Raw genomic sequence first — 144,179 nt, 5'->3', positions numbered from 1 at the left:
CTTCAAAGCTTCATGAAGCTTCATTTGGAAATCGCCCATCACTAGATGTTGTTGAATAAAATCATTATTTTGTTTTTTTGGCACACAAAAAGTATTCTTGTCACTTTATAACATTAAGGTTGAACCACTGTAGTTACATGAACTGTTTTAAATACGTCTTTCCGGGCATTGAAAGTGTAAATTAACAATGGAAGCCTTACTGAGCCACCATATTTTATTAAAAATATCTTAATTTGTTCTAAAGATGAACGAAGGTCTTATGGGTGTGGAACGACACGAAGGTAAGTAATTTATGAAAGAATTTTCATTTTTGCGTGAACTAACACTTTAAGAGTCTAGTTTAACCTCTGACAATGATTTGGCTGTGTCAGTGTATTGATTCAGTGTTTTTTATTTGACTGTAAAGCTGTTTAGTGAAGGCATCAAGTGTGAGAATCATTAAAAGCAGGACAGGAAGAAGCCCCTTCACCTAGAAAATAAACACACGTGCACTGACTACACACTTTTCATCTCTGAAAAAAACCAACCACTGCAGGTTTCAGTTTGACTCAGAAAGGCTGTGAGATGGCAGACAGTTTTACCTTTTTCAGATGTTTCACACTGAATAAAATGTTTCACATGATTGCTCTGTTCTGTTTGTGCTCGTGCCGTCTGATCGGTAAGTTGTAAATATATGTTGTTGTTTTGTTTGCTTAATATCAGTAATATTCACAGATGGTAAAAGTCATGGAAAAATGGAAATTGTCTAGCACATTATCTTGATATGATCTTGATAAATGTTGATTTGACTTATGATTCATTCAATTGAATTGATGGAATTCAAAAGCAATTCTTGCAAATTCAGAAGAATTCAGTAAAATTTTCAGATAAAATGCATTTAAATGATATTTTAATACATTATCTAATGTGTTTAGAGGTAGAAAAAAAAAAAAAAAAACACTGTTACTGCACCACAAGGCCACATATCTGCACTTTATTTTACAGTCCTGTTCCTCATGTACTTAATATAGTAATTACTATAACCAAGTAATGTCTAAGTACTAACCTTGAACCTATATCTCTAAACCTAACCTTGAACCTTATATTGACCAATACTCTTTTAGGTAAATTGACCTTATATTAACCTTATATTGACCAATACTCTTTTAGGTAAATTGACCTTATGGACACATAAAATAAATCACAACCATTAAATGGGCATCATAAACACTTTGACTAAAACCTTTACAATAAGCAAATTCACATAACAGATATTTACCTATAGACCACAAAACAAAATAACTCAATTTAAATAATCAAAACACCCAGGTCAAATGTTTACATGCATTTTTTTCTTTGATTCTTATGCATTTCTGCCGTTACCAGGATGATCAAAAGCTACAGACATTCACTGATGCTCAAGGCAACACATAACAGTAAGAGCTTTTTGAACAGGCTGATTGGTGGAAACTTATTTTGTTTCAAGATCTTATTTTTAGCATTGCCCTTTAGAAGCTAGAGTACATAAGACACTTACGTGTTTCAAGACAATATAAAAACGATGTACCCTGATCATCCTGTGCAAAAGTTTCCACGCCCTGACCCTCAAAGCATCATGTTGCCTTCTTGAGCATCAGCGAATGTTCGCACCTTCTGTGAGAGCTGTATATCATAGTTGTCCTCAGGTTAAAAAGATAACTCCCAAAATCATGCATTCAATGTTGGGATGGGTTTAAAACTGCAGGTGATGTTGGAAAATAAAAGGATGTGCTGGACCTTGAGGATTCTGAAGAAAAGTGGGCAGTTTAACTTCACAACTTATTCAGTGCAGCACTAAATAAAAAACTAGTGCTGTCAAAATTTGTGCACAGAGCATTTTAATATGAACTAATTTTTCAGTTTAATTGTGTTAAAATATTTAACACAGCATCTATTTTTCTGTCATAATTTATGTTGCATTATATGATCACGCTCTTATTCACGCAAAGCTTTTAAACCTTTCAAGACAAGACAAACAAGAACACGCAGTCTGTCAATTTCGTGTGTGACACACACGTCAGTATCGAGTTCTCTTTCGCACTTGAACAAACACACAGAATTATGACAGAATGTCTGTTTTGTTGAGTATCCTGATAAGAGCAGTCTTAAAAGAGTTAAATAACGTCTTAAATAAACTTACAGAGTTATAAACCAGTTGTTGTGATATCTGTCATCAATGTTAATCAAAGAAAGAAAATTGTAGCTTTAAATTAATCTTATATTTCATTTATAATTTATGCAGTGAAGTAACTTTATTCAGTTTCTGTATATTTATACCTGTTGGACAGGGAAGGGCACAGGTAAATATAACATTTATGATAATGAGTTCATTTAAATTAAGTTTTTTTTTTAAAGACTAATAAATGTTGAAACTGTTAGCTTTGTTATACTGTAATATTGAATGTCTATAATTAATGTTTAAAAAAATCATTTTCATAGAGACATCAGTATTAGTATCAGTGATACTGGCCTTCATTCATAAAACAAACAAATTTAAAATATACTGTTGTTTCTACATTCATTTGGAGAGTAACTGTGAAAAACTCCAATGTTTTAATTGTGATTAATTAGAGAAAAAAATGTGATTAATTAGATTTTTTTTAATCAATTGAATTTTTGATGAACATTTCAATTTATAATTCATTAGAAAAATTATACACTTTTTTTCATTTTTCATTTCATTTATTTCCATGGCCTGGAAATCCATCCATCTAAAGTCCTGTGAATTTCCAGGTTTTTCTTCAGTATATCAATGGCTTGAGCTTGACTAGAGCTGTGCAATATAATGGTTTTAATGATGCATTGTGATGTGCATGATGTGAATTACATTTACATTTATTCATTTGGCAGACGCTTTTATCCAAAGTGACTTACAAGTGAGGAATACAACAAGCGAGTCGTCATGACGAGGCAAATAGACACAATAAGTGCTTACAATACAAGTTTTAGGCAGTGCTCAGAGTATAATAAGCTAACACATTTTTTTTTTTTTTTGGTTTATTTCATTTAATAACTCTGTTTGAGATTAATGCAGAATTATTCTCCACTGATGCATAAAACAAAAGAATCGGTTGTTAAAAAAATTACTAAGTATGTAGGCTAAATAAAGGACTCTCATTATATATTAAGTTGAGTAGGCCCATGTCTATCGGAAACAAAGCATGTAGGTCTGATGTTTCAGTTTCGGTTTAGTTCTTTCTTTTATAAAAAAGAACATGCATGAATGTGAAAATAGAGCGTGGGACCTGCTTGATCTTAAACAGAGTTATTAAATGAAATAAACCATGAAAAAGATCTCACTCGTAAGATCACTCACACAGAGAAAGATGCCTCTCAACTACTTCTCTGACCAGATCTTAAAAAGAAACATTCTTAGTGAGTGATTTTAATATGAACATTAATAGGTTCATATTAGTTTCTATAAGAGTTTTTTTTTTTCTCCAAAGAAACGTTTTGCACTATAAAAAACTTTTTGTCCAATGAAAAGTGGATCTTAAAGGTTCTTCAAAGAACTATTGATACCAATAACCTTAAATAAAAATTATAGATACCAATAACTTTAAAAGTGTCTTGGCTTGTATTCACACAAACATAATCTGTTATGTCTTAAGTGAACAGTTCGGTAAAATCATCTAAGATTTACTAAACAGGGTAAATTAGCGTGACATCGCTATAATCCCATAAAAGCGCTGATGGGAGTGGAAAGTTACTGAAAATGAGCACATTAAAGAACACAGATGCAGCCAGATCATTTCCATAATGACTAATGTAAGCAGCGTAAATTAGTGTCTGGTTTAAGACATGCTATTTAATGGCTCAAATTCCAGTAAATTGACTAGCGCAAACCTTAGTAAATCACATTCATTTAAATCAAAATGTACGTTTTTTAGCTTTTAGTATGAATATGTTCACCTTAAGGTTATGAATAAGTTGATGTGTTCCAAAACAATGACAAAATTCACATTTAGGACATTCAAAATGTACAGTCTCTCTCTTCTGCTAAAATGGATCACAGATTTTCATGACATCACTGGGGACTTTAGCTTCTCATCAAATCTTCCAACCAATCAAATGCTCTCTAGAATCTGAAGTCCCGCCCCCTCCTACACTATAAACAAACACTGAAACTGCAGCTGAAATTGGTCATTTGTTCACACATTTATTAGTTTCTATATGGTGAATGCACATAGGGAACGATTCAGAATGTGTTTTATATTTATGCAAATTAAGCACAAAGTGGATCATATGTGTGAGTCGGTACAGACCAAACAGTGCTATATTTTAAAGAAATATGGAGGAGATTTGAAGGAGAAACAGGTAAAGAGATTATGAGGAAAATGGGGTTTTATGAGCTCAAGGGCTCTGTGAGCTGCAGGCGAAACACTATAAACGGAGGAGCTTCTAGCTATATCCCGCCCTGTCTTCCTGTTTCATTGGAAATTACGTCAACACAGTCAATAAAGCTGCACGTTCCAGGGCACTTCAGTGAAAGTGATGTGACGTGGCCAGGTAACCCATACTCTGAATGTGTTGGGCTCTTAATGTACTGTAATAAACCTGTTGCCATATGTGCCATTAATTTAATCAAACGATAAAAGAATTGCTGCTCTTGACTGAACTACTTTTGTAGCTTTAAAAATAATCAATTTAATTGTAATTGTCACAGTTCCCGTGTTTCCCGGACTCCATTTCCCACAATCCTCTTGTCTCCACACCTGCACTCACTTCCCTCGTCTTCTCCCCATCAGCACTCATCACCTGCACCTGGACTTCCTCATCAGCACTCCCCATATAATGGACTCACTCCCTTCACTCCCAGTCCGATCTTGTTGTTGGTTAATGTGTGTACAGTGTGTATTATCTCCTGCGTTGCTCATTAAAACCCTGTATTGTGGATATCTGTTCAAGTCTCGTCTCTTCAGCACAGCACACCGTAACAGTAATGAACACACTATGCAGTGACACTGTTTGTTATTTGCATTGTTTTTCTTATTTTTAATAACAAAGATAATTTAAAAAAGAGCTATATGGTGATTATTAATATAGTAATTATTATTAATATAATAATTGGAGGAAAAGATGCATCATGATACTTAGAGAATTGTTTCATAATCAAATCGTTCATCATAATCTAAATGAATCGTGAGGCAAGTGAAGATTCACACAATTATGAGACAGCTGTCATTTGCGCATGTGATAGTCCTGAGCACCAGCAAAAGTCACTTAAATTCATTAGTCAAAAAGATCTACCAATCTAAACCAGTGGTGTGCAGTGGTCTGAACTTACCTCGCAAACAATGACCTCACAGTTTATTTTAATTTTTATAAATCAAATGTAAATTCATGTCCATTACTTGTTGTCACATTTTCCTCGTTAAATGAACATTACTTTACATCAAAAAAGAAAAAAAGAAAACAAATACAACTATAATTTATTTTTTGGCAATTAATAGGTCATTTTAAGATGACTTATTAATTGCCAAGACCTTCTATATTGTTTCATTTCTGTAATATGGATTATTTTCTCATCCTAATTTTTTGAGGAGGCACTGCCTCCCCTTGCCTCCTCGGAGGAAACGCCCCTGATCTAAACGTCCCATATTTAAGAATATGAAGGTGTTGAAAGTATGCAGGTGAATTCACGTTTTCATTTTGTTATTGACTTTGTTGCATTATACATTTATTGTGCTCTAAATAGATAACCTTAAAACACCATTAATAACATGCATGATATCTCACCTTTTTTCTTTTGCTTTTGTGTTTCTGCGGCTGTCCTGAATGGTTTTCCGTTATCTTTAGTTACAAACTACAGATGATTTCAGGTTTTGTAAACCTTCTGAAGTCTCAGTCTGTCTAAATGTGTCTGTTCTCCAGGTGTGTTTGGTGATTCAGTGTCAGTGATGGAGGGAGATTCTGTCACTTTATACACTGATCTTACTGAAATACATGAAGATGAAGATTTACTGTGGAAATATGGAGCTAATAACTCTCTCATAGCTAAAATGAAGAAAAAGAACCAAACCTTCAACACATATAACGGTACTGATGGGAGATTCAGAGACAGACTGAAGCTGGACGATCAAACTGGATCTCTGACCATCACAAACACCAGAACTGAACATGCTGGAGATTATAAACTAGAGATAATTGGAGTGAAAAAATCATCAAAAACATTCAATGTTTCTGTCTATGGTGAGTAGAGATCATCTGTCCAAATGTTCACATATTCTTGTTTTGTTTTTTTTTTTCATTCTGTTGTTTGAGATGATAGTCAATATGATACTCAACACATTCAGCTGGAAAAAAGATTGTCCAGATTTAAAAATATTTCTCTTTATTCTCTGATGTTTCTCAGCTCGTCTGCCTGTTCCTGTCATCAGCAGTAACTCTTCACAATGTTCTTCATCATCATCATCAAATTGTTCATTGGTGTGTTCAGCTGTGAATGTGGGTCATGTGACTCTCTCCTGGTACAAAGGAAACAGTTTATTGTCCAGCATCAGTGTGTCTGATCTCAGCATCAGTCTCTCTCTACCTCTGGAGGTGGAATATCAGGATAAAAACACCTACAGCTGTGTGCTGAACAATCCCATCAGCAACCAGACTCAACATCTGGACATCACTCACCTCTGTCACACATGTGCAGGTACAACAGAGCTGATATATGTGATTATTTACACATTCACTTACACTAATGACTGTCTCACTGTGAGTCTCCTTCAGTTTCTCCAGTCTCAGTGTCTCTGATAGTGTTGATCTCTGCTGCTGCTGCTGGATTTCTGTTGATTATATTTTCAGTCGGAATCTGGTGCATCTGCAGGAAACGTAAAATATTAGGTCAGGAGATCATCATTTCTTAAAATAATTATCTTTTATAATGCACAAATTTCAATATAAGAATTAAAAAAAACTGTTGTTTTAATATATGTGTGTTATATAGTTGTTAATGCAGACCAGACACAGGAGAAAGACAAAACTGATACGGCGGTGTGTAAACCAACAAAACGAAAGAAGGTAAGATCATTTATGACTGTGTTGTAGTCAGTCAGTGTGACTGAAGTTTGCAGCATCAGACGGTCAGTGAACAGACGTGGATGGCCATGTTGATGATGACCTGATGCATGAAATATTGATGAATGTAGAATGTAGAAATGCCTCGGATACAGCAAAACAAAACACCCGTCACAAAAAAAGTCTAAAATTAGAATTTTTAAAGGGAAATGTTGATAGTTTATAAAGTTTTAAATATGGATATAAAACCCATCACTTCTTTACGCCTTTATTCACCCATTAGAGCTGTATGGATTACATTCATGATGGATGGATGCACTTTTTTGGGCTTCAAAATATCAAGCCCCTTTATAAAGCTTGGAAGAGCCAGGATATTTTAATGAAAGATACTCATATCTTCTTTGATGGCCTGATAGGAAGTAAATCCTGGGGTAATTTTCATTTTTGGATGAACTAACACTTTAAAGTTCACCTAAAAAGGAAAATTCTGTCATCATTACTCATCCTCAAACCTGTATGTGTTTCTTTCTTCTGAAAAACACAAAAGAAGATATTTTGAATAATGTTGATAACTACAGTTTCTGGTCCTCATTGACTTCCACAGTATTTTTTCATATGAATAAGATTCTCATAGATCAGCAGCAGTTCTAGTTTAACTTGCTACAAGTGGCTGATTGTCAGTGAGGAAGTGTCTGTACATCATTCATTTGAATAAGCCAATGACTTTCGCTAATATCGGACAGTACCGTTAACAATGCATCATGTGATCAGTCTAATGCAAATGATCAGTTCATTACTGTGGAAGGAACACCTATATAAAATATACAGCCTATCCTCCAGATAAAAATATATACATCAATTTGACGACAGAGATCTTTAAACAATACTTAAGCTACAATCAATTAAAATGTTCAAATCTTAAAAACTATGACCTGTCAAAAGACATTATTTTACAGAAACTTTAATAAGGTCATATAAAGCATACATATTAACTTTGAGTGAATTTGAAGCTAAATTCTGTTATTATAATTTTAAAACTGTTTTTAAACTGTTGCTCTTGATCGACTGTATATTTTTTCTTGCAGAAATCAAAGGAGCCTGTGTATGAAAATATCAACTCAAAACGGTGATCAAATACAACAACTCTGCCAGAATGTTTTTCTTTCTGGCTGTATCTAATGTTTTTTTTAATAAGTTGAAACTTATAAGTTGATATTGTTATATCTGAAATTGTGTTGCTCTGTATTCATTTAATTTAGTGATTCACAAGTGCCGTAGCATCCAGAAACTCAACTAAATATTTTTATCCTATCACGCATGGAAATTTACTAACTTTATTAAATATTGATCCCACCCTTCCTGTTTAAAAAGTAAACTGAACATCAATGCAGTTGTTCACAGTATCTCACATGCTCTGCTGGATATTTTGGCAAATTCAGCGCATTATCGCCCTCTAGTGTCAAAAGCAGAAAATCACATCTCTCTAATAATAGCTCTACTTTAACTCGACACAGTGCGCTATAAACAGATGCTGCAGTTCACAGAGGAAGAACTGAAGAACCCAATATAAGGAATTAGTAATTACTTCATGGTGCTTCGACACTTTTGAAAATCATTCGTTTCGTTATGAATTCCAATGGTGCGCCGCTAGGGGGCGATGATCACTGTGTGAACCCACGAACTAGTCTTGTTTGATTTTTACCATCTCGGATCAGTTTTTATACATTTTTACGCATTCAATAACACATTTGTTTAATAAAATGAAAAGCTGTGGTTAAAAGTCTCTGATTAGCTCTAAATTTAGTCCGGAAATTTAGCCTAATAAAATAGGCCTATCACAAATTATAAAGACACTTATGTGATGGCACTAGATGACTTATTAATTGCCAAGACCTTCAATAGAACATTTCTAATGGATTTGTAAAAGCTGTTTTTATGCATGTTTGGACTGAGTTTTCGCTGCTTTTACACTGTTCTGACCAGCAGGAGTCACCAGCGTGTGCGATTCGAACCAGTGAATCATTTCGCGAAGCAGTTGATTCAATTGATTCAAAGCTTCGTTTCTCACATTATTTTTGTCTGAACACTAGCAAAACTTGAAGGAATTACAAAATAAATATAAATTATTTTTGGAGAGTGTGAAAAAGTGAAAAACTGTGAAGAACTGTGAGATCCTAAAGAGGATAGATAGAGAAATATGACTGGATTCATAACATAACTCATGCAAACAAACAAAAAGAACTTCACTTATTTACACTTTTTTTTCAGACTGAACACATTCTTAACTTTTGGACAGTTAAATATGATAGTTTTGTTATTGTTTCTTTCCCTCAGTGTTTCTCATCTTGTTTTGATCCGATTAAAGAGTCTTAAAGGGAAAGTTCACACAAAAAATGTAAATTCTACTCACGCTTTTGTTGTTCCAAACCTGTAGGAGTTTCTTGTTCTGAATTATTGAACATAAAAGATGATATTATATTGAACAATGTGGGTAACCATACAGCTGATGGTAGCCACTGACCTAGTGTTTTTTTTTTCTATGCAAGTCAGTGTCTACAGCTGTTTTGCTACCGACATTCTTGTGTTGTTCCAGATCCATATGAGTTTGTTTGTTCTATTGAACACAGAAGAAGATATTTTGAAGGGTAACTAAAGACAGAATTGTATTTTTGTGTGAACTATTTCTTCAAAAATCTGCTCATAGTAGCAGGACAGGAAGACCATGCCCACTCTCATCTGAAAGATGTTTGCAGTCCCAACAGATCAAACCACATCTCTGTAGGAAACTGACCGCAGCCACTTTCAGTCTGACTCAGAAGATGAACCTTGGAAAACTAGTAGCTACTGTGAGGTGGCAGACAATTTTATCTTATTATTTTATCTTATATCTTTCCAAAAGGTACTAATATGTACCAATAAGGTACCGACATGTACCTTTTAATATTTTTGATTATTCCAGTACAAGAAAGGTTTCTTTTGTATTAGCACGGACATATAACACATACATGACTATTTGCAGGTTATGGCCATTTGATCCTTATAAAAGCAGCTGTAGAAGTGTAGAAACAGGGGCGATACAGCTTTAACAACAACTTTTAGGCATTGTACCAAGCAATAATCAATCGTTATTATTACGAAGAGTAAAAATCAAGTGCCTAACAAGGTCTACCCTCATTAATTCGAATGGTTTGTTTACCCCCACGGCATAAACAGATATGACATTATCAGGGGGTGTTCCCAGTAATGCCGACCAAGTTTATTGATTATCAATTGTATGCTATTGATTAAACTAATAATTGGCTCCATCTGGTGTGATTACCTATTGCTAGCTGCGTTTCCATAGCAGTCTAAAGTATCGTGAAGATAGTCCGGTGACGTGGGACTGCGCACGACTTTCCAGTTCCTACTGGATTTCGTCCTCCGCATATAAGCTTAAAGTCGGCATTAAATCAAAATCGACCCTATTTACTTTGTTAGTGCATGTCACTAGTCTTGTGGTGAACAATTAATCAGTGAAAGTTAATACACAGAAAAAAAAAATGTTTGTTGTGGTAATCTTTAATCAAAATCTGAAAAGTTACTTCCGGTCTGGAATGGCGTTCCTTCTCTGATGACGTCAGTTTCAATATTCATTCAGACATTCCAATATTCCGTTTCACTTGGAAATACACTGGAGAAAAGACGTTTGCAACTTCCGGTTCACGGGGACTTTAATAAACCCTTAACTTCATCGTCAGTCCATCTGTTTTATTTTTAAAACTCAACCAATCAGCATGTTCAGCTCCCAAGTCCCACCCCTGAAAGTTCCAGAACGAAAAAGTGCTACCTAATGAGCAGGTACTTTCAAAAGGGGAATTTTTTACCCTGAACTTCATTTAGACCCTGATTTCAGCGGTGGAGACACACCAAATTCCACCCCAAAGTCCCTAGTTCCTGGGGAAAGTTCCTGAAACATGGCTAAAGCATTTTTTGTAGGCCTATGTGTGTTTTAACATCATCTGCTGCACAATATACAGCACTAAATTAAGATTAAAGTTAAGAATAAAGTTTGGTTCTACACCAGAAACACAAACTATAAGAATACTTTATACTGCTGGTGTTCTTCTGACTGTAGTAGGCCTGATAGACATCAGGATGTGCTGACAACACTATTGACATGGTTTCAGGGTCTACACTTTAAAAATGATTATTCAAATATGATTTTGAGGAGAAATAGGCCCATTTCTGTTTCTCTACTTCAAAATTCCACATATAATTCTGTTACTTGTCAATTATTTGTAACTATTTAAGGAATTTACTAGCAATTTCTGCAATAGTTTCAAAGCCAGTTTTGTCAAAGACAGCATTAATCTGATTGATTTCAAAACACTAAACTGTGTTTAAATGCAGTGAATGACTAAATTACACTCACTAATGACAGAAACACTGAAGCTGTTGATCTTTAGAGTCTGTGTTTCTGCTGTTTGTGATGTTCAGAGATCAGTCTGATGATCTTCAGTCTGTCAATGTAACAAACAGCAGAAAAACATCATTGATTCACACTTTCACTCCTCAAACAAACATACAAGAGACTCATGAACGATCATCAACAACTTAATGAACATCATATGAACACACATCATGATTTCACCTGTAATAAAACATCATAGTAGAAATAAACAAACAAATAATAATAATAAAAAATGGCAGTATTAAATATGATCATGTGTTTCTGTTGTTTTTCTGTCTCTGTGTGAAACAGTTTCTCATGTTTCTGTAGTTCAAAGCTGTTCATGAAGCAGGACAGGAAGAAACTCTTCACCTACAATCTAACACAATCACACATGATCTCAGAGCCTTTGTCTCACACATGAGATGTTTGTCCACAAAAAATGAAAGAGAAAAATCAACCACAGCAGGTTTCAGTTTGATTCAGAAACTTTTTTTTTTTTAATTTGAGAACTAAATAAATATAATTTCAATATCACTACAGTTTAGCCATTTAACACTCTAACTATGTTAAATGATAAATATACATTACCCACAGTTAAAGTCTTAGTAAAGGTCATTAACTACATCATTATGCAAATGAAGCGATTGAACTGGGAGGGTCAAACTCTGTCGCTGGAGAATTCACACAGGTTTAATGATAGTTTTATTAGGTCAGACACTGAAATGATGAAGAAAATGTTTCACATGTTTGTTTTGTTCTGTTTTTGCTGCTGGAGTCTGATTGGATGACGATGAAGAGTACAGTCACGTTGAGTATGTGTCTGTCAGCATGAGGAGATGATTCAGTCTTTTTGTGTAATAATTTTTACTGTAAACTCCTGCATTAATCTCAGTCTGTAGTTGTGTTTAGGGGTTGTGAGAATCAACACTTCTGGATACTTTTTTTTTTTGAGTTTTACTGTGAGAATAATCAGGAAATCAATATGAACATATTGTGAATGATATTCAAGGGAATCGCTATAAACTGTATAATCATTACCTTTTATACTGTACATGCTTTGATTTGCAGAGCTAGTTTCAATAGTTAAATATTTCCAGCAAGAGCACAAGTTATAGTCATTATTAAGAATTATTCTTGATATCACACCATATTTTAATAAAGATCACGTCCTGCCTTTATCTATCAATGTCTGAGAGTCGTTTTAATAATAAATTCAATGTATGATTCACTGTTGTAATATTTATGGCATTATGCAGATGTTCAGTGGTTGTATTTCTCATCAGTTTTGGGGAGAAACAAACTAAAGGAGAAATGCTGCTCTTATCCCTGCTGAAAAAACAAACAAACAAACAAACAAACGAATCCGTCACACAAATTCTAATAGTTTAGACCATTACAAATATTACAAACCATCAACTGTTAGCCATTAAAACCGTTAAAAGTTGTTTCCTGTAGTGTGTTTTGGGACATAATCCATTAGGATTTGGTTTTAACAAGCCACCAATAGAAGATGACAAATTACCAGAGTACAACAGGGACCATTAGAGTTTCCATTATAACCAGTAAAACCAATACAAATTCTGTGACAGTTTCTATTGTTTGTTTGTTCGTTTTTTGTTTAGCGGGGGTAACAGTGCTGTTATCCAAAGGCAAAATGCAGTAACTACACATTTTACAGTTTAATTTAGTCATTTTTTAAGGCTGTGATCTGTTTTCTGACTTATGGGTTTGATTCACAAAACAAATTAAACAGAATTCAATAAAAAGCATTGCTTTCTCAATCGCAGTTCTGTTTTGTCTTTGTTGGAGCGAAGCGTGACACAGTTTATGTCATGTTATATGTCAGAGATCATGCCATTTTAGCAGTGGAAAAACACAAATCTACAGCTATGGAAAAAAATAAGAGACCACTTAACATTGATTTCTGAACTTGGAGTGGTCTCTTAATTTTTTCCATAGCTGTATATTAAGCATCTCACTAGTGAAACACCTGCTATATTAAAATATAATATAATGTAATATAAAAAAAATAAATGAATTATGAATACAGAAGTTAAACAGTTTTTTGTTAAGCACAGAATCAGTGATAATGCATGTATCATTTCATTATTTATTTATAAAGCACATTTTAGGTTTAGCAGAGTGCTGTACATAAAATAAAGACAATATAAAACAGATACATGATAAAATATATACAAAAACAATAAAATATAACTAAACTACTAGATCATCATCTATCATAACCAGAAATTCACTTTTCCAAGTTTAGCGCCACTATGTAATAGAAGTAAAAAACTTCTACTGAGATCGTACAATTTTAACTTTGTGCTTTTTTCAATAAGCTATAATTGAGAACTTAATAAATATAACCATTTATCCTATAATTACGAAGTGTAGTGTGTGTGTGTGTGTGTGTGTGTACTTGTTTTTGTGAAATATCAGGACACAAATGTGTATAATGACATGGGTATGACATGGGTATTACAAAAAAAGGTGAAATATGAGGACATTCAGCATGTCCCCACTTTTCAAAAGGCTTATAAATCACACAGAATGAGTTTTTGTGAGAAAGTAAAAGTGTGCACAGTTTCCTGTGATGGTTAGGTTTAGGGTTAGGGGTAGTGTAGGGGGATAGAAAATACGGTTTGTACAGTATAAAAACCATTATGTCTATGGAATGTCCCCACATTTCACAAAAACAAACATGTGTGTGTGTGTGTGTGTGTGTGTGTGTGTGTGTGTGCATTAGGAGGGTCAGACTCTGTCAGGGGGAGATTCACACACATCATTTCTTCTGTTGTTGTTTCTTTAGCTCAGTTGTTCTTTCACTGACAGTCTAATTAGATCAGACGTTTCTCTGAACAGCTGAAAATGTTTCACGTCTTTGTTTTGATCTGTTTGTGCTGCTGGAGTCTGATCGGTAAGATATGAACACATTTGTGTCGTTTATTCACATTTCAGAGTAATAAATTCAAATTAGATTATTTTCATCTACTGTGTTCAAATCTGTCGCTGTTTTAAAAATCTTAATTTCAGGAATTACAATGCAAATCATCAAGCAATTTCTAAAAAATAATTTACATAATTTTAAATACTCCTTCAGTAATTAAAACATCTAAAATGTAAAGGAAATTCAATAATAACAAATGCCTTGAATACATTAAAGTTGTACTTTCAAGCTGTAATTCATTTATCATGAAACTTTTATTTTGCTACACAGCAAATAACATTAAAACACATTAGAGAGCAAATTCACTAATGTCTGTCTGTTCATATGTGTGACTTTTAATTTTGTTTCATATCTCTGCTGCTGTTAAAGTTTACGGACTAGCTTTCTAAACCAACAAGAGTCTGAATCAGTGTAAATGTGTTTGTTCTCCAGGTGTGTTTGGTGATTCAGTGTCAGTGATGGAGGGAGATTCTGTCACTTTATACACTGATCTTACTGAAATACATGAAGATGACGACATACTGTGGGGATTTGGAGATGAAAAGTCTTTCATAGCTAAAATGGGGAAAACTAAGCAAATCTCCTCCATATATGATGATGTTCCTGATGGGAGATTCAGAGACAGACTGAAGCTGGACGATCAAACTGGATCTCTGACCATCACAAACATCACAACTGAACATGCTGGAGTTTATCAACTAGATATAATTGGAGTGAAGAAACACACAAAAACATTCAGTGTTTCTGTCTATGGTGAGTAGAAAGAGCATTTATGCTAATTTCTATATGATAAAATTATTTAATATTTCAATACGTGAGATGATAGATACTCACACAAAACTCACTCAACACACTGAATTAAACATAAGATTGTTGATTAGATGTTTTCACATTTCACAAACTTCAACTGAACGTGCTGGACTCTATGAAGTAAAGATGATCACAGCTAAACTGACATCAAAAATATATATATATCTCCATATTGAAATGCTTAATTAAGTTATAGGTGAAGATGACAGACACAATCACTGCTCATCATCAACACACTGAACTGAAAATAACACTGTTGTGTGGATTATCAATATTTCTCTCATGTTTCTCAGCTCGTCTGTTTGTTCCTGTCATCAGCAGTAACTCTTCACAATGTTCTTCATCATCATCTTCATCAAATTGTTCATTGGTGTGTTCAGCTGTGAATGTGGGTCATGTGACTCTCTCCTGGTACAAAGGAAACAGTTTATTGTCCAGCATCAGTGTGTCTGATCTCAGCATCAGTCTCTCTCTACCTCTGGAGGTGGAATATCAGGATAAAAACACCTACAGCTGTGTGCTGAACAATCCCATCAGCAACCAGACTCAACATCTGGACATCACTCACCTCTGTCACACATGTTCAGGTACGGTGATATTAATATTGATTTACTCTCAGTTATACAGTGCTGATGTCTCATAGTGTTTGTTTTAGATCTAATGGCTCATTTTGTCCATTACAGATCAGATCTTACCTTTATTGTATTTAGTGTTGATCTCTGCTGGATCTCTGGTGATTGTTGCTGCAGTCGGGATCTTCTGCATCTGCAAGAAATGTAGAAAAAACGGTCAAGAAGGCAAATGTTTTCTTTTCGCTTTTATTAACAAGTATAATAAATAACACTTTGACAATATACTCTAAATATTTAAATCAATTCACAACCCTAATTATCATTTAATCAATAGTTATTGTCATTATTTTGTAGTTAACACTTTAGATCATTTATATGAAAATCAACTAATTTGTGTAGTTATTGTATTGATTACATTCATTTTAGAACTCGTCTGTTTGTGTATAATGACACGGGGTGACAGCAGTCTTTACTCATCTCTTGACAACAAAAAAATAAAGTGATTCGGCATTTCTCAAACTGATGAAAACATTTAAAAAAACAAATGCAAATCTGCATTATTTTTAAAAAATCTTTCTCCATTTTCTGAACATAATTTTGTGTGTTAAGTTGCAGATGGAGCGTAAATTAACATCTATATGTCTATTTAAACTTAATGTCATATTAAATGTGTTGATGACACTTTTTATAAACTGCAGTGTTGAACATTTAATGATAATGTGTGCATTGTTGTTTTATCTCTGAAAGCCCTTTAATAACTCAGACTGAGTTTTGTTGTTTTAATGTATCAGTTGTTGGTGTTGAAACAGGTCAGACTCACGGGGATGAGATCACTTACGCTGATCCAGTGTTCTACAAAAGAAACGCATGTAAATCAGTAAGATTATTTATTATTAATTAATGTTGTGTGTTTGTATATTTCAGCAGAGTCATATGTAGATTTCCTCATATGCATTTCAAATCAAACTACTATTTTTTCCATTTATTAAATGAACATAAAATGAACACCTGTGGCGGAAATGAAACATAAGTTGCTGAAATGAGAATTCCAGCAGAAAAATTCAATAAAATACAAAAATAATTAATTCCGATGTTTCAATATGATATTTGTTTATATTGGTAAATTACATGTTTTATATTTAAAATCTTTACTGCTGTGGTGTTTAAATGGTGTCATGAGAATCTATAAAAGATCTGTATCTATATTGAGAAACACATCACATCACTTCATGGTTTGTACAACTAGACTAGAACAAGTCAGTTTAAACAAATAATGTTTTATTAAACTGAAACAGAACTACCCCTAACATGCAAAACTGGTTGAGATCCACTGATACAGATGCTGTTTGATGTCATTTCTTCAAGATACTTAAGCTTGCAGTGCTGATAAATGTTATTACAAAAACTGTAACTGTATAAAACTCTATATCTTGTGTTTTTACAGAAAGCTGAAGAGGAGGATCATGTGGATTATGCACCTATCACAATGAGAAGATGATCAAACTTCAGTAATACCAGTTGTGACACTGAGTCTGAGACTGGTTGAGTTTTTCATGAGAATCAGCAAATCCCAGCAGACATCGAGCAGGATCAATGTTTAAACTATATAATTAAAGATTAAATCACATTGTCTCCTTAAAACTTAAAACAAGCTTGCCTTTTAACAAATGATCCAAATCATATGGTCTATTGGAGCAGTTCATGCTTGACTAAAGTTTTAAACAGACCATGTGTATAAATATAAAGAAAAGTGCAAAATGTAGATGGAAAATACTCATCAAAAGGAGTGAAGAGTGAAGACCCTGCTGGTCTGGTTTATTCACATCTGTGGTTTGATCCGTTGGACACCTTGTTCACGAGAACGTGACCAATGCAGGATGTTTGTCTTTGATGTCAGTTTTCGAGTTTGAGTCTGAGGTGTGAAGAGTGTGAAGGTGCAGAGCTTTTTTTCCATTGCTGCTAACATTAAACCGTTGACTTCTGCTCAACAGAAACACCCTTTACTATAAAATACTCATCAGAGTTGATGTTTGATTAAAACAAGTCTTGAGTCGAGTGATATAACTGTGAAAAATATAAAATATGTGTGCATATACACCATGCTGTGATCCTAAGCAGTTATACACTCACAGAAAAAAAAAAAAAGTTTTTTTTTTTTTTTTTTTTTTTTGTTCAAGGAGTCATGATGCTTGTCTCACAAGTTGTGTTAGTGCTTCAGGGAATTATAATATGAGGGTTGAGAAAACAACAAACTTCAGCAGATTTTTGAGTTTTCTCAACTTTTTGTTGTATAAACTGAACTGAATACAACAAAACTATATATATATTATAACCCTATAGGGCTAAACTGATGGATCTTACAAATTTGTTAAAATGCTGGGAAGTAGGGTAAATTAAGTCTGTGTTAAGTTGAGCCATGGCATAACTCACCCCTCCTTATGATTAATATTAAACTATTACTGTAATTCTACATTTCGATTTTACATTTCATCACTGAAATGGTGACATTTTGAATTTTAGACAAAAAAATGCACACATCCCAACTCAACTAAGGGCAGGTGCTCGATCATCAGAGTCACTATTGGGTAAACAAACAAAAAACGGTACACTGCCACTGCTGCTCTCAACATTTATTAAAAAGACAACGTTTCAACCAAAGAGGTCTTCATCAGGTCAGGCAACTTGTTGTTATAGTTTATAGTAATTGTTCTTGGTCTATGCCACCCCAGCTACTGGGTCTGCATTTCACTTTTTGGCATTTTACAGTTTCAACGCTCTCTTTTCATGGGCATCTAAAATAAACCAATAAAATGAATTAAACAATACAAAAAATCTATTAAAATATTAATATTTATTAAATTTAACCCATATTTGTCAGTGGTAAATATTCCTAATGTATCTGCCATATGAATAAGATGCTAAAATTGTTATTTTTACAGTGACACTGTCCTTCAGTGTAATGGATGACACTATGGTGTATAGTGGTTACAATGAATGACAAAAACATTACCCTGAATGACCAAACTTCAGCTTAAAGCAGGTCATCGACTGGCACTTCAAACAGCGAGCTTGACCGGTAAAGGTAATCAAAATTATTCACAACATCTGCTTATTGTAAAAAAAAAAAAAAACCTATATATATATATATATATATATATATATATATATATATATATATATTATAATGTTCCAAATTTTACACTTTGGAACATTATTTCCCCAATATGTTGACATTATAATTTCACCAAAGTTATTTGAATTATTAAAGTAGACACTTCACTTGCATTAAACATGTTTTTTATATAAAATTACTTTTGTAAATTAAATTTGATGCGGACACCAAAATGGTGACGTCTTGTCTTTGACCCAAATAATGAGTGTGAGCTGAAGATCATTTCAGATAGAAAATCTCACCTTAGGTTCCCTTGAACTGCTCGGGATATCTGCTCCAGATCCCGCTCTGTAACCGCCACTTCATGATGACGAGTAAGGGAACAAAATCTGTTAATCTAACAAATAATAAGCCAGTTTTTTTAACTCCTATTTAGTAACTACTATGCTAGTGTGCGATTGTTTGTCAAAAGAGCCATCATCTCTGTGATATTCAGGTCTCAAGTCCCTCCTTCAATGTGTGTCTGCGAGACTTTTCACCTGATTCTTCGTGAAAACAGCTCACCTCTCCACTCCTTTCTCCATTGTTACACTGCTCAGAAATGAAAGCTTATAATCACTTGACCACTAGTGGGAGTCATTTCCCACAGAAACAAGTTAATGTTCCTATAAAAACCATAATGTGGGATCTTGTTCGAAGAGTGGGGTTTTACAGAAATGTTCTAATAAGTTTTTGATTATCATTTCTGATAACACGTAAATCTGCTGCCTTTTGCCAGGTAGCCTATATTATTTTAGGCTAAAGGTTGTGGTTATTTCATAAATAGGCTTAGAGTACCCTAGTGTGGCAAGCAGGAATTCACTTCTCCAAGAATGAAAAGGTCAACCATTAATGCATCACATTTCAGTACACAGACATGATCGCACAAATCAAATCGTGACTCAATGTTAGCTTAGTTCAGTCAGTTATTTAGTGGCAAATAAACAAAGCCGTTATTATGAGAGAATCAGATGTGATTTAATAACACTTATCAGAAGAAAGTGATTTATGATGGTTGAACGTTAAGGCATAAAAAAGCCTTAATTTTTATGTAAAGTGATTTCTTTTAACCACACAATAGCACCTAGCTCTTATTTAGATAATCACTTATATTTCAAACACTTATAAACATTAGTGTAACTAAAAAGGCAAGCCTCTCCATGTCCAATACTTACAGGAAATCCTTTTGGGTCTCTGCTTGTGCTTTTTTCGCTGCTTTTATTACTGGGTTTCAACTGAGAGGACTGAACAACCATTAGTTGCTAATGAAAGTAGTGCAGTGTTGGAACATTTGTAAGTCAATGATTCAATATTAGCTTATTTCTGAAACACAAACAGAGATTCCAGTCATTATGAGTTAATCATATGTTTTAATATTTTTCATATAAACATACAAAGATTTCTCAAGATCATTTCATTGTTTTTCTAAAAAGCAAATGGTATTGATGGGTTTTACTTCAAGGCACTTTTTTTTCTCTCAGCTGATGTAAAGCTTTGGAATATAGAAAGGTAAATGTAATAAAATTCTGTAAAAAGAAACTATATTTGTTGTATAAAAATGGCTTATTAAAGAAAACTATGCCATTCATGTCCACTTATTGATTCCGGTTCAAATCTTTATTACAGGCTTTTAGCATATATTAGCATATATAACATAAATAAACATGATACAACTATATTGAGGCTCATACACTGAACAAAATTATAAACAACACTTTTGTTTTTGCCCCCATTTTTCATGAGCTGAACTCAAAGATCTAAGACTTTTTCTGTGTACATAAAAGGCCCATTTCCCTCAAATATTGTTCAAAAATCTGTCTAAATTTGTGTTAGTGAGCACTTCTCCTTTGCCGAGATAATCCATCCACCTCAAGATGCTGATTAGATAGCATGATTATTGCACAGATGTGCCTTAGGCTGGCCACAATAAAAGGCCACTCTAAAATGTGCAGTTTTACTGTATTAGGGGGTACAGGTGGGGTCCGAAAACCAGTCAGTATCTTGTGTAACCACCATTTGCCTCACACAGTGCAACATCTCCTTCACATAGAGTTGATCAGGTTGTTGATTGTGGCCTGTGGGATGTTGGTCCTCTTCAATGGCTGTGCGAAGTTGCTGGATATTGGCAGGAACAGGAACACACTGTTGTATACACTGATCCAGAGCATCCCAAACATGCTCAATGGGTGACACATCCGGTGAGTATGCTGGCCGTGCAAGAACTGGGATGTTTTCAGCTTCCAGGAATTGTGCACAGATCCTTGCAACATGAGGCTGTGCATTATCATGCTGCAACATGAGGTGATGGTCGTGGATGAACGGCACAACAATGGGCCTCAGGATCTCATCACGGTATCTCTTTGCATTCAAAACGCCATCACTAAAATGCACCTGTGTTCGTTGTCCATAACATATGCCTGCCCATACCATAACCCCACCGCCACCATGGGCCACTCGATCCACGACATTGACATCAGCGAACCGCTCACCAACATGACGCCATACACACTGTCAGCCATCTGCCCTGTACAGTGAAAACTGGGATACATCCGTGAAGAGAACACCTCTCCAAAGAGCCAAACGGCATCGAATGTGAGCATTTGCCCACTCAAGTCGGTTACGATGACAAACTGCAGTCAGGTCGAGACCCCGATGAGGACGACGAGCATGCAGATCAGCTTCCCTGACAGTTTCTGACAGTTTGTGCAGAAATTCTTTGGTCACATTTTAGAGTGGCCTTTTATTGTGGCTAGTCTAAGGCACACCTGTGCAATAATCATGCTGTCTAATCAGCATCTTGATATGCCACACCTGTGAGGTGGAGGGAATATTTCAACAAGGAGAAGTGCTCACTAACACAGATTTAGACAGATTTATGAACAATATTTGAGAGAAATGGGCCTTTTGTGTACATAGAAAAAGTCTTAGATCTTTGAGTTCAGCTCATGAAAAATGGAGGCAAATACAAAAGTGTTGTATTTATACAGTGTATTTACAATGAGCTCCAGATGAAATACAGATCCAAAAATAGGAACAAGAAACAGGTGCAATGATATTACGCAGCGCCTGTGACCCCGTTTGCACAGGGAGCGCGCCTTGCAACTATGGAGACATTTGTGAGAGACGCTGCGTAATATCATTGCTCCTGCTACACCCATGGTACGGCAGCAAAGTTCCTTGTCCTTGTCTGTCTTTGTACACAATGTAACTAACTACAGAGGAGTCAAGTTTTAAATGGGAACAATATCAAAACTCTTTGGTCATGTTTGAGCGAGATCCTAACAGTCTAGTCAGATTCAATGAAATATGCAAAGCTATGCTAAAAGTGGTACTGCCAGACCCAGAGATTGGCTGAATGGATTCGAAAACGGTAATACTCAACTGTTTAACTCTTAGGGGAGTTGGAAAATGAGCCTATTTTCAAAAAAAAAAGTAGAGTGTTCCTTTAAAGAGCACAGATGCAGCAGATCATTTCCATAATGACCAACACAATCTATAAAGAGCAGTGCAAATTAGCTTTTAAGACATGCGTGTCATTTAATGGCACAAATGACAGTAAAGTGATTAGTGCAAACATTAAATGGTATTGTGTGATGTATTTAAATACTCTCCTCCCATAAGTTTTGCATCTGAAAGGGAAACTCCTACAAATGCATATGCAATAAGCTCAGCGCTAATTTATCACTGCGTGTCTTTAGTAAATCCTGACAGTCATTTTTAATGACAAAAGAAGGTTTGCACTGGCACAAGCTGTTAGTAAATCTTGCCCTAAATATTTTAATTCATCATTTAATTTTTTTTAAAAGTCATATTTAAAGTGGTATGTAATAGGTGTAAATGTTGGTATTGGTGACAATTCCCCTGAAGTGAGATTCAGCTGATCCTCATCTCTCCATCGTTTCCTAATTCTCTTCAGTTTTCAGTGAAGTTATCAAAATTATAAATGATATTACTCTGTTTTATTGGCAGCCTCAGCCTGAGTTTAAAAATTAAGGACGTCCCATCTACCTCAAAGGAATGTAATTCAGATCAGATCAGTTATTCTCCTGTAAAAAAAAAAAAAAAGAAAAAAAAAATTGGGGGTGAACTTTTCCTTTAAGGACTCTTTTTCACAGTAAATCTCATTAAATCAGCTGTACTTGCATTCTGTGGTACAGCTGTATGGCTCCTGTGGCGATAGTAAATCACACCAACTTTACACACATTAAACACATTCCTGCTCCTGAAGACAGACACGAATCAGGAACAGACAGACAGTCATTATTATTGGAGACTAAATTGTAATACATCAAATAATTACCAATATCTTAACACTGTAACACTGAATCAGTAACACTGAATCTCTTCACTGTGCTGACACTGAAGCTGCTGCTGCTTTTGATCTGTATATGATAAAGTCCTCCATCTGCGGTTCTGGTGTTCATGATGGTCAGAGATCCAGTCTGATGATCCAGCTTCAGTCGGTCTCTGAATCTCCTATCACTCTGAACATCTATACAGATCTTACTCCGATCTCCAGCGATTTCATCGATGGGAATTTCATTAAAATACCACAACATTGAATCATTGGGTTTTCTTATTACACCAGAATCTAAAGTGACAGATTCTCCCTCCTTCATTTCATATAGTTCGGCAGCAGGAACATCTGAAACACAAACCAGCTACTGGAGGATCTTTTTATGGAAAACAAAATATCTTCGACAATTTGAAAGAAGACTGTGATTGCACAAGCCCTTTCTTGACTTAAGATGCGAAAAGAAACATTTTGGGTTATGTCTTTAAACACATCTAATCCTCAGATAATAAAAGAAGCTGCTCAGATAACATGTATCAATAATGAGGAAGATGTAGTTCTAAAAAATGTTCTAAATATAAAAAAGATCACAAATTCAAATCACAAATATAATGATAGCGGCACAGAGAAACAATAACGTTGGAATCACTTTCATAAGGATTCTTCAAGCTGATGAACAATAATAACATTGACAGCCAATCAGAATCCATCCTGCTTTTAAAGAGCTTGAGCATTTAAAGCAGCAGACGACAAAACTGCAGCAGCCTATCATTCCATGTGTGGAAGATTACCAAAGTTGTCTATTTTCTTCAATCAGAATCATTGTCTATTTTCAGCCAATCAGAATCATTCAACCTGAAGTAATGATGTAGTCAGTAGACTCTGTTAGAGTATAATTGTTGTGGAAATGTGTATGTACGCAGAGCGGCCTATGAACTTCTTGTGAGACTTGAAGCTGGCTTCTTCTGATGAAACTGCGAACTATTCTTCAGTAAAATTTTCTTCAATTTATTTTTTTTAAACTCTGACTCCGGGTATTTATTCAACATTTGGGTCTTTAACTGTAAAATTCCCCTACAAACAAACAAAACAAACTTGTACTACACTGTTAGACATTTCAAGGGGTTTTTACAGTAACTTACTGTAATTAGGATTTACAGTACTATAACCGTATTTCAGTTTTACAGTAACTACATGATACTGTAATTATGTAATGCGGCACAATTACTGTAAAAAACCCAGGTAATCAGTTACACTACTGTAATTATTTGTCCTAAATATAGATTTCATAATTTTTATATAGAATTATAGAATTAATTTAATTAAGTACTACTGAGATACAATTCACACAAAATTATTCCAAAATATAATTTTATTTTTTATTTAAAACATTGCATATATCACAAAATTGTCTGCCAATGCTGGAAAGGATGTGTTAAAAATTAAATTTTTTACACATTAATGGGAGAGTTTAGGGACAACATTTTTTGTGTTAATTTTAACTCATTAAGCTGTTATTGTTTGTAACAAAATAAATGTGTCAAAAAGGTTAGCACAAAGATGTGTTTAAACGTGTTAAATTAACACATTATGCGTTGTCCTTCACTACATGCATTATGTTAAAAAACAAAATGATGTAAAGTCAATGGTTGTTTAGCTTATTGTCAAAAAATATATAATTAAATATCAAAAATTACATTAATAAAACTGCAAAATATATATTTTTAAGCAGTCAAAAATGAAATGTCCAACACAGGACAAAACAATTCTTTTCTCAATCTCATTAGGTAACATGACGCATAACGTCTCAGTTACAAAAGGTAACCCTCGTTCCCTGAAGGAGGGAACGGAGACGTACGTCGGACAGACCGACGAATAGGAATCTCGCTAGAGAGGCCAATCTACTTCGAGTGTAACTAAAACGAGCCAATGCACATTGGCATGCAATCATATGCATCAGCTGCTCGCCTCGCAGCGCGGGTATATAATGAGCAGCAGGTGCGTTGCATCTTCAGGTTTTCGCTGAGGAGCCGAACCGGATAGGCGGCAGCATCAGCGGGGTACAGCGACTGTGGCAACGGGACGTACGTATCCGTTCCCTCCTTCAGGGAACGAGGGTTACCTTTGAAACCGAGACGTTCCCATTCAGTCGGTCACGTTCGACGTACGTCGGACAGACCGACGAATAGGAATCCCTACCAAAGCGCCACAGGAGCTGCCCCCTTCCAGCGCTCTGCTGTAAGCCACCTGAACCCCCTTGCCTGAGGATGGAGGGACAGGGCTAACACAGAGAGAGTCGATCACTGCTGTTCCCCAAAACCCATTCAGTGAGACTATTGGATAACGCTGGGAAGCGTACCCTTCACTGGGAAAGGAACGCTGCGGAAGCCACATCCTTCCCCGAAGGAGTTATGTGGAGAAGTACATATGGACTAACCCTGTAGGGCTGTGCTACATATGGAAGAGCTGGGGTGACTCCAACCCGATGAAGGGTAGGTTCTCCCAGAGGGAAAGACACGGGCTTCGTTTAGGAGCAACCGTGGAACCAACCATATGGGATCCCCGTAGGGTCACACATATGGAACCGAGCCTAAACCCGGTTCAAAGGATACAACGGAGTATAGGCCTGGCGCCAGACGCTCCGCCACGTCGGCTGCCGAAGGGATATCGGAGGACTCGACAGGGTCTGCCTTGTAGGGACTCTCTGGAGAAAAGAAGCGCATGTAGCGCAACAAGCCGACACTAAGCCGGGGCCTCTCCGTGCCTCTGACCTGTGGCGAGAACACGGGAGGAGACACAAAGGCTATAGTATCTAGCGAACGTGTTAGGCGTCGCCCAGCCCGCAGCTCTACAAATGTCTGTCAGCGAGGCGCCACGAGCCAGCGCCCAGGAGGATGCGACACCTCTCGTGGAGTGAGCATGCAACCTGAGCGGGCAGGGCACGCCCTGAGCTTGGTAAGCCAGGGCAATGACATCCACTATCCAGTGGGCCATTCTCTGCTTGGAGACAGCCTTTCCCTTCTGTTGGCCTCCATAACAGACAAGAAGCTGGTCTGAGGTCCTGAGGCTTTAGGTTCTGTCTATGTACAGTCGCAAAGCGCGGACTGGACAGAGTAAAGCCAGGGCTGGGTCTGCCTCCTCCGAGGGCAGCGCTTGCAGGCTCACCACCTGGTCCCTGAAGGGAGTGGTAGGAACCTTGGGCACATAGCCAGGCCGGGGTCTTAGTACCACGTGGCTATCACCCGGCCCGAACTCCAGGCACGATTCGTCGACCGAAAATGACTGCAGGTCCCCTACCCTCTTGATGGAGGCCAATGCCACCAGCAGCAAAGTCTTCATAGACAGAATCTTTAAGTCTGCTGACAGCAAAGGCTCAAAGGGAGCAATCTGGAGTGCTCTGAGCACCAGAGTAAGGTCCCAAGAGGGTATGGAGGGGGGACGAGAAGGATTTAACCGTCTCGCCCCCCTAAGGAACCTGATGACCAGGTCGTGCTGACCAACAGATTTGCCATCTATGTGGTCGTGGTAAGCAGATATGGCAGCTGTATGGACTTTGAGGGTGGAAGGGGACAGCCTACGCTCCAACCCTTGCTGCAAGAAGGAAAGCACGACTCCGATCGAGCATCTTCGGGGGTCTTCTCAGCGAACCACTCGACGAACAGGTTCCACTTCGAGGCGTAAGCACGTCTCGTAGACAGTGCAATTGCCGAAGTGATGGTGTTAAGTACCTCAGGGGGTAAGTCACCTAGAACCTCCGCGTCCCGTCCAGGGACCAGACATGGAGTTTCCAGAGGTCTGGACGCGGGTGCCAAAGAGTGCCCCGTCTCTGAGAGAGGAGGTCCTTCCTCAGAGGGATGGGCCAGGGAGGGGCTGTCGCGAGGAGTGAGAGTTCTGGGAACCAGGTCCGGCTGGGCCAGTAAGGCGCAACTAACAAGACCTGCTCCTCGTCCTCCCTGACTTTGCACAGGGTCTGTGCAAGTAGGCTCACTGGGGGAAACGCATATTTGCGCAGGCCCCGGGGCCAGCTGTGAGCCAGTGCATCTGTCCCGAGTGTCCCCTCGGTCAGAGAGTAAAACAACTGGCAGTGGGAGGTTTCTGGTGAGGCAAACAGGTCTACCTGAGCCTCTCCGAATTCTCTCCAGATCAGCTGAACCACCTGGGGGGTGGAGTCGCCACTCTCCTGGCAGCGCAGCTCGTGATAGCTCGTCGGCCACACGGTTGAGCACACCGGGAATATGAATGGCGTGAAGCGACCTTAGATGCTTCCGACTCCACAGGAGGAGATGGCGGGCGAGTTGCGACATGCGACGGGAGCGTAGACCACCTTGATGGTTGATGTACGCAACGGTCGCAGTGTTGTCCGTACGGACCAGTACATGCTTGCCCCGAAGCAGGCCTTTGAGGCGGCTCAGAGCAAGGCGTACTGCCAGCAACTCGAGGCAATTGATGTGCCAATGCAGATGGGGTCCCGTCCAAACCCCTGAGACTGCATGCCCGTTGTACGTGGCACCCCAGCCGGTGGCAGAAGCATCTGTGAAAACCACAGCATGCCGGGACACTTGTTCTAGGGGCACTCCTGCCCGGAGAAACAAAGGGTCCGACCACAGACTGAAGGTTTGGCGGCACTCCTGAGTGATTGGCACCCGGAACGGGCCGCGCTGCCACGCCCATCTCAGAACTCGGCCGTGAAGCCAGTGCTGAAGCGGTGTCATATGAAGCAGACCGAGCAGTGTTACAGCCGCTGCAGCCGCCATATGCCCCAGGAGCCTCTGAAAGAACTTCAGTGGGACCGCTGTCCTGCCGTTGAACGTATTCAGGCAGTTCAACACCGACCGAGCACGTTCCTCTGTGAGGCGTGCTATCTGTTTGACCGAATCCAACTCCATACCGAGAAAAGAGGTCCTCTGCACTGGGGCGAGTTCGCTCTTTTCACAGTTGACCCGAAGCCCCAACTGGCTGAGGTGACGGAGCACCAAGTCCCTGTGTTCGCACAACTGATCCCGAGACTGTGCTAGAATGAGCCAGTCATCTAGATAGTTGAAAATGCGAACACCCTGTTCTCTCATGGGAACAAGGGCTCCCTCCACGACTTTCGTGAAGACGCGGGAAGACAGGGCCAGCCCGAAGGGTAGGACTCTGTACTGATATGCTCGACCTTCGAACGCGAATCTCAGGAATGACCTGTGTCGCGGAAGAATCGAAACATGGAAGTACGCGTCCTTCAGGTCGATCGCTGCAAACCAATCTCGGGGACGGATGCACTCGAAAATGCGTTTCTGCGTGAGTATTTTGAATGGTAGCTTGTGGAGGCTCCGATTCAAAACTCGCAGGTCCAAGATCGGTCGTAACCCGCCACTTTTCTTGGGTACAATGAAGTAGGGGCTGTAGAACCCCGACCTCAAATCGGCTGGAGGGACCGGCTCTATCGCGTCCTTCGCCAGTAGGACTGCGATCACCGCACGCAGGACAGGGGCATCGGCATCTTTCACTGTAGTGAAGAGGACATCCCTGAACTTGGGGGGAAGCCGGGCGAACTGAATTGCAAAGCCGACCCTGATGGTCCAAAAGGAGCCAGCGAGACTGACTGGGGAGCGCTAACCCGGCTCGCAGAGACTGTACAAGCGGGACCAAAGGGACCACCGGTGTACCCGCAGCAGGGCAGCGAGGTGGAACACAGGGACGCGGCTTGGGGGGCTCTCTTTGTGAGGCGGCCCGAAGCGGCGTCACAGTGTGCTAGGCAACACTTACCTGGCTCCACGGATGGAGAGAGGGAGCAGTCGAGGCTTTGGCTGCCCGCTGCTCGCTGCTGTCCGCTGGCGACAGAAGAGGGGGATGAGAGTGGTGAGGTTTTTCTCCTCCCGCTGCTCTCCAAACCCTCTTCGGACCTGGAAATGGAGGAACTGCTCTTTTAAATTTGGGTACCGCTGCCTCTTGGGTCAGTGGCGGAACAGAAACAAACCCAATAAAAGGATTTACCACCCGGCCCTCCTCCCGGGGTGGAAGAGCAGCCCCACCCATCTCTGGGTCGCCCGTCTCAGGGGTGATTCTCACCAACCACTTAAACAGCTGCAGAGACGGGAGGCGTCATCTCCCCGCAATGGATACAGCAGAGCCTGCTGGGCCGGAGTTTCTTGCAGGGGACGACACCCTTGGCGACGAGCAGACTGAGGGGCGGCCCAAGAGGAACTCAATGGTTTGTCATGGGAAGCTCCCCGATCCGCTACTAACTGAGGAGAACCGCTGGGCTCAGTCCTCGACAGTGTCACCGAAAAGGCCACCTCGTAAGATGGGAGCATTGAGAAAGCATTTAGCTTGACAACCTCTCACACCTCACAAGGTAAGCCAGGGGGCACTTCTGGACCACGGAGGTGGACATCGTCTGGCTGAGGGCCTGCGCCGTGACTTTGATCACGGTTAGTCATCAAGCGCAGCTCAACCCCAGCACAGAACTACCCTCATGCAAAAAGAGTGCCTTGGCCTCACATGCAGGGTGGGTGTGGTCTGTGTACAGCCACCCCATCCAAGAGGGTAGTGAGAGAGGAAAAACTTATGCAGATTCTGGCACCAATATACCCCCATACTGCCAAGTTTTCCATGCACATCTGGAAGACCCAGGAAAGCATGGCTGTAAACTCTGAATCTGAGTCAGCATAAGCACACACCATTACAGTGGGCAGCGTCACCCTCATTTCCAGAGCATAACAGCACTCTCTCCGATGCTGCAATCGACGTCTGTCCCTCAGCTGGAGCTCTGAATGAAATGCTAGGTTCCCCTATGAAAAGGGCCAGCAATCCAATCCAGAAACTGCACAGCTTGCAATGCGCTAGAGAGGGAGGGGCCCTAGGGGGTTGGTTCCCCGAAAGAACCCCTCAACCTCATGTCACCCAAGCCATATCAGCAAAGTACACCTCTTCTGGTGCACCAGAGAGGGCGCTACAATGGAGATTATGCAAGGGAACCGCGCATCTAGAGCGCCGAGCGAGCGCTGGGTTGCCGTGACAACCCGCGCTGCAGCCCGGCAGCTCGACGGCACACGACACGCAGAGGAGCGAGAGGTTTGCTCTCGTTGATCTCCACGGTCTCCCAGAGTGTCGGGCAGACCCGCGGCTGTGCTTTTACACACAAGCGGCAGCTGGCCAACAACAGAGGGGACTCAAGCTTCCCGGAGAAAGAAGAGTCACGACCGGCGTGTCGACGTGATCATGTTCTCATATGAAAACATGAACACCCACGAACATCATTTCAGCACGCGCCCAGACATGCGAAACGGTGATCGTGGCCGTCAGTGAGGACAGGAACGATCGCATCCAGAACACAAGTAGGATGTCGTCTTTTCAAAAAGACGCGAATCTACTTGTGTAAGCTCTTTCAGGGACTTTACTCTTTTAGAAGTGCTGAAGCACGCAGGGGAACGGCCACCGCAACACAGACAGGGATTGTGTGCAGCCTGTCGTGTGCTTTCTCTCTCCTTGAAGGCGCTCACTCTTACCAGCCGTAAAAACGGCTTTTCAGCGCTCAAAAGCGCACCGTACCGGCCGTGAGAACAGCCTTCTGACGCTGTCAAACAACTATTTGCTCAAAAACGGCAAACGAAACAAAAACAGAAAAAGAGAGGACTTCGACCCCGCTGCTGTGCTGTTCGCCCGCACTCGGAAAAAAAGAGAAGTTCAACCAAAAAGCTTGACTCGTCTTCTAGCAGACACTCGCTTGCAGAGAACAGGAACAACACCGTTCGGCTCCGAAGCGAAAAGCTGAAGATGCAACGCACCTGCTGCTCATTATATACCCGCGCTGGGAGGCGAGCAGCTGATGCATATGATTGCATGCCAATGTGCACTGGCTCGTTTTAGTTACACTCGAAGTAGATTCCTATTCGTCGGTCTGTCCGACGTACGTCGAACGTGACCGACTGAATGGGAACCCCACTTTCAAAATCATTTCACTATTTCCAAAATTTGATTAATGTACACTGGTGGCCAAAAGTATTTAAGTGTCTTAATGTTTTTGAAAGAAACATTATTATTATCAATGTTCTCCTCTAAATTGAAAAAAAAAGACACACTGTTTTTGTCCACCTTTGGAAATAAACAAACTTCTCCAAAGATTGGTTCCAGTTCAGAACTTGACTGACAACATCAGAATGTTTCCTGGTCTGTCCACGAACACAAATGTACTCAGTCCTTCAAAGGAGATCCAGGCTCTAACACTATATAACATGAGTGAGAGAGAGAAAGGAGAGAATTCCATATTAGTGTCAAATTATTTTTAACCTCCGTTTTTAAATCTTTTTTTTTACTATAACTTAAAGGGTTAGTTCACCCAAAAATGAAAATTCTGTCATTTATTACTTAACCTCATGCTGTTCCACACTCGTAAGACCTTCGTTCATCTTTGGAACGCAAATTAAGATATTTTAGTTGAAATCTGATGGCTCAGTGAGGCCTGCATAGCCAGCAATGACATCTCTCAAGATCCATAAAGGTACTAAAAACATATTTAAATCAGTTCATGTGAGTACAGTGGCTCAATATTAAGATTATAAAGCGACGAGAATATTTTTGGTGTGCCAAAAAAACCAAAATAACGACTTATATAGTGATGGCCGATTCCAAAACACTGCTTCAGGAAGTTTCGGAGCGTTATGAATCTTTTGTGTCGAATCAGCGGTTCGGAGCGCCAAAGTCACGTGATTTCAGCCGTTTGAAATCGGCCATCACTATATAAGTCGTTATTTTGGGTTTTTTTGACATACCAAAACTATTCTTGTTGCTTTATAATATTAATATTGAACCACTGTACTCACATGAACTGATTTAAATATGTTTTTAGTACATTAATGGATCTTGTGAGAGGAAATGTCATTGCTCCCTATGAAGGCCTCACGGAGCCATTGGATTTCAACTAAAATATCTTAATTTGTGTTCTGAAGATGATTGAAGGTCTTACGGGTGTGGAACGGCATGAAGGTGAGTAATTAATGACAAAATTTTCATTTTTGGGTGAACGAACCCTTTAAGGTTGAACCACTGCAGTCACTTCGACTTTTATAACTTTATGTCTAGTACTTTTCTGTGACTTGAAAGTGGTGGTTATATTGCTATGGAGGAGTCACATATCTTAATGTGTGTTATGAAGATGAAAGAAGGTCTTACGTGTGTGGAACGACATGAGGGTGAGTAATTAATGATAGAAATTAACCCTTTGAAAAACTAACCCTTTAAAGCCACAATATTTACATTCTTGCTGCTAGAGGTCACTTATTCAAAACAAAGGCGTAGCTTAATGATGCCTTGATTTTGCGGAATCATGGGATGTGTTGTCTGCAGCCAGTGGAAAAGAATCAGGATGGGACTCGGGCAGAAATCATGTTCATGGATGAGATTATTAACGTTACTGTAGTATGAAGCAGAGCAGGGCTGATTGTCAAGAATACCAGAGATGATAAAAACTAAGGTTCAACTTAATGAAAAACAAGTTCAGCCATCACTCTAAAATTGGTAAGCTGTTCATATACGTATTTAATGTTTCAGTTTTTAACTAATACCCTGTCTACACCAGACGCAAGCGGTGCGATGCAACGCACAAATTCCCCGACAGTAAGCCGGTTCCTCGTTCTATTTCTGACATAATCCAAAGCGCCAGCGTTACTTTTGACACAAAGAACAAACGGATTTGCAATGGTCACTTTGTTGCAAGTAAAAATTAGATAAATGTAGGGGCGTGTGTGTCCTAAATGGATGAAAACCGCTGGTTTAAACCAATGAGCATTAAGCTGTCATCAGCAAATTGTTTCCCATCGTGCTTTTGATCAGCACAGTCAGTGGAGAGCAACTGAGCCTGACTGCAGAATCCAATGCGCCTCGCTGTCACAAGAGTATTTTTGACACGTCATCATGACATCAGAGTCCACACTCGGACAGATTTCTAACCGGCATGCATCTTGCGTTGATCAATTCTGCTTAGATTTTGCTCATCTCAAATAAGACTAATGTCATGCTGCCCAAATGACGACTAACTGACGTTGTCGTCACAATGTACTGTTTGCTGGGAATAGACGAATCATTGTCATTTAGAAGATGCAGCTCTACTATGTGTCTCATTAATGGAAACGCTTTCTCTTTTTGGGCTAGTCATCATTATTAGACAGAGTTTGTATTAAATCTGATGAAACCTGGACAATTTCAAATATGTCAATTTGTTTTATCCATATAAAAATTTTGTTAACACATTTAAAAGTAACTGGTTCTGTTCAGATTTTTAAGCTAAAATCTCAGTTCATGATAGTTAATTTACCTCGGGGGGTTTGCTCTGATGATTGATTCTGTGAGGACTAAGCATAAGACAAAAAATAAGCAAGAGGGAGATTTGAAAAAAAAAAGAAAAGAAATGCAGAAAAAGATCAAAAATCAGCAATCCTGATGTGTGGGGTAACCCCAAGGATAAATGCATGCACGCTTGGAGATTATGACCTGAAACGAAACAATATCCAATCAGAAAGTGAGCTGACAGAAGACAGAAGCTTAACAAATGCAGTCATGGTGCAGCACAAAGTTAAATAGATTTGGACAGCAGAGAGGATCAGTTTGTTGATTTGTGGAAACAGCACAAGTGTTTTTACATGTCCTGGAAAACATACTAAAATCATTCCAAACACTATCAACACAATATCTTCCTGCCTATCGTGTTTATTCTGAAATCTCAAAAGATTTTGTGCATTTCCTGCAGGGCCGGATTGGGACTCATTTTCAGCCCTGCAGTTTCATGCCTTAGACCGGCCCACTTTAATTCACAACTGACAATATTAAAATAATGTAATTAAAACATCAGTATATAAGTCTGCAATAGTGCACTGTTCTCTAAAGCCTTGTAATTAATTGTATTTTTCAAAAATATCTTAAAAAATTATAGTGCAAAAAAATGCTAAAATTTGATGTAGAGTCATTTTTATAGTTATAATAATGATTTTATAATGTGAACCATTGATTAATTCTCTAGCCATCTAGATATTACGTTTGTTTAAAAAAAGTTACGTGTTACAAAATCACATTTTACTGTCTGGTTATGTAAGCTAGTTGGACAGAAAAATGGATATTGTTGGACAATGTGTAATAGCATAGCTATCAACATAATTGATAGGTCCTATATTTTATTATTTGCCTACTATTATTACGATGAGTAATAGCTGCTTTATCTTTTGCGTGTGTCCCCTCTTCCTTTTTATTTATTTATGTTACTTAAATCGGCCTCTGGGGCATATTCTTCGTACGTCGCTAACTCACTTAGCTGGATTTGACTGATGGCGATTTGGCATGATCTTGGATTGTTCGGTTCTTCGACGCTCATCCTGGACCTGCTGTCATAGCAACAGGTCCGTAAGCTCAAACCTGCTCGGGAGCAGGCTTATTTCATGTAAACAGGATTAGATTGCATCTTTTTAAGCGGAGGTGATGCTTAAAGTCTGTCCCAGCCACTGCTACTTTCCCACAAGAGTACCCTAATGTAAACCAGGGACAATAATAATGATTTAAAAATAAATTTGCAAATAATAGCCTACTATAATGCCGTGTAGTGTCATAATATAGACACCGACAGTTTTACTCTTTGAGAGATTTATTCATGAGGGAATAATTACGTAATAATTTTTATTGGAGTCTTACACACATTATGTACAGATGTCTATGCCGTACATGCATTTGTGAATTTGAACCGCGACAGATATTATGGGAGTGGCTTGATGAAGCGCAGGAGATGCAGATAACTTGATCTTGACCCTTGAAAAACTTTAATTAATGCTATCAAATATGCTTCAAAGGTAAATTAGTTGCTAATTACAACATTGAAATAAAAAATTGCCTGTACAAATACTAGAAATTGTGAATATAGCCTAAATAATTGGGTAATTATGTAAAAAAAAATAGTGTACATTTCATTTATCTATTATAACATTTATGTCGTTCTTCTGTCATTTATTTGCTTGGCTGTTTCCTTATAAATGTCTAGAAATTCGTCAAGTTTTTCGTCAGGTGTCTTTTCTCATTCTATGATGTCATTACGTTGGCGTCTTGACTCCAGCCAATCGCTGCATTGCTGATCGTGGTTTCGTGTGTATCGATACATTTGCCCTTTTCGTGGAACACGAGAACACCCAGTAATCTTAGACAACTTAATCCAGATATTTTAATCCAATCTGCAAATTCGTTTGAAGAACCAAATTAGCCAGAGTTCAGTTATCATGATTAGAAGATCTGGCATCTGTCAAATCATCTCAGATGTATTAAGCGAGGTACGAAGAATATGCCCCTGGTGGCTATTAGACCTTTTGCCTTACCATAATTTAGCGTTGATTTAGAACTTGTCCCACTGTCCCTACAGTTGTCACCTCATCCCTTCTTCTCGTATACTTGTGTGTGAGTTGGTTTCTCCGGGTGCACACTCCGAGTCCCTCCCGACCAGGTTAATTTACTCAGTGACATGATATCATTGATGTTACGTACAAATGAGCGGTAAAACCCGAAGGCTTAGTTTGTTTGTTTTTTCTTGCACGGGTGCCCCGTGCCGCCCCGAGGCCATTGCCCATGTCGTCCAGGCCTAAATCCGTCACTGACTGGTTTTAAGGAAAAAGTTAGGCTACTCAGCTAAGTAGGCCTACATTTGGCTGCGTCGACAGTTTCTAGAGCATCCATATTTCAACCCAGTGCCATGACAACACCAGCCCTCGTGGCCAAGTAAACAGACTGGCCCACCGGGAATTCTCCCGGTGCTCCCGATTAGCCAATCCGGGCCTGATTTCCTGTGTTCGCAGTCAGGACTCTGATTGAAAATTTGTTAATATGTGGTGTGCTGTCACATCATGGCACACCACACACTGTAGGAGCAAAACTGTAGGAGTTAAATCTAGGATTTTTTGTCCTCATGTTTGTGGTCTCTCCCAGTTTTCAAAAATCTTACCCAGCATAAGCAGGAACGCCTGAAAACAGATGCGGAAGCTGCTTTAAATGTGATAGAGAGGATTTTTTCGTCGACTGAGAATCCAAAGACTGTTAGTGAGTTTTTGAAATGAGCGCATGCGTAAGGAATTTCAAAGGAACGCCTCCCAAAACTCGTGCACGAGTATTGAAACACGAGTGTTTACCTCCGGCATTCGCTGTGTCCTGTTAGTGGATTCATTATGTCGGACTCACTGCAGGTAACTCATAATCTGCAGTTGTTACTCCTGTCTCCTGACAAAAACACTGCATGCGAGCCTGTGGAGTGTGGAAAGTTACTGGAATGCGCATCCGTGCTCGTCTCTCACAAGGAATGTTACGGCAGTGATTGACAAGCCAGAGGGCCAATCGTTTACGTGATGATCGCGTTTTCGATATGACTTATATGATTTAAAACCTGACATTTCCTGACATTTCAACGTGTCTTTTTTGTGATTAGTAGTCACTAAGTTATAGTTCATTTTCTGAGAACTATCAGATTAAACTTTGTTCAGAGGGAGAGTTCAGATCATACATCATTTTAGTTTTCTTTATTTTGCAAAAAGCACAACATTTTGTTTTTACTCTGAGTGTATACAAATAAAAGAAGATATTCTATAGTTTCAATTGATGTATTACTTATGTCTCTATGACAAAAAAATGAGGAGTATTTTAAGTCTGTTTTGCTGCAATGTGAAAAAAAAAAAAAACCTGAAAACGCGCCGGCGCGTTTTCAGACCTCAGGGAGTTAAGGCCCTACCTCGGGCACAGATGATGTATATTAATATTATTCCTTTCAGTGCACCTAATAAATAGACTTTTATCAGTTAGTAAAGACAGTTTCAAGTAATATTGCATAAATGTATAAAACAAAACATCCTCTTTAGCACCTTTAATTCCACTTTACCGTTTGTGCTGTTTGCCACAAACAAAGAAATCGTTTGCATTTACTCTAGTGTACTGTACGTTCATTTTGAGTGTTTCCTTGTCATTCGTCAATCAACTATACTTTATTTTTCATGAAGCATTTTGTTGTGCATCAGCTGTGATCAACAGACATCCACTCGCATTGCATGTGTAACAGTGGCCAGAGTTGTGCAGGTAAACTACAGCACACTGATGACTGCTAGAGAATGAGGTGTTTAGCGACATTGTTAGTGCACTCCCCTTGCCTATCAGCAGCGAACGGGCCGGGGCTCGAGACTGACTCAGAGCAGGGTGGTTAGGATTGGAGGGTGTGTTTTGGAGGCAGAGCAATGAAGAGAGAGGTGGGTTTGTTTGGGTTGATTTCAAATATCAACAATGTCCAACAGCGTTTTTAAAAATCTACTTACCCCACCTTTAACTGGTAATCAAAGTTATCTAGTCTTTAATAATGTTCTCAAATGTTAGCACAAATTTAAAAACATTATTTATACATTTTTTTTATTGAATATGACCATAAGGAAAAGACAAAGTAGGAGACAGAGTAATCATTTATTTCTAACAATAAACATCCAATTTCAATATCTTGGGGAAAAAAAGTAAAAACAAATGTCCCGAAGGACCCTTAAGGATTAAATGTTACATGTTTTAGAATATTCAGAGAACATTCAAACATTCAACATTCCCATAATGTTATTGAACGTAACATTACCAAAATTATAAATATGGAATGTTCCCTTAATGTTCAAATAATAATAATAATAATAATAATAATAAAAAGTGTAAAACACATGTATAAATTATAGTGTATAAATTCACATTTATCACACATTTATTTCTCCTCATAGACACAAGCCCTTCTGTGGATTACTGGATAATTACTGCTCCTCTCATGATGCTTTCAAACTATGATATAAAGCAACCATCAGAGTGTTTTGGGGACTGCTCTCTGTCATAGACATCTGGTGATTGTTCTCTATCATCTCTGTAAGGTGGAAAAGAAGAGAAAACAATCAGTGTTTAGTGGAACAAGTATGAATTAGTTACAATATTTTGAGTAAAAAGAACCCACTGAGCAAATTATGTCCAGAAGACGTCTTTTTGAGGTATTGTCTCAGGTTGAAAAGACGTCCACTGAGGGGCCAGAATGAAAGTTTTTATGACGTCTTTTTTGGACGTCTTCTGAACATCCGATATAGACGAACACACAGAATCACCAAAGGAGAAAAATCACAATTTTTAAGCCACCATCGTGGAGATGAGTGTTTGCTTTAGTTGGGCTCTTGACCCTTGCCTTATTAATATTAGAGTTTGTTTGGGCAGTTAACTGAGTCATAACAGCCAGACAAGTAAAGAGAAATGATCAGGTGTTGGTTATGTTTTCACATAATCATTGTTTGACCTGAATCACTGAACTCATCTAGAGCCCAATCTCTGAGTTAGATTTACATTATTGATTACAGCATCACGGTGATTCTACAGCACAAGATCAGCTTTATCAATTTGATTCACATGATTTCAGAAAAGGTGTGTTGAACAAAAAAAAAAGCTTCTAATTTAGGCGCACACAGACATCAAGAATCATCCTGTGAATCTCAACAGTGGTGACCATCAAAAAGCATGTTGCAGTGCATTCTGGGAGCAACCAATCAAAATTCATCCATGGCTCCCATCATGCATTGCTGCATGAATAAATTATGAGCTTAATTGTTTTAGTAATTTCCTTTATTCTCATATTTTATTTTGTTCTGTTTATGTGACTTTTTAGTAGCTTGTTTTCTAATGTTCAGAGTTGATCTGTTGATCAGAATATGTTGCTTGTCACCGTTGTTGAGATTCACAGGCTGATTCTTGATGTCTGTGTGTGCCTAAGAGAAATGTTTTTTTTTTTTTTTGCTCAGAACAACTGTTTGTGAAATCCTTCAGATTATATTGATAAAGCTGATCTTGTGCTGTAGAATCACAGTGCTGCTATAATCAATAATGTAAATCTAACTCAGAGATTGGGCTCTAAATGAGTTCAGTGATTCAGGTCTAATAATGATCATTTTTCTTTACTTGTCTGGCTGTTATGACTCAGTTAACTGCCCAAACAAACTCTAATATAAAAAGTCAAGGGTCAAGAGCCCAACTAAAGCAAACACTCATCTCCACGATGGTGGCTTAAAAATTGTGATTTTTCTCCTTTGGTGATTCTGCGTGTTCGTCTATATCGGATGTCCAGAAGACGTCCAAAAAAGACGTCATAAAAACTTTCATTCTGGCCCCTCAGTGGACGTCTTTTCAACCTGAGACAAGACCTGAAAAAGACGTCTTCTGGACGTAATTTGCTCAGTGGGAAGTTACATTAAATTCCTATAATCAGATTAATTACTGACCATTCCAGATCATTACATGATCTTGCATATATATTGGTATTTTAAATATAATACATTTAGAACACAAATTACGTTTGTCTGTTTGTGTGACTCATATTGAGTCGCTGTAAAGGAGCTGAGTGAATGGCTTATGTAATAAACCACAAGGAGCAAATACTAAAAAAAAAAAAAAAAAAAAAAAAAAAACCCTGTCATTTAAATTTCTACTAGTTAAATCTGTTTGTCCCCCAGTTCAAACATGTTTGTAGTGGTCTTAGTAAATAACTGAAAGTAAAGTAAGTGTAAAGTACTGTGACATGCTGCTTGTCAAAGTAAACGCACAAGAGACAAAGACGATGATCATGTGAGGCTGAACGGCAGTAAGCTGAAGATGGAATCTGCACTGATTTTCCAGCGTTTTCCTACAATCTGACCAAGACTATTTTCACATTGAAATGATTCACTACTACTGATACAATTTATAAAGCAGTGTTGTTGTATAAAGCTGTGACAGTGTGCCTTTATTCTCCTTCCTCCTTTGTGTTAAACATTTTAATCAACTTTACATTTAATTCTGAAACAAACACTTAGGTGCAAATAATTTCACAAAAAGTTGACAGAATTTTTTCACATATCAGAGGTGAAAGAAGATATCTTTAATATCACAAAGTAATGGTAACTCACCTCAGTTTACAGTTTGAGTCTTGTATCACATCTCTGAGCTGCTTTGAGTCTCTTATTTTATTGTTTATAAGATTAAGCTCTTTTAAGAACTGCAGTGCTTTTGTGTTTGTCAAAGACTCAGTTAAAGAAGAAATATCTGAAATGCCACAGTTCATTAGGCTAGAAAGAGACAAACAAACAGATCATCTTACAAATCATTAATTTGAAGAATTGCAAACAAAAATAATGTGGCTCAGGCTCATTGTGAGATACTGACTGCATTGTTTTGGTTTAAACTGTTGAAGTGATTTTGATTCTTGTATGTGAAAGTTACTGACCTTAATCTTTCTAGTTTACAGTGTGAATCCTTCAGTATGTCACATATGTGCTTCAATCCTGTGTTTGTTATTTGATTCTCACTGAGGTCCAGCTCTCTCAGGTGTGACGGGTTTGATTTCAAAGCTGAAGCCAGGATGACACACTGTTTCTCTGTAATGCTACATTGACACAGACTGAAGACAGAAAGAGAAAAAAAAATGGCTCAGATCTATGAAGATCATCCTTATTAAAGTGCTACAGTTGGCATGAAGTCTGTCATATAATCTATAGTTCCCACAATCTACTTGTAATTGTGTCACACTAGTTCTGTCTGTTACAAATCCTCATGTTTCCATTTTCCCCTGTGACCTAGTTTCCCCGTTCTGTTCATTAGTTCACCTGTGTCCTATTATCTCATCACCTTGTTAAGTTCCCTTTGATTGTTACGTATTTAAGCCCTGTGTTCATCCTCATTCCTCATCCGTTCTCGTCTGTGTAAGGTTGTGTTAGTTCTACATGTTATCATTAAAGCCTGTATTCTTCAACTCTCCTTCGTTTCGCCTGGTGTTTGTTACCAACTGTGACAGAAAACCGGACCTATACCGATATGGACTTACTGGCTGTCCAGCTGCTATACCTCGACCAGGAGCAGCAGTCCCTCGGGGGAATTTCGCTGAGTACATGGAGTGGGTGCTAGTGAACTGTGATTCTCCATTCACCATCGACATCACTGAAGAAGTCACCAGCCCCGCTCCCCATCCAGAGTTCAGCCTGCCTTCACCCAGTGACACGGACTACAAGCCAGAGCCCACCGCATATGGAGGTAATCAGCCTGCCGCAAGGAATGAGCCAGAGCTGACAAGTGGGACCGAGCGCCACGTCGCCTCAGAACTGGAGTCCCAAGGACAGACGTCTGACCAGGTGTGTGAGCCGGCTACAACGTGCGCCAACGTGGGAGTCCTTGTGGAGTTTGAGGGGATGGAGCCCCGCCCACATTCCCACCACAGAGGGTGAGCAAGCGCTGGACTATTTGCTTTCTTTTTATGAGGACTGTAGTGAAGAGGAGGATCCCCTGTGTCTCCTATCCCCGCTGGTCCCGTCCAGCCTAGAACTGCCCGTATCCCCGCTGGTCCCGTCCAGCCTAGAACTGTCCGTCTCCCTGTTGGTTCCGCCCAGCTCTGTGTCTACTGTGTTCCCTCCCAACCTCCCTCGCCCACCTCCTCTCCAGTTATCATTCAGTTCCTCTGCCCAGTCGCCGCTGTCTCACGCTGGCACCTCAGTATCTCCTCTACCAGCCCTCTGCGGTGTGGATCCACCTCGGGCCAGCCGTTCGTCTGGATACCTGGGCCCCTTAGCTCCGCCTCTTGCCTCCGATCCAGTCCACCTCGGCTCGTCGTCCAGACTCCTCCGCCATGGCTCCTCCCCCCCTCATTCGGCTACACCAGGCTCCCTTGAACCTCCGGCTACACCTTGGACGGACGTCGCCACGCCTTTGCCACGGACTTACGAGTTGTCTGCTACACGACGCCTCTCCACCCCTACGGCTCCCTCCGGTTCCGCCTCTGTCTTCTTTCACTCCGGTTCCACCTCAGACCTCTGGCACCCCGGCTCCTCCTCAAGGTATCGTTGCCACGCCTCCCTCGCGGCCTCCGAAGCCTGCAGTGTTGTGCCTGGTCGTCGGCCATCCATCTGTGCTCTAGGCTCCTTCTCCATCGGCTTCATCTCCATCATTCGTCCCCATGGTTTCGTCGAGGAGTATTACACCATGGCTCCTCCCTCCCTCGACTTCGCCGTGGATCGCCATCCTGGCTCCTCCCACCCTCCACGCCCCCTTGGACTATAGTTTCTGTTCCATGGACTCTTTTCTTTTGTGTCTTTATTTTACTCCGCCCTCCTCCAGAACCCCCTCCCTCCCTCCTCTGTTGGACTCTTACAGCGCGAGGACACGCCTATCCGGAAGGGGGCGAACAAATCCTCATGTTTCCATTTTCCCCTGTGACCTAGTTTCCCCGTTCTGTTCATTAGTTCATCTGTTTCACCTGTGTCCTATTATCTCATCACTTTAAGTTCCCTTTGTTTGCTACATGTATTTAAGCCCTGTGTTCATCCTCATTCCTCGTCCATTCTCATCAGTGTAAGGCTGTGTTAGTTCTACATGTTATCATTAAAGCCTGTATTCTTCAACTCTCCTTCGTTTCGCCTGGTGTTTGCTACCAACTGTGACAGTCTGATGGAAACTGTTTTTTTTTTTCTCTCTCTCTCTTTAATTTTTAAAACAGTTTCTTTATCTAATTAGTTTATTGTAGCAGCAGATGCAAATCTCATGATATTTCTGCAGAAAAATATGTACACAATCAGTATATTTTATCAAATGCTCTAAATGCTATTATTTACTTGTTAGACATCTAATTTTAATTGTAACCAATGGCAAAGAAAAGAATATGCAACGCTACGGCATAAACAATGTAACTTGAGCCCTGTTGTCTTAAAATTAACTAAACAGCAAACTTTAAATCACATAGTAACGGCATTATTATATATAATTATATAGTATAATTATACTAACGGTAGTTTTTCCAGCTTGCATTGTGGGTTCATCAGTAGATCACTGAGGTTTTTCAATCCAGAATCTCCTAGTTTATTCCTGCTCAGGTCCAGCTCTCTCAGGTGTGATGGGTTTGATTTCAGAGCTGAAGTCAGGATGACACACTGTTTCTCTGTAATACTGCATTCACACAGACTGAAGACAGAAAGAGAAAGGAAAATGACTCGGATCTATGTTGATTATTTAGTTTTATAGTCCGTTTTGAAACTCAGTCACAGTATTTCTTTATGCTGTAAAATAATGTTTCTCTGTTGTAAAAACAGATTTATGCATGTACACAATCAGTACATTGTATAAGATGCTTGCAATTAAACAATTACTTACTAAACAAAAACATAAAATGTGACCAATAGGAGATCTCTAATGAAGTACACTGCTATAATTGAGCCCTAGTGACTAAATTGCAGCATAATGATACTAACTTTAGTTTTTCCAGCTTGCATTGTGGGTCCATAAGTAGATCACTGAGGTTTTTCACTGCAGAGTTTCCTAGTTTATTCCATGTGAGGTCCAGCTCTCTCAGGTGTGATGAGTTTAATTTTAGAGCTGAAGTCACATCAGAACAACCTTCATCTGTCATATCACAGCGTATTAACCTACATTAGGAGAAAGAGAGCTCATCATGAGATACTGAGTATAAAATGTTTTAGTTTAAACTGTTGAAGTGATTTTAAGCATTTTGATTATTGTATGTGAATGTTTCTCACCTCAATCTCTCCAGGTTACAGTGTGAATCCTTCAGTACATCACATAAGTGATTCATTCCTTTGTTTTCTATTTTATTCCTACTGAGGTCCAGCTCTCTCAGGTGTGATGGGTTTAATTTCAGAGCTGAAGTCAGGATGAGACACTGTTTCTCTGTAATACTGCAATCCCACAGACTGAAGACAGAAAGAGAAATGTCAATAGTTCAGATCTATGATGATCAACTAATGTTTTGCATCATCCTGCAGACTTTTGCTGACAAACAAACTGTGATATCCAGTGCAGGTAACACAGAGAAAGGCACATTGTTCATTTAAATACACTTCCAACATTGTAACAATACAAAGGTTGAAAATCTTTACGCATTAAGTTAACATAATCGTTAAGGTTCTTCAGTGTTAATGTCACTCTTGGTTTGTTCACTGGGACAAATGTGTTTATGTCTGTTGTTCTCAGACACATTGTCGACTTGCTAACACTTTACAATAAGGTTTCATTTGTTAACATTAGTAAACTACATAAGTTAACATTAACTAATGATGAACAACACTAGTACAACATTTAATAATTTAAGTTATAATTTCAACATTTACTACTGATTTTGTTTAATCAAATGCAGCATCTGTTAACATTAGTTCCCATTCAGTCAGTCACATTCGATGTTACGTTGATAATGACATAATGGGGACTCGCCTGGGAGCCCAGTCACCTCCAAGTGGTAACTAAAAGAATCAATGTATATTGGTCAGTGAGATTTGAATGCCAAATCACAAATACCCGGGCATACGGGTATAAATATGAAAGGCATTACTCACTTCATATTTTGCTTTGGGGCAGAGCGGTTGTGACAGCGATTGCTCATTCCAATCATCCTTTAAATAATTCATTCTTTCAGAAAGATCAAACAGCAATTTTAATTACTAAACTGTGTGCAGAATTATTAGGCAAGCTGACTTTCTGATCATATTTTTTTTCCAAGCACATTTTACCAATTTCAATCCACATCGATCTTAATAACTACTATTAATAATGTTTTTAATCATTTATAAGTGATATATAATTGTTCATGAAGGCTGGAAATGAAAAACGCTTTATATTCAGGTGTGCAGAATTATTAGGCAGGTTTGCTTTTACAGGCAAAATGAGCCAAAAAAGAGATTTAACTCAGACTGAAAAGTCAAAAATTATTAAATACTCACAAGAAGGACGCAATACTAATGCAATACTAGAAATTGCAAAGTTAAAGCATGACCAATGGACAGCAAAATGCTCATTGGGTCAGCGGGGTCATACAAAAACAGGTGGAAAAGAAAAGACACATGTTAACTGCAAAAGAGTTAAGAATTAAGGTGAAGAATTAAGTGTGAAACCATCAGGAACCCTTTAGTCTCCAGCGCCACCATTTTCCAGAACTGCAACCTACCTGGAGTCTCCAGAAGTGCAAGGTGTCAAGATCTCAGAGACTTAGGTTAGCTAAAGAATCCTAAAAAATGACCCGCTTTTAATAAGAATCACAAGCGGAAGTGTTATAAAATACATGAAGACTGGGTTTTTATAGGCCTTATAGACAGACAGATTGAGAGTGACTCCTGAAGGACCAGCACCACATCCTCTTTTACCACTGTTTGAAGAATTTATCTTCCAGAATCTGGTAGTAAGTTTTGGAAGATCATTTTTAGTCCATCTCTGCAAGACGGATATTTCAGGATTAGAGAGGGACTAAAAGTGAACTCCCACACTTTACTGCCAGATTCTGGAAGATAAATTCTTCAAACAGTGGTACAAGAGGATGTGGTGCTGGTCCTTCAGGAGTCACTCTCAAGCTGTCTGTCTATAAAGCCTATAAAAACCCAGTCTTCATGTATTTCACAACACTTCAGCTTGTGATTCTTATTAAGTGTGGGTCATTTTTTAGGATTATTTAGCTAACCTAAATCTCTGAGATCCTGGCACCTTGCACTTCTGAAGACTCCAGGTAGGTTGCAGTTCTGGAAAATGGTGGCGCTGGAGACTAAAGGGTTCCTGATGGTTTCACACTTAATTCTTCACCTTAATTCTTAACTCTTTTGCAGTTAACATGTGTCTTTTCTTTTCCACCTGATTTTGTATGACCCCGCTGACCCAATGAGCATTTTGCTTTCCCTTGGTCATGCTTTAACTTTGCAATTTCTAGTATTGCATTAGTATTGCGTCCTTCTCATGAGTATTTAATAATTTTTGACTTTTCAGTCTGAGTTAAATCTCTTTTTTGGCTCATTTTGCCTGTAAAAGCAAACCTGCCTAATAATTCTGCACACCTGAATATAAGGCATTTTTCATTTCCAGCCTTCATGAACAATTATATATCACTTATAAATGATTAAAAACAATATTAATAGTAGTTCCCATTCAGTCAGTCACGTTCGACGTTACGTCGATACTGACGTAATGGGGTCTCGCTAGGGAGCCCAATCACCTCCAAGGATACAAAACAAGCCAATGGGAATTGGCCTGTGAGATTTACATGCCGGGCCCCTCCCCCGGCATCCGGGTATAAATAGGGCCGGCATACTCACCTTCATTCATACTTTTGCTTCGGAGCCGATCGGCTGATCATCCTTTCACCTCCTCAAAGAGTGAATTTCTGAACTAAGAGAGCAAACAGCAATTTTAATTGCTAAGGACTCGGTCCTGAAAACAGCAATTTTAATTGCTTTTACTGTCTGTTCTCTGGTGGCTGCTTGTATCTCTCCAGCTGGTTGGGAAGGCACGCTCAGCGGTGGGTGTGACGGTGCGCTGCCCACAGGACGGTGCTGCACTCATCCCTGTGTGCTTCGGTTGGTGAGGTATTCTAAAAGAGCAAGCACGGGCGATCAGCGTCTTTTTCAAGATGTCTTTTCGTCCGTGTGTTTCTGGATGCGGACGTTTCCTGACTTCCTCTGACGGCCACGATCACTGTCTCACGTGTTGGGGAAACCCCACGCTGAGGCAGCGCTCGTGGATGGTACATGCCCTCATTGCGAGAGCATGTCCATGTTGGCATTGAGATCGCGACTCTCTTTCTTTAACAGAAATGAGAGTCCCCTCTGTTACTACCCCAGCGCCAGCGGCTGTAGCGGCCGCTGGCCAGGTTAGTACTCTGGGAGATCTGAGGGTTACAGTGGGAGCTACTTTGTCGGGTCCGTCCCCACAAACCTCCCACTCCTCTGCAATGCCATGTGCCGTCGAGCTGCCGGCTGCTGCCGCGGGGCCCTCCTCGGGGGTGCCTCGTGTCACTTTCGGCGCTCCGGAGGAGGATCAGATGTCGCTCGCTGCATCGGGGAGTGGGTTTGCTGGTTCAGAGGAAGACGAAGACTTCGAGCTTCCGCCCTCAGGGGCGGTCGCTCAGTCTGAGGCGGACTCTGAATTGGCGGCCGTGCTTGCCCAGGCCGCCGCAGGCGTCGGTCTCGTGTGGAACCCTCCACCGTGTCCTGAGCGCTCGCGGTTGGATGATTGGTTTCTGGGCTAGGGGCGCGGTTCTCAGCCGCGTCCCGCCCCAGTGCCTTTCTTCCCGGAAGGGCATGAGGAGCTCCAGAAGACGTGGATGGCCCCTCACACGGCCAGAAACCGTTCTTCTGCCTCCTCCACTCTCACTACCCTCGATGGTGGGGCTGCCAAGGGGTACGCGGAGGTCCCGCAGTTGGAACGTGCGATTGCGGTGCACTTGTGCCCGCAGTCCGCGGCCACCTGGCGGAACCGTCCGCGTCTCCCGTCCAACGCGGGTAAGACCACGGCCGCTCTCGCGGCCGAGGCTTACTCAGCTGCTGGACAGGCAGCCTCCGCCCTGACCATCTTGCAGGTCCATCAGGCGAAAGCTCTTAAGGAGCTGCACGAGGGTAGTGCTGATCCAGGGTTGCTGCAAGAGCTACGCACGGCGACCGACCTCGCCCTCCGGGCGACGAAGGTCACGGCGCGCGCCCTGGGTCAAACGATGTCCACCCTGGTGGTCCAGGAACGACATCTTTGGTTGGACCTGGCTGAGATGAGGGAGGTTGACAAAGCTCGCTTTCTTGACGCCCCCATCCTCCAGGCCGGCCTCTTCGGCGACACTGTCGAGGACTTCGCTCAGCAGTTCTCGGCAGTGCAAAGGCAGACAGAGGCCATAAAACACATCCTGCCCCGGCGTGATGATGCCACCAATCCGCCACGGGCTGCGCCTCCGTCTGCTCCTCGCCGAGGGCGTCCTCCTGTGGCTAAGGCTTCCGGGAGATCGGACTCGTCCCTTCCTCCCCGAGCTTCCTGCAGGAAGACCACGCCCCCCGCCCAGACCGCCAAGCCTTCTTCTAAGAAGAAGAAAGGCGAGAAGCGGCCCTGAGACGGGAGACCCGGTGGTTTTTGGAGACTGCTCTGTGGGAGACGGTGACCGCACCGCTCCTTCCCCCGGGAGAGGGCCCGGGGGAGAATCCTGTGTTCTGTTCCGCCGCTGGCCCCAGTGCCAGCGGTACCCACATTTTCACAAGAGCAATTTCCAAAAACCTCTGGGTCATATAAGAAGGTCTGCGCTGGGGGTGAGCGAGCTTTCGCTCCCTCTCTCTCAGCCGTTCCTTCCTTCGCCACGGGCAGGGTCTTGGCGCCCCGGGAACGCACCGCCTTCCCACGCCACCCTGCCCACTCGGAGCCATGTGAGTGGACTCCACTCACAGCCTCGACCTCGGGGCGCACTGCCTCCCGAGTCAGGCCACAGTGCTCCATGCTGCCCCCCCGTGGGTACTTCTGTTGTCCGGATGGTTCCACTCGTACGGTGCTTGGAGGCGTGGCTACACCTTCCCAACCCGTCCCGTTGGCTCATTTGGACAGTCAGACTCGGCTACGCGATTCAGTTCGCCAGGCGTCCACCCAGGTTCAGCGGCGTTCTGTTCACCTCAGTGACAGGTCCCAACGCTTCTGTCCTGCGGGCGGAAATTGCGGTTCTTTTGGCGAAGGACGCAATAGAGCCTGTCCCTCCAGCCGAGATGAAGTCTGGGTTTTACAGCCCTTACTTCATAGTACCCAAGAAAGGCGGGGGGTTACGGCCAATCCTGGACTTGCGCGTCATGAACCGGGCCCTTCACAGGCTCCCGTTCAAGATGCTCACGGTGAAACGCATTCTCACGTGTGTTCACACCCAGGATTGGTCTGCAGCTATCGACCTGAAGGACGCGTACTTTCATGTCTCGATCCTTCCTCGACACAGACCGTTCCTACGGTTTGCGTTCGAGGGGCGGGCATATCAGTACAGGGTCCTACCCTTCGGGCTGTCCCTGTCTCCTCGCGTCTTTACCAAAGTCGCAGAGGGGACCCTTGCCCCACTCAGGGAAGTGGGCGTTCGCATCCTCAACTATCTCGACGACTGGCTCATTTTGGCCCAGTCACGAGAGCAGTTGTGCGAACACAGGGACCTGGTGCTCAGGCACCTCAGCCAGTTGGGGCTTCGGGTCAACCGGGAGAAGAGCAAGCTCTGCCCCGTGCAGAGCATCTCTTTTCTCGGTGTGGAGCTGGACTCGGTCAATATGACAGCACGTCTCACCAACGAGCGTGCACAGTCGGTGCTGAACTGCCTGAACTCGTTCTCGCGGAAAACAGCGGTCCCACTGAAACAATTTCAGAGGCTCCTGGGGCATATGGCATCCGCAGCCGCGGTCACGCCGCTCGGATTGCTTCATATGAGACCGCTTCAGCACTGGCTGCACGACCGGGTCCCGAGGTGGGCATGGCACCGTGGCTCACTCCGTGTGGTCATCACACCGAGTTGCCGCCACACATTCAGCCCGTGGTCGGACATTGCTTTTCTACGGGCCGGGGTGCCCCTAGTGCAAGTGTCCAGGCATGTTGTTGTCACAACAGATGCCTCTGCCACCGGCTGGGGTGCCATATGCAGTGGCCAGTCGGCGTCGGGGTCCTGGACGGGATCCCATCGCCATTGGCATATCAACTGCCTCGAGTTGCTGGCAGTATTCCTTGCGCTGCGCCGGGTTCGACCGCTGCTGCAGGGCAAGCATGTACTGGTCCGGACGGACAACACATCGGCGGTAGCGTATATCAACCACCAGGGTGGTCTACGCTCCCGTCGCATGTCGCAACTCGCCCGCCATCTCCTTCTGTGGAGTCAGCGCCGACTCAGGTCGCTGCGCGCCTCCTACATCCCGGGCGAGCTCAATCGTGCGGCCGACGCGCTCTCACGACAGCTCACGCTCCCGGGGGAATGGAGACTCCACCCCCAGGCAGTCCAGCTGTTATGGAGCCGGTTCGGGGAAGCACAGGTGGACCTGTTCGCTTCTCTGGAATCCGCCCATTTCCAGTTGTTTTATTCGCTGACCGAGGGGACCCTCGGCACGGATGCACTGGCACACAGCTGGCCCCGGGGCCTACGCAAGTATGCGTTTCCCCCAGTGAGCCTCCTTGCACAGACACTGTGCAAGGTCAGGGAGGACGAGGAGCAGGTCTTGCTAGTTGCACCGTACTGGCCCAACCGGACCTGGTTCCCGGAACTCATGCTCCTCGCGACAGCCCATCCCTGGCGCATTCCCCTGAGGCAGGATCTCCTCTCTCAGGGGCAGGGCACCATATGGCACCCACGTCCCGACCTGTGGAACCTCCACGTGTGGTTCCTGGACGGGACGCGGCAGACTTGAGTGACCTACCGCCCGCGGTAGTCGACACCATCACTTCGGCCCGAGCCCCCTCGACGAGGCGCGCTTACGCTTTGAAGTGGAGTCTGTTCGCTGAGTGGTGTTCCTCCCGCAGGGAGGACCCCCGGAAATGCCCGGTCGGTGTTGTGCTTTCCTTCCTTCAAGAGGGTTTGGAACGGAGGCTGTCCCCTTCCACCCTGAAGGTCTATGTGGCCGCCATCGCAGCACATCACGATGTGCTCGACGGCAAGTCACTAGGGAAGCACGACCTGATCATCAGGTTCCTCAGAGGCGCCAGGAGGTTGAATCCCCCTAGGCCTCGCCTCATTCCCTCCTGGGATCTCTCCATCGCCCTCTTGGGCCTTCGGGGAGCTCCCTTCGAGCCCCTTGAGTCAGTCGAGCTGAAACATCTGTCTCTTAAGACAGTGCTCCTGACCGCGCTCGCCTCCTTCAAGAGGGTTGGGGACCTGCAAGCATTTTCGGTCAGCGATTCGTGCCTGGAATTCGGGCCGGACTACTCTCAAGTCATCTTGAGACCCCGGCCTGGATATGTGCCCAAGGTTCCCACCACTCCCTTCAGGGACCAGGTGGTGAACCTGCAAGCACTGCCCCCGGAGGAGGCAGACCCAGCCCTTGCGTTGCTGTGTCCCGTTCGTGCTCTGCGCGTTTACGTGGACCGCACGCAGAGCTTTAGAAGCTCTGAGCAGCTCTTTGTCTGTTTTGGAGGTCAGCAGAAGGGAAAGGCTGTCTCCAAACAGAGGTTGGCCCACTGGATAGTGGATGCCGTCGCCTTGGCGTACCAGTCCCAAGGCGAGCCGTGCCCTCTCGGGTTGCGAGCTCACTCCACTCGGGGTGTTGCTTCCTCCTGGGCGTTGGCGCACGGAGCCTCTGTTGCAGACATCTGCAGAGCTGCAGGCTGGGCGACACCAAACACATTCGCGAGGTATTATAACCTCCGAGTGGAACCGGTGTCCACCCGTGTGCTTTCTACTCGTAGTTAGCCATGGGTGTTCGCTTGCTGTGCCATTTCCCTCGGGAGAGGGAATGCGAGCACTGTTTTCGCTCCTCAGTTCAGTTCCCCGTAACGGCGAACCCTGTGGAGTTCCTCCTGCATCCTGCGGCAGCCAGACGCGGCGGAGGTGTCCGGCGCTAGGTCCAGTACTCGTGTGTATGCCCAGTTGGTCTGCCCTTGTACTGGGCTAGATGCCCATATGCTGTGATTCCCCTCGGGTAATCCCATATGAGATTGTCCACGGTAAGGTTTCCCTGACGGTAAACCCGTGTCTTTCCCTGGGCGGCTTTGCTTTTGCCCTGTCTCTGATTGCTAGTCGTTCCTCCCGAAAGGTAGGACCTACATCAGAGATCTTCCATATGCGTTACTGTTCTCAGACCAGTCCATATGTGTCTCCACACGTTACCTCCCTTCGGGCAGGGTGTGGTCTCCGTAGCTTTCCCCTCCTCGGGGAACGCTTTCCTGGCGTTTTTGTCGTTGCTGGAAAACGAGGGATTGAGTTCCGAAGCACTCTCCCCCGTGGGGTAGGAACAGCAGCTTCGACTTCTCCATGGTAACGCCCTGTCCTCTCCATCCCACCGGTATGGAAGACATTCCTGGGCTTGCTCTGGGCGCTGGAGGGTTGCGAGTATGGGCCGCATTTGCACTTGGCACGCCTCGGCCTGCCAGCACCTGCCTCCCTAACACTCGTAACGTGGTTCAGTTGCTATGGCGTTTTCCACGGGACCCCATTACGTCAGTATCGACGTAACGTCGAACGTGACTGACTGAATGGGAACGTCTAGGTTACTAATGTAACCCCCGTTCCCAGAAGGAGGGAACGGAGACGTTACGTTCCCCTGCCATAGCTTTGACCCACCGCTGAGCGGCCAGATTCCTGTCTCGGCTCCTCAGCAAAAATATGAATGAAGGTGAGTATGCCGGCCCTATTTATACCCGGATGCCGGGGGAGGGGCCCGGCATGTAAATCTCACAGGCCAATTCCCATTGGCTTGTTTTGTATCCTTGGAGGTGATTGGGCTCCCTAGCGAGACCCCATTACGTCAGTATCGACGTAACGTCTCCGTTCCCTCCTTCTGGGAACGGGGGTTACATTAGTAACCTAGACGTTATTAAGATTGATGTGGATTGGAATTGGTAAAATGTGCTTAGAAAAAAAATATGATCAGAAAATCAACTTGCCTAATAATTCTGCACACAGTGTAAAAGGAGATCATCTCTGAAAACAGCAATTGTAATTGCTTTGAATGCAGCTCGTCGTGGGAGGTCTCTCTGCTGGTGTGAGGATGCATTCAGCGGTGATTCTCATCTAGCCTGCTGTGCATGGTGAAGTGTAGAAATTCACGCCTCGGCGCTCAGAGCAGATATCCTAAACTCAACCTTGCAAAAATGGAACTGCTTGTGGTCGGTACCAACCCAACACTTCATCATAATCTTTCCATTCAACTTGGGTCGTCAACCATAACTCCTTCCAGGAGACCTAGGAACCTTAAACTGGTGATGGATGATTGTTTAAGCTTCACAGATCATGTTGCTACAACAACCTGGTCCTGCAGATTTGCCTTGTACAACATCAGGAAGATGTCCAAGCTCTTGTTCTATCCAGACTGGACTATTGTAATGCTCTCTTGGCTGGCCTTCCAGCATGCACTGTCAAGCCTCTACAACTGATCCAGAACACTGCAGCAAGATTGGTCTTCCTCTCTTCATCAGTCTGCATTGGCTGCCAGTAGCTGCTCGCATCCAATTCAAGGCTCTGATGTTTGCCTACAGAACGACTGCTGGCTCTGCACTGCTATACCTTAACTCACTACTTCAGACTTATGCGCCCTCCAGAAGCTTGCGTTCTGCAAGTGAATGGCGCCTTGTGGTGCCATCACAAAGGGCACAAAATCACTCTCACGGACCCTCTCCGGGTCTGTTCCTGGCTGGTGGAATGACCTACCACGCTCTATCTGAGAAGCTGAATCTTTAGCCATTTTCAAAAAAACTGCTAAAGACATATCTTTTTCGTCAACACTTGACCCAGTAATAGTAGCACTTTTTATATATATTTTACTTTTCTTTTTTAAATTTCTATTATCTTTATCCATCTATTTGTCATCTTCATACCTGCAAACTCCAAAGTGGTGAAAAAGATGACATGTTTACAATAGTAGTAGGGGAGTTTCTGAGATTTTTTTTAAATGATTTTAACATGTAAACTAAGCATTCTGGTGCACTGACAAGAAAAAAAGTTTTTGCTTCAAAAAAAAAAAAAATAAATAAAATATTGACACTAGGGCTGGGCATTGTCACAATTGGATTTGATTTTGATTCAGAAGCTTGCAATTTGATTTTAATGTGATTACCTTCAATTCAATATTGATTAATCTGGGGCCTATCAGGTGCAGTACATGGCAAATTTCCTCAAAGAAAAAATCTCTCTCAACTAATGCTGTAAACTATACAGTCGGTACATCATTATATTATTAAAGGTTAAAATTAATTGATTTGTAAGCTACTTAAATTACACAAAGAAGTTTTTATAACAACATTATAATACATTTTATGATGGCATAATTACGTTTCTACTCATTTTTTATATTTTTATACAGTTGAAACACTGATTGATTAATGTGACATGATATGGATTTTATGTAAGTTGTACTATATCTTTCAACATACCTTCGGATATTTATTCATGTTTATTTCTTGTTGTAAAGTGAAAGAGATGATCGGTTCATGTGCGAACTGAAGTGCTACAGTGATGTGTCAGTCACGCCACAGAGCGCCAAGATCACGACAGCTCGAGACGTATATGGTCTGCAGTCTATGGGAAAGTAGCCCATTTTCGATTCTTGTGAGGCAGTGGTTCTCAACCTGTGGGCCACGGCCCACTAAGGGGCCTCAGTGATCCTCCAGGTAAGCCGCAACATAAATTAAAATTAACATTAATATAATTGCTTCATGTAATTATTAATACATTACATTTAATAAATTAAATTAATTAAAAATACATTTAATTAATTTATTTCTGCATGAACACAGATCAATATATTTGTGTAGTTGTCAAAATGAATGTATTGTGAATGGAGAAGTTTGAGAGGATCAGTGGTGTTATATGTCAATAATTTTTAATGGATCTGCAGTTTTTAATTCCTTTATCTCCCTGTGGTCTTAACAGGCATGGCAGGTTGACTTGTGCTTATTTAAGTTCATATTTTTGAGCAAAGTAAGTACTTTAAAGTTGTAAAGAATGTTTGCAAAGTATGTTTGCAAAAATAACTAAAGGTTTAAACTGGGCGTGCAGTTTTGATTCAGAGAGGAGGTGGGCCTAGTGTAAAAAAGGTTGGGAACCACTGTTGTGAGGTTTGAATTCACCCTGACCCCCAGAGACAGCAAAAAGGCTAAATCTATAAATGACAAAGTAATGAAATTTATAGTCCTTGATGACCAACCTTTTACTGTGGTAGAAGCTCCAGGTTTTCCCAGGTTAGTAGAAAAACAAAAACATGTGACTATATACCTTACTCATCCCTCATATTTATTTGTTAAACTATGTAATTTCAGAGAAATCTCAACTACGCCATTATGCTCTTTTGAGGATGCTCTTTATTTTTGTTGAGGATGCACTTTTGTTTATTTTTTGAGGTTGACAAATGTCATTGTATTTTATTAATTATGTATTTGAAAAAACATGTGACAAAGTCTATATACCTTCCTCATGCACTAAAGGTTGAAAAACATTTGAAGAGTCAGGACTGATGTCTGCTATTATAGTTAGGCCAGAGCAACTAAAATATCAGTTTCATCAGTGCATGTTTGATTTTCTATTTTCCTGGGAGCACAAACTGCAGATTACATAAAAATTACAAATATAAAAATATGAACTAATTGTTTATCGGTATCTTTAATCGGCTATGAAAAGGACATATTGTACATCCCTAATTTGTAAGATGAGAAATCATGTTTATTTTCTAAAATCCAAATAAAACTGAACACATCAATATTTCAATAAATCGACACAACAGCCTCTTAAAGGATTAGTTCACTTTAGAATTTACTAACCCCTATGTCATCCAAGATCTTCAGGAAAACATGCAGAATTTCTCTCCATATAGTAGACTTCACTGGGGTACAACGGGTTGAAGGTCCAAATTGCAGTTTCAAAGAGCTCTACATGATCCCAGACGAGGAATAAGGGTCTTATCTAGAGAAATGATTGGTCATTTTCTTAAAAAAAATAAATAAATAAAATAAAATGTATTTTTAACCACAAATGCTAATCTTGCACTGCTCTGCGATGTGCCACACATTATGCAATCACAATGAAAAAGTTGTGACATAGGCGAAAGTACAGTTCCAGTGTCTACAAAGCAAACATGCAAACGCCCTTTACAAAAAAGGTAAAACAACGATGTCAGAAGTTCAACGATTTTAAAGTTGAAGGAGAAAATGAGCTAGAGTTTTTTGTCCTACCGCAGTACTTCCACCTACATCATGCACGACCTTTCCAACATGATTACATAATGTGTGGCACATCGCAGAGCAGTACAAGATATGCATTTGTGGTTAAAAAGTATATGTGTATATATATATATATATATATATATATATAATTATTTTTTTAAACTTAGAAAATGGCCGATGGTTTCTCTAGATAAGACCCTTATTCCTGGGATCATGTAGAGCTCTTTGAAGCTGCACTGAAACTGTAATTTGGACCTTCAACCCATTGATCCCTCAGTGAAGTCCACTATATGGAGAAAAATTCTGTATGTTTTCCTCAAAAACCTTAATTTCCTTTCAACTGAAGAAAGAAAGACATGAACATCTTGGGTGACATGGGAGTGAGTAAATTATCAGGAAATTTTAATTCTGAAGTGAACTAATTCTTTAAACATCTACAAACTCTCAGATTTTGTCACATCTACAAAGTCTAATTTAATCTAAAGTGCACAAAAAGGCCACAAGTAAACCAATATCATTCATAAAGGTCTTGTCAGTATAGTGGATAAATAAAAAAATGTTAAGTAAAATTAAATAGTCAAAATCTACTTGATCTGGAAGTGCTGGTTTCGGCCTCATCACCAGCTGCAGTCATGACCTCATCTCATAAATCACACACCTGTGATTCAGCAACTACCTGCTAATGCACTCGCATTCATGTAAAGTAGCCTTGCTGATAAGTTTAGGTGAGTAAAGGCAAAATGCACAAGGCATAGTACATTCATTGCCCAGATGGCAATATCGCTATAAGTTTAAATATAAGTAAAGTATAAGTAAATAAATATAAGTTTATTAAAATATTTTTAAGGATAATTACAATTTTTATTTTAAAGGGTTAACTAAATTGTTAATTTTATATATTGATTTGATACCCTCAATTTTTTACAATATATTTGTATTTGACATTACAATGTTTTTATATTCGATGTACTCCTGACAGTAAAATAAACCTATATAAACATATGTAAAGGTCCAGTCATGAAAAGAAAAAATACTTTGATACTGTGAAACTGGAAGAATCTTTAAAAAAAAATACAGTGACAGATTTTTGGACCGCCCAGCACTAATTGTTTTTAATCACTTGTTTATTGCTTGCTTAATTCTAATAAAAAAAAAAAAATCATACAAGTGGGGAAATATTATTATCAGCAACTACAATTAAAATTAATGTAACTTTTTAAATTAATTAAATTAATTCTACTCACGTCAGTGTATTGAGTTTACAGTGTTTATCCTGCAGTAGAGCAGTAAGCTGATTTACTCGTGTTTCTCCTAGTTCATGTCCACTCAGATTCAGCTCTCTCAGGAGTAAAGGGTTTTTACCCTTAACTCTAATCACATACTGACAGGCTTCATTTGCAGCAGGACCCAAAAACCTGCAGAAGAGAAGTTGAAGCAGGATTCAATACAGTTCTGAACTAAATGTCCACTGCATTACAAAACTGATATGATAAACTTAATTGTTCTAATGAAAAACACTTCTTTGAACATTTAAATACACAACTAAATATTCAATTCATATATAAATATATAAAGAAATATATAAGAAACTAGAGTGACTGTCATAAAGTCCACTGGAGTCCAAGTTGCAGTTGAACCCATGAGCAGTTTATTTACGTTAACGAGAACAAAACAAACAAGGACTTGACTTAGCTTAACTTGAAAATGAAAATGAACATGAACCAAGAGTAGTAACAGGGAACAATGCAAACAAATAACATGGCAAACACGAGGCCTCAAATACACAAGGACTAGTGACTAAACAAGACAACTGTGAACATGATTAAGACAATTAACCAATGACAACATACCACATGAGACTGGAAGCACATGACATGATCACATGAGGGTAAAGAAATCACATAACAGAGGGGAGCACTGGCAAACCATGAAACATGATAATGAGACATAAAACATGAACATGAAACAAAAAACCAAAACTATACATTACAAAGATACTCAGTCCTAAAGCAAACTCAGCTTTGACAGTTATCATCTGTCAACAGAAACATCTGAATCTTTCAAATTTGATATCGATCATTTTCGATGCAACAAATTGTGCAGTTTATTGTATTGCTAAAATTATATTTTTTATGAATATTTAGCCTGGATGTAATTTTTTTTCTATTATTTCATCACGTCTCACCTCAGTGTCGTCAGTTGACAGTTTGGATCTTGAAGTAAATCATCAAGCTCCTTCACTCCTGATTGTCCAGGATCATTTCCTGTGAGATCCAGCTCTATCAGGTGTGAAGGGTTTGATCTCAGAGCTGAAGCCAGAGCTTTATAACCTCCTTCTGTGATACTGCAATCTGAAAGTCTAGAAGAAAAAATTTTTTGTATTTTTTTCATGTGAAACAGAATATCAAACTTCTACAATGACATAAATGAGACAAGTATTGGTGAAATTCATATTAAAATTGTGTAAACCATTTTACTCATAAATCTTTTTATTTGCACATTAATTCACAGTATTTAGCACAATGTAATAGAATATTTAAAAATAGTGCAACTAAATTTCAGCCTTAATTTATTTTCACATGTAAAATGCACAGAAATGAAGATACACACTTCAATTTCTCCAATCTGCATTGAGGATTTTTCAACAGATGACAGATCTTTTCTATTCCTGAGTTTCCTAGTTCATTCCCACTCAGATCCAGCATTGTCAGGTTTGAAATGTTTGAATCAAGAACTGAAGTCAGAGCAGCACAACCTTCTTCTGTGATACTGTTATTATTCAGCCTGCAGAGAAAGAAGACAGGAAGCATTCTTCAGGTTATTTTCAAACCTTCTTTAATGAACAATGACAGTTGTAATCTGAATTTTACTTACTGAAAATCGTCCCGGATTACATGGGAACGAGACGGTGCATCGAATGAGGACACTATGGGGAAAGCCTCTGTAGCATCTAAAGCATGTGCAAAACTAGTTCAGTCTTGATTGCCACTGTGTTGTGACTTATCACGTAACGGTGTACCATGGAAGCAACAAAGGGATGCCGGAACACAACAGAGTTGACTTCTGACAGGTTCACCCCCATGTCCAAGGATGGCCGGTTTGGAAACTTTTGGGCAGCGAAGCAGCAGTCTGCTGTCTTTTGCCAGCTCAGCCCACGGAGATCTAGGGAGGTCAATTAGCAACCACCTACAGTTTGTTCATGCTCATTTTCTCTACAGCACCCCCCTGAGGTGCAGCGGAGTGATCCATCACCTATGGAACCCCCTCATAGGGATTGGGATCTTAGGTCTCGTCCATTAGTTCGCTCGGAGCAATGCAAACAGATAGACCTGAGTTCAATGGCCAAAGCCTCTCATTCTCAGGGCCTAGCAGCAGTTCCTGATTCATTCGCTTGTCCTCAGAGGCCAGGCCCTCTGTTGGAGAGTTTGGACGAACCACGCAAGCATATTAGCCTCTTTCATTGTGGCCTCCCAGCTCAGGTCTTAACTGCATATTGAGCCATTTTCGAAAAAAATCTTTCAGAAACATATGCAAACCCTGATGGAGTGTATTTGGCACAAAAATAATCTGTCATACGTCCAACTAGTTTTTTTAAACTTTGGCCAACAATGTCAACAAAGAAGTATGTTTTGATGGTGAGGGAAAGATAATCTTCTTCAACTTCCCAAAGAACCCAGTGTTAAGGGAACAGTGGATGCAATTCATTTTTCCAGGGCAGAAATTGAGAATTGTGCAAGTGTGTTTGTTTGTTTCCGGCATTTCGGTGACAAGGGTTTTATAAACAAGGCCCAGTTTGACACTGGATTCACAGATCATTTGATACTGAAAGATGGAGTGGTCCCAGCGATAAAAGATCCTGGTAAAAATCCTCCAGTAAAGTACAGATACTTGAAAATTGTACTTAAGTACAGTAATGAAGTAAAAATACATTGTGTACACTGTCACACACTACGTCACGATGCAGCGGCAATCAAGACTGGACTAGTTTCACACGTGCTTCAGACGCTATCATGCAGAGGTGTTCCCCATAGTGTTGTCATTCAATGCAGTGCAAGTTCCCTCAAAAAGGAATTATCAAATAATTTTATATTTAAAAGATATTATACTCACGTCAGTGTGTTGAATTTACAGTGTTTATCCTGCAGTAGAGCAGCGAGCTGATTCACTCCTGTGTCTCCTAGTTCACAATCACTCAGATTCAACTCTCTCAGGAGTAACGGGTTTTCACCCACTTTTCCTCTCACATATTGACAGGCTTCATCTGCAGCAGGACCCAAAAACCTGCAGAAGAGAAGATGAAGCAGGACTCAATTCAGTTCTGAATGTGGTATACTAAACATGGAAAACATCAGCAGTTGGTGCTGATAAAAAAAAAAAAAAAGTACATCATTTTTGTTTTAAAATCTCTGTCAACTTTCATGAAACAACAGATTGTGTAGCTTATTGTTTAACTCAAATAATATTTCTATAAATAATTCATGTGCATTTATACTACTTTCATCACGTCTCACCTCAGTGTCGTCAGTTGACAGTTTGGATCTTGAAGTAAATCATCAAGCTCCTTCACTCCTGATTGTCCAGGATCATTTCCTGTGAGATCGAGCTCTATCAGGTGTGAAGGGTTTGATCTCAGAGCTGAAGCCAGAGCTTTATAACCTTCTTCTGTGATACTGCAGTGTGAAAGTCTAGAAACAAAATTACATTGTAACATTCAGTTGATTAACCAGTTTTTATTTGTATCACTTTGACTGAATTATGACTTGTTCAATGAGTGAGAATTATTCAGAATTATCAGAGAAATGTTGAGACAATTTAGAGTGACAATTTTCTAAATGATGCTAGAGGTGTGCAATATCATGATTTTAGATTATGAATGATTAAAATGTCTCCACAATCTGCTTTCGAAGAGAGATCATGGTACCCTGCTACATTGCACATTCTATCAGTAGCAGTTCTGGCAGCCCAGTCCCAACATACTGTACAATGCAACATACATTCACATCACATGTTTAGCAAGGCAGCAATAGGGTTATGCTCACGTGACATTGCAGGTCTTCAATCATGAAAGTTTATTATATGCATGTGTTTTAAAGCACTGCCAGTTAAACATTTTATTTGCACGTGTAACACCTAATGTTAAATACTGTTCATGACATGAATGTTGATGTGCCATTAAGATGATTTGGTAACACTTTACAATAAGGTTCATTAGTTAACATTAGTTAACTACATTAGTTAAAGGATTAGTCCACTTTTAAATAAACTTTTCCTGTCTTTCATGTTTCCTGTCTTTTCATGTCTTTCTTTCTTCAGTCGAAAAAAAATTAAAGTTTTTGATTCCAGGATTATTCTCCTTATAGTAGACTTCAATGGAGCCCAAACAGTTGAAGGTCAAAATTAGTTTCACTGCAGCTTCAAATTGTTCAACACGATCCCAGATGAGAAATAAGGGTCTTATCTAGTGAAACCATCGCTCATTTTCTGAAAAAAAATTGAAAATTATGTGTTTTAACTAGAAATGCTCATCTTGAACTAGCTCTCTTCTTCTTTTCTCCTCTATTAGAATTCTGGCAGTGTAGACACTGCTAAGCGTAATACTGCCCTCCACAGGTTAAAGTTTGAACTAATTGTTATATACTATTGAATTGGCATATTGCATATAAAAATTAGTTTAAAACTTTGACCTGTGGGGTTTGACCTTGTTATGCAGTTAGACAAACAAGCTTATTAATATACAAATCATCCAAGCACCCTATTCCGAGCCATTTCAAAGATAGGCCTACATTTGATTAATATTATTAAATATTATAATTTTAAAGAAAATACATATCCATCTTTGTCGAAAGAATTCCAGGTGCAGTTCACTCTCAGCCAATAAGATTCCATGTAGCATTTATCAAACAAAAATACTTCTAAATGCACTTATTAATCTTAGTTAATGTTAACTTCAACATTTAATAACACTTAATTAAATCCAAAGTTGTAACTATTACTTAATGGACCTGAGCTAACATGACAAAGAATAATAACTTCTGTAACAAATGTAGCTATTTCTTATTGTTAATATTAGTTAATGCATTAACTAACATTAAATAATGAGACCTTATTTTAAAGTGCTAATTTTCTTTAGAATTCTTTTGCACTTCAATCTGTTTGAAACATTAGTTCACTTTATATGTTTTTGTGTATTGCTTTATCATTTTTAAATGTTCAGTTCTTTACAAGAAAAAGTTATTAAACATGTTATACTATGACAACACTTTTTTGCAACTTATTTCAATACCATGATAATATTGTATACTGTGATAAAAGCTTCAGCAATTATTGCAACATGAAAATTTTACTCTGAAAAATGGAAACATTTTTTTTTTATTTTCGCCCACCCCTACTAGGCCTAAATGGTTGGTCATTCTTAATTTAGTTACCTTGTTACTAAATTAAGGATACATTTTTAAAATAGGGAAAGTACTTGGCTATAATGTTCAGTGACCTGCAAAATGATAAAACAAACATGAAAAATAATTGTTGTGGTAAAATCATGTGTGGTGAATCATGATCTTCCTAAAAAAAAATTGTGATATGATATTTTTTGCCATATAGCCAGCTAGGTGGTGCCTTTACAGCAATGTAATATTCTTTCAGTTACTGGTAATGACAGCCTGACATTATCAAAGAAAAGGTTTAAATTAAGCAATCTGCATACTGCCCATATTTTTGAATAGAGATTCTGTATTAGTCTTTTAGTGTATTACATTATATTTAAACAGTAGATTTTATACATACATTTTGGTAAGGATATTAAGAAAAAAATCACAACTTTGGTTTTGGCTTAGCTCATTTTTTTGTCAATTGTCACAAAACTTACCTCAGTATTTCCAATTTACAGTTTTTCTCCAGTCCAGTGCAGAGCTGCTTCACTCCTGAATCCTGCAGATTATTATTGTTTATGTTCAGCTCTTTCAGAATGGTATCTGATCCAAGAACTGTAGCCAAAGCAGAACAGCTTCTGTCTGTTAAGTTACAATCATTTAACCTACATTGGAAATAAATCACATCACAGAATTAGGTGGAACACATACACACACACATATACATTATATATATATATATATATATATATATATATATATATATATATATATATATATATATACATACACACACACACATATATATATATATCTCGCAATGAGCAATTTTTCAAAATTTAGTTACTTTCACAATCTCTATTTAAAAAAAAAAAAAACTTCAAAATGTATGATTTGTTGGAATCCGACAAAAAATGACTGAGCTATACCTGTTTGAAGTTGATAGAGTCATGTATGACATCAGACAACAATTTTGAGAAAAAAATCGAGTTAAAGTCTTCTAGTTTTCTGAAGATTCCAAAACAAAATCATCTAGCAACCATACCTTGAAATCCCTGTAAATAACACCTAATTTGACACACACAACAAATATCTATAGGAATATATATATATATATATATATATATATATATATATATATAAATTAAAAATATATATATATATATATTATATATTTTATTCAACTTTTTAAAAATATTTTTCTTCAATATTTTGAAGTACTGTAATTCTGTTTATGTGTGTTTATACAACAGTTCTTTCAGGTTCTGCTGATAGCCGTGTGATATTCTAGTGATAGCAGCACTCCTACCTTTTCACCATTTGTATCACTCTGCTTGAAGTGACTGTCATGGGAGCCGAGAAATTTCACCATAATTTTTGCGAAAACTACACTTGTTTTACCACAAACTGTATTTTTAAGAGTTTTTTTTTTTTAGGCGAGAACGTAGTTGTTTAGACCTGAAATATGCGATTCATATTTATTACAATTTGTTTAGACATTTTTGGAGATACAAGCTCCAAGCCATCAGATGCCATCTATACAATATATTACCCCATCACTTCAACAGCTTCATTGGCTTCCTATCAAATTCCAGATTGAATATAAAATTATTCTCCTCACTTACAAATCTCTTTATAACCTCTCTCCACCTTACCTTTCAGATCTCTTATAGACCTACATTCCTTCTCGAACTCTCCGCTCTTCCTTTTTGGGTCTCCTCTATACACCTTCTGCTTGTCTAACCACCATGGGCCATAGGGCTTTTAGCCGTGCTTATCCACACCTTTGGAATTCTCTCCTAGTCAACATCCATGATTCAGACTCATTATCTCAATTTAAAGTTAAACTTAAAACTCATTTATTCAGAATAGCTTATCCTACATGATTACTGTGTGCACTCAAGTCTAGCACTTTTGTTTTTTGTTATTCTTATAGCTGTCATGTTTGCAATTGTTGCTTTCTATTTATTTATGGTTATTGGCATTGTTATTTTGTTATTTACTGTTATTTATTATTCTAATATTATTCTTGCTGCTATTTCTTCTTAATGTATGGTGACCTTGAGTGATTTAAAAGGCGCCTAAAATAAAATGTATTATTATTATTATTATTATTATTAATAACATTAGTTAATGCACTGTGAAGTAAAATGAACAAACTAGGAATAGCTGTATTTTTATTAACTAACATTAACAAAGTTTAACAAATACACTAACAAATATATTGCTCATGTTTAGTTCATGTTAGTTAATACATTAACTAATGTTAACAAATGAACCTTATTGTAAAGTGTTACCGCAAATTCAACCCAAATAAGATGCTTGAACACAAATGTAAGATCCAGACAGGTGAAACAATATTTTTTTAAGTTGGATTCATAAAGACTTAATTTGTTTCTAAAATAATGATTCAGTGATAGACATATTTTTAACATTAAATTGTTGCCACCTAGTGGCGTAACAATGCAATCGATACAGTGGTTATTAGAGGCACTTTCCAAAGGTGATCTGTTCTATTTTAATAGGTAGACATCAGCGTATCTGAATACACTTTTGTATGCGTCTATGACAATTGGAATATTTGTAACAGAAATTATACTGTGTGTTTGACAAGATTGTTTGTGAAGCTGTTTATATCTAAATATGACAACTCTCTAGATCAACGGCAGCACGAACGCAGATTTGAATGTTGCTAATTTTATTTTTGTCAAAGGTTTAATATACATGGGTGAATCATTGTCTTTTAGGAATTAAATCATGCGGGTGATGAAAACGAGAACGCAAACTTTTAAAGATTAATAATCTTCCAGCTTACCTTTGTTCATCTCTCTCTCTCGTGCGTGCTCTGCATTGAAATCTTACGTAGGCCTATAGGAGTAGCGCGAGCCACGAGGGCTTTTCAGTTTGAGGACTTTTTTGCCCGGAAGACATATTGTTTCATACAGTCATGTGACCACGATAATATAGAGACAATATTGCTAATTTTGCTAATATCATTACATTCATAATTTTATATATATATATATATATATATATATATATATTTTAGGGATGCAAGGATACCATTTTTAAGGACTGAGTATGAGTACGGATACTTTTTTTTCTAGTTTTTTGGTAATGTTGTCCAAGCACAACACAGTGAGACTAATGAATGTAAGACAGCTTTTTTATTATTACTCTAATGAAAAAAGTAATCATTTTATGTGCTTGTCACAAACTTAAAGAACAAAAATTTCACAGTGTCCAATAACCTTCAAAAGGCATAATTACTATATATAATTAGGGGCCAAGCACCGAAGGTGCTTAGGCACCTATTGTTATTGTTGGCGTTCTGTACGCTTATTATTATTCTTCTTCTTCCGCTCTTGAAGTCTATGGCAGCCCATAGAACCGTATGGTAAAAAGTTGTGAAATTTGGCACACAGTTAGAGGACAGTCTGACCTTTGTCCATAGCAAATTTGGAGTCTCTAACTCAATCCCTCTAGCGCCACCAGCTGTCCAAAGTTGCACTTATGTTTATGTTAATAACTTTTGAACCGTAAGGGCTAGAAACAAAATTCTTTTTTCCCGTGATTCCTTGGCTCAAGACGAATCGACGAATCACCATATGATGTCATGACAATTTTTCCGCCATTTTGAATTTTCTGAAAAACTTACTTTTTCGAACTCCTCCTAGGCCGTTACTCCGATTTTAATGACAATTTAACCAGATCATCTTCAGACCATGCTGACAAAAAGTTATGGAATTCAAGTCGATTGCTCAAACCGTTTTCGAAAAACACACAAACGAATTGTACGTAGCGCTTGCGAAAATAGAAGTAAGGCTGTATCTCTGCAACACTTTATCATATTCAGACCAAACTTGGTACATGTCATCACAAGCATGACATGAGGCATCATGCAGTGTTTCGGCGCAGCGCCACCTACTGGTGCGGAGATATGAAAAATGGCTATTTTTGCTTATAACTTCTGATGGGTTTGGCCAAAAATCATCTCGTTGGATTCGGGGAATCATGCCGAGTCGAATGATATCCAATTTTCCCACTTCGGCCATTTTGGCCGTCAGCCATTTTGATTTTTGTGCTAAAATGCTGTATTTTACAAACGCATTAGCGTATCATTACGAAACTCGGTATGGGTCATCAGCCCAATGCCCTGAAGGAGCCTGAGAAGTTTCGGACCAGCGCCACCTTGTGGTCAAAAGTTATAACAAAATGTACAAAAATGTTAATAACTTTTGACTGTATTCACCAATTGTAATGAAACTCATGTAATGAGTTGTAATGAAATGAGTCTCAGTAGATTCCTTGGGTCACGCTGAGAACATAGATATCAAATTTGCCATAGTCAGCTAAACTTCCTGTCCGCCATATTGTTTTTCTTTAAAAACCTACTTTTTCGAACTCCTCCTAGACCGTTGCTCCGATTTTCACCAAAATTGAACCGTGTCATCTTCAGACCATGCCGACAAAAAGTTATGGATTTCAAGTCGATATGTCAAACCGTTTTCGTATACCAGAGCAAAGAATTTGAGGCATGATGCAAAAACGACTCTTGAAGCTGTATCTCTTCAGTGCTTTGACATATTGACACCAAACTTTGCAAGTGTCATTGTCACCTCACTCTGACCATACCACAACAATTTGGACACAGCGCCACCTATTGGTCGAAAGTGATGAGCCAGTAAATCCTCATTTTTGATCATTTTTCAGCTCTTTTAGCTAAAATGATCTTAATAGGTCTTTAATTGCTCACTGCTGCAGTTAGCCTGATGCTCCCAGTCATGTTGGCTGGCTTCTTGTGCCGTTTTTGTGCTTGGCCCCGTAATTGCTGCTTGCAGCTATATTTGTTGTTATATTTGTTACAAACAAATGACAACAATACAACAAATACTATAGAGATACAAATTAAATAAATTTGTTTTTCAAATTCAGTAGGTTTATTTACCATGTATACAGTTATTTAACATATTTTGTTGTTTTATTTACATTAATGACAAATAGGCTACGGTCCCTTTAAAGGTCCCGTTCTTCGTGATCCCATGTTTCAAACTTTAGTTAGTGTGTAATGTTGTTGTTAGAGTATAAATAAAATCTGTAAAATTTTAAAGCTCAAAGTTCAATGCCAAGCGAGATATTTTATTTAACAGAAGTCGCCTACATCGAACGGCCAGTTTGGACTACATCCCTCTACTTCCTTCTTTAATGACGTCACTAAAACAGTTTTTTGACTAACCTCCGCCCACAGGAATACACAAGAGTTGCGTTTGTAGAGTGTGTTTGTCGCCATGTCGTCGAAACGCTGTTATTTTCATCCCACAGTCCAATCACCGGGTCTGATTCCGGCTCAGATTGATAGGGTAAAATTAAAGACATGTTTACATTAACACTGAGCGCTGCATCTCCACGTTATGGTAAGAAGCGCGACCTTTCCTGGCAGGATGCGCTACACTGCTGTCGAATCACAACACAGGAACCGTTGGCACAATCAGAACTCGTTACGTGTTTCTGAAGGAGGGACTTCATAGAACAAGGAAGTCATCAGCCCGTTTTTATGACAGTGGAAACAGCGGTATACAGATAAGTAAATTATGTGAAAAATACTGTGTTTTTTTTACACGCGAAACATGAACACATGTTATATTGCACACTATAAACACAATCAAAGCTTCAAAAAACCACGAAAAACGGGACCTTTAAGACCAAATCCATGGATACTGACACATATCCTGTTTTCACCCAAATTGTTTACGTCCACTTAAGCCATAACCGACTGTATTTACGTGAGATACTCCACACGATGGACATTTCGACAACTATATACAGTATATATGTAATATGCACCGGAATCTCATTATGAGAGAAATGTTTTTCTCTAATACACACTGCTCACAATTAATCATACCCTTTTATTCAATACATTTTGCAACCTCCTTTTCCCAAGATAACAGCTCTGAGTCTTCACCTATAATGCCTAAAGAGTTTGGAGAACACCTGACAAGAGATCAGAGACCATTCCTTCATGCAGAATCTCTCCAGATCCTTCAGATCCCAGCTCCATGTTGGTGCTTCTTCTCTTCAGTTCACTCCATTCTCTTTTCAGTATGCTCATTTTCTTTTCTTTTTTTATCTGTTGGTATTTAATAGAATCTATGATGCCATGTATCTTAACAAGATGTCCAGGATCTCCAGCAGAAAAATAGACCCACAATATTAAAGATCCAGCAGTATATTTCATTGTACACATGGGGTACTTTTTACCCCGGTGTGCACCAAACCAATCTTAAGTGTTTGCTGCCAATTTTTATTTATTTTTTTTTAATCTGACCATAAAGCATTTGAAAAGTAACTGACACTACTGAAACTTCAAACAGGATGGGTTCTATGGTGAAAAAAAAATACAATGAAAAAAAAAAACAATGAAATATACGGCTGTATCTTTAATGTTGTGGGCTTATTTTTCTGCTGGAGGTCCTGGACATCTTGTTCAGATTCATGGAATCATGGATTCTATCAAATACCAACAGATAAAAAAAAATCCAAACCTGATTGTCCCTGTTAGAAGTCTTATAATGGGCTGTGGTTGGATCTTCTATCAGGACAATGATCCAAAACAAACATCAAAATCAACACAAAAATGTGTCACTGAGCACAAAATGAAGCTTCTGCCATGGCCATCCCAGTCCCCTGACCTGAACCCTAAAGAAAATGAGTGGAGTGAACTGAAGAGAAGAAGCACCAACATGGAGCTGGGAATCTGAAGGATCTGGAGAGATTCTGTATGAAGGAATGGTCTCTGATCTCTTGTCAGGTGTTCTCCAAACTCATCAGGCATTATAGGTGAAGACTCAGAGCTGTTATCTTGGCAAAAGGAGGTTGCAAATAGTATTGAATAAAAGGGTATGATTAATTGTGAGCAATGTGTATTAGAGAAAAACATTAATATATATATATATATATATATATATATATATATATATATATATATATATATATATATATATATATATATATACACACACACAGACACACACACACACACACACAAGTTAAATTACTTACAAAGCCTTTTTGGAGGTTTTGATGACTTCCAACAATCTAATGAGACAATCATCTGATTTCTTGAATTTCTGAAGCTCAAACTCCTCCAGCTCCTCCCCTGATGTCAGCAACACAAAGGCCACAGCAGACCACTGGGCAGGTGAAAGGTCACCAGATGAGAGACTTCCTTTGCTAAAGTGGGCCTGAATCTCTTTCACCAGAGTTTGGTCGTTCAGTTCATTCAGACAGTGGAAAAGATTGATGGATCTCTCTGGAGACAGATTATCTTCGAGTTTCTGCTTGATGTACTCAACTATTTCCTTGTTGGTCTGGTCATTGCCGTCTTGCTGTGTTAACAGACCTCGTAAGAGTTGCCGATTAGACTTGAGTGACAGACCAAGAAGGAATCGAAGGAAAAGGTCCAGGTGTCCATTGTCACTTTCAAGTGCCCTGTCAACTGCAGTCTGGAGAAAATTAATCATGGTTTCATTTTTGTTTTCCTGTTCTGCAGACTCAAACACACTTGTCTTTTTTCTGTCTAGAAACAGATGTGCATAAATGGCTGCAATAAACTCTTGAATGCTCAAGTGAACAAAGCAGTACATGGTATCAAGAATTATCCCTGTTTCCTTCTTAAAGATCTGCGTACACATTCCTGAGCGCACTGATGCCTTATAGACGTCAATACCACAGGCTTCCAGGTCAGTGTCATAGAAGATCAGGTTGTTTCTTTCAAGCTGCTGAAATGCCAGTTTCCCCAGTTTAAGAATGGGTATGGCTTCTTTATCCCAGGGAACATCTTCTGCGTATTTTCCATCATACTTTCGTCTGCTCTGCTGGACCTGAAAGCGGAGAAAGTGCGTGTACATTTGTGTCAGAGTCTTGGGAGTGTCTTCAGTATTTGATTCCTGCAGTGTTTTAGAGGTGTCACCAGCCTGATTTTTTTTCAGGTCATTATTTCTTTTTTCCTTCAAAATGTTCTGGAGAACAGTGGCTGAAATCCAGCAGAAGACTGGGATGTGGCACATGATAAAGAGACTTTTTGATTGTTTAATATGATCAATGATTTCACTGGCCATTTTCTCATCTGTGAATCTTTTTTTGAAGTACTCTTCCTTTTGTGCATCATTGAATCCTCGTATCTCTGTCAGCTGGTCGATACAGTCAGGAGGAATCTTACTGGCAGCTGCTGGTCTGGTGGTGATCCAGATGAGAGCAGAAGGAAACAGATTTCCCTTGATAAGGTTCGTTAGGAGAACATCCAGAGAGGCTGGTGACGATATGTCATGCCATGTCTCAGTCTCAAAGTTTAGAGGAAGTCGGCATTCATCCAATCCATCAAGGATGAACAGGACTTTAAAATTATTCCTTCTTGTAAGGTTCATTCCTTTTGTGTCTGGGAAAAATTGAGTTATAAGGTCCATCAAACTTGTTTTTTCTTTTTCCTTTAAGTTCATCTCTCTGAATGGAAGAGGAAATATGAAGCTGATATCTTGATTTTCTTTTCCTTCAGCCCAGTCCAGAACAAACTTTTGCACAGAGATGGTTTTTCCGATGCCAGCGACTCCTTTTGTCAGTACAGTTCTGATCTCCTTGTCTTGTTCAGGTGCTTTGAACAAATTTTTGGATTCAACTGGTATCTCTTGTGATTCATGATGCCTGAAAGAAACTTCAATCTGTCTGACCTCATGTTCAGTATTGACCTGTTCACTGCTACCTTGAGTGATATAGAAGTCTGTGTAGATGTTATTCAGAAGTATGGAGTCACCTTGCTTTGCAATTCCTTCAAACACACATTGGTACTTATTCTTTAGGGAACATTTTAGTTGATGGATGTAGAACAACTCATCTAAACACAGGAACAGAAAAAAGTTTTAGGTCTTAATTTTTTTTTTAAGTGACAATCTGAGAGATGGTCATGAGTTTCTTACCTTCAAGAGTATCAGCAGCTTCATCTTGTTTCATCTCTCTCAGGAATTCTAGTGTGAGTTTAAGAGCTGCTTCATTGATACTGGACCCATTCTCATTAAAGTCCTTGACTAAGGATTGTGTGTTCTCTTTTTGTAATATTTTCTTAAACTTTCCCAGCTCATTCTTCAGAAATGCGAACATTTTGCTTTCAAGATCCTACAAAGCAAGAAAAAAAAAAAAAAAAAAAAAAAAAAAAGTTAAACACAACTACAACACAGTTGTCATCCTTTAAACACAGTGACTCAAAATTATTCACACTTATTTCTAATGATGTGATCAAATCAACTGTATAAAATATAGGTCAGTTCAGAGTGCACAGGTAACACAGGTGCTGAATGATGATACCAACAATAGATAGAAACAATCTGAAAAGTAGAGGAGGAAGAGTATGTGCAAGAGGATGATGAGGAGAAAGAGCAAGGGGTGTGGAGACAAGGCTGTCAAGGCTGGATCCGGCACAGGTTTTTCCCTTTGTCTGGCAAGAGACGACATTGCCTGTGATGTGGAAAATGTCCTCAACAATATTCAATAATATTCAACAATATTATTGATCTGACTGTACTGACATTATAGGATGAGAACTGAACTAAGCTAGCCTAGATGATGACATCACTGTTTTCTGCAGAACTGCTTTAGAGGAAAATAATTACAGTAATTTACATAATAATTGATGGTCTTTACAATGTAAGTGAATCAACACTGAACTGACTTCAGCTGAACAATGACACTATTTTCTTTTAGAGCTGTACAGCCAAAATGAACCCTCTTTGCATTACTGATCATCATGTACCTGTTTTCACTGTAAAGCTGCTTTGACTATACTATACTAGACTAGACTAGTATCTGTGTAGTATCAATTGCAATTGAAATAAAGGTGACTTGACTTGATTTAGGCCGGACCCAACATGAAGACGTGATGCTGAAGCAGAATGAATCTCTCACTGACTCTGAACTTTGTTTGTTTTTGTGTGTGTGTGTGTGTGTGTGTGTGTGTGTGTGTGTGTGTACTGTATCATGCTTTTCATTTAGTGTTTTCTTTGACCTTTTAGTCATTTGCATTTAGACTGCTGTATGTTTGCAGTATGTAAGTACTGTATATATAGACATTCAATACTATATAATATTGAATATAATACTGTACTTGCAGTACATACAGTATACTTTAAATTCACATTACTTGTGATTTCTATACATTTTATGTAATGGCAAAATGTGTTTGTACTTTTTTTTCTGTAACCTCATGTTCTGGATGTTGTGTTTTCCATTTTTTAATGTATTGTCTAATGAATGATCTGTATGTGTTTATATTTTGCTTAATGTGTGTATGATCTGAAAGCTTTGTTTGATTTTGCCATAAGAGTCAGAAGTTTTGTGAAATTAGTTTGAAGATTGGATTTGTGTTTAATGTTTTGAGAAAATGAGTGATGGTTTCAAGAAATATGTTTTAGCAATTGTGAAATACTGTAATACAGTAATTAAAAGAATTTGTAAAAGAATGCAGTGTTTAATATAGCTGTTTGTGAATGTAAAAGGTCTGTAAAGTTGGTTGTGGAATGGGTTGAACAGGTTACAGGAATGGGTTAATGTGCTGCCCTCATTTAAGCACACACACAAACACACACTCTCTCTCTCTCTCTCTCTCTCTCTCTCTCTCTCTCTCTCTCTCTCCAATTAATTTAAATAAATGATATCTTTCCAAACTCCATCTTTGTGTATGATTTAAAATATGCAGAATGCTAGATCCATTGCCAAAATAATTCTAAAAGAGCAAGACATTTATATTTGATGCTGCATTGCCCTGGAAAATGAACTGGATTAGTGGTGTAAAATGCTATACAAATAAACTTGAGTTCCTAACAGAGTTGTGCATGTATGTTTGTTTGGTCCCAGAATTTCAGTGATGAATGCTTTGTAAACAAGTCCCAGTACTGGTGCTGGATTTGTAGATCACGGGTGGTGAGTAAAACTGCATCAGATGCCGCAATCAGCACGCAAGTGCATAAAATGTAAACAACACAAACGTTTTTGTTCCCCTTTTATTTATAATGATGCAGATGATCTCTACACAAAAGCTGTGCACGTTCGTGACTCTTTAGACTCTTTAGCTCTGCCCACAGCAGGCATGCCTCCAGGAGCTCAGCTTTTTTTGGAAAGACAGCGTATGTATCTTTTATAAATCTGATAAAACTAAAAACTTTTCGGAGATATGAAGGATGCAATATTTCTGTATATGTACTCAAGATTAACATCAGATTGGCAGAAACATACTTTTTTCTTACATATTGATTCTTATTTTATGGGTTCTTAAAATGAAACGTAAATGGTCAAAACATTCGACCTAGTATTTTTGCAAGAAATCTCAAATTTCAGTAATCTATTTGCTTGTTATTAATATAAACATTTATAAAACTGTTTCTCTTACCTGGAAGATCCGCAGGAGATTGTCTGCGAAATTCTTGTGGTTCCTGTGAGTCTGGAAAAAATCTGAACCAAATGTCTCATATCGAAGCCTGTTATAGCGAATAATTAATATAGTAAATTTTCAGGAAACATATTAGAGAAATCACTTGCAAACATTTCTTTAACAAAGAGAAAAATAAAGCATTAGCTGTTTAAGTTCATACTGTTAAAGTGTTTAAGTATAAATTTAAGTAAAACTTAATGTCCTATTCTATAAGCAAAGAACACAGCGGCTGGTGAATAATAAATTCTGCACTGACAATGGTATTTTAATATGTTGTGCAGCAGGTATATCAGCACACCAAAATTAAATTGATATTACAATATGTTCTAGGTTTTTATAGCGCTGCAGATTGTAAATTTGAATGTTATTTGAACAAAAAAGTTTCATGATAAATATTCCCTGAAATATTTTCTAACAGTCTATGTGTGACCAAAAGTAAGAAACATAAAATACCCTTTAGTAGATGATGTTTTTTTCTCGCTGAAGTTCGGCATGTCACCTTTGGAACAGTCACTCTTCACAGACACAGAGCTGGATACACGTGAGCCTGATCTTCCACTAATGACAAAAACAGAGAGAAAAACACTTTACTACAGGAGATACTTCAGTCTCATTTGAAGAGATTCCATGTTTAGTTAAGCCCGTTTAACACAAAAGAAAGAAAGAAAGAAAGAAAGAAAGAAAGAAAGAAAGAAAGAGAGAGAGAGAGAGAGGTAAAGAAAGAAAGAGAGAGAGAGAGATAAAGAAAGAAAGAAAGACAGAAAGACAGAAAGAAAGAAAGAAAGAAAGAAAGAAAGAAAGAAAGAAAGAAAGAAAGAAAGAAAGAAACTCAGGACAAACCGCTCCAGTTGATTGAGTCACAATTGTTTCTGTTGTAAACCTTAAAATTCACACTCCATATTGAAGTGATTTTACCATGACTATATAGATAAGCAGGCAAGGTTGTCATGGCAACCAGATAAACAGCATATGAATTACTTTCTGTGTTAAACGTAGCAATAAACACACTGAAAATAATGCACTCTAAACATGTTTGTCAACGCAATTTTAAAGTAGGCTTTTATTAAGCAAATCAAGGAGTGAATTGCAATCACTGTTTTAAAATAGGTATCTGTTTCTCTGCAGTTGGTGTACATTGTATAAATGCGCTGAATATCAGCTTATTCTATGCAATAGGGGCCCGTTCTTCGTATGGATTACTCAGTTAGCTGGATTTTATTGTTGACAATTTGATTTGACATGATCCAGGATTGTTAAGTTCTTTGAAGTTCATCGTGGAGTTGTTTGACTGTAGACAGTTTTTTTTTTTTTTTTTTTTTTTTACAGGAATGGCGGCTCATGGAGCCTCTCCAAAGTTTGTGATGCAATTTTAAAAGTTAAGATGTTTAAAGAATAAGAATGTATTATTATCAGTACATCTGAATCAAATTAACTTGTACATTAAAGCATGTTAGTTGATTATTTCTCACTAAATAAGTTTTGGGAGATGTTATCAGATAATAGATTAGGCCAAGATATGGTTAGGTTATGGTGATAGGTTGTGATAGGTTATGGATAAAGTTAGCAACACTTAACCCTCATGTTGTGTTCGGGTCAATTTGACCCGAACACCAATTTTCTTTTTCCCGAAAATACTAGTTAATGTTATCGCTTTGGACTGAAACTTAGTGACTTTGTTCCCAAAGGGTATAACTAAATCTCAATATTTTTTTGGACATTTTCTTAATTTTTTGTGGGGGTTTTGTTACCTTGTTACACTCGTGGTGTTCCCGGTCAAAAATGACCGGCCCATAAAAAATAGCTTATAAATCACTCATTATACCATATTTTCACCCAATCTTGGATTCAATCTTTTTGTCAACTTGTTCTCTTTCAATTAGGACTGGTTTTATATTTCTGTTTGCATCTGATTAATCGTGGGCCTCATTTATCTGAGAGTAGGCATCTCATTTTTTGAGTAAATTTTTTAAAATTTTTGAATAATTTTGGAAATATTAAATAAAATCTGAAGAAAATTGGTATTGTTGATCACACTAGTCTACTCTAATGTTTCACCAGGAATTTTGTTTTGAAACTTTTGTTTTGTAAAAAATATGGCACATAGTCACACTTGTGGTGTTCCCGGTCAAAAATGACCGGCCTATAAAAAATAGCTTATAAATCACTCATTATACCATATTTTCACCCAATCTTGGATTCAATCTTTTTGTCAACTTGTTCTCTTTCAATTAGGACTGGTTTTATATTTCTGTTTGCATCTGATTAATCATGGGCCTCATTTATCTGAGAGTAGGCATCTCATTTTTTGAGTAAAAAACAAATAATTTGTGGGTAAATTTGGAAATATTAAAAAAAAATATGAAAAAAATGGCTACTGTTGATCACACTAGTCTACTCTAATGTTTCACCAGGAATTTTGTTTTGAAACTTTTGTTTTGTAAAAAATATGGCACATAGTCACACTTGTGGTGTTCCCGGTCAAAAATGACCGGCCTATAAAAAATAGCTTATAAATCACTCATTATACCATATTTTCACCCAATCTTGGATTCAATCTTTTTATCAGCTTGTTCTCTTTCAATTAGGACTGGTTTTATATTTCTGTTTGCATCTGATTAATCATGGGCCTCATTTATCTGAGAGTAGGCATGGTCAAAAATGGTCACAATGGCCGACCATTGAAAGTGAATGGGAGAGACTGAAAATAACAGAACAATTTAGTTTTCAGGAGCATGTTCATTATTTTCATGTACATATATGAGCATATGTGCTTGCAAACATCGAGCCCTTGGACCTGTGCATGTATCGATACATTTATACACACGCTACCCAGACACACACACGTTAAAACATACAAACTTTTTTGAGTATTACACACATTCTTTTCCACAGAGAGAAATTTGATCCTACCCTAACCTGCATCTAATATACATTTATCCATCTGACATTACCACACACACACACACACACACACACACACACACACACACACACAAACACAAACTGGCCGTGACTGCAGTGACCCGGCTTCAAAAGAAGAAGGATTTGCTTTATAATTAAAATTTCCTGATAATTCACTCACCCCATGTCTTTCTTTCTTCAGTTGAAAGGAAAATAAGGTTGAGGAAAACTTTGCAGGATTTTTCTCCATATTGTGGACTTCACTGGAGTACAACGGGTAACTTCTTCATGAGTTTGACAACACATGTGCTGCAAAAGTTCACAACCCAACCAAATACAAAAACACGCTGCAAAAGTTCACAACGCAACCAAATACAGAAATGCGCTGCAAAAATTCACAACGCAACCAAATACAAAAACATGCTGCATAAGTTCACAACGCAACCAAACACAGAAACGCGCTGCAAAAGTTCACAACGCAACCAAATACAAAAACATGCTGCAAAAGTTCACAACGCAACCAAACACAGAAATGCGCTGCAAAAATTCACAACGCAACCAAATACAAAAACATGCTGCATAAGTTCACAACGCAACCAAATACAGAAACGCGCTGCAAAAGTTCACAACGCAACCAAATACAAAAATGCGCTGCAAAAGTTCACAACGCAACCAAATACAGAAACGCGCTGCAAAAGTTCACAACGCAACCAAATGCAGAAACGCGCTGCAAAAGTTCACAACGCAACCAAACACAGAAACGCGCTGCAAAAGTTCACAACGCAACCAAATACAAAAACGCGCTGCAAAAGTTCACAACGCAACCAAATACAGAAACGCGCTGAAAAAGTTCACAACGCAACCAAATACAAAAACGCGCTGCAAAAGTTCACAACGCAACCAAACACAGAAACGCGCTGCAAAAGTTCACAACGCAACCAAACACAGAAACGCGCTGCAAAAGTTCACAACGCAACCAAATACAAAAACGCGCTGCAAAAATTCACAACGCAACCAAATACAAAAACGCGCTGCAAAAGTTCACAACGCAACCAAATACAAAAACGAGCTGCAAAAGTTTACATGCACAGGTCTAAGGGCTCGATGTTTGCAAGCACATATGCTCATATGTGTACATGAAAATAATGAACATGCTCCTGAAAACTAAATTGTTCTGTTATTTTCAATCTCTCCCATTCACTTTCAATGGTCGGCCATTGTGACCATTTTGACCATGCCTACTCTCAGATAAATGAGGCCCACGATTAATCAGATGCAAACAGGATATAAAACCAGTCCTAATTGAAAGAGAACAAGTTGACAAAAAGATTGAATCCAAGATTGGGTAAAAATATGTTATAATGAGTGATTTATAAGCTATTTTTTATAGGCCGGTCATTTTTGACCGGGAACACCACAAGTGTGACTATGTGCCATATTTTTTACAAAACAAAAGTTTCAAAACAAAATTCCTGGTGAAACATTAGAGTAGACTAGTGTGATCAACAGTAGCCATTTTTTTCATATTTTTTTTTAATATTTCCAAATTTACTCATAAATTATTTGTTTTTTACTCAAAAAATGAGATGCCTACTCTCAGATAAATGAGGCCCATGATTAATCAGATGCAAACAGAAATATAAAACCAGTCCTAATTGAAAGAGAACAAGTTGACAAAAAGATTGAATCCAAGATTGGGTGAAAATATGGTATAATGAGTGATTTATAAGCTATTTTTTATAGGCCGGTCATTTTTGACCGGGAACACCACAAGTGTGACTATGTGCCATATTTTTTTACAAAACAAAAGTTTCAAAACAAAATTCCTGGTGAAACATTAGAGTAGACTAGTGTGATCAACAATACCAATTTTCTTCAGATTTTATTTAATATTTCCAAAATTATTCAAAAATTTAAAAAAAATTACTAAAAAAATGAAATGCCTACTCTCAAATAAATGAGGCCTATGATTATTCAGATCCAAATCAAAATATAAAACCAGTCCTAATTGAAAGAGAACTTGTTGACAAAAAGATTGAATCCAAGATTGGGTGAAAATATGGTATAATGAGTGATTTATATGCTTTTTTTTATGGGCCGGTCATTTTTGACCGGGAACATCACATGTGTTATAGGGTTTTGAACACAACCTGAGGGTTAAACCACGAACAGCCTATTAATTGTAAAACCCATTCTATTAATACAGTTTTCCATTATTGTGTAAATATAGATAAAATCCTTCTAAACGGGGGTTAAACATAACATTGGGGCATGTGATAGAGGTGGGTAGAAATGGTAAAATGAGAATATCCTTTTTATTCCTAATTAAATGTGCAATAAACAAATCATTACTGTAGGAAGAGCATCCTATTGATATCATTTTAGATGAGTAAGCAAATATGTATGAGTGTTGAGTTTGTATGAGATTTTTAGGCATTGTGATTCTGTTGCCTGTTACCTGTCTACACTCAAAAAATATTTTACAATACTGTTCAGTTTATTTAAAAATTAATTTGTTTGAATGTTGAAATAAAATGTTGTTTAATGCATTTTTATCAAGATGATAAAATTGGGAGACTTGTTAATGCTTAATGTTCTTTTATGTTTATTTAAAGGGTTAGTTCCCCCAAAACTGAAAATTCTGTAATTTATTAGTCGCCCTCATGCCCTCATGTCGCCCTCATACCCGTAAGACCTTCGTTAATCTTTGGAACACAAATTAAGATATTTTAGTTGAAATCCGATGGCTCAGTGTGGCCTGCAAAGGGAGCAATGACATTTCCTCTCTCAAGATCCATAAAGGTACTAAAAACATATTTAAATCAGTTCATGTGAGTACAGTGGTTCAATATTAATATTATAAAGCAACGAGAATATTTTTGGTGCACTAAAAAAACAAAATAATGACTTATTTAGTGATGGTCGATTTCAAAACACTGCTTCAGGAAGCTTCGGAGCGTTATGAATCAGTGTGTCGAATCTGGTGTTCGGAGCGCCAAAGTCACGATTTCAGCAGTTTGGCGGTTTGACACGCGATCTGAATCATGATTCGATATGCTGAATCATAACGCTCCGAAGCAGTGTTTTGAAATCGGCCATCACTATATAAGTCGGTTTTTTTGGCGCTCCAAAAATATTCTCGTCGCTTTATAATATTAATATTGAACCACTGTACTCACATGAACCGATTTAAATATGTTTTTAGTATATTAATGGATCTTGAGAGGACAAATGTCAGTGCTCCCTATAGGCCTCACTGAGCCATCGGATTTCAACTAAAATATCTTAATTTGTGCTCCAAAGATGAATGAAGGTCTTATGGGTGTGGAACGACATGAGGGTAATTAATGGCAGAATTTTAATTTTTGGGTGAACTAACCCTTTAAAAGATTTTCAGGTATGTTCATTTTTTTGGAGGTTACCATTGTGTAGGGCTGGGCGATACATCGCATGCGATTGCCACGCGCATTTCGTCAGCAAAGCCGGTTACCTGATTGCCGCTAAATCGCCATCACCCTATTAAATGCCGCTCCATTTGAAAGCAGGTGATGGCGATTTAGCGGTAATCAGGGAACCGGCTTTACTGACGAAATGTGTGTGACAATCGCATGCGATATATCGCCCAGCCGTACCATTGTGAAGTTTATAGAGCACGTGCTTGGGTTGAGGACCTGCTAACAACAATTAAAGTTGTTCTAATAATAAAAAAAACCAACTATTTTGGGTATGCCATAGATGTAATAAAACCATCTTCTGGCTAACAACTAACAATAAGAGTCTTTACAGAGAAATGATTTTGTAAAAGGTGGGAACATTTTTCTTGAATGCATTCACTAAATAAACTAACCAATTAAACTGGATTACTTGTTTTAATTTTTGTTTGATATTAAGAATTAAGAATGTTAACCTGATTCAACTAAATGCCATTGAATTAACCTTCTGTCCTGGCAAAAAGGATGACTACCTACATGGTGAAGAACAAATATGTCGACACATCAGTCCAGAAGGGCGGCATTCCAGGTTTCTCCGGGTGCTTGGAACATACGGGAATCCTCAACCAGCTGATCCGGGAGGCCAAGAAGAGCAAAGGAAACCTAACGGTTGTCTGGCTCGACTTGGCTAATGCATACGGTTCAATCCCACATGGCCTCATCAACACGGCTATGGAACACTACCATGTTCCCCACCACACCAGGGATATAATTACCAGCTACTTCAGAGGATTTAAATTATGGTTCAGAACAGCCCACTTCACAACGCAGTGGCAGGACCTTGAAAAGGGAATCGTGACAGGCTGTTTGTCATGGGAATGAACTTGCTTATAACAGCTGCAGGAAAGGAATCCAGGGGGCCATCAATGGACTCTGGAATCCAGGGGGCCATCAATGGACTCTGGCACCCGCCAACCGCCAATAAGAGGCTTTATGGATGACCTTACCATAACTTCAACCCATGTGCAAGCGAGGTGGATCCTGAAGGTTCTTGATGACATGGCAACATGGGCTCGGATGAAGTTCAAACCAAGGAAATTAAGAAGTATGGTGATCAGAAGGGGGAAAGTGACCAGCGAGTTCCAGCTGCAAGTACAGGGAGAGACGATACCATCGATTGAGGAAAACCCAATTAAGTGCCTAGGGAAATGGTATGACACATCCTTGACCGACAGATGTAACGTTTCCAGGACAGAGAAACAGGCAGATGCATGGCTGAGTAAGATTGAGGGGTCCGGACTGCCAGGAAAGTTTAAGGCTTGGCTCTTCCAGCATGGTCTGCTACCACGACTCATGTGGCTACTGACAATCTATGAAGTACCCATGACAACAGTGGAAGGAGTCGAGAGGCGAGTAAACAAACACCTTCGCAAGTGGCTCGGAATCCCACCAAGCTTCACGTCAGTAGGGCTTTATACCAGGTCTGGTCGGGTACAACTACCCCTTTCATCAGTGGTGGAAGAGTTCAAGGTGGCAAAGTGTCGGGTTGTGATGTACCAAGACTCCACTGATGAAAAAGTCAGAAGAGCAGGCATCACTACAAGATCAGGACGCAAATGGGTGGCTGGCACATCAGTGGCACAAGCTGTAAGGGCATTGAAGCTGAAGGACATCATCGGGAACCCATGCGTAGGGAGGCAAGGACTCAGATCTACCCACTTCCAGCAATGGGGAAAAGCAGACCCACGGCAAAGGAGGGACATGATTCAAGCAGAGGTCCGACACCTGGAGGAAGAAAGGCGCAGGTCTAGGGCTGTCAAACTCGGAGCACAAGGGGCCTGAACAAAGTGGGACTTGCCGAAGCAGAAGATCACATGGTCTGAGATCTGGAGACTGGAGCCCTTTCATATCTCCTTCCTGCTCCGTTCAGTGTGTGACACCCTTCCATCACCAACAAACCTCCACAGATGGGGAATGAGGGAGGACCCATTGTGTAGGCTATGCGGAGGGAGGGGAACAATGGCGCACATACTGGCAGGATGCAAAACAGCTCTTAGCCAAGGAAGATACAGGTGGCGCCATGACAAGGTTCTCAGTGCACTGGCTGACATCTTGGAGCGGGAGAGGCAGAAAAAGCACCAGACCAGTACAAGGCCGGCAACATCTATTCAGTTCGTCAGAGAAGGGGAGAAACCACCAGCCCCCAAGAAGACTAAGAAGAGCCTCTTGCAAGCAGCACAAGCCTGGGAGATGAGGGTGGACCTGGGAAGGAAACTAGTCTTCCCCCAGGTTGTGCAAACACAGCTGAGGCCAGACATGGTCTTATGGTCCGAGGAGGCAAGGAAAATAATCTTGATCGAACTGACAGTCCCGTGGGAAGACGGGTGCGAGGAGGCCTATGAGCGGAAAGCCACCAAGTATCAGGACCTCGTAGAGCAGTGTAGGGCCAAAGGGTGGCAGACCTGGCTATTCCCAGTTGAGGTCGGGTGTAGGGGCTTCCCGGCACAGTCTGTGTGGAAGACACTCACAGCTCTGGGCTTACAAGGTAGGGAGAGGAAGACAGCTGTTCGTAAGTTGGGTGAGGCAGCAGAAAGAGCGTCTTGCTGGCTCTGGAGTAGGAGGGAGGAGTTGAGCTGGGGGCCAGGAGGAGGTGGGTAGTGATTGGCCACCACTGCCAACCCGCCAACTGGAGGGTGTTGTGGTTCAGGGTTGAAACACCCTGTGAAAGTTGGACGCCACCTGACGACATCTTCTCCTGGCTGAAAGCTACAGTCATGTACTATAGTTAGTGACTGGGTTAGACAGCATCAGTATAGATGTATCCAATAGTAATAAACAAGTTTACTGAAATAAATAATGTTAATTAAATGCAACATAACCCAATTATGTGGAACCTGTTCACATTAAAAAAAGTTATAAAAGTATTTAATAAGTTTCAGCTCAGCTGATTTTTGGATTGATGTTTAAGGGGTGTTTTGTTAAAACAAAAAGCAAGCAGTTTAAAAAAACAAACAAAAAAACAATGCGAAATAGATTTTCTAAGACAATCACCTGTCACCTGCAGGTCTCATGTCCTTGTGAAACCATAGTGAACATGACGTGATTGCCCTTAACTAATATTCAAGTTTAAGAACACAAAAATACTTCAAAACAACTGCAATACAGTCTTTAACCAAGGTAACGTTTGCCTGAAATATGTTAACAAGGCAGGCAACACTGGTTGACCACACTAATCCTCAAATATGAGCAGATTTTTATCTTTTAAAAACAACATTAGTGTAACTACATACACATACTACATTCACATGTTGGCTTATTATATAAATATTGTAAATCAATGCATTTATTGACTACAAATGACCAAAAATCACTGTTCTGTCTCTCTAAGTGTATGTGTTTTAACTGATCAGATAGCTATCTGATTTATCAAAATGATTCAATTTACACCTGGCCACACACAAGTGCATCCGGAAAGTATTCATAGAGCTTCATTTTTTCCAAATTTTTTTAATGTTACATCCTTATTCCAAAATGGATTAAATTCATTATTTTCCTCCAAAATTCTACAAACAATACCCCATAATGACAATGTGAAAAAGGTTTGTTTGAAATATTTGCAAATTTATAAAAAAAAAATTAAAAAAAAGGAAAAATCACATGTGCATAAGTTTTCACAGCTTTTGCCATGACACTCAAAATTGAGCTCAGACAGGATTGTATCGAGGCACAGACATGGGGAAGGGTACAGAAAAATTTCTGCAGCATTGAAGGTCCCAATGTGCACAGTGGCCTCCATCATCCATAAATGGAAGAAGTTTGGAAACCAACAGGACTCTTCCTAGAGCGGACCGCCCGGCCAAACTGAGCGATCGGGCGAGAAAGGCCTTAGTCAGGGAGGTGACCAAGAACCTGATGGTCACTCTGACAGAGCTCCAGCATTTCTCTGTGGAGAGAGGAGAACCTTCCAGTGGGGCTGCACGATTAATCGAAAAAAAGATCACGATCTCAATTTATACATAACAGCAATCTTCTTTCTAAATGACGGCGATTCACTTGCACGTATTTCCTTTTATTCAGATCACGCTACATTCACATGTTAACTTTACTTTACAACTCTCCAAGTGATGCAATATTAGTCAAATTTATTGGTCACACTCACACAGTGTAAAACAAAACACTATTAATTCACCAATCAGGCCAGAGATTAGCGAATGATAAATCCCAATCACTTCTCTCCTCTCTCTTCGTCATTTACAGCGTTCCGTTGCCACTCACGTGACGTGTAACAAGGAGGCAGACCTAAACAGATTAGTCAGTTTACTTGATGGATTTCAAATTTTAAATCAAATTCATGAATAGTACACCATTTTAACATTATAAAATTGTTAGGACAAAAACTCTGATTAACATGGAAAAGATACCTTTTATCACGTGTCGCGGTGTCGCGTGTAGTTAGGACACGGTGTAAGTGCTCTTTGGCACCACTAATCTCTACAACCACATCATACGTCACCACAAATTACAATACAAGTTGGCCAAGAAGGACAAGGGAGCCACACATAAAAATACCAGATGCCACCTTAAAGGTTCTTAGCCAGTTGGAGTATCCAAAAAGCACAGGTGCTATGTATTAATTATTTTTATTTATTATTGTTAACATTCTATTGTTATGATCAACAGCTTACAGATTTTAAGTTATTCACATTAAGGGGTCTCAAATAAGAAAAAAAATACTATTTTTTGTTACTTTTAAGTTCAGCACTTTATTATAAATTAATGCTCTCTGTGTAGACAGCACTTTTTTTTTTTTTTTTTTTTTTTTTTTTTTACAAAAATCCTGCAGCCATACCTTCCAGAAGCAGCACTCTACCTACATGCCTGTATGGTAGAGTGGCCAGACGGAAACCACTCCTCAGAAAAAGGCACATGACAACCCACCTGGAGTTTGCCAAAAGGCACATGAAGGACTCTCAGACCATGAGATCAACAAAGATTGAACTCTTTGGCCTGAAAAGAAAGCGTCACATCTGGAGGAAACCAGGCACCACTCATCACTTGGCCATTTTTAGCAGAAGGAATTGGGAGACTGGTCAGGATCGAGGGAAAGATGAATGCAGCAATGTACAGAGACATCGTTAATGAAAACCTACTCCAGAGCGCTCTGGACCTCAGACTGGGGGAAGGTTCATCTTCTAACAGGACAATGACCCTAAGCACACAGCCAAGATAACAAAGGAGTGGCTACGGGAAAACTCTGTGAATGTCCTTGAGTGGCCCAGGCAGAGCCCAGACTTGAACCTGATTGAACATCTCTGCAAAGATCTGAAAGTGGCTGCAAAGGAGGTCCTGCAAAGAAGAAGAAACTGCCCAAAAATAGGGGTGCCAAGCTTGAAGCATCATATTCAAAAAAACATGAGGCTGTAATTGCTGCAAAAAGGTGCTTCAACAAAGTATTGAGCAAAGGCTGTGAATACTTCTGTACATGTGATTTTTTTTTTTTAATTTTATTTTGTTTATATATTTGCAAACATTTCAAACAAACTTCTTTTACACTGTCATTATGGGGTATTGTTTGTAGAATTTTGATGAAAATAATGAATTTAATCCATTTTGGAATAAGGCTGTAACATGACAAAATCTGGAAAAAGTGAAGCGCTGTGAATATTTTCCGGATGCACTGTATTTTTCAATATCAAGACCAATCCATTTAATTTGAACTGTGAAGTAGATTTGCTATATGTGACAGCATTAAAGTGTCTTAATCCATTAAGATTAACTGACTGTGTTTAAATTAATTTCACATCATAAATGCATTTTGAGATTTGAGAAGTGGTCGTCATCTCATGCGCTGCATTAACGTCACCCACATAAAATCTGTCACTGTTCAAATTATCTGTATGTAAAGTTTGTATGACTCAACATTATGAGATAATTACCCCTTCACAAATCTCTCAATGAGTAAAATCAGTAGTGTCTGTTATTATATAATATGTCTGTAATTTTTGTATTCGTTATTTTCTATCATTCAAGCATACAAGTTATAAAAAAAGGGAGGTTTACTTAAATTGACGTCAATACTTGACATTTGCTTGAAGTTACTGGATGTGTAGTTGTGCTGTAAATTTGTTGTATAATTGTGTGTGACTATCCAATGCAATAGCAAAAATGAATACTTAAAGACATACAGTATCTCACAGAAGTGAGTACACCCCTCACATTTTTGTAAATATTTTTATTATATCTTTTCATGTGACAAAACTGAAGAAATGACACTTTGCTACAATGTAAAGTAGTGAGTGTACAGCTTGTATAACAGTGTAATTTTGCTGTCCCCTCAAAATAACTCACACAATCATTAATGTCTAAACTGCTGACCACAAAAGTGAGTACACCCCTAAGTGAAAATGTTCAAATTCCCAATTAGCCATTTTCTCTCCCTGGTGTCATGTGACTCATTAGTGTTACTAGGTCTCATGTGTGCATGGGGAGCAGGTGTGTTAAATTTGGTTTTATCGCTCTCACTTTCTCATACTGGTCACTGGAAGTTCAACATGGCACCTCATGGCAAAGAACTCTCTGAGGATCTAGAAAAGAAGAGTTGTTGCTCTACATAAAGATGACGTAGGCTATAAGAAGTTTGCCAAGACCCTGAAACTGAGCTGCAGCACGGACAGCTGGCCAAGACCATACAGCGGTTTAACAGGACAGTTTCCACTCAGAACAGGCCTCGCCATGGTCGACCAAAGAAATTGAGTCCACATACTATCCAGAGGTTGTGTTTGGGAAATAGATGTATGAGTGCTGCCAGCATTGCTGCAGAGGTTGAAGGAGTGGGGGGTCAGCCTGTCAGTGCTCAGACCATATGCCGCACACTGCATCAAATTGGTCTGCGTGGCTGTCGTCCCAGAAGGAAGCCTCTTCTAAAGATAATGCACAAGAAAGCCCGCAAACAGTTTGCTGAAGACAAGCAAACTAAGGACATGAATTACTGGAACCAGGTCCTGTGGTCTGATGAGACCAAGATAAACTTATTTGGTTCAGATGGTGTCAAGCATGTGTGGCGGCAACCAGGTGAGGAGTACAAAGACAAGTGTATCTTGCCTACAGTCAAGCATGGTGATGGGAGTGTCATGGTCTGGGGCTGCATGAGTGCTGCCGGCACTGGGGAACCACAGTTCATTGAGGGAACCATGAATGCCAACATGTACTGTGACATACTGATGCGGAGCATGATCCCCTCCCTTCAGAGACTGGGCCGCAGGGCAGTTTTCCAACATGGTAAAAAAAAAAAACACTTCCAAAAACACACACCTTAAACACACTTCCAAAGCGATCACTGCCTTGCTAAAGAAGCTGAGGGTAAAGGTGAAGGACTGGCCAAGTATGTCTCTAGACCTAAACCCTTTTGAGCATCTGTGGGGCATCCTCAAATATAAGGTGGAGGAGCGCAAGGTCTCTAACATCCACCAGCTCCGTGATGTCATCATGGAGGAGTGGAAGAGGACTCCAGTGCCAACCTGTGAAGCTCTGGTGTACTCCATGCCCAAGAAGGTTAAAGGATTAGATTAGTCCACTTTCAAATAAAATTTTCCTGATAATGTACTCACCCCCATGTCATCCAAGATGTTCATGTCTTTCTTTCTTCAGTGGAAAAGAAATTAAGGTTTTTGATGAAAACATTCCAGGATTATTCTCCTTATAGTGGACTTCAATGGCCAACGGTTGAAGGTCAAAATTACAGTTTCAGTGCAGCTTCAAAGGGCTTTAAACGAAACCAGATGAGGAATAAGGGTCTTATCTAGCGAAACCATCAGTCATTTTCGAAAAAAAATTAAATGTATACGCTTTATATAAACAAATGATCACCTTTTTAAGTGCTTCCACCAGACCACGATTCCATGTTCTTCAAAAAGCTTACGCTGTATGTCCTACGCCTTTCCCTATTCTACTTACGGAAAAAAATGAAACTGGTGGCGCGTTCGTTTTGTAAGTTGAATAGGGAAGGCATAGGACATACAGCACACATGTATAGGTTACACACACATAAATGGTGAGACAGTGCGAGAGAGACCATTCACACATTCAATTTTTTTTCCAAGGCCATTCATAATGGTGCGGAGCAAAGCGAGCATTTTCAATAGACAGAAGTTGAGTGCGCACCAAACAAGCAGACCGAGACCGCTGAAAAGATGGGTCTCGGTTCGCTTTCAAACAAACTCTGGTGCGGTTTGAAAGATATATGAACACAACACGGACCAAAGACATGTAAACGAACCAAAAATAGGAACACAAGACCCTAAAAAAAAAACGAATCCTCACGCATGTCCGTTTTTCTTGTCATAGTCGCCAGTTTGCCCATTACAGGCATCAGACGTGCGTCTCCACGCAGCAAATTTTGTGTGTGAGTGTGTGTGTGTATGTGTGTGACGGATGGATTCCCGCCGCCGTTTTGACTACTTTACACATTTTATAATCTCATCATGAGTTCCAGCTGGCCAAAATACCATCATATGTAGGCTACACACACACAACGAGCGCATTTACCTCAGCACACAGCATTGTTTTGGATGTTCGGTAACTTCCGTCTCAAAATAGGCAATACGTCATAAAATCCAACCAATTACTTTGTGAATGTACCCCTATTCCTTAAGGTTCGGTATCTTTTGGTTCGGTGATAAAAAATGCCAGTCTGAATGCTAATTGGACCAGGACTAATTTTTTTTTTCTTCTTTGGTCCGGACCAAATGAACCAAACGAACCGAACTAAAAGTGTGAACGCACCTTTAGGCTACCTAAGCACATTAGAACATATTGTGAACAGCCTGAATGATGGCACTTATGTGAACATTAATTTTAATGTCTCTGTTATATACCACACAATAGTCTAGTGTGCGTGTGAGGTTGTCTGGGAGTCAGTGTTGCCAGATTGGAAATGTCTAAGTATCGTACCAGAAGCTCAAAATTATCGTATTTGGAAGAAAATTATCGTACATGAGTCAAACGTGCAGAATACAGGCTATTTATCTAGACCAACAACGTTTTGACTCGACCTGCAAATTACCACAATAGGTAAATAAAGCGTACCTTAGTGGGAAGCTCCAAACTCCACCTCTGAGTCGCTGTCATCAGAAGCCTGCGTGTTGCCAGATGTTGAGGGGGTCCTTTTGCTGTACAGATTTGATGCCGTCATGGACCGCAACATAGTGCTCGTTGTCTTAAAATTAGGGCACCCTCCCGCATTCTTAACACACTCTGAGGTGTGCACGAGCCCATTTAGAGTGTCTGTAATAAGTCGATTTCGTGGCTTTGTTTTGATGAGGTTGACTTTAGAAAAAACACGTTCGCATGATGCATTTGAATGGGGAAACACAAGAACATCGAGGGCAAACTTCCCCAGTTCGCTGAACACGGTTACCCTCTCAAAATCCTCCAAAGTAGAAATATGGTGCCAGAATTCATCAACATCCATTGCCTTTGTATCTTCACTTAAGGCCACGAGTGGCAATCGCCTCCACTGGTCATCTATGGCTTGGAGACGGTCTGCGTCTGCCATGTCAATCAACCGTGGCACTTGTTGCATGAGGGGAAGCAAAGACGGATGCTCTGCTCGTGCCTTGGCATCAGTCGCAGTGGCAGGGGAGAGGCACTTGATTTGGGTCAAGAGGGCATCATCAAAGTCAAACCGTTTCCTTATTTCTCCGCAGGCAACCCGGAGAAAATTCTGACAGCGCACATGAAAATCTGTCAGGGTGGCTGCTGGAATCTTAGCCTGCTGGACATGCTGCATTACTTTTACACCCAAGTACAGCGTGTTTAGTGGTCGGAGCTTTGCGCCGTCATTTATGTCGATTTGATTCAATGGAGAACGCAGAACATAGTCTCTGTCCATGAAGGTGAGAAGGAGATCTGTGTAGGTTTCACAGACCTTGCTTTTCAATGAAGTAATCACCACCTTTTCACTTTGAAAATATTGATTAAGGTCTGTGAATTTAGGTAGCACCCACTCTAGAAAATAGTAGTACAGGCGAAGAGACTCATCATTAAGGGAGCGAAAAATATTCTCTGCAGCGGTCAATCTGGCCTCGAGCCACTGGTCAGTGAAAAAAAGCCGAAGGGCATTCCACTGGGCGGACACGCGTTTCACAACTTCGCTCAATGACAGCCATCTGGTCTGGGAGGGCTTCAGTAGTTTGTAGGGTTCAACATGGCAAAAATCTTGAAATTCTCGGAGCTGTGCGAGACGTTTTGCACTGTTTTTGAAATATCCATAAATGTCTCTGGCTAAATCCTCGCACTTGCGAGGGAGCTGCTTGCATGCTTCACTCGCACAGAGGTGCAACGAGTGGCACACACACCTCTGCACTGTGATGCCCGGCAGATCATTTCTAAGGCGGCTGGAGACAGAATTGTGTTTTCCCATCATTGTATTGCAGCCATCCGACCCGAACCCCACTATGTTTTCAATCGGTACATCTGCATCAGTGAATGACTTCATCATCTCGGTGTAAAGCCTTTCTGCAGTGGCCCCCTCAGCGGCAAACTGTCTGTGTTGGTCTGAATAGATCTGCACCAGTTTCCAGAAACGGGTCTGAATCCTATTTGTTCCCTCATCAAAAAAACGAACAACGATACAAAGCGTTTTCACGTTCCCGATGTCTGTTGACTCGTCAATCAAAACGCTGAATTTTTTCATTTTCAGGATTTCGGTTAGACTCTCTAAGTAACAGCCACCAATGACATGCTTGGTTATAGCAGTTGTCTTTGTGCGACCAAGGCTCATGTGCTGAGCTGTTTTCGAATCTTTGAATATATCTTTTAAGACGTCGACCAAATGATCCGAGGTCCTCAATGCTATGTTGTGCTCTGCCATGAACCCTGTTAGCTTTATCTCTGCATTTTTAACTGCTGTATCTAGCTGTTCACTTTCTGACGGTTTCTGTAGCAAACAGGCTATGGACCTTCTAGCTGGGGCTAGATTTTTCTTTTTGTCCTGATGTTTCTTTGACTTTTCGTGATTTTTTAAAACGGTCATCTCAGCCACCATGTGCACGTTACAACACCGGCAGAAGGCTTTGGTGTCATGGCCTGAAACAGGTCTTAACCATCCTGCAAAACTGGGGTCCTTTTCCCACTCCGTTCTGTATGTTTGCTGTCGGTGCTTACTTTTAGGCTGCTCCATAGCCTCTGCCTTCCTCTTTGCCTTTCCTCTGTCATCCCCTTCCTTTTCAGCGCTCATTTTCTATACTTCTAAACTATCGAGCTCAGCTTGGAAACAACTGGCACCGCAGCATGAACGTTAACTTGTGCTCGTGAGCGTGAGAGTCATTCTCCATGATGATTGGCTGAGAAGACGTAACGTGATATTGAGATAGAAGACATGCGTAGCACCAAGTTAACTTTCTCCTCACAATCATGAATCATCCACATAACGAGTATAGAAGCCCTATGATTACAATGACCATCATTTGAATTGTCACAAAATTCTGGAATTATCGTACATTATGGGATTTTTTTCATTATTGATCGTACATCGTACAGAGGTCAAAATTATCGTACAAATACGATAATTATCGTACGTCTGGCAACACTGCTGGGAGTTGATGACAGCTTTTAGGTGCGTTATTGGCAGCACGCGCCACCCTCTGGTTGGTCACCACCGCATCAGCAACGAAAACATAAATATTTTTAAGACGATAATCGCACAACCTAGTCGATATTCTATAATTAAAATAATTATTCGAAAATTGTGACACATCTCTAGTACATTTCACTGTGAATTCTTTGGTCAATCAGACAAATCTAAAACTTCAGTAGTGTTTAAAATGATTGTCTAAAAAACAAATGCAGACTTACCTCGGTTTCTTTGAGAGACTCATCTTAGAGAGAGTCCTTTCTTCGCTCCTCTGACATACAGCAGCCAAACTATTGAAAACAGATCGGCACTAGGATCTTTTCGCCGGTGAAGACAATCAGATGCTCTGCACGACCTGGACATGACAATGTGGCACTGAGATAAATATCATGATATTTCAGAGGGAGAAATGATTATAAAAAAAATAAGAACTAAGGACAAATGTTGAGATAACAATCAATCAATATAAAAATAAAATATGCTGCAAATATTTTGCCATGTAGGCTACTATTACTACTAATGGTGTCTGAATAACCTCAGATCACCCATCACAACACATGTGATGAGTGCTAAAACAATGAGAAAGAAAAAAAAAGAAAAAAAAAAAAACTTATGCTATGTTTTAAATTTTTTAACCCTTAAATGCATACCTCAGGTCTTTAGTGACCCGGGACGTCATTCACTACCCTCCTTCATTTTTTAAAGTTAGACATCAACTTTCTTGGTATTCCTCAATCAATTCATTACAAAGAATATAATAAGAAAAAAAAATCATAAAATTATAAAAGAATGCCTATTTTTGTATTCATTTTTTGTAAAAATTGTATCTCTAACGACCCTAGGTGTGTATGAGTGCACGCATATTTTTTCTGCACAACAATAATTGAATCTTTGATGACGGAATAAGTGCAATTCACCTTTATTCCACAAGGTGGCAATGTCTGCTACACAATGCTGGAGTGACAACTCTTTAGACAGAAAACGAAATAAGAAAAACATGAAATGGCTCAGAGATTTACTGCAGAGCAAGTACTGAACGCAATCAAATATGACTGTAACTGTCACTGATGGATCTGGTGAACCTGTTAGCGATCGAAATATTGATTTTGAAGATGTTGAAAATTATATAGTTTTGAGAATATGTTTGAGATTGTGAATGGGCTCATATTCGTGACCTCAAACATAAGACTAGCCTATTATTTGCTGAATTTACTGGGAAATGAGCTCTGAAGAGGACAGTGGTGATGGCATAAAACATCTGCTCAAACGTAGCCCTTTCAAGCTTCAAAAGGTAACAAAATATGCTTTATTTTATTCTTCTGAAATCTGTAATTTCAAATGATCCCATCCCCACAACAATGAATTCTTTCAGTAAATGTGATGTACTTAGTGGCGTACTGCACATCTGTGAGGCCCCCTGCAAAGCACGAGATGGGGCCCCTCCCACCAGCAGTGACATCATGTATGAAAATTTGTGTTTGTTTCTACTCCAATTTGTTGGTTAAATATAAACATTTAAATGATGGCTGTATACATAACATACATTAACGAAGACAACAAGTTAAGTCAAAATATAATGAATATACTCAGTGCTGCATATTAAATACTATTATATCTAGCCAACTATCCAGTTTATGGTCATTGAATGGCTTTTCTGAGGTAAATGTGGCGTTATGTGAAATTGTTCTCAAGCTGTTTTATTGACGTCTTTCCGCAGTTGAAACACTGATTGATCGATTACGCAATAGTTAGTTTGAAACGCGTTACATTTCGGTAAGTTGTTCGGTCCGTGTACGTTTTGATAGTTTGTTTTCCAATTTGAAATGAAATACGCAGAAACGAGAAAACGGTCGTTTCCCGTTTTTTCGTTTGTTAAAAAAAAAAAAAAAAACGGAAAAACAAGATTTTGACTCGATTTTCGTTTTTTTTTCGGGTCATGGATAGAAAACGGAAACACGACTTCAAAACTCGTCAAATGTGGGCGGTCATTACACGCCCCTTTCAGCCGATTGGTCAATTAAATCTGAGCCAGTGACGTCATCTTCAGTTCGTTCAACAAAATAACAGTCCTCTGCCGCTATATCAGTAGATGTCATAAATCGGCTTTCTTCTATGCAACCTAACACGTATTTCACAGAAATATTTATTTCAGAAATGTTAATCAGCACACAGACTGTTGTAATGCTGTTTGTAGTTTAATATGCATGGTGAAACTGCACTACCCACACAGGGGTGTGGATGAAAAGCACAGATTTTTCTTTAAAAAAAAAACAAAACTACAGTTTTTATTTTATTCTATTTTGAATAAATAGAATAAATCACAATAAATAAGTAGTGTAAGCAATTTTGAAAAAACGAACAATAGCTCATCTCTATTTATTTATTTATTTTATAGCCTAACATTGCCTGCTGAATAGGCTAATGTTAATAATATCATGGTTAAAAGATTAAGGGAATATGTAAAGATCAAACATTAAAGGTCATATTACAGCTACATAGCTATTTTAGTTATGACAAAAATAATATATAAATGATAAGCCAAAACGAATTCATTTAAAGCTGAACTGAAACAGAAACGGCGTTATAACCTAGGCTACCTCTCTAATTTGACACAAATCCAAATGTTTTCAATATTCACGATTTGGAGGCTAAACTATATTTATTATTTAAACATTTTATTGTACACAGACTACTTAAAATGAGCAGTGTTTTTATATATTTGGTTGAATGTATGTTATTTTGACAGTTAACAGAGTGCGATGTCAAGTTACTAAAACTGATGTGTGTGCGTGAGGTGCCGACGCGTTCACTTGAATTTTCTTATAAAAGCGGAAACAACTTAAAATACTTAGACATTTATGGTCAATGTAACACCATTCGAATCTGTGAAGGGTTAAATAGGCCTATTATTTTTGTACACTCACAATAAAAACAAAACATTGCTCGTAAAATAAACAAAAGACCCACATAGCAACATTGTGTCGGCCCAGAACCGGCCCAGATCTGGCACATGTGGCATGATGATCTGGCCCACATGCTGCAATGAATTACGGCCCTTGTGTGGGCCGTTTCTGTCTGCCAGATCTGAGCCACAAGCAGGCCACAGCAATGCCACATGTCAGCCAAGAGCAAAGAAATAAACCAGAACTGGACCTTAACAGAGGATGATTAAACAACTCCACAAACAGCATTAACAGATTCACTTATTACTTACCAGATTGACTTTATTTCTGTTAGACATCAACAAAGGTTGTTATTGAGAATTAACAGAGATTTAACTCTGTTTCATTTGAAGTCACCATAATGGTGAATAGTTGTTCCATTAGTTGGGCTCTTAACTCTTATTATACATTTGTCTTTTCTGATTGCTGTGACAATGTGTTTGTTGTTACAGTAGCAAAGGAGGGTAAAGCAAAATGTCATCAGGTGATGATAGTTGTCTGTTGGTTGTTTTGTAGTCTTCATGAAGTGGCCTGATGTCTTTTGAATCTAACAATTGTGTTGCCGTTAATACATTTACATTATAACCCTATGCTACTACAGAATGAATTATTGCACCAATCAGAAGATTTTAACAGACATGAGCACTAAAAATTAGTCTCTGATGAAAGACACAGACATCAAGAATCAGCATATGAATCTCAACTATGGTGACAATCAAAAGTGCCACGCTGCAATGCATGCTGGTTGTTTTGTAGTATGCTGGTACCCAGCATGCATCCCACTTTTAATTGTCACCACTGTTGAGATTCATATGCTGATTCTTGATGTCTGTGTGTGTCATCATGAACTAAATTTTAATGCTCATGTCTGTTAAAATCTTCTGATTGGTGCAATAATTCATTCTGTAGTAACAGGGTTGTAATGTAAATTAATAGCAAAGCACAATTATTAGATTCAAATGATATCAGGCCATTTCATGATGACACAAAATAACCATCATCATATGATGTCATTTTACTTCAGCTGTCTCTACTACTGCAAATGTGTTTAACAAACACACTTTCACAGCAGACAGAAAAGACAAATGTACAATAAGAGTGAAGAGCCCAACTAATGGAACAACTATTCACCATTATGGTGACTTCAAATGAAACAGAGTTAAATCTCTGTTAATTCTCAATAACTTTTGTAGATGTCTAACATAAAGTCAATGTGGTTAGTAATAAGTGAAGCTGGTTATGCTGTTTGTGGAGTTGTTTAATCATCATCTTTTGAGATCTTGAGAGATTCAATGTCTTCTTTCATCTTCAGTTGATTTAATCTAAGGCTGTGGCTGAAGTCAATTGTAATTATTGTGTTTCTGCTCATTTCTTTTTCTGTTCTCTTCTTTCCTTTAATGATTCTGCTTGTTAACAGGCTTATTAAGGCTGAGATGACTCCATATTTAATATACACAGATTTTGTGGCTCAGATAAGGTCCAGTTCTGGTTTATTTCTTTGCTCTTGGCTGACATGTGGCATTGCTATGGCCTGCTTGTGGCCCAGATCTGGCAAACAGAAGCGGCCCACATAAGGATCGTAATTCATTGCAGCATGTGGGCCAGATCATCATGCCACATGTGCCAGATCTGGGCCGGTTCTGGGCCGACACAATGTTGCTATGTGGGGACATTTTCTGCCGTCTCAGTTTCCTTTCTGTAACTTCTCAAAAATGAACCGACACTCATATTGTCACATTTTTCCCTTTAATTTTGGTAATATGTTAATTATTTAAGTGAAATAAATTTTGCGCATAGACATAGGCTATATAGGCCTATTCCTTTTATATAATTTAATCCTTTTTTTCTCCGTTCACAGAAGCGCTGCAGGTGCGTGATGATGAATCCTCATGTTCTGTTGTTTATTCTGCTATTTGTACATGTAGGCTAAAACTAAACCCCTGGAATGTTTTAATGATTCACAGACATTTATCAATTCTAATTTCGTTTAATTCTAATTTAATATAGGCTAATCTTGTCGGTTAATGAAACGATGATCGCGTCAGTTGAAACTCAGGGGGAAAAACAGAAATTATATTGACAAGGCAACAATAATTTTAGTTTAGTTTAAGTTTTTCAAAACATCCACAGAACTGCATTATAGTAAATTTTCCCGCTGTTTAAGCCACGAATATTTACAAAGATAATAAAAGATAAAATAATTACAAAGATAATAAAAGTTCTATGTTTAATATACGAGAGTTTTGGTTTTGCTGTTTTGTTTCACTGAAGAAATTGACGCAGAATCACCAATTGCCGTTAAATCGAAATTGAAAGTAAAATGTTCAGGGCCATTTATAGTGAGGATAGCAAGTAAACTGTGACATAATAATGTTCACTGTGTTAATTAAAGTTTATAGGGTTATGTTTAATTTAAGAGATAAAATGCTATTTATAAGCTAAGGAAAACTAAAAAGCCCGACGGTGATACCATTATTAGGTGCTGTCACATGTCAAATAGGAATAACAGTTTTATAAGCCTATATTTCATATTTGTATTTTTGTCCATAGGCTACATATCGTGAAAACAAATGTAACACACACACACACACACACGTTTGTTTTTGTGAATTGTGGGGACTTTCCATAGGCCGCAATGCATTTTATACTGTACAAACCGTACTTTCTATCCCCCTACCCTAAACCTAACCATCACAGGAAACTGTGCACACCTTTATTTTCTCACAAAAACATCATTTAGTATTTTTATTAATTAATTTACATCTTGGGGAAGTTTTGGAAGATCATTTAGTCCATCTCTGCAAGATGGACATTTCAGGATAAGAGATGGACTAAAAGTGAACTCCCACACCTTACTGCCAGATTCTGGGAGATAAATTCTTCAAACAGTGGTACAAGAGGATGTGGTGCTGGTCCTTCAGGAGTCACTCTCAAGCTGTCTGTCTATAAGGCCTATAAAAACCCAGTCTTCATGTATTTTATAACACTTCAGCTTGTGATTCTTATTAAGAGCGGGTCATTTTTTAGGATTCTTCACCTAACCTAAGTCTCTGAGATCCTGACACCTCACACTTCTGAAGAGGTTTCAGTACTGGGTAATGGTGGCGCTGGAGACTAAAGGGTTCCTGATCGTTTCACACTTAATTCTTCACCTTAATTCTTAATTATTTTGCAGTTAACGTGTCTTTTCTTCTCCAGCTGTTTTTGTATGACCCCGCTGACCCAATGAGCATTTCACTGTCCAATGGTCATGCTTTAACTTTGCAATTTCTAGTATTACATTAGTATTGCGTCCTTCTCATGAGTATTTAATAATTTTTGACTTTTCAGTCTGAGTTAAATCTCTTTTTTGGCTCATTTTATCTGTAAAAGAAAACCTGCCTAATAATTCTGCACACCTGAATATAGGGCATTCTTCATTTCCAGCCTTCATGAACAATTATATATCACTTATGAATGATTAAAAACAATATTACTAGTAGTTATTAAGATTGATGTGGATTGGAATTGGTAAAATGTGCTTGGAAAAAAAATATGATCAGAAAATCAACTTGCCTAATAATTCTGCACTCCCTGTAGTCTACTACATAGCCTACTGCAAGGAATGCGTCTGCTAAATTATTGAATTTAAATGTATAAAATGTAAACAAAACATTAAAATAAGAAAAAAGAAAAAAAAAAATGAGTGCAGTAGCCACTGATCTATAATAGAGAATAGTCTATCATTATAGCCTATTGATCGGTGGTAGCCCAAAGGATGTCATGCGCTTGATAACAGATGTAGAGGCATTTAAATTTTACATTTTAAAAACACAATGACAGCTTAAAAACAGACTTAATTAAATTTACTGTAGGTTTTTTTAAACATTTTTATCTGTGCATACATATTTCTGTGAAATACGTGTTAGGTTGCACAGAAGAAAGCCGATTTATGACATTTACTGATATAGGGGCAGAGGACTATTATTTTGATGAACGAGCTGAAGATGACGTCACTGGCTCAGATTTGATAGACCAATCGGCTGGAAGGGGCGTTTAATGACCGCCCACATGTGGAAAACGAATTTTGAAGTTGTTTTTCCGTTTTCTATTTGTGACCGGGTGTGTCTCATACGTCCTGAAAAGTGAAGCCGCGGGCTCTTTGATCGCCCCCCTGGTGGCTGGATGCAGTACAAGTCATAAACCCGCCCTCTCAATGCAAACTAATGGCACTTGTCAAAATAACAGAAAAATTAATTACACATACAATAACATTTTCCGAAAGATGGTTTTGGTCATTTAAGGTAGTTGTTATCATGCTGATATATATTCAATAGTTCATTTTTGTGATCAGTTTGATTTTTGCAAGCAATTTGGTGCTATAGAAACGGGGCGTGTCGTCACGATTTACAGTTGATTGACAGCTTCTCTGAGGACTGTCGGAGCTTTGAGGGGAGATTGAAGATGAATAAATAACTATTATTTTTCGATTTCTGTGTTATTTCTCACTGACAAAAGTTGTTCAGCAGTAAACTGTACTAACCGACCTACAGATCTGATGGATCACTGAGTTTTTTTCGGTCACGTTAAATGTGGGCTTTATAAGCTAAATGTTATTAGCCAAGATAACACGGCTAATGTTAGCCATGACGGAAAAAGCAGGTGATCATAATCTGGCAGTTACTAATTATCTTTATGGGTATAAAATAATAATTATCAGGACAAAACTAATCCTACTCTAGTTAATTAAAGAGCACTGTCTAACGTTACAGCAATCGATCTGCTGTAGAGTTAGTTCAACTTCACCGAGGTTTCAAAAATATTATTGCTCTAGAAACAGAATATTTTTTTACAAGTATAATTTTAATTTGTGTATAATTTATTTTTTTAAAATACATCAATTACGATATGTTGTTTTGACCTAGTTATGAGTAATTTAGTTTAAAACTGAACAATGTGCATTAATAAACATTCAAATAAATGTAAATACCTTATTGCCAGATGTAATTAGCATCTTTTAAGCCAAATGAAAAGAAAAATATAATAAACAATAAATAATATAAAACAAATAGGTGATCTGATCTTGGTGACGCAGACGTCTGGGCGGAAGTTTGATACCGCGACTCCGCCTCCACCTCCTGGTTTCACTGACGAGTCTTTCTACGCAAGCCCAGGTTCCAACATGTCAACGCCCATCATCGTCCGTTTTACCTTCAGTTCATTACAATGGAAGGAAGCGGCGTCGCGTCGTCCATCTTTTTTTACAGTCTATCCCTGCGTTCCAATGTCCACACTATCCATCCTAAATAGTATGTGAGATTAAAATAAGTGTGTCCCAAAGCATAGTATGTTGAAAAGAGTATGCCAAAAGTCCCCGGATGGTCTACTATTTCCGGTAGATTTTCGAAGTGTGGATCCGTGCACACTATAGAGGCTAATATTGCCCACAACCCATTGCGCATTGGACGAGGATTCAGTTCAGAACTACAAACACGAGTAAAATGTGCTAAAAACTACAAAACATGGCGGATATACACGATTGACGCTGAGAGTTTGAGTGACTAATAATCAGTTTAACCTGATAGAAAATATATATTTAATGTTACCCGTGTTATTTTTCATCTGCAAATATCAATGTGGAGTTTTATAAAGATCCGAATGGCCATTAACTTTTAAATGCATCATTATGCATTAATAAGAGGAGAGTTCTCCACATGAAAGACCCGCGACTGCAGATCAACGTGCTGCATTTCTCTCCGATACGGTAGGAAATTAACTAAATGAAATGTGGAGAATGTAAGATGATTGACAGGTCAGTTTACGGTGACAGGATGTGACAGAGAGAAAAGACACGATTGTATGACGTGTTAAGCTTGTCTACTCTTTTACTACACACTCAAAAGTAAGTACTTTTTGTTCACAGAAAGAGTATATACTTTTAGGGCGTAGTATAAGTAGGCGAATTGGAACGCAGCATCGGTTTGTGACCCGAAAACACGAAAATCGAGTCAAAATCTCGTTTTCCCGTTTTTTTAACAAACGAAAAAACGGGAAACGACCGTTTTCTCGTTTCTGCGTATTTCATTTCAAATTGAAAAACAAACTATCAAAACGTACACGGACCTTGTTCTACTACATTCTTTTTGCAGCTCTTTCATGTTTATTTGCTGCAGTAATAGTAGCCTAGTAAAGAGGAAGAGTGGAACAGTTCACGCTTGATCCGCCATGTCTCTTGAACTGAGCCTGAGGTGCTATAGCAATTGTTTTCCGTCACTGAACAATAAAAAGGTAACTGCAAATCTCTCTCTCAACTCTGTTCACGTATCAACAGAAAAAAAAAAAAATACCAAAACAAAATCTGTAACGTTACGCCCATGGATGTAATCGATATGATGAAAGGAAATACAGTGCATTTAATTTTTCATTAACAAACCAAAATACAGCAACATTTGTAAGTTAGAAGTTAAAAAAGAAGTTTAAAAGAACATTCATAACCTGTGTCGTGGCGGGGGGTGGCTTGCCCTTTTGATTGTGAAAGTTAAAGTACCCTTTCCGGTTGCATGACAGTTCCCCCGCGTTCCCATTTTCCCACTTTTCCCACCTTCACTATATAATGAAAGCGTTTATTTATTTAAAACAAATAGCACCCCAGAAAAAAGCCACTTTCTCTCGAAAAAGAAAAAGGGCAGGTGCTCAAGCCCTCTGATCTCTACATGTACACGTGCCTGCGCAGAATAATAGGCTACTTTCAATTTCAAGTTATAACAAAACGACATCCTAAAAGGCAAAAGGGGGGAAATAAAATACCCCTTTCGGCATTATTGATTTTTACAAACTTGTTTTAACATGTGGCCTCCTTCGAACAGTTTTAGTAATGTCTGGCTGCTTGGGCATTTGTTAGGCTACTCCTGCAACCGTTAGGCTAAGTTAAAAACATTTAAATCCCGTTTACACATATGAAATTTGTTAATCATTCCCCCAAATAAATGTAATCGTGGAAGTAGTAAAATTTACTTGCAGTAGTTCAGACGGTCTTGTGCACCAGAAAGAACATCCAGAGTCCACTTAAATTTTTTAAACAAGTCTGTAGCAGGCCACGTTCAAACTCAAACCAGTGAGCAACGCTTTGCTGTTATTTCTGGGTTGAACTACATGTTTCCTGGAAACGGCGTGCAACGGGGTTTGTATGGGGTTAGATTCCGTCCTAAAGTATTGCGGTCACGGATCAAAAAATAAGCGTGAATCAAACATTTAAAAACACATGTACAAATATATAACATAAACTTAAAAATAATGCAAAATGATCAGAATTGCAAAGAAAGTGGTCACGGATCAAAATATAATAAGCGTGAATCAAAAAATTAAAAGTGCATCAAAACTTTAAACACGTTAAAAATTATATTGCACAAATCTTAAACTTGTGTTTATACGTTCTTAAAAGTTGTTTTCCTTGCTTTTATTACTCTGTTCTTTGTGCTCTCTTACATTTTCTGCTCACATTTTACTCTTTCGTGCTGTTTTTAATCTTTGCTCTTCTTCTACATGTTCGCTCTTGCATTTCCAAATGTTGCAGTTCGAGTTTCATGTAAATTAGGTCGGGCTTAAGCGTCACCATTGGTCCAATAGGGTCTGTGTACGGTCCGTGTACTTTTGCGTCCATTCCTTTTTCCTTACAAATCGGTTGAGTGATTCACCAGCCATACAGCCTTTTATTACTGAATGAATCAGCGTTTCAAGCGAATCGATTGAATAAAATGATTAACAGAGTGATTGCTGCCACCTACTGGCGATATTTCATATTCATTTTATCTTGTCATTTATTTCATATTTCTGTATTCAAAGCATTTTGTATAAAACATAAAATTAATGTCATTGCATTATTTGCTCTGCTGTGTGAATGTATACGGACCTCTCTGAGCAGCATTCAGTTGTGTAAATACATCTAAAAGCAACTTCAGATGCTGCTGTGCACCTCTACAGCTCAAGATGCCTTTGGCTGAAACAAAATGGTGTCAAACTATAATTGTATTGACTAAATTTAAGATTTTAAATTTAAAGATGGCATGCCTAATATTTAATAAGATATAGCTATTTTAAAAAGGTAGCCTTATTTGACTAATTAATTTATGCAATAAATATAAAAATATATATTCATCTCTGGCTTTATTGTTCAAAGTGTTATTTCATAGTCTACCCTTAAACAGTTACCCTTAGTCAGTTGTAGTTCTTGTGTTTCTGCTCATCTCTTTTTTCTGTTCTCTTCTGTCCTTCAGTGATTCTGCTTGTTAAAGGTACAATATGTAAAATTTTTGCAGTAAAATATCCAAAAACCACTAGGCTAGTGTTATATATTTTGTCCAGCTGATTACTAACAATATCTCTAATGTTTTCAACTACTTGTAAATCATGAGAAAATTCCCATTCTAAACAGTGACACGGGGCAGTGCAGTCGCCTGTCAATGACGTCAGTTACCCTTTGTTACCGCCTTTACTGACGTAGAAACCACATGACAACAGTGCCGTGGACAAATGCGGAAGTAGTGTCTAGCGTCCAGCAAACCACTAGCTTGCTTCAAGCAGTTCCTTATTTACTTCTTGCATGTTTTATGGTGGATTGTGTTACTTATTTATGGAACATAATTACTGTTTACCATCTGCCACTGGTTCTGTCCACAAGGACAGCTCCCATAAACTCATGACCGGAAAAGCGGAAGCGGCGCCGGCGACTGTGTCATAATAAAAGTCCCGCTGCTCGTGAGGCATGTGTTGATTAATCTCTCCAGCTCCTCGTTCAGCTCCCGCAACACTCGGTCCTGCTCTGCTTCATACTACAGTAACATTAATAATCGCATCCACGAACATGAGTTCTTCCAGACTCCAATCCCTATTCTTTTGCACCGTCCGTTGAGATGGAGACCACATGTCCCAAGTTTCCACTCTAAAACTTGGCGTCATCAAACTACGCCTTTGTTTTGAATAGGCTTCTAGCGACCTGTAGCGGAAAAAAATATCACAAATTGTATCTTTAACAGGTTTATTAAGGCTGAGATGATTCTATACTTAATATACACAGATTTTGTGGTTCAGATAAGGTCCAGTTTAGGTTTATTTCTTTGCTCTTGGCTGACATGTGACATTGGTGTGGCTTGCTTATGGCTCAGATCTGACAAACAGAAGTGGCCCACACAAGGACCGTAATTCAGTGCAGCATGTGGGCCAGATCATCATGCCACATGTGCCAGATGCGGGCCAGATCTGGGCCGACACAATGTTGCTATGTGGGAAGACAAAGATGCAGCGCGAGAAAAGTAAACACCCAAAAAAAGTAAAGTAAGCTCGACAGAATGGGAGTTTTTCGGCTCCTTAGACAGCCCAATCTGCAGAATTTGCCTATAGCTACAGTCAGTGCGAAGGGTGGCAACACACCAACTTTACCCACCTCCGTGTCCATCACCCTGCAGATTACGCCATTCTACAGAGAGTAAATTGTGATTATTTTACTAGTCATGGAATGGGAAATGTTATATTAACCTGTTAACAGCGATTTTCTGTGTTCATATATTTAAATAAAGCGTGATTATTTCAATAAGCTGCGTTCTCTTTACTCGGAGTGATGTAGCTGTGCAAATAAGTTATATGCCCTCAAAATTCAAGATACACGGGTATTTTTTGCCCCGACGAGTTTTTGTCATTATATCACCCTAATACCATGGAGAAAAAGCTCTGAAGCAGTGTTTTGAAATCGGCCCATCACTATATATGATGTAGATGTGTTACAATAATCACACTAGCAAGAGTGCCGTTTTTCCCAAATCAGCACAAATGCAATGTTCCTTCAACTTATTGTTAAATGAACAATGTGAGTTACATTTTAGACACAGTATTGTTAATATAATTTTTTTTCTTTATTTCGCCAACGAAAATTTCAAAGGTATGAACAGCAGAACAGAGCCCCTGTGCAACAGAAATGCTTTTGTTATACTGACTGAATCCGCGTTTAGAACGAATGAATCAGTCATTTGAACAAATCGGTTGACTCACTCACTCACTCATTAAGACAGTGACTTGCTGCCACCTACTGGCAGTTTAGTTTAGTTTCATATTTAAGGTACATTTTAATTAAAAAGTTAAAATTAGAAAAAAAAAATCCATATTTAAATATTGAATTAAATTTATGTAGACAAATTGTAAATGCTGTGTAAATATATTAATGTCACTTCTCATTCTGTGTCACCTCTGTATTGCAAAGATGGATTTTGTTGATAATGATTTAATTTGATTGGAAACAGCCATAATGTATAGGCTTACTATGCTAGTATTAATTTTTATTTCTACAGGTCTTAAAAAGCCTTAAATTTGACTTTAAAAAATGTGCAGCAACCCTGAAAGAGAAAAACTAAATAAACAAAGTAAAAATTATTTAGACTGAAAAATTCCCCCCCACCAAGGATTCTATAAATATCTCGATATATCGATATTGTGAAATTGTTTGGGCACAATAACTGTGGTGTGAAAAATCTAATATCATGACAGCCCTAGCTATGATGTTGTAATATTTACCATTATATAATCAGATGAGAATAGAATAGAAGGGGGTGATAATTTGGCAGGGGGTCGAGATCGGCACAACACCTGATACCGTAGCAAAACTTTGCACACCGATTTGAGCTTGAATGTGCCCCTGAGCAGGCTTATTTCATGTAAACAGATTAGATTGCATCTTTTTAAGTGGAATTGATACTTTAAATCTGTCCCAGCCACTGCTAATTTATTTCAAGAGTAGTCTACTTATCCAGGAACAATAATTTAAAATGATAATAATTTACTAATTAATTTGAAAGTAATATTATAAATGTTGAGTAGTCTATAATACTCTATAGGCACAGCCAGTTTTACTCATTGAAAGATTTATTTGTGATGGAATAATTGCTTTACAATTGTATTGGAGTCTTACACACATGCTTGTACAGTTATTCTGACCCATGCATTAATTCGAATGATGATGCTATTATGGGAGTGGCTTGATGCAGATAACTTGATCTTGACATTATTTATTTTTTAATTAAAAGTTTATAATAATAACAAATCTGCTTCAAAGATAAAATTAAATGAATTGCGAATTACAACATTGAAATAAAAATGTACAACTGTACAAATGCTTGTGACTCTAAATAACAGAGGTGGGTAATCCAGGGGTCAAAGAGTAAAAGTCTTGCCTTATTTTTATTCCATCCACTGAAGCATTAATGAGATAAATAAGTGATTAATTGAGTGATGATTGAGCATTATTGAAGACACCTGATGATAACAAGCAGAATCACCAAAGGAGAAATTCACAATTTTTAAGTTACCATCATCGAGGTCAGGGTTTGTTTTAGTTGAGCTCTTGACCCTTGACTTTTTAATATTAATTATGTTTGGGCAGTTTTAACTTCATTAAAACCAATCAGAAAAACCAAGTTAAAAGATGATCAGGTGGTGTTGGTTATGTTTTCACATAATCATTATTTGATCTGAATCACTGAACTCATTTAGATCTCAATCGCTGAGTTAGATTTACATTATTGATTACAGCAGCACTGTGATTCTACAGAAGATCAGCTTATGCAATACAGAATTTTTTTTTTTTTAAAGTTGTCCTTATCACCAAAAAAAAAAAAAATTTTAGGCACACACAGACATCAAGAATCAGCGTATGAATCTCAACGACGGTGACAAGCAACATATTCTGATCAACAGATCAACTCCGAACATTAGAAAACAAGCTACTAAAAGTCACAGAAAAACAGCAAAATTTTAATAGTGAGAATAAAGAAAATTACTAAGACAATTCAGCTCATAATTTATTCATGCAGCAATGCATGATGGGAGCCATAGATGAATTTTGATTGGTGGCTCCCAGAATGCACTGCAACATGCTTTATGATGGTCACCACTGTTGAGATTCACAGGATGATTCTTGATGTCTGTGTGTTTAAATGAGCTCTGTTTTTTTTTTTTTAATCAGAACTCTTAAAAAAAAATAATAATAATTGTATTGATAAAGCTGATCTTGTGCTGTATAATCACAGTGCTGCTGTAATCAATAATGTAAATCTAACTCAGAGATTGAGCTCTAAATGAGTTCAGTGATTCAGATCAAATAATGTGAAAATATAACCAACACCGGATCATCTTTTAATTTTGCTTGTCTGGTTGTTTTTAACGCAGTTAAAACTGCCCAAACAAAATCGAATATTAAAAAGTCAAGGATCAAGAGCTCAACTAAAACAAACCCTGACCTCGATGATGGTAACTTAAAAATTGTGATTTTCGCCTTCATCAGGTGTCTTCAATAATGCTCAATCATCACTCAATTAATCACTTAAGCTGCATTCATGTCACCTCGTATTTACCGGAATCTTGAAATGACAACACGTGACATTATATTCGGAGCTGTTCACGTCCTTTTGGTCCTTGGACTGGGAATTATGCGTTTCCATGGCAGCACTGTCAACGCCTAAATGAATCTACAGCTGTCAGGTGGTACAGCGCGGCCACGTGGTATATCTGGGAGCTCTCAAGCTGTAATTACGAGCTCTACGAGGACGTCAACGCTTTTTACAAGCTAGAATATCGTAACTACAGGAATTACGAGGCCACGTGAACGCACCTTTTTTTCTCTCATTAATGCTTCAGTGGGTGGAATAAAAATATGGCAGGACTTTTACTCTTTGACCCCTGGATTACCCACCTCTGATGCTTCATTAGTGATGGGACATTTGAACCGAGGCTTCGGAGCTTGTGTCGAGCATAAATGGGCGTGCCAGATGAAGCGTCGATTCGAGGCTTGTGTTGGGAATGTAGAAATCACGTGACCGATGACAAACGAGGCCTCGGTTTGTGCGGAATACGTCATCGGTTCAGTTTGAGTGTCGCTTCCGAATAAAGGGGTTTCGAAACACACGCCACCTTGTGGGTGTTTCAGGAGTAGTAGAAACAGTAGTAGTAGAGTGTCGGAGAGTCAGAGTTGTGTCATTGTCGTTATTGTATTATTAGAGCTATATTATTTTATTATATTGGGTTATATTAGTGTTAGTATATTGTTGTTATTATTACTTATATTAGTTAGATTATATTATTATTATTGATATTATTATATTACATAGATAACATTAGTTGGATTGCTTTGGATTTTTGGACTTGGACTGGACTGCTTGTGGTTCCCTTTCGTGGGAACTATCGACGCTACGTCGAATGACGTGATGGGAACCCTCTGTATTTTGTGTTCGTGAAGCACCTCTGTATCCAACCAATGAAGAGACGTGACGTCAGAGGCGGGTGACGTCACGGATCAGGAAGCTATAAAGCACACCTGAACACAAAGCACGCCAGCTTCTGTTGTCTTCAGCAAGCGCTCTCTGTATCTTGTGTGTCTTATTTGGTGTTGTTTGTCTTATTACATATAAACAAGTCAAGATATCTTCGTCTGAGGACAAGAGTATCTCACACCAATCCATATATTTATATATAAAAAAGACACGTATTATGGCGAGAAACAGCAGTGAAATGGGAGTGAGCCCAGGCAGCTCTCGAGGGAGCGTCTGTGTGCACTATAAAAACTCGCTCTCAGGACACTGCTGCAGTGTTCCCCGCGGATCGGGTCCCGCTTCTGCTGAGGCAGGGCGGAGGCTCCGTTCATGGGGTTCACAAATGGATCTGACAGAGGGATTAGAGACGGGCGCGCCTTTTCTCTGCCCTCACCAGCCAGGTTCAGCGCCGTCTCCCAGGTGGAAGCACGCTCTGCGGTTTCTTCCCCCGGGTTGAGGCACCGATACTCACATGTCCAGCTCTGAGGAGGTGGATATTGTGATATCGATCTGAGGATCGCCACCTCACAGTCACACACACATATCGTGTTTCAAAATCACACGTTTATAACAAATCAATCGTGAACAGCAGTTTGATTTTTCCCCCTGTGCTACACTACAAAGCGAGTTGGGATACACACGATTTATGTGTTGTTTGCTGGGAGTGGAGCGTGCACGTCAGCTCACAACTGACAGTGACCGTGTTCATTCATAAAAATGTCCCGAAGAAAAGTATGCACTAGCGGGAGTTTTGTAGCTCCACTCCTGTTGGCTTTATTCTCGAGGGAATAAAAGTCTATTGCAAAGCTCGAATCTCACGCTTGCCGAGGCAGCGCGTGGATTGAGTTTTCATTAAAGAATATAGCTCAGATCTCGCGCTTGCCGAGGCAGCGCGTAGACTGAGTTTTCATTAAAGAATATATGGCTCGGATCTCGCGTTGCCGAGGCAGCGCGTAGATTAAGTCTGCAAGAATGAAAATACGGCTCGGGTCTTGCGTTTGCCGAGGCTGCGCATATATCACGTGTCCGTAATTATGCATGTGTGTGTATGTGTATGTATATATTAAGGGATCTGAGTAGACGGGAGTTCCCTTTCTCTATTTCCCTAAAATACCTTGCGAATTATTACGAGCTATAATTCTTTTTTGTATTCTAAATATATTCAGTCTGTTCAAAAATATAAGAACTGGCTGCATTTAATTTGAGGATTAAATGAAATATTGAATACATTAAATTCTGAGGAATTTAAAAGCCTCCGGACTAGGATGGATCTGAGGACCGTCATTATCTCTCGGAAGGCTTCAAAGAAGAGGTCCTGACATAGTGCAGGATCTCTCGAGGGCAGCCCCCTCCGGGGGGGTTCGGATATCGGGTCCTCCTCGGTGCCCTCAGGGGACCGTTCTGTCAACCCTGCCACCAAGCGTGAGTCAGGGCACAGCAGTTTCCACCGATCCTCCGAGGAGAGTCGGCCAGCACGTGATTCGTCTGTCTGCCGGTGCGCCGCGTCAGATAGACGAGCCAAGTGCTCAAAAAACACCAGAGACCAGTCTCGAGAGACTGGTTCCCTTAGTAGAATATTTGGAAGAGTGGAAAAATCCCGAATGTTTCGAAGTGGGTGCTGCTCATGATAGAACAGGGCTACAGAATTCAGTTTGGTTCACGACCGCCCAAGTTCAATGGGGTGCTTCCTACGGTGGTAACCCCAGAGCAGTCTCTGATGATGGAGCAAGAAGTAACGACGCTTTTGCAAAAAGGGGCTATAGAAAGGGTTTCCCCTCCCAGCAAAATGTCGGGCTTTTACAGCCGCTACTTCATTGTTCCGAAGAAGGATGGAGGGTTGCGTCCGATCATAGATTTACGTGTGCTAAATCGATCCATAAAGAAGCTGAAGCTCAAAATGCTTACACTCAGACAGATCATCCCTCAGATCAGGTCCGAGGACTGGTTTGTAGCGACAGATCTGAAAGACGCATACTTTCATGTATCCATCCATCCTTCACACAGGAAGTTCCTCAGGTTTGCTTTCGGGGGCGAAGCTTACCAACACAGGGTTCTTCCGTTCGGCCTATCCCTCTCACCCCGCACGTTCACGAAGCGCGTGGATGCAGCGCTGGCTCCGCTGAGACTCCAGGGCATCCGCGTGCTGAACTATATCGACGATTGGTTGATATTAGCTCAAACAGAACAACTGGCAGTTCAACATCGAGATGTTGTCCTGTCGCACATGAAGTGGCTTGGGCTGAGGCTCAACGCCAAAAGAGTGTGCTGGTCCCGAGTCAGGTTGCAAACTACTTAGGTGTAATCTGGGATTCCACCACGATGCAGGCGCAGTTGTCCCCTGCTCGTTTGAGTTCCATTCTCGGGGCCGTGAAAGGGGTGAAGTTAGGCCAGTCACTCACTGTAAAACAGTTTCAGAGACTGGTGGGTCTGATGGCAGCTGCGTCCAACGTTATTACTTTTGGCCTTCTGCACATGAGACCCCTACAGTGGTGGCTCAGGACCAAGGGGTTTTCCCCGAGGGGAAATCCTTTTCGCATGATCAAAGTCACGCGGCGATGCCTTCGTGCTCTGGTCATGTGGAAAGAGCCTTGGTTAATAACCCAGGGACCCGTGCTGGGGACTTCTGGTCGTCGTGTAATGCTTACGACAGATGCTTTCCTCACGGGCTGGGGAGCGGTCATGAGTGGCCGCTCAGCTCAGGGTCTGTGGGAGGACCATCAGCGCTCCTGGCACATAAATCGGCTGGAGATGATGGCGGTGTCTCTAGCACTGAAACACTTCCTCCCAGACCTGAGGGGCCACCACATGTTGGTCCATACGGACAACATGACGGTGGTCTCTTATGACCAGTCACTCACTGTAAAACAGTTTCAGAGACTGTTGGGTCTTATGGCAGCTGCGTCCAACGTTATTACTTTTGGCCTTCTGCACATGAGACCCCTACAGTGGTGGCTCAGGACCAAGGGGTTTTCCCCGAGGGGAAATCCTTTTTCGCATGATCAAAGTCACGCGGCGATGCCTTCGTGCTCTGGTCATGTGGAAAAAGCCTTGGTTCCTGTCCCAGAACCCATGTTGGGGACTTCTCGTCGTCGCGTAATGCTTACGACGGATGCTTCCCTCACTGGCTGGGGGGCGATCATGAGTGGTCGCTCGGCTCAGGGTCTCTGGGAGGACCATCAGTGCTCCTGGCACATAAATCGGCTGGAGATGATGGCGGTGTTTCTTGCATTAAAACACTTCCTCCCAGACCTGAGAGATCACCATGGGTTGGGCCGCACGGACAACACTGCGGTGGTCTCATACATCAACCATCAGGGGGGCTTGCGGTCTCGCCTGTTATTCAGGCTGGCCAGTCGCATCCTCCTCTGGTCCCAGGGAAAGCTCCTCTCGCTGAGAGCAGCTTACGTCCCCGGGCGGTTGAATGTGGGAGCGGACGCCCTGTCGAGGCAGGGCGCGAGACCGGGGGAATGGAAACTCCACACTGAGGTGGTGGAGTTGATATGGAAAACTTTCGGTCGAGCTCAAGTCGGTCTATTTGCCACAGAGGAGTCAGCTCAGTGCCCTCTGTGGTACTCACTTCAGCACCCAGCACCTCTAGGGCTGGATGCCATGCTACAGACGTGGCCGAGGCTACGTCTGTATGTGTTCCCCCCAGTCTCAATGCTCCTGGGAGTTCTGGAGAAGGTTCGCCAGGAGAAGGTCGACCTAATATTGGTGGCCCCGTACTGGCCGACCAGAATATGGTTTTTCGGACATAATGTCTCTACTTCAAGGCTCTCCCTTAGAGCTTCCTCTCAGGCAGGATCTCCTGTCTCAAGCGGGCGGCACGATTCTCTATCCCCGCCCAGAAATGTGGAAACTGTGGGCCTGGCCCCTGAGGGGGCAAGGCTCATAGGAACTGGTCTCTCAACCGAGGTTGTAGAGACCATCCTTCACTCCAGAGCTCCCTCCACGAGGAAGTTGTACTTATGTAAATGGAAATTGTTCTCTGTGTGGTGTGAACAGCATAATTTGGACCCGGTCCATTCTTCTGTCTTTGACATGCTTCAGTTCCTTCAGGAAAAGTTTTCGGAAGGTTTAACCCCTTCCACGCTGAAAGCATATGTGGCCGCTATTTCGGCTCATCATATCCCTGTAGGGGGCTCCTCGCTGGGTCGAGACCCCCTAGTAGTACGCTTCCTCCGTGGTGCACTCAGGTTGAGACCTGTGGTGTGCACAAAGACCCCGACCTGGGACCTCACTATTGTGCTCCAAGGGCTGGCTGAGGCTCCCTTCGAGCCAATAGAGGAGGTGTCAGACAAGTTCTTGACACTTAAAACTATCTTTCTCTTGCCGTCTCTTCTTTGAAGAGAATTGGTGATTTACAAGCGCTGTCAGTCGCTCCATCTTGTCTTTAGTTTGCGCCTGGTATGGTGAAAGCCTTTCTGCATACCAGGCCGGGCTATGTTCCGAAGGTTCCGACGAGGGTCCCAGGTCCCATTGTACTCGAGGCTTTCTGCCCGCCTCCTTTTACGAGTTCGGATCAGGAAAGAAAGTGGATAAGCAAGTGGGTGGTCGAGGCCATCTCACTTGCATATGAGACAGTGGGATGTCCGTGTCCCTTAGTGGTGCGCGCTCATTCCACGAGAGGTATGGCCGCGTCCAGAGTCTGGAGTCTCCATGGACGACATTTGTGGTGCGGCTGGATGGTCATCCCAGCACACCTTCATCAGATTTTATAATCTTAATCTTAATATCATTTCGGGGGCCAGGGTCCTACAAGATAGCAGCCAGGCACTCGGAGACACGGCGTAGTTGGGATTGCGTTCCCATCACGTCATTCGACGTAGCGTCGATAGTTCCCACGAAAGGGAACGTCTCGGGTTACGAGTGTAACCCCTGTTCCCTGAGTAAGGGAACGAGACGCTACGTCACGTGGCCGTATCTCCTGCATACCTGGTGCGCTTGCTTCAGACATTTTACAGAAGCTGGCGTGCTTTGTGTTCAGGTGTGCTTTATAGCTTCCTGATCCGTGACGTCACCCGCCTCTGACGTCACGTCTCTTCATTGGTTGGATACAGAGGTGCTTCACGAACACAAAATACAGAGGGTTCCCATCACGTCATTCGACGTAGCGTCTCGTTCCCTTACTCAGGGAACAGGGGTTACACTCGTAACCCGAGACGATTTGGATCGCGTTTTGGATTTGTTTGCTTTTTTTGTGACCACTTAATGGAGCCAACAAGAAAGAGGAAATCCTCCCCTGTCTGGCGCACTTTGAAATAGTTGCTGACATAAGATATGTGTAATTGTTATATTTTACTGTCTTAATATAATTATAATCCTCACTATATGGCTGTATAATCTTTCATGTCTATTATTTCATGTTCCAAGGTGAAATGCTTGCTTTGCCTGAAGGAGCTGACATACAGCAATAACACCTCCTCCATGCTCAGGCATTATTGAGCACTGCATGAACATGCAGAAACTACTAACAATCCACACAGTACTCAAAGTAATACATAATATTTATTTTTCTTTATTTAAATAAGGTGTTAGGCTCCTACAATACACCAGATTTGTATTTTATTATAGATTCCAAAAAAAGAAATGGTGAATGAGGCCCTGGTGAACATGGCCGTCAAGGACTCCCAACCCTTTTCCATTGTGGAAGATGCTGGATCTCTCAAGATCTGAGGATCCACTAGTATACTGGGCTCAACAGAAGCATCTGTATCCTCACTTATACCAGCTGGCACTGGCATTCTTATGTTTCCCTGCATCCTCTTTCCTTGCGAAAGGATATTTTCCAAGGCTGGAGAGGTTTTGTCCAAGAGGAATCGTCTAAACCCCAACACACTTCAAAAAATACTGTTCCTCAATAAAAATCAATTATAATCCTTTCTTCACCCACCCCAAACTGCTCTGTTGCAGTTTGCAATATTTACACTCCCTCCACAATCACTGCACTCAACACAGCATCAATTTTGTTGTACATACTCTCACTATCCAAACAATTTATGAATAATTAATTAACTGTGTGTGTGTGTGTGTGTGTGTGTGACAGTTGTCTTTGCACAAGTAAAGTCAGACAGAGAAAGATACATATTTTATTTTATACCTAGGCAATGCACAAATGTCTGTTCAGGTCAGGATTAATTTTGTCCGCTATTTCTTTGCACAGTAGCTATAGGTGTCACTAGTGAGCAATGTTGAACGAAGCTTCGGGTAATGAACCTTTTGGTGAAGCAATGGGTTGCGAAGCCTCAGTGCTTCATGAGGCTTCATTTGCCCATCACTATGCTTCATATTTTGTGTGAAGTACAATAAACGTTATAACACTCATTGGTAAGCAGGCTTGTAATAATATAGTGGATAAAAACAAGAAGACAATACAAGTTATAACTGTAATTGAACTAAACTATACCTGTTCTATCTCCATGCAGCATATATTCGCAGTTTCTGACATTATAGCACGTCCTGACTGAATCCTGACACCAAAGAATGAGCTCTTGAAGCTCCGCCTTCTTAGGCCAGCACAGCAGCTCATTTGCATTTAAAGGGCCCACACTGAAACGGCGTGTTTTTGCTCAACTCCAAAAAGTGGCAATTTTAACATGTATATAAAAAATGATCTGTGGGGTATTTTGAGCTAAAACTTACACATACACATACACACTCTGTGGACATCAGAGACTTATTTTACATCTTGTAAAAGTGGGCATAATAGTTCCCCTTTAACATGGTAGCAGAGAAAGGTTTGCTAAAACAAAGTTACTGGGTTGTCCTTTTTCACGTTTTCTGGGTTGGTAGATGCACCGGGGACCCAATTGTAGCACTTAAACATGGAAAAAGATCAGATTTTCAAGATATGTCCCCTTTAAAATGCATATTGAGTTACTGAAACAATCTTTATCATAGAATATACTCTTTTGTTCACATTAAGTTGACAGTTTGAACATTCTTGTTTATATTTATTTATTTATTTTCACAAATTATCCATTGTTGCTTTCAGTCAAAGAGACTTTTAGTTCGGCTACAAAGCTGGGAATACATGGTATTCAGACTCACATCAGACACCTTTAACATTATATAGAGCACATAAACAGTACCTACCTGAGATTAGCATTGCTATACTTTGTGTTGTTGTTCCAGCCGCGACATCTAATGTCTCACCAATAACCACTACATCCTGTTTGTACAACAATTTGTCAACCCAGTGGTGAACAATTGAAATTTCAAAACATTTTGAAACACTTATGACTTAATGAAGCCTCGTTTACTGAAATCATGTGACTTTGGCAGTTTGATTAACGCTCCGAACCACTGATTCAAAACAAAAGGACGGATCGCAGTATCAAACTTCTGCCCAGACGACTGCATCATCATTTATGTATTTTAAATAGGCTATATATATTATAAACAATTTTAAAATTCTACCTATAAAATAATAGGCTATTCTGTTTCTAGAGCAATACAATTTTTGAAACAGCAAATTCAGTAGATAAACTCAATATAATATGACACTAGAAACAACTCTAAAATGTCAGAAACGGTCCTGCCATTTTAAATAAAGTTAAACTAACGTTACAGGAGATTGATTGCTGTAATTAGAGTAGGCCATCATTAGTTTTCTCCTGCTATAGTTATTATTTTATACCCATAAAAATAATTAGTAGTGATAACAACTACCTTAAATGACCAAAACCATCTTTTGGAAAATTTTATTTGAAGCATAATTTATTTTCATTTTCCTGTTCATTTGTATTGAGAGGGCGGGGTTTATGACATATACTGCATCCAGCCACCAGGGGGCGATCAAAGAGCCCGCAGCTTCACTTTTCAGGACGTATGAGGCACACCTGGTTCTGAAGATGAACAGGTCTTACAGGTGTGGAACGACATGAGGGTGAGTAATGTATGACAGAATTTTCATTTTTGGGTGAATTAACCCTTTAAGAGTCTAGTTTAACCGCTGTTTAGTGAAGGCGTTACGTGTGAGAATCATTAAAAGCAGGACAGGAAGAAGCCCCTTCACCTAGAAAATAAAGGCACGTGCACTGACTACACACTTTTCATCTCTGAAAATAACCAACCACTGCAGGTTTCAGTTTGACTCAGAAAGGCTGTGAGATGGCAGACAGTTTTACCTTTTTCAGATGTTTCACACTGAATAAGATGTTTCACATGATTGCTCTGTTCTGTTTGTGCTCATGGCGTCTGATCGGTAAGTTGTAAATACATGTTGTTTTTTTGTTTGCTTAATATCAGTAATATTCACAGATGAGAAAAGTCATGGAAAATAATGGAAATTTTCTGGGGAAAATTTAGCACATTATCTTGATAGGATAAATGTTGATTTGACTTATGATTCATAGATTTCATTTGAATTGATGGAATTCAAAAGCAATTCTTGCAAATTCATAATAATTCAGTATAATTTTTTGATTTAAATAAATTGCATTTAAATGATTTTTTAATACATTCTCTAATGTGTTTTGAGCTAGAAAAAAAGGACTGCACTGTTACTGCACCACAAGGCCACATGGCTGCACTTTTATTTTACAGTCCTGTTCCCTATGTACTCAATATAGTAATTACTATAATCGGGTAATGTCTAATTACTAACCTTGAACCAACCTCTAAACCTAACCTTAACCCATACAAGTTACCTTATACTGACCAATACTTTTTTTAGGTAATTTCACCGTAAGTACACATACTGAAAATAACGCGCAACCAACCCCATTAAATGGGCATCATAAACACTTTGACTCAATGTAAACAGATGTTTACCTATAGGCCACAGAACAAAATAACTGAATTTAAATAAACAAAACACCCAGGTCAAATGTTTATATGCATTTGTTTCTTTGATTCTTATGCATTTCTGCTGTTACCAGGATGATCAAAAGCTACAGACATTCACTGATGCTCAAGGCAACACATAACAGTAAGAGCTTTTTGAACAGGCTGATTGGTGGAAACTTATTTTGTTTCAAGATCTTATTTTTAGCATTGCCCTTTAGAAGCTACATAAGACACTTACATGTTTCAAGACAATATAAAAACGATTTACCCTGATCATCCTGTGCAAAAGTTTCCACGCCCTGACCCTCAAAGCATCATGTTGCCTTCTTGAGCATCAGTGAATGTCCGCACCTTCTGTGAGAGCTATATATCATAGTTTTCCTCAGGTTAAAAAGATAATTCAATGTTGGGATGGGTTTAAAAATGCAGGTGACTTTGGAAAATCAAAGGATGTTTTGGACCTTGAGGATTCGGAAGAAAATGCGCAGAAAGACACGTCATTATTGAGTTCTCTTTCGCGCTTGAACAAACAACTACATTTGACAAAATACCAGTTTTGTAAAGTATCCTCATGAGAGCAGTCTTAAAAGAGTTAAAAAGCGTCTTAAATGAACTTTTTAAAAGTTGACTAATAATCCAATTGCTGTGATGTCTGTCATTGATTAAAGAACAAATGTAGCAGAAAATTGTAGCTTTAAATTAGGATTAATCTATATATTTCATTTATAATTTATGCAGTGAAGTAATTTATTCAATTTCTGTATATTTCTACAAGTTAGAAAAAAGGAAGGTCACAGGTAAATATGACATTTATTATAATGGGTTTATGTGAAGATTTTTCTACATTAATTTGGAGAATAACTGTGAAAGTATTACAGTATAAAAATATTAAAAACTCCAATGTTTTAATCGTGATGAATTAGGTTTTTTTTTTTTTTTTTTTTAAATCGATTGAATTTTTGATGAACATATCAATTCATGAAAATAATGAGTGCATGTAAGTAATTATGCTGATAAAATATTTTAGAGCTAAGTATATAAGCAAAACAATTCTATAATTATACACTATTTTTCATTTTATTTATTTCCATGATTTTTCATGGCCTGGAAATCCATCCATCCTCCACAAGATGCTCACAATTTTAAAAGTCCTGTGAATTTCCAGTTTTTCTTCAGTCTATCAATGGCTTGAGCTTGACCTGTGCAATATAATCATTTTAATGATACTTTGTGATGTGTGTGATGTGAATGATTCTGCTTTGATGCATAAAAACAAAAGAATCGGTTGTTAAAAAATGTAATTACTAAGTATGTAGGCTAAATAACGAACCCTCATTATATATTAAGTTGCGTAGGCCCATGTCTATCGGAAACAAAGCATGTGGGTCTGATGATTCAGCTTCGGTTTTGTTCTTTTTTTTAATAACATGCATGAATGTGAAAAAGTGTGGGACCTGCTTGATCTTAAACAGAGTTATTAAATGAAATAAACCATGAAAAAGATCTCACTCGTGAGAGTGAAAGATGCCTCTCAACTGCTTCTCTTTCAGTAACCAGTTCTTAAAAGTAGTAGAGTAGATTTTAATATGAACATTAATAGGTTTATATTAGGTTCTATAATTATGACTTATGACTATAAAAAACTTTTTGGGCAATGAAAAGTGGATCTTCAAAGAACTATAGATACCAATAATCTAAAAAACCAACGTAATCTGTTATGTCTTAAAGGGTTAGTTCACCCAAAAATGAAAATTCTGTCATTTATTACTCACCCTCATGCTGTTCCTCACCTGTAAAACCTTTGTTAATCTTCGGAACACAAATTAAGATATTTTAGTTGAAATCCGATGGCTAAAAACATTTAAAGTGATTCAATATTAATATTATAAAGCGATGAGAATATTTTTGGTGCGCCAAAAAAAAAACAAATAACGACTTATTTAGTGATGGCCGATTTCAAAACACTGCTTCAGGAAGCAGTAAATTGACTAGCACAAACCTTAGTAAATCACATTCATTTAAAGTCCCCATGAAATCAAAATTTAGTTTTTTTAGCTCTTAGTATGAATATATTAGCCTTTAAGGGTTAGTTCACCTAAAAATGAAAATTCTGTCATTTATTACTCACCCTCATGCCGTTTCACACCCGTAAGAGCTTAATCTTTGGAACGCAAATTAAGATTTTAGTTGAAATCTGATGGCTCCGTGAGGCCTTCATAGGGAGCAATGACATTTCCTCTCTCAAGATCCATAAAGGTACTAAAAACATATTTAAATCAGTTCATGTGAGTACAGTGGTTCAATATTAATATTGTAAAGCGACGAGAATATTTTTGGTGCACCAAACAAACTAAATAACGACTTATTTAGTGATGGCCGATTTCGAAACACTGCTTCAGAAAGCATCGGATCATAAATGAATCAGTGTATCAAATCATGATTCGGATCGTGTGTCAAACTGCCAAACGGCTAAAATCAGGTGACTTTGGCGCTCCGAACAGCTGATTCGACACACTGATATGGAGGAGATTTGGAGGAGAAACAGGTAAAGAGATTATGAAGAAAATGGGGTTTTATGAGCTCAAGGGCTCTGAGAGCTGCAGGCGAAACACTATAAATGGAGGAGCTTCTAGATATATCCCGCCCTGTCTTCCTGTTTCATTGGAAATTACGTCAACACAGTCAATAAAGCTGCACGTTCCAGGGCACTTCAGTGAAAGTGATGTGACGTGGCCAGGTAACCCATACTCTGAATGTGTTGGGCTCTTAATGTACTGTAATAAACCTGTTGCCATATGTGCCATTAATTTAATCAAACGATAAAAAGAATTGTTGCTCTTGACTGAACTACTTTTGTAGCTTTAAAAATAATCAATTTAATTGTAATGAACACACTATGCAGTGACACTGTTTGTTATTAAAAATAAGAACAAAGATGCAAATAACAAAGATAATTGAACAAAAAGAGCTATATGGTGATTATTAATACAGTTATTATTATTAATATAATAATTGCAGGAAAAGATGCACCATGATACTTAGAGAATCGTTTCATAATCGAATCGATATTATCGGAATCATAATCTAAATGAATCGTGAGGCAAGTGAAGATTCACACAATAATGAGAATGCTGTCATTTGCCCATGTGAACACCAGCAAAAGTCATTTAAATTCAGGGTGCGAACTACGGGGGAGCTAGTGGGAGCTCGGCTCCCCTTAATAAGACATGGCCTCCCCTGAAAACGTGATTTGTGAAATTCTGGGGGGTCTCAAAAAATATTGACAATGTGTTATTTTGACGTCCAATTTTAGTTTTGTGTAATGTGATCATCATTGATTAGTATCTGTAAAATTGCAAACATATTATTTATTCATGCATGACAGCGATTTAAACCTATTCACTTCAATAAAGATAACTACAGTATGCCATTCTTGTCATGAGGATCAAGGTGTGGGGGTGCAAATTCCACTCATGTTTAGTACATGTTGTTAACTCGAACAGCAAAGGAAGCTGACCCCAGACCTGTGTTAAGGTGAGGCATGTTATTCACAATTATGTGTTGTGCTGGGTTTTTATAGCTCTCCGTGACTCTCGGTGTATAAGACCTAATTGAACGGAGGGATTATGGTATTCTTCTGTAGCCTGACAAGTAACTTTAACCGTTGTTCATGCTCATTCATTTTTTATTTATTTTTAAAAGTTCATAAAACAATCTAAAACCTTGAGGCAACACCGTACCATAGAGGGTTAAACAAAGTATTTTATTCCGGATCATCAGTCATGCTCGGTGTACACTGTCATAGACACAAATTCAATCATAGTGTGATGGAGACATTGCCTCCTCTCACGTAACTTTCCCCCATTCATTCTCTATTACCCCCCACAAAACCCACCGCATGCTTAGGAGGTAGGCTATAATTGATTTTCGGGAAGGGAGGCGAGAGAGACGCGACTCCTGCTGTAACTTTAGCTGCGGGTGTTGTTGTTGGACAGTGTTCCTTTAGAAAAATGAGTGACTTGTACACTTTTTATTGTCGCATTCTGTAACATTTTATTTTTGTAATATGGATTATTTTCTCATCCTAATTTTTTGAGGAGGCACTGCCTCCCTTGCCTCCTCGGAGGAAACGCCCCTGATCTAAACGTCCCATATTTAAAAATATGAAGGTGTTGAAAGAGCAGGTGAATTCAAATTTTCATTTTGTTACTGACATTGTTGCATTACATTAATTGTGCTCTAAACAGCAGATAACTTTAAAACACCATTAAATGATTAGTCCACTTTCAAATCAAAATTTCCTGATAATTTACTCACCCCCATGTCATCCAAGATGTTCATGTCTTTCTTTCTTTAGTTTAAAAGAAGGTTTTTGATGAAAACATTCCAGGATTTTTCTCCATATAGTGGACTTCAATGGCCTCCAAACAGTTGAAGGTCAAAATTACATTTTCATTGCAGCTTCAAAGTGTTCTACATGATCCCAGATGAGAAATAATGGTCTAGAGAAACCATCACTCATTTTCAAAAAAAAAAAAAAAAAAAAAAAATTAATTTCATACATTTTAACCATAAATGTTCATGTTGAACTAGTTCTCTTCTTCTTCTCTATTATTATTCTGGCAGTGTAGACACTGCTAAGTGTATTAACCCTTCTCAGGTCAAAGTTTGAACTAAATTGTCATATACAATATGCTAGTGCAAGTATAACAATTAGTTCAGACTTTGACCTGTGGAGGGCAGTAATACACTAGCAGTGTCTACACTGCCAGAATTATAATAGAGAAGAAGAAGAGAACTAGTTCAAGATGAGCATTTATGGTTAAAATGTATAATTTTTTTTTTTTTTTTTTTTAGAAAATGAGTGATGGTTTCATTAGATAAGACCCTCATTCCTCATCTGGTATCATTTAAAGCCCTTGGAAGCTGCACCGAAACTGTAATTTTGACCTTCAGCTGTCTGGAGTCCAGTGGAGTCCACTATATGGAGAAAAGTCCTGGAATGTTTTCATCAAAAACCTTAATTTCTTTTGACTGAAGAGAGAAGGACATGGACATCTTGGATTACATGGGGGTGAGTAAATTATCAGTAAAATTTAATTTGAAAGTGAACTTATCCTTTAATAACATGTTCATACGTCTCACCTTTCTTTTGCTTTTGTGTTTCTTTGGAAGTTCTGAATGGTTTTCCGTTATCTTTAGTTACAAACTACAGATGATTTCAGGTTTTGTAAACCTTCTGAAGTCTCAGTCTGTGTAAATGTGTTTGTTCTCCAGGTGTGTTTGGTGATTCAGTGTCAGTGATGGAGGGAGATTCTGTCACTTTATACACTGATCTTACTGAAATACATGAAGACGACGACATACTGTGGAAATATGGAGCTGAAAACTCTCTCATCGCTAAAATGAAGAAACAGAAGCAAAACTTTTTCACATACAGTGATGTTCCTGATGGGAGATTCAGAGACAGACTGAAGCTGGACGATCAAACTGGATCTCTGACCATCACGAACACCAGAACTGAACATGCTGGAGTTTATCAACTAGAGATAAGTGGAGCAAAAAAATCATCAAAAACATTCAGTGTTTCTGTCTATGGTGAGTAGAGATCATCTGTCCAAACATTCACATATTCTTGTTTTTGTTTTTTTTGGTTTAAACATTCTGTCCTTTGAGATGATAGAAACAATTGCTGACTGTCAACACTCACTCAACTGAAAAAAAAAAAAAAAAGTTTAGATTTAAAAATATTTCTCTTTATTCTCTGATGTTTTTCAGCTCATCTGCCTGTTCCTGTCATCATCAGTAACTCTTCACAATGTTCTTCATCATCATCATCAAATTGTTCATTGGTGTGTTCAGCTGTGAATGTGAGTCATGTGACTCTCTCCTGGTACAAAGGAAACAGTTTATTGTCCAGCATCAGTGTGTCTGATCTCAGCATCAGTCTCTCTCTACCTCTGGAGGTGGAATATCAGGATAAAAACACCTACAGCTGTGTGCTGAACAATCCCATCAGCAACCAGACTCAACATCTGGACATCACTCACCTCTGTCACACATGTTCAGGTACGGCAGAGCTGATATATGTGATTATTTACAGATTCACTTACATTAATGACTCTCTCTCTTTTACTCCAGTCTCAGTGTCTCTGATAGTGTTGATCTCTGCTGCTGCTGCTGCTGCTGGATTTCTGTTGATTATATTTGCAGTCGGAATCTGGTGCATCTGCAGGAAACGTAAAAAAGCAGGTCAGGAGATCATCATATGTTGAAATATTTATGTTTTATAATGCACAAATTTCAATATAAGAATGAAAACTGTTGTTTTAACATATATGTGTTTTATAGATGTTAATGCAGACCAGACACAAGAGAAAGACAAAACTGATTCAGCATTGTGTAAACCAACAAAACGAAAGAAGGTAAGATCATTTATGACTGTGTTGTAGTCAGTCCGTGTGACTGAAGTTTGCAGCATCAGACGGTCAGTGAACAGACGTGGATGACCATGTTGATGATGACCTGACCTGACGCATGACATATTGACAAATGTCGAAAGGCTTTCTTTTTTTTAAAGGTCTTCACTTCAGAAGGCCTTTATTCACCCCTTAGAGCTGTATGGATTACTTTTATGATGGATGCAATTTTTTGGGCTTCAAAATCTCAAGCCCCTTTCACTACCATTATAAAGCTTGGAAGAGCCAGGTCAGGTCTGTCATCATTTACTCATCCTCAAACGTGAGTTTCTTTCTTCTGAAGAGCACAAAAGAATATATTTTGAAGAATGTTGATAACTAGACAGTTTCTGGTCCCCATTGACTTCCACAGTATTTTTTCATATGAATAAGATTCTCATAGATTAGCAGCAGTTCTAGCTTCACTTGCTACAAGTGGCTGATTGTCAGTGAGGAAGTGACTGTACATCATTCATTTGAATATGCAGATGACATTCGCTGATATGGGACAGTACCGTTAACAATGCATCATGTGATCAGTCTAATGCAAATGATCAGTTCATTACTGTGAAAGGATATAAAATATACAGGCTATCCTCCAGATAAAAATAGATACATCAAGTAGACGACAGAGATCATTAAATAATACATGAGCTACAATCAAAATGTTCAAATCTTAAAAACTATGACATGCAAAGACATTATTTTATAGAAACTTTAATGGTGTGAGTGAATTTGAAGCTAAATTATATTATTACAATTTTTAAAATGTTTTTAAACCATTTCTCTCAAATGACTGTATATTTTTCCTTGCAGAAATCAAAGAATCCCCTGTATGAAAATATCAACCCAAAACGGTGATCAGATTCAACATCTCTGCCATCTTCCTGATTGTTTTTTTTTTCTTTTGCAACTCTAATAAGTTGATATTGTTGTATCTGAAATTGTGTTGCTCTGTATTCATTTAATTCAGTGATTCATAAGTGGCGTAGCATCCAGAAACTCAACTAGATGTTTTATCTTAATACGCATAGAAATTTACTAACTTTACTGAAAATGTATTTATCCCACCCTTCCTGTTTAAAAAGAAAACTGAATAGCAATATAGTTGCTCAGTTTGTCACATGTTCTGCTGGATATTTTGGCAAATTCAGCACAACCACATCATCGCCCTCTAGTGCCCAAAGCAGAAAATCACATATCTCTATTTTTTCTACTTTTACTCGACACAGTGCGCTATAAATTATGGAAGCCCGTTTCCGCCACTAAAAAAAAACAAAAAAAAACGCCACTTAAAAAAAAAATAGCCACACACAAAAAAAAAAAAGATTAATTGCGACTTTTTATCTCAGAATTGCGAGTTATAAAGTCAGAATTCTGAGATATAAAGTCGCAATTGCGTGATAAAAAGTCAGAATTTCTGACTTTTTCTAACTGTGAAACGTTATTTCTCACAGTTTTTACTTTGCTTGCGTTTCCTTTCATTGCGACTGACCATCAGGATTACTGCTTCGTTATTATTATACATTAAATAGACCATCAGGATTGCTGCTTTGTTATTTTTATACATAAAATAGAGGACATCATAAATGATTATTTTTAGCGCCGATTTACCAATAAAGAAATATTGACTTCACTGGAGGAGACACATAAAGATTATATGCATATATGCATATATAATGTTTCCACGGTAACCTTGTACACAGCGTTTCAAGGAGAAAAAACAGCTTTTACTGCCATCTAGTGGGCTTAATACTAAAACAACCAATACCATCATGTTTCATTAACTTTGCAACTCAAGGGTAGAATCATGCAATTCTGCAAATTACAGTCGAGGTATTTGGACAATAAAAGTTGTTTTAACAGAATGGATACACTAATGAATTTTGCACAATAATAACAATATAATAATAATCATAATAAGAAGAAGAATCTGCTGTGGCGGAGGTGCAATAAATCAGACAAAGCTGAAGTGGCACATTTTATACACCAACAGCTTCAGACTTCACGGCAGCACGGCTATCATTGGATGCACTGTTACAGACAGAGATACTGACCATCAGTTAATTGCGAGAAAAAAAGTCAGAATTCTGACTTTATAACTCGCAATTGCGACTTTATATCTCAGAATTCTGACTTTATAACTCGCAATTCTGAGATAAAAAGTCGCAATTAATATTTTTTTTTTTTTTTTTTTTTTAGTGGCTTTTTTTTTTTTTAAGTGGCGTTTTTTTTTTTTTTAGTGGCGGAAACGGGCTTCCATAATAAATAGATGCTGCAGTTCACACAGAGGAAGAACTGAAGAACCCAATATACGGAGCTTGTATCAAACTGCCACAGTCACGTGATTTCAGCACTGTTCAGAAATTCCAATGGTGCGCCGCTAGGGGGCGATGATCACTGTGAACCAACGAACTATGATTTTTACCTGATCTCAGATCAGTTTTTATACATTTGCAGGCATTAAATAACACATTTGTATAATAAAAAGGAAATGTTGTACTTAAAAGTGTCTTATTGGACTGCTCCATAAAACAAACAAAACAAGCCTGGAAATTTAGCCTATTAAAATAGGCCTAACACAAATTATAAAGACACTTAATATTTAATGATGAAGTGTATTCATCATATTTTAGATGACTTATTTATTGTCTTTAATAGACTAGACCTTCAAAAACATTTCTAATGGTTTTGTAAAAGCTGTTTATATGCATGTTTGAATTTAGTTTTCGTTGCTTTTACACTGTTGTGCCCAGCAGGAGTCATCAGCGTGTGTGATTCGAACCAGTGAATCATTTCGTGAAGCAGTTAATTCAGTTATGCGGTGTAACCATGGGTGTGGAGTAACTGCATGGCCATTGGTTCAAATTGGAAAACTTTTTGAATCAATGACAGCGTGGCGGAGCCGCGCGAATTTATGGTGATGCAGCGCACCAAAGCTTGTCAAAATAGGTGGGGCATTCAGAGCCGGATTAACGCAAAGGCAAACTAGGCACATGCCTAGGGCCCGATTGGCGGGATGGGGCCCAGACAGAGGGACAAAAAAAATAAATAAATAATAAAAATAAAATAAAATGTACAAATGTCCTATCTACAATTTATTTCAATATTTATTAATTAACTAAAAATAGTGACGATGTTTATCTTAACCATAGTCAGAGTGGGTCCGATGGACTCACCAAAACGAACACATCCTGTGGGTGTTGCGAAGCAAAATGCTAAATAAAGCTTGCCATAAATAGCCTGCAAAAGTAATGATTATGAAAGTGACAAAACAGCAAGGAGACATTTTAATTGTTTATTAATAAACTAATGTTTTCTGAATCAGTGTCGGCTGCGAAGATGAAGTTGACATTACTGACTCTCATCATCTCCGTGGACGCGCTTAGAGAGAGAATGCACATTTCATTTGGATGATCATCAGAGAGCCTATTTCCTTTCGTTTTGAATTATTTCGTTTAAAAGTAGACATTTCAAGCTTTCTATATATTTCTCATGTCTGTGAGGCAAGCAGCCGCTGAGTTTCGGTTCATTTATAAGACGCGCCAGTTCACGCGCCACAAAACGAAATTCACTTTAAAGAAAGGCTTTCTACAAAACAAAACTTAATGAAGTGTTTAAAATCATGTCTGACCCATTCCATGTGTCCCGATATATTGCGCATGATGCATCTTACTCATGCTGTTCACTTTTCATAATCAAATAGATTAAATTTAAAAATAACATTATAATAGGTCTATTTAAACATAAATATTAAACTAAATACGTATTTAATGGCTACCAACACGTATACAGTACAGAGAAATTGCATGTCCATTTCATTTATTTAACATATTCAATATTGGGGGCATTTTTTTTAAAGTAAAAAACAATAGTTACTTTCCCTGGTAATTAGTTCCTTTTATAATAATGTAACTCGGTTATTATCTCATTTACTATTTGTGAGAAGTAACTAATAACTATAATTAATTACTTTTTTAATAACGTGCACTGCATTTGACACACAAGACTCACAGAAAAGAAAAGACAGAAATGCGCAGCAATATCAAGTTCCCTTTCACTCTTGAACAAACAATAACACACAGAATTATGCCTGTTTTGTCAAGTATCCTCATCAGAGTAGTCTTAAAAGAGTTAAATAACGTCTTAAATGAACTTAAAGAGTTGTGAGAAAATGAGATGCGCGTCACATCAGCGGGAGCTCTTAAAGTGACAGCAGCCTAATAAACCAGTTACTGTGATGTCTGTCATTAATGTTCATCAAAGAACAAAGCCAACAGAGACAATTGCTTTAATAAGGCTTATGTTTAGTTTATAATTTATGCAGTGAAGACTGCATAAAGTGTTTGATAAATTTATTCAATTACTATATATTTCCTACCTGTCTAAAAGGTAGGAAATATATGGATACATTTATTTGGGCCAGGCCACAGATACATTTTTTTTTAAGCTGTTGCTTTAAGTTGGTTCTACATTAATTTGGAGAGTAACAGTAAAATTATTACAATATTAAAGAGGGGAGAAGAGTCAGGGGCCTCCAACATAAATTATGCCTAGGGCCTCCAAATGTCTAGAACTGGCCCTGGGGGCATTTCGCCATGGGATTTCAGGTCAATCGACCCGTCGTACAGCTCCATGGCCCACCAGCAAAAGCAATACTCGGCCCGTATCTCAGGGAACCGAGGTTACTTTCGTAACCGAGTATGTTTCTCCATCTACACGACAACGCTGCAACTAGAGTTTCAAAAAATCTAGCAGGACACCCTATCAGAAGTTTTCAAAAAAAGTTCAGTTTCAGTGATCGGAAATTATTAATTCAATAAGGAAACACTGTCCTGTGTGTTGCTCAGCAACACAAAACAGTGCTGTGTGGAATGAGAGTCTGAAATGTAACTTAAAAGGTGTAGTAGCCCGTCCAGTTCACACTGCCGGGACGCAAATACAACAAATAAGACAGGGAACAAATTAAGCTAAAACAGCTTGCCATATGTCTAGACATTATTGTTAATGAGAAGATTTGCAGGTGTGCAGAACTCAACACTAGGAAAAGAAAAAAAAAAAAAAGGATTCTGACTTAATTGAATTCCTCTGATTGGTCATTGCATTTAAGAGCTCAACAAACATGTCTTTGATTGGCTGATTACAGATGCAAAAACATGTTGTAAATACAAACATACATTCTCCAGAGTGCAGTCACAAACACAAATATGCATATTTTCTGACACATTTGTATTATAAAAAGTAAGAGTTGCATTTACAATTATTCGTCTAATTACCAAACTCTCCATAAAACAATCAACAAGCCATACAATTTAATAAAATATTACATATTATTGAGACACTTAATATTTAATGGTATTAGACGATTGGTGAATTGCATTTAATAGAATACAATGTGTTTGCAAAAGGTGTTTTTAAGTAGGTTCAGGCTGAGTTTACGCTGCATTTACACAATTCTGACCAGCAGGAGTCACCAGCGCGCGGCGTTTCGAGACAGTGAATCACTTTGCGAAGCAATTGGTTCGATTGATTCAAAGTTCGAAAAGCTTCGTTTCTCTCATCACTATATCAACAGCTGGCCAACTGTCTGGGACAGGAGAGAATGAGCCCACGTGGAGAGGAAAAACCTGCTAGCTGTGCTTTGGCTGCTTTTATTGTTGGGCTTCTTCCTGTAGGCCAATGGAGTGCTAGTTGATAGCCAGCCAATGGGGGAGGGCAGGTGTAGGCAAATAACAGCTGTCAGAGAGAGAAAAAAAGAGATGGAGAAAGACAAACAGCAAAAACAAACAGTCACCCAACGATCATCACACAATACATCAGAGGACTGAACAGTGAAAGTAGTGCACCAGTGTTAAAAACCATATATAGGCTAACTCAATTATTCAATATTAACTTATTTCTAAAAAAAAGGTACAGACACCGATACCAGCTGTTATGAGTGAATCATGTTTTGCTATATTTCTCATATAATAATTCAGAAGGGAAAATATTGGGGTTTTTTTTCTATTGTAAAGTTAAGACAGAAAGGAAAATGTCTAAAAACATTCTTAGAGTGCATAAAACACAATATTTGTTTAATTAAAATAGCTTACAAAAAGCCCCCTCAGTGAAAACTAGTCATGACCACATATTGATTTTTTTCTGTTAAAATCTTTAGCACAGGATTTTAGCTTTTAGCTTTGACAATTAAATAACTTTTCTTAAAACATTTACTTGACTTAAATAAACTTCACGTCACACCTCTTGAGGCTGTTTACATATTTACAGTCAGCACCACATGAAATACATATCCAAAAATGGGAACAAGGAAAACCACAAGTCTAGAGCTGAAGACTGATGACTGTGAAGAGTATTTAGTTCACCCAAAAAATGTTCAGGTGAACTACCCCTTTAAATGAAGGAATCATCTCAATTAAAATATTTAACAAACACATGGCTTATTTTTGCACATTTCAGTGATCTACCAAATAGATGAAGACTTATTATAATGTAATTGCACTGTTTCATCAACTAAACACACATTTGTGTGTTACTTTTGATGTAACTGTTATGGACAGAGGACTCCAGCAGGTTTGAAGGTAGGTGGTATTTATTGACAAACAGCTGGGAAGACACAGGAATACAGGTTCGTGGATAGTGGGTGGTAGGCCAGAGAGACACTTGGAGACGGTAGGTGAATACACACATAGAAGATATCACACGGACACTGGGTAAACGTGGAAGTCTTGGGAACAAACATGAAAAGTCCTTAGTGCAAACGAGAACAGACAGTGAACTGAGGTGAGTGGAGTGCTTAAGTAGAGCTGTGGTGATGAGAGGATGACTTGCAGGTGTGGGTGATGATTGCTGAGTGGTGGAGTGAGTGCAGGTGTGGGCCAGGGAGGATCATGGGAAATGGAGTCCAAAGCAGACAGGAACTGTGACAGTAACATTCCTCTATCAGGTAATTTTCAAGTTTAACGCAGTGTAACACATATATTACATGCATAATAATATAAACGCCCAGCAAAGTGTTTCAACAACTTTAAAATAAATCATTGACTTTCCACGCTTATTAAATCTGGTTTTGGTTTCAGTATGTCCGGTGGAAAGTGTTTTCTGATGAAGGTGGATGACTAATTGTTAGTGTGTAATCTATAATATTGATACAGTCTTCTCCAGTAACAGCAGTAAAAGCAGCTACAGCATCAGTAGAGCAGACTGTCCTTGTGTTGAGGAGTAAAATCTTGCTCATAATGCCTGTCTTGTTGAGGAAATTATGGAAAAGCAATCAGTTCTATCAGTTATAAGAGGATGTAAACAGACGGCACAAAATAACTGATATGTCAAACTAGATCAGCATTATAGTGCAAATGACAAGAAACAGACACTAGGTGCATTTATGGAGCATTGTAATCGGTTTAAAAGTCCAGTCCGAATGAAAATGCTCCATATAAACACCTCAATCGGAATAAAAATGCCCAAACCGAATGATAAACCTTTCTATAAACCGAACAAGTCTGCCATGTAAACGTGTTAAACCGATTACTTTGCATCTACGCCATCACGTCAAGTGGTCAGAGGTCGTCAGAATGCACAATGGCAGCAGCAAAATGAAACTGGAGTAAAACTGAAACAACACATTTATTAAATACACTGAAGGAACTAAGTGAATCATTACTACGGACCTTCATCCATACACTTCTGCTTTACGGAGGAGGGAGGGGTAGTGTTAAGATGCTACTTAAGTCTTTTCCTCATAATATCCAGCAGTAATATGCTACAAATTTCATGCTGTTGCTTGATTAAGATCAACACATTACATAAAAATAGCGTGCATAAGAAATAACGGACCTCCATGTTGACATGAATACACGGCGGCAAACAGGATATAGACTAATGTGTGCAGTCATTCCGATTGAAAGTGCATGTAAACACCATATCGGATTAGATAACATCTCATGTAAACACTCCACCGAATCTTTCATTCGGAATGACTTTATTCGGAATAACAAAAAAGTGCACATGTAAACGTGGCTAATGTCTCACTGTTCCTGTACCTCTACACACTCAAAGACATCAATCACTCGCAGCTATTGCTGGTAACGTGTTTTATTTCTTGAATTTTTGCATATACTGTTTAATGCTTAGGGCCAACAGGGAAAATCAGTGTGGGAACGCTCTAATCCTATGAAAGCACGAATGGGAGTGTAAAGTTTTGCGGGTGATTTACTGACTATGCGCACATTAAAAAGCACAGATGGAGCAGATCATTTCCATAATAACCAACACAATCTATCAAGAGCAGCGCAAATTAGTGTCTGCTGTAAGACATGCTTTAAATAATGGCACAAATACCAGTAAATTGACTAGCACAAACCTTAGTAAATGGTGTTGCGTGATTCATTTACTCTTCTCCCATAAATTTAGCGTCTGAATGGGGGAACTTAAATGCATATGTAATAAAGTCAGGTGCAAAGAAATTTGTGTCCACTCTTTTTCAGCAAAATTTTTTCACTGCGTGTATTCAATAAATCCTGACAGTAGATTTTTTTAATGACAAGAGAGGGTTTGCGGTGGCGCAAGCTGTTAGTAAATCTGGCACTAAATATTTAAATTTTTTATTTAATGTTTCTTTAAAAGTCATATTTTTTAGTCACATTCCCATCTGCCTCAAAAGAATGTAATTTGGATCAGGTGGCGAGTTACTTTATCTCCTGCAAAAAAACACAAAAGGTAAAAATAATGAGGAGGATTGATGTCTCAGTCACACAAACACACAAATAATACAGACTTGGAATTTTTTTTCCAGTTGTTTGTATAGAGGTTTTCTTTCCCTAAATATTCAACACAGTATCTTTTGTTTTAAACCTGAAGTACTGTGATTTCAGTATCACATCAAAAATGCTTACTGATGTACTTTCTATTAAGACACTTGAAAAATAAAGGACAAAAATAGATGACTATTTATAATGTACATTTACACCACACTATATTGTAATAAACATGTATTCATACCTCTGTTCTTTTAAAGGTTTTTGGAGTAAATGTCATATATCAAGTTAAATCAGCTGTATAATACTTACATTCTGTGGTACTGCTGTATGACTCTTGCGGCGACTCTTGCAAATCACACCACCAGCAGTTACAGCTACAACCAGCAGAACAACAGCAACAACTATTCCTGCAACAGCACCTGAAGACAGATCTGAACCTGGAACAGCTGAAGACAGACAGTCATTATTACTAGAGAGTGAATGATTATACATCCAATATTTACCAATATCTCTGACTGATTATATATATATATATATTTTTTTTTTACTTTGATCATCAGTTGTATGATACTGATTTAACTGATACATCCAGTTGTTTTTTAGGCATGTTAATAACATTAGTCTAAAGTCAAAGCTTCTTCTTTTTAAAAAATAAATAAATAAACAAACAGTCTACAACAAGACACTTATGGGTTGTTTTAAATTTTTTCATTGGCTGACTTAATTCTGTACTCACCAGTGACAGTAACATTGACTCTCTTCACTCTGCTGATGCTGAATCTGCTGTTGTTGATGATAATCTTCAGTTTATATTCTCCAGAGTCTGTGTTTCTGGTGTTTGTGATGGTCAGAGATCCAGTCTGATTGTCCAGCTTCAGTCTGTCTCTGAATCTCTCATCACACTGAACATCTGTACAGACCTTACTCTGATCTCCAGTGATTTCAGCGATGGAAATCTCAATAAAATATGTCATCTCATCATTTGGTTTTCTTATTACTCCAGAATCTAAAGTGACAGATTCTCCCTCCTTAATTTCATATAGTTCAGCAGCAGGAACATCTGAAACACAAACCAACAGATGCTTATAAACTACAAAAAATGAAAGAACTGAAGATGAAAACCTTTTCTTGACTTTCAACCTGAAAAGAAACAGTTATGCATGATTTGTTCTTACAAACATATTTGACACACTTATTTTATATTATATTCATTTAAACTGATAATAATAGAAGCTGATCAGAGATCACATGATAAGTCGCTCCTTCAGAGCTCAACTGCAGATATATAGAGAGGATTCAGGAGCAGAACTCAGCACTGAACAAAAACTGTGGCCTTTTAAATGATAACTGGATTCTAACCTGAATAGCCTACCTCTGATTGGCTACTGCATTCAAGAGATCAGCAGACATGACTGTGATTGGCTACATTTGTTCAATTTGTTCAATGTTTTGAATTTTTTAACAAAATTATTTGTAATCAAACATCAGTTGTTGAAGACCCTTGTTGTGAAGTGAGATAATCTGAACTTGAAAAACAAGTTTGTAAAGATTATCTGTAGCCTATAAAATCAAGAAACACATTAAAAATGTATATTGCCAAAAGTATTGGGACACCCCTCCAAATCAATGAATTCAGGTGTTCCAATCACTTCCAGACTGCTTATACAAACATTTGTGAAAGAATGGGTCGCTCTCAGGAGCTCAGTAAATACCGTGGTAGGTTTCCACCTGTGCAATAAGTCCATTCGTGAAATTTCCTCACTACTGGATATTCCACAGTCAACTGTTAGTGGTATCATAACAAAGTGGAGGCAATTGGGAACAACAGCAACTCAGTCATGAAGTGGAAGGCCACATAAAATCACAGAGCATGCTGAGGCGCACAGTGCGCAGAAGTCACCAACTTTCTGCAGAGTCAATAGCTACAGACCTCCAAACTTCATGTGGCCTTCAGATGAGCTCAAGAACAGTGAGAGAGCTTCATGGAATGGGTTTCCATGGCCGAGCAGCTGCATCCAAGCCTTACATCACCAAGTGCAATGCAAAGCGTCGGATGCAGTCAGAAGCACGCCGCCACTGGACTCTAGAGCAGTGGAGACGTGTTCTCTGGAGTGACCAATCACGCTTCTCTGGCAATCCGATGGACGAGTCTGGGTTTGGCGTCATTAAAGTTCATGCACGTAAAGGCAGGCGTCCCAAAATTATTAAAATATTGCCACTATATTTGGCAATATAGTGTATATATAAACTGCATTTAAACATTCACTCACCACTGACAATAACATTGAAGGCCTTGTCGCTGCTGCTGCTGATGATGATGATGATCTTTAGTTCATAAAGTCCAGAGTCTGTGTTTGTGATGTTCATGATGGTCAGAGATCCAGTCTGATTGTCCAGCTTCAGTCTGTCTCTGAATCTCTCAGTTCCTTCATTACACTGAACATCTGTACAGATATAACTGAGATCTCCCCTGATTTGAGCTATACGAGTGTCATTAATATACCACTTAATCTCTTCTTGTTGGTTTGTCTGAACACCAGTGTGTAGAGTGACTGAATCTCCCTCCATCACAAACACTTTATCTGAACCAACACCAGTCACACCTGAAGAAGAAAAACAAGTCAAACAAAAATATGTAACAGTGCTGTGATTTCTTTTTTACATATAAAGATTTTGAGTAAAGAAATTTGCCTGAATTCAAAACACTTGCAAACAAACAGCAGAAGTGTTATGTATGTACTATCTGCTATTCCTTCATTGTCCAGGTGTTGTAATATTATAATATTGTTGGGTTCTTTAAAGTGGTCATAAATCGAGAAATCAACTTTTCCTTGAGCTTTTCATACATGAGAGGTCATTGTACTATGAGAATATCCTGTAAGTTTCGGAACTGAACATTTTTTGTTAGTCAAATAAAAGCTTGTATTGACACCAGGCCAGCAACAACTCGTCCTGGAATGTGCCTATCTATGACAATGAAACCCCGCCTCGCCAGAAGAAATCAACGCCTACTTCATCATTGCTACATTAGCAATGCCCACTGGCATCTTAGTGAGATGAGGAGAGAAGAACAATACAACAGGACAAAAATAACCTTCAAAGGATCCTGCAAGGAATATGATTATTTAACTTTCAACAATGTGAGTTGAGCTTTGTTTATTTCTATTCAATACATTTCCTTTGGAAAATCAATCACATTTCGGCGCAGGCTTTGCAAACATACTTTTACGATATGGATTCGACAGTAAGTAAGTACCTGTAAAAACTAAAAAGTAAAGAGTCAAACTGCACAACTAAAGCAAACACTGACTTTGGTGACATCAAACCAAACTATTATTTTCAACAAATCATCAACATCTAAACCTCTTGTAATTCTCAGTAGTGGCACAGTATGGTGCAGTTCCACAAGGAAATTCAGTGTCAGCGTTCGGATGTAAACACGGAAGTGCTGATTTACGTTCACTGCATCAGTCTGTGTATATGTGTGTGAAGAGAACATGGCCAGTGTTGGTGAAAGTTACCTTTAAAAGTAATGTATTACAATATTGCATTACTCCCTAAATTACAGACTGCAATATTGCGTTACTTAGTTAATTTTTATGAAAAGTAATGCATTACATTACTTTTGTGTTACTTTTTCTCACCTGGGCTGGGTTTGCTTATTTGTTTTTTAATAACAAAAAATATCTATTTATGGCAATTTTTTTTGGCCCTTTCACACCAAAAGTGAAATGAATATGGCTGAAGGAATCATATTTACAGTAGAGGGCGCAGCTCAAACAAACCTTTCAGCTGTGCTGCCGTTCTGGATTATAAAAGAATAGGATATATGAGAAGGAAGTTCAACACTCTTATTTCTAAATCTAATCTAAAGTAATTTTTGCTTATTTAGTATGGTTTAGTTAGATCATTGAAGGTTAGCAAAGACATTGGTTAATGAAATGAGATTAAATACATAAAGTATATTGTGTAATTTAATATAGTTAATTATTACAGGTTTGTATAAAACTTTATTCATTTTGAGAAATACTTGTGCAAGTGAGATGAGTAAATGCATGTTTACATATGAGGATCATCCACTGTGTCCATTTTCAGGTGTCTGGCACTGTCATGGCAGTATATTTCCCTGTGATGCGACCATGTTCCCCTCACACACACACACACACACACACACACACACACACACACACACACACACACACACACACACACACCTGTTTGTTTTTCTGAATTGTGAGGACTTTCCATAGGCCGCAATGCATTTTATACTGTATAAACCGTATTTTACCCCTAACCCTAAACCTAACCATCACAGGAAACTGTGCACACCTTTATTTTCTCACAAAAACATCATTTAGTATTTTTATTAATTGATTTACATTGTGGGGACCGGTGGCTGGTCCCCACGATGTAGGTGAACTCAGGTTTATATTACATCATGGGGACATTTGGTCCCCACAATGTAATATAAACAAAAGCACACACACACACAGAAATTGTTTGTAACAAGATTGTAACAAATTGTAACAATTTTGTAAATGTTAAAATTTGATTGTAACAAATAAAGGTCTTACCTTTGTCAAGTAAAATCAAAATCACTGATAGCAAATTAAAGAGAAGCTTCATTTTCACTACATTCTGCCTTCAGAAAATAAAAGTGGGTAGTTACAATCCACCTGGCTCAAGGCAGCTCAACGAAGAGGCAAATTAAAGCAACCCGAAAGTAGAATTTTATTAATGAAATACATAAATGAATTTAGCAAACAACAAGAAAAATAGTACAAAAACTCCTGGTGTTGGAGAAGCCTCAAGCCTCAAGTGACAAAGAGTCTTTTTTATCAGTCTATTCATCTCATGTAACCAACAGGATCGGCTGTTTGACTCCACCCTGGATGCAAATAATTGAACAGGACTGTAACATTAGACACAGGCTCTAAGAACACGTTTGGAAAAACAGCAGCAGAAACAATATTCAATTTCATCCTACCCTTTGGATAATTTTGCACTGAAATATGATCATGAGTCTCCAAAAAAGAAGTGATAAATGGGTTTATTGACCCAGTTAATATATCACCTACATATATCACCTTACATGTCTGCTCAATGAAATGATGGGCTGAAGTGGGTGTAGCTTTTTGTTTGGGATGATGGAGCAGTCATTTTAGAAAGCTGCATTGGACACATTGCCACAAATTGGTAAGATAAATAGCACTGTTTAACATGTTTAAAATGAAATATTTTTAAATAAAAAAATATATGCATATGCATCAATATGTAAAGAAGTATGTTTGATTATAAAAAGAAAACAAGTGCCAAACTGTCAAACTGCCAAAGTCACGTGATTTCAGTAAACGAGGCTTCATTACGTCATAACTGTCACAAACCCATGTACGAAACCAAATTTCAATGGTTCACCAGTAGAGGGTGATGATAAAGTGAACCCATGAATCATGCAGATTCACTGAGAACTATTGAACAAGTGTCTATGAGCTTCACCCTACCTAATCTCTGAGCAGTTTTCTACATTTGTAAATGTTTTAATTAGACATTAGAATAATTAAAATGATTAATGGTAGTTATTTATCTCTTATTGGTCTGTTTAGCTTGAGCCATGGAACAAACAAAACACTCTATATTAAATCATATTAGACGATTAGTTAATTGCATTTGATAGATTTTACTTTCAATAAAACATTTGCAATAGATTTTTAAAAGGTGTTTTTATACATGTTTGGCCTGAGTTTTATTGATTTTACACTGTACTGACCACAAGGGGTCACCATGGAGACAGGTGTCAGATTGTTTCAAGGCACATTTGCTTCAGCTGCTTCAGTGTTTAGCGAGGCCTCGATCTGGAGGAATGCTGGGAAATGTAGTGCGGAGAGAGTGACTGAGCTGGTGACTGAGTGTGATTGTGAACTTAAATGTGCTTTTAATATACTATCTTAGTATTGAAAAAAATATTTAGATATCACTTATAGTACATTTGAACCCATAGTGTACTACATATATATTTTGAAATACAAAGATAGTATTTAATTCCCACTTAATAAGTTTAATACATTTTAGATACAGCTGCTTTGATTGTAATGATTTATTTGCTTTATTCGCTTTCAATTTCTCAAATGCAATTTGCCATTCTTTTGCGCAAAATTACTATTTTCAAACTTTTTGTTGTTACTCGTGAGCTACTTAGAAGAAGATTGGAGATCTTCACACAATCTTGGATCCATGGACAAATAACATTCCCATCTTATATGGTGATGACAGCATTTGTAATTTCAAAATTTTAGAATCTTAGAGTTATCATTCTTATTAAATCCGGAAAATTACCTTTAAACAAAATGAAGTGACCAATATTGTTGCTTTTCTAGCCATAATATTCTCTTTGGACACCTTGTGCCCTATTTCCCTTTTTGCCAGAGAACTCTGCATAGTCAAAAACTATTTATGTCTTTACCCTAGTTGGTTAATGTAATAGCCCTCACTATCCCAAATCCAGACAGTTTTAACTGATTGAGTCAAACTCCCACTTCTGTGAATTAACTTTCTTTTCTTTCATTGAGATGTAGAGTAGGGCTGGACTGATACCGACTGAAAGCACATTCAGAATGTTAGTTTAACAGAGAACTGCTGTGAGACCAGTGAATAATCAAAAGGAACCAAATTAATAATAACAGAATTTGAAGTGGTTTCTGTAGTGATCATTGAGATGGAAGTCCTTCTGTGTTCTGTGTGGATCATCAGTCAGTTGAACTTGTTGGGCTGTTGCATTGGACCATCAGACAGGGATGGCACTCAAAGGCCTGGTGTTGTGGTGTGTGAGCTCCGTTGTTTCTGTGTCTCTCAGACAGTCTGGCTTGTGTTCGATGCTGCCACAAAATTGCCCTTAGGAAAAGTCTCAAATGAAAGTTTTACCTTTTCCTGCACTGTATCAGTCCTCTCCATGCTGACCCCTCCAGAAGTGTCAAGCTTCCTCTTTCAGGAGGGGAGCTAAAGGCCCATCAGCCACTTCCTCTTCTTCTCTCTGCAGTCATCCTGTTGAACAGACTTCAGTCTATTCACTCCTATTTGTCAAGGCAGCTGTTCCAGAAGCTGCTTGGTCTGAAATATGAACACAAGAAATATGAACCTACAGCTCTTTATTTAAAGTCTGTCTTTCTTAACAGTAATCAATGTCCCTTAATTCCAATCTGGTCAACACAACAGCAGTTCCTCATTCTATTAATAAGCTTAGTTCTTCTTTGCAGGAAAAAGTAAGCAGATCCTTCTTTGCGAAACGCAGAAAAAGCAGTAAACTACTCTTATTAATATAGAGTATGGTTTAATGTAATAGCAAATAATTCTTTGTCATTTCTCTTTGCTAGAAATGAAAATTACTGTAAGATGTCTGTTCTGTGCCAGTTTAAATCATAATTTCTATTTAACTTGGTCACCAATCTCATTCTCATTCAACACATTTCACAAAAGTTATCATACTTAATGTAAACCAAAATGATGGCATATCTGCAATGGATCAACTTTTCATATTGTTTCCTAGGGATAACAGGATAAACATTCTAGACGCCTTCAGATACAGAGTATAATATTTAAACACGCAGTTATTATCTTACTATTATTCATCATTAGTACCTATTTCTGAGCCAATACATATAGGCCTAGTAAATCAAAGTCTAACCCATAAAAGTTTCTCCACAACTCAAAATTTCATAATTCTCACAGAATGCTCCACAGGTGCATATTCCTATTATTTATAATTTTAACAATTCCAGCATTTACTTATTTATTTCAAAATGTAACAATATTGATCTATTAATCATATTCAACTCTTTCAACATTATTTTCTTCAGAAATTAAGAGCCATAAAGTCTTATTCAAACAAAGAGCAAGTTTTAGTGCTACAGCATTTCAGGGCATTTCCCCTTCCCTAATCTGGTGACCCAGCAGGCTGCCTGCACGGGCAGCCCTCACTTAGCCCCAGGAAGCCCTCACTGGGCCCACACAGGGCCCACTCTATTAATCTACACCAAAAATCTGGCAGAACAGGGTGTCAAACATTTACCATTAATGAAAATAATGGTTAATGATTGTTAAAAAAGAAATGGTCAATGACTGGCAGGGGCATCTGCCACTCAAATATATCCTAAATCAGTGGTCTCAAACTGCCGGCCTACGGGCCATTTACGGCCCGCCCTCCCCCTCCACTCGGCCCGCAATTGATCTCAAAAATAAAACATAATCCGGCCCGCTAAAATTATTATTATTATTATTACTCTCTAGTTGCTACCTGTCTGATATGCAAAGAAAAAGTCGCCGTTCTAAGGGGCATTCACATATCGTGTCACATAAGCGGTCCTTCTTTCCAATGCGCTTTCGCTCCAGTGGCGTCTGTTGTTGCTATGCAACCTTGAGCCGCGCTCTCAACCGCGTCGCTTCTATTATGAGCGCTCTTACCTAAATTACAGTAAAAGCACTCGACTTTAAGTCACAAGCGTCGATTTAAACCACCGAAACGTGTCCGATGCAACCATTAAACGTTACCGATGCTCAAGCAGCATCTTGGACAAATGTGTCTCAGCTGCCAGGTGTCTGTCAAGAAACAGAAGAGTGTACAAATGCATTCAGGGATTGTATTTGTTCAGTAGCTACAGTGTTGTTCAGTGCAAGATTTTAATGTTATTTAAGCTAACAAAGTAAGGGAAAATACTTCCACTAAATGTTAAAAACTAATAATGTATGTAACAATGAAAGGCAAAATAAAGTTGATATATATAGCTCCAGTTTTTTGTTTATTTCAGACCACTCCACGCCACAAGTGTTGCTGGTTTTGTTCCTAAATTACTATTTTTTTTATTGCATACACTTTGTTGGATGTGAGAAGTTTCACCAGACTATTGTAATTAATTGTATTATATTAGTATTATATTAGTATATTAGTAGTATTATATTAGTAATAGTATTATATAATTATATTACACTCTGTAACAATGAGAGAGACACTGCTGTTTACATTTAGTATGGTAAAGAAAATATTTATAGTATAGGTATAAAAATGTTTTAGTTGGTCTAATGAAATTTGAATGAGAAATAATGCAAAGGAAAGTAAATTTTCTGAAATGTTGCGCTTTCTTGCACTTGAATGTTAATATGGCCCTCCTATGTGTCAATCACAGAAACGGCCCCCCACCAATTTGAGTTTGAGACCCCTGTCCTAAATCATACTCTGTCAAATGTAAATCTCTTTGATTCTGACCACTGCACAATGATTGAATCATCAATAAGTAATCAACTTCAACTAACCAGAATTTCTCTTGCAATTTTTGTTATAACAAATGTGCTTCAGAACACACACCTTTATAGCAGCCAGAAAACAACTGATGCTGAAAAGTCAAGGGTCAAGAGCCTAACTAAAGCAAACACTCAACTCCATAATGGTGACTTGACTATTTTCAATAAAACATCAACATCTAAAAGTTTTGTATGAAAGAAATAGTCAAATTGGATTGTAATAAGTGAAGATGCTGAGTTCTAGTGTTTTCAGCTAATTTAAATAAGGAGATTTTACTTTACTGACAGTCATTTGACCATTTTATCATCTGTTTTGTTATTGTATTAATTACTGAATATTTTTGTAATTTTACATACATTTGTATGTAATTTAAGAAAACAGAAAATACTGTATAAAATACAGTGATTGTTCTGTATAAAAAAAATGTGAATTATTGTAATTTGTCATTAATTTTTATTCCATCTGTGCAGTTATAAATGGAAGATCTTTGTCACAGTTCCCGTCTGCTTTGGACTCCATTTCCCATGATCCTCCCTGGCCCACACCTGCACTCACTCCACCACTCAGCAATCACCCACACCTGCAAGTCATCCTCTCATCACCATAGCTCTACTTAAGCACTCCACTCACCTCTGTCCATGGCCCGTTCTCACTTATACCAAGGACTATTCATGTTTGCTCTCCAATACACCAAAGCTTTCTACCAGTTCCTCTTCAGCGTGTTTCCTCAGTCTCATGCCCCTGTGTGTGTGTCAACTGACCTCCTACGTGTATCCTCACCATCTGCGATCACCCATCCTCTCAAGATCCTCGCACTGCAAGATAAAGGACAGTATTATCACCAGTCTCCACTTAACTACATCCTATTCACCTATTTCACTTACCTGCATCTCTGTTTACTACCTGCTGTTGTCAATAAACTACCACCTATTGCATTCCTGTTGTTTCCGACTCCTCTGTCCGTAACAGAAGAACGGACCAACACCGTAAGGATGATCGCAGCATCATGGGTCTCTTCCTCCTCCCAATCTCTCCAGCCGATCCCAACATCACCATCACAGCAGTGGACCACCTGTGGAGTCTCCGGCAGAATGGTCGTCTGCTAGAGATGTATGTGGAGGAGTTTTCCGAGCTCTTTTGCTTGGTGATTGCTCCTCTTAATGCATGTTTTTTAAGGATGTGATTCGCTATAGCAAACCTGCCTGTTATTTCTCTCTAGTCGAGTATATATATCTGACTCTCTTTTTTAATGGTTCTAATTTTGAAGTAGAAGAAGTTAATAAGAAGAGAATAAGCATCCTCCTAGTCTAGCCCCATCAGAAACACACGTGGCCTGGTCAGCTCACCTTCCGCCGGTTCCCTCCACATACCCCTCAAACGACTCTGTCCATTCCTGCCTGCCCGAATACTCTTGTACTCACAGGATGGCCGCCGCCACTTCAGAGCCTCGGGGTAAGATGGCTGCCAGCGTGTCAGAGCCTCAGTGCAAGATGGCCGCCGCCGTTTTAGAGCCTCGGTGGAAGATCAACTGAAAAAAAAAATCTAATATAAAGAGAAAATGTATGTCATGTTTTTAAACATTAAAGGAGACATTTCAATTAATACAAAAAGCTTTTAAAATATATTTTGGTGACCCAATAGATAAAATGCACTGAAAAAAGTCAGAGGGACTCAAATTGTACCGGTTTCGTGGAATGACTCAAAGATTAATCTTTGTCTCATCTGTTCATAAAAATCTACTGGCTCATCTCTGTGTGGTTTTGCAAGTTCAAATTGGCTTTCCTATTTTTGGTACTGATTAGATACTTGATCTTGCTGTGTATCCTCTGTCATAGTACTTTGTGGTTTCGGTTTTCAGTCCAAATAAGAACATTTTGTATCAGTCAGATTAGAAATGGTTTAAAACACCCTTTACAATCCAAATGAAATTATAATCAGACTTGGCAGATTTATTCCAATTGACATGGTTACGTGACTTAACTCTGCAACTAGTCCAATTACAAAAACAATTATTAGGGTCTATGTAAATGCAGCTATTCTCTCTCTATTTTTAATGGATTTAGTTACTTATCTGACTGTAATGTTGTTTTGTGAAGACATAAGATTCATTCAAAGCAGGACAGGAAGAAACCCCTTCACCTATAAAGTAAACACAGATGCACTATACACGCTCTTCATTTCTGAAGGAAACCACGGCAGGTTTCAGTTTGCGTCGCATGTGAGATGGCAGATAACTCTTCTCACTTTTAACTTTTCACAATTGACGAAAATGTTTTACGTGTTGGTTTTGTTCTCTTTGTGGTGGTGGCGTCTGATTGGTAAGTTATAAAGATATAATTTTTTGACTTAATATTTGTAACATTTTTCACAGATGTTAAAAGTCATGGGAAAAAATAGAAATTGCTATGGAACTTTTTGCAGAAGAGACTCAGAGAGCGAATCCTCTATTAAGCCACTTTTAAATCTCAGGCCAGGTCAGGTTCTAGGATTGTAAAGATAAGACCGGATTCAGGAATTCTTAGATTCATACATTTGATTCTTATACTTTGTGCTGTTATCTGGATGATCAAATGCTGCATAAGTTCACTGATGCTCAAGGCAACACATATAAGTAAGAGCAAGGGGGTGTAAACTGTTGAACAGGATGACTGGTAGAAACTCTTATTTCGTTTAAAAATATTACTTTTTAGAACTGCCCTTTGGAAGATACAGTTCATGAAATGGCATTTACATGTTTCAAGACAATATAAGAGCAATTTACCCCATTATTCTGTTCAAAAGTTTACACCTCGACTCTTAATGCATCACGTTGCTTCCGTGAGCATCCAGTTTCCACCTTTGGTGATATTTGTTTTTGAGTCCCTCAGTTGTCATCAGTGTATAAAGATGGATCCCCAAAATTATAGTCAATGTTAGAATGGTTTTAATTGTGTAGAAGATGG

At 39.0% G+C, this 144,179-nt stretch overlaps 3 protein-coding genes and 1 long non-coding RNA gene across 12 annotated transcripts; 2 read left to right on the top strand and 2 right to left on the bottom strand.

Moving 5' to 3' along the window:
- Positions 1 to 37,656: 37,656 nt before the first annotated feature.
- On the bottom strand, positions 37,657 to 101,748 carry LOC137027960 (NLR family CARD domain-containing protein 3-like). Of its 7 annotated transcripts, XM_067396605.1 has the most exons (19): positions 100,719 to 101,046; positions 92,592 to 92,642; positions 91,896 to 92,029; positions 74,164 to 74,268; positions 73,669 to 73,756; positions 71,207 to 71,402; positions 69,297 to 71,124; positions 62,732 to 62,899; positions 60,378 to 60,551; positions 59,977 to 60,147; positions 58,477 to 58,650; positions 58,052 to 58,225; positions 57,111 to 57,281; positions 43,779 to 43,952; positions 43,494 to 43,667; positions 43,033 to 43,206; positions 40,487 to 40,660; positions 40,170 to 40,328; positions 37,657 to 38,113 (listed from the first exon to the last, which is right to left on the bottom strand). In XM_067396605.1, exons 3-19 carry the CDS (start codon positions 91,916 to 91,918, stop codon positions 38,035 to 38,037), a joined length of 4,206 nt encoding a protein of 1,401 aa, XP_067252706.1. In that variant the 5' UTR covers positions 91,919 to 92,029; positions 92,592 to 92,642; positions 100,719 to 101,046; the 3' UTR covers positions 37,657 to 38,034. The 7 variants fall into 7 exon arrangements, with proteins under 7 accessions (XP_067252706.1, XP_067252704.1, XP_067252703.1 ...); XM_067396603.1 differs by lacking the exons at positions 92,592 to 92,642; positions 100,719 to 101,046 and adding an exon at positions 101,610 to 101,748; XM_067396602.1 differs by lacking the exons at positions 92,592 to 92,642; positions 100,719 to 101,046 and adding an exon at positions 101,614 to 101,738.
- On the top strand, positions 100,432 to 120,991 carry LOC137027963 (uncharacterized). The gene is made up of 3 exons (XR_010896118.1): positions 100,432 to 100,497; positions 113,318 to 113,438; positions 113,519 to 120,991. It is a non-coding gene; the product is annotated as an uncharacterized lncRNA (long non-coding RNA).
- Positions 120,992 to 121,601: 610 nt separating this feature from the next.
- On the top strand, positions 121,602 to 124,496 carry LOC137028196 (CD48 antigen-like). The gene is made up of 6 exons (XM_067396967.1): positions 121,602 to 121,728; positions 122,012 to 122,332; positions 122,513 to 122,803; positions 122,876 to 122,986; positions 123,086 to 123,159; positions 124,009 to 124,496. Exons 1-6 carry the CDS (start codon positions 121,602 to 121,604, stop codon positions 124,051 to 124,053), a joined length of 969 nt encoding a protein of 322 aa, XP_067253068.1. The 3' UTR covers positions 124,054 to 124,496.
- A 7,185-nt stretch (positions 124,497 to 131,681) lies between these two features.
- Positions 131,682 to 142,521, bottom strand: LOC137027959 (uncharacterized). Of its 3 annotated transcripts, XM_067396599.1 has the most exons (6): positions 141,868 to 142,521; positions 138,867 to 139,052; positions 134,219 to 134,551; positions 132,685 to 133,008; positions 132,258 to 132,394; positions 131,682 to 131,888 (listed from the first exon to the last, which is right to left on the bottom strand). In XM_067396599.1, the coding sequence occupies exons 3-6, from the start codon at positions 134,514 to 134,516 to the stop codon at positions 131,877 to 131,879; spliced, it is 771 nt and encodes a 256-aa protein (XP_067252700.1). In that variant the 5' UTR covers positions 134,517 to 134,551; positions 138,867 to 139,052; positions 141,868 to 142,521; the 3' UTR covers positions 131,682 to 131,876. The 3 variants fall into 3 exon arrangements, with proteins under 3 accessions (XP_067252700.1, XP_067252701.1, XP_067252698.1); XM_067396600.1 differs by lacking the exon at positions 141,868 to 142,521 and having other exon boundaries at positions 138,867 to 139,059; XM_067396597.1 differs by lacking the exons at positions 138,867 to 139,052; positions 141,868 to 142,521 and adding an exon at positions 136,523 to 136,924.
- Positions 142,522 to 144,179: the final 1,658 nt, after the last annotated feature.

This window comes from Chanodichthys erythropterus, chromosome 10 (assembly GCF_024489055.1).
Source record: "Chanodichthys erythropterus isolate Z2021 chromosome 10, ASM2448905v1, whole genome shotgun sequence".
NCBI lineage: Eukaryota > Metazoa > Chordata > Actinopteri > Cypriniformes > Xenocyprididae > Chanodichthys > Chanodichthys erythropterus.
The sequence above is the reverse complement of the archived record's forward strand: the minus strand, read 5'-3'. Positions and strand labels throughout refer to the sequence as shown.

Coding starts and splice junctions, on each gene's coding strand:
- LOC137027960 (XM_067396601.1), bottom strand. CDS start 80,626: ATGCCGCCCTTCTGGACTGATGTGTCGACATATTTGTTCTTCACCAT. Junction 71,403..73,668: donor ATCTCCTGCGGATCTTCCAG/GTAAGAGAAACA, acceptor CTTGCTTTGTAG/GATCTTGAAAGCAAAATGTT. Junction 71,125..71,206: donor AGCTGCTGATACTCTTGAAG/GTAAGAAACTCA, acceptor TCCTGTGTTTAG/ATGAGTTGTTCTACATCCAT.
- LOC137027959 (XM_067396597.1), bottom strand. CDS start 136,574: ATGAAGCTTCTCTTTAATTTGCTATCAGTGATTTTGATTTTACTTGAC. Junction 134,552..136,522: donor TTTGATTTTACTTGACAAAG/GTAAGACCTTTA, acceptor TTTCTTCTTCAG/GTGTGACTGGTGTTGGTTCA. Junction 133,009..134,218: donor CTTCAATGTTATTGTCAGTG/GTGAGTGAATGT, acceptor TTTGTGTTTCAG/ATGTTCCTGCTGCTGAACTA.
- LOC137028196 (XM_067396967.1), top strand. CDS start 121,602: ATGGTTTCATTAGATAAGACCCTCATTCCTCATCTGGTATCATTTAAA. Junction 122,804..122,875: donor CCTCTGTCACACATGTTCAG/GTACGGCAGAGC, acceptor CTTTTACTCCAG/TCTCAGTGTCTCTGATAGTG. Junction 122,987..123,085: donor CAGGAAACGTAAAAAAGCAG/GTCAGGAGATCA, acceptor TGTGTTTTATAG/ATGTTAATGCAGACCAGACA.